This window comes from Vidua macroura, chromosome 2, assembly GCF_024509145.1.
Source record: "Vidua macroura isolate BioBank_ID:100142 chromosome 2, ASM2450914v1, whole genome shotgun sequence".
Lineage (NCBI taxonomy): Eukaryota > Metazoa > Chordata > Aves > Passeriformes > Viduidae > Vidua > Vidua macroura.
Window position 1 is genome coordinate 81,298,357 of NC_071572.1, and position 144,179 is coordinate 81,442,535.

The 144,179-nt window shown below is 38.9% G+C and overlaps 1 protein-coding gene across 2 annotated transcripts; it reads right to left on the minus strand.

Moving 5' to 3' along the window:
- Positions 1-17,218: 17,218 nt before the first annotated feature.
- Positions 17,219-113,760, minus strand: NOX4 (NADPH oxidase 4). Of its 2 annotated transcripts, XM_053970805.1 has the most exons (18): positions 113,704-113,760; positions 112,842-112,937; positions 103,753-103,863; positions 102,759-102,843; positions 102,018-102,115; positions 100,145-100,172; positions 97,768-97,840; positions 93,159-93,239; positions 89,050-89,278; positions 86,863-87,027; positions 86,670-86,732; positions 75,786-75,846; positions 53,662-53,743; positions 28,540-28,659; positions 25,037-25,145; positions 24,402-24,470; positions 22,238-22,338; positions 17,219-17,357 (listed from the first exon to the last, which is right to left on the minus strand). In XM_053970805.1, the coding sequence occupies exons 1-18, from the start codon at positions 113,758-113,760 to the stop codon at positions 17,237-17,239; spliced, it is 1,749 nt and encodes a 582-aa protein (XP_053826780.1). In that variant the 3' UTR covers positions 17,219-17,236. The 2 variants fall into 2 exon arrangements, with proteins under 2 accessions (XP_053826780.1, XP_053826781.1); XM_053970806.1 differs by lacking the exon at positions 28,540-28,659.
- Positions 113,761-144,179: the final 30,419 nt, after the last annotated feature.

Genomic DNA, 144,179 nt, shown 5'->3' on the forward strand with positions numbered 1-144,179 from the left:
CTTGCAAAAGACCAACAAGTCATTTCTGATTCAATTCTTCAGCTGTTCATGTCTTCTCCACAGATCATGAGTGTTCCCTGGGCCTCCCTCCTTTGGCCATGGCAAATCACCATGTGTGAAAGGATCAAAGTGAAGCTTTGGCTCATCAAGTTTTCTAAATCCTACTTTTTGGCAGCTCTTGACCCTCCCTTCTTCCTCAAAACCATGGAATACATAATTTATACTTGTGACCAAACTCATGACCTATTAGTGAATGCCTGTTTATGCTCTGCCCAGATCATTTACCAATTCCCAGGCAGGCTTTTTCCTTTCCTTCAGTGCAGGATCTAACAGCCTGTTTTTTTCCTCTGGAAGTTTCATCACAGAGAATCCAAACTAGCTTTAACTGCTGAAAAATAATTTTTATCCCTTTCATATTTGTAGGCACACCCCCGAGCAATTTTCCCACTCACCATATGACCTGGAGACCACATCTGCTTTGAGAGGGAACAAAGAACACAGGCCTGTTTCCACCAGTCAACATGGTCTGTGGCCAGGAATAGATAGCACAGTGTATATTAATCTTAGTAACTAGGACAGAATTTACACAAGCAACACCTGCTGGTTCTCTCCATTGTTGTGGCATTTCTGCTCAGACCAGTGGCCTGATGCCAGCTGGGAGTCAAACCTCTTCAGAGGTGTATCTGACTCGGAGCACATGGAACCCCAGCTGCTTCTCTTGTCTGGGCAAAGTTGTTTAGGTTCCTTTGGTATGGGAAGCAAATATTGCTGTGCTACGTGTGGACTGACAGCACCAACCTTAAAGCAACTGTCCTGGGACAGGAGAAATTGTCCAGTAGACATGCCTTTCCTTTGGCTTTTTGGGGACCCTGCATCTTAGCTTGGACCAGCCACCTATGTTTTGGATGGGTCAGAAAGAAGGAGAGGCCTCATTTATCACCATGGCACTAAATGTTTTCTTGGCCAGGAGACATTGTGCACTGCCAGGAGACATTGTGCTTTCTTGTCTGCAAGCTACAAATGCAATGGCACATTCCTTTTCTTCTCAGGGTCATGCTTAGGGTTGTGTTTACTTCTGTGCTCAGACATATGTTGAATTAAATGTTGAAGGACCTCTTTTCATCATAAATGCTTCCCTGAGATAGAAGCTGGAGCAGCACTATTTTTTAAAATTAGGAATGAGGTAATGCCACAAGGCTGTGCTTGCAATTTGACCTCACTGAATCAGAATGATCAGAGTTTAAACAAAACCCTGTCTTTACCTTTTCCTCTGTCTGGCCAAGGTATCTTAAAAGAAACTTCCCATTGCCATTAAGCAGCTGGATCAGGCCAAAAACAGGGCATTACAGTACTTGGTGCTTGAAATCTAGATCCTGTGTATGTACACCAGGCAACCACATAAACCTTCACCCAGTGGGCACTGAGGTCAGGCTTGTACAAAAGTACTTGTTAAATGAGGAGCCCCCCAGTTTAAATGTCCAGGGAAGTATTTGCAGCATCATCACCATGTGGTTTCACATAAAAAAAATTAAGAAACCTAGAGCATACCTGATAGCTTCATTATAAGGTAGTCAGCTTTGAATATCTCTGGCTTTTGCAAGAGACTGTTACCTCTGTCAAGTTTTTCATTTTCTAGCCTGGTCTCTTACTTCTTCAGACTGTTAAGAGTCACATTTAGTCAAAGCAACACAATAAACAGCTGTCAGTTTTTTTCATTCTGTTCTTCCTTCCACATTTTACCCAAATTTGTATTTTTAGCACCTGGCCTCTCCATTGAGTTAAATCTGTAATTCACCATCTGTGTACCCACATGTGTATGCATGTAAATTTTGAATCAGTCTCCATAGTGAGCTGAAAACTGGCAGCAATGAGACCTTGCCATTAAAAATGGCCTCTAACTGTAATTTTTGTAATAAGCTTTGAATTAGATATGAAATAACTCTTATAGCTACAAAATCAACTTATTTCTGCATATTCATCCTCCACCCATGACGGTTTTTTGGTATCCTATTTCATAAATGGGACAAATGTCCCCACAGTTCTGTCCATTTACCTCCTTCTCTCGGGAGCATCAGTTATGCAGAATTATGCAAAAAATTCTGGAAATCTGATTGATTAATAAAATATGTAGAAAAACAAGCAGTTTCCCCACATACAGGATAAAAAAATCCTCTTTGAAACAAGAATTTGGCAGCAAACATTAATTCTGGACCCTCGCTGTGGCTTAGTACTTCCAATCATGTCCCTTCATGAAACTTGATTCCCTCTCCTTTCATCCCACACTGCTCTGTCTTATCTGACCAGAAAAGGGATTCCTGGGGGTTCAGTGGTGGGTCTGTCCCACAGTTTTGAGGCTGGTATAGTAGTGGTGATGACAGGCATGGTGGTGTATGTACAGTAATGTGCACATGGAACTTAAAGGAACTTGGGTATATAAAAGCATCTCCCTGCTTTTCTTCACTGTTTTCTAGGAAAAGAAACATTCTCAGGCAATAATAAGCAAATAAGGAATTGTCAGGTCAATTACATATTGTCAACAAATTTTTGCACATATTCCTGTAATCAAAACAATGTTAAAATGCTTCTGGCTTGAATTTGGAAAACTTAATGCTTCTGGTTTCTTGGAAAACTTAAGCACAACCATTTCAATGTGCTACATTTTCAAACTGGTGTACATCTTCCCAATCTTTCAACAGCAATGCCATAAATATAAATAGTCTGCAGAGCCTCTTAACTCTTCGGGCAGAGCCATGAACAAGGCTTTCATTTGCCTTGCATACAAATGCAACTTTCCTTGTAATCAGGTTCTGTTTTTCCCCGCCAGTGATTCATGATAGGAAATTTTCTACAACAGTTATGTCTTCACTCACCTTCATTCCTTTGTACAACCTATCAGAAATAAATAGTCTATACACACCACAGAAAAATATATATTTCTGGAAGAAGTGCTAAAACCTTAAGTTCTTTGCATATGACCCCATCATGCAAAAGCAATAACATAAAAAAAAAATGCTGGCTATTTTGTCACAGAGCTGAATGTATCAGGAAGGCGTATTAAAAGCTTGAAGGCCTGGACCATTTTCTCATAAATTTATGGGAGATTGGCAAGGTGGTGCTCTGCTAAATTTACTACGGACTGATTAAATTGTCAGATGACCTGTAAGAAAGAAACACATGGTTAAACAGCCTGAAAAATACCAAATTATCAAAATGACAGTATTTGTACACAGAAATACTTAATGGTGCAATTATGAGAAAATGTGATTTTTTATAAAACTGAAGCACCACACACATGCCAGAGTAATAGAGCTACTACAGTCATTAGCTGATAGCAAAATACATATACTCATAGCAAAAATAAAAATATTGAAATAACTGTACACTCACTAGAATACCAAAAGTAGTGCAACACGTGTGCACGTTTGTAGTCAGGCACTATAAGGACTTTTTCCAGCTCCCCTTTTATCTGGATGATGTTACAGTCATTTATAACAAAAGCAAGTGAATGTAAGATTTCTCAATTCAGAACAGTGGCAATTTGTTTTAAGTTTCATCTTGCCAGTTAATACCAGTGACCACTGAAGATACAGACCACTAGAGAATTTAGGCTCCGTGTCCTCTTTCACATAATCATGGACTTGAGATGCTGCTTTAAAATTAATTTTAGTCTTTTAGTTCTATAGTCTGTGGTCTCAATTATTTAATCCAGAGAGCTGACTTTCAAAGCATCAACCTCCTATTAATATTCAGGGAGAACCAGACTCTTAACAACTCTCATTTGAGAGCAGAAATGAAAACCAGGCTTTTCTGTCTTCCTCACAGCTACTTCAGAAAATCAGTTCACTTCTAATCAGTAAGACTCTTCCTTTTTTGTGAAAGAAATATGCTTAAATCTAGAAGTCTAGACACTGGGTCTTAAAAGTGGTGGCCTTTTGTCTCATCCTAGCAGCCATGGCACTCTAAAGCACCAAACAGGGATGTCTGCAGGGAAGCTGTCACTTCAGAAATTGTCTGGGCAATTGTCTTAGCAGTCTGGGCACAAACGACAGATTGCAAAAACTCTGCAGTCATCCTAATTAAGGTGACATTCTCCCACAAGAAGACATACTATTGTAAAAAGTTACAGGAAGGCTTGTTTGCAAAATTAATCTGTAGAGAGATCAGAAACTGTGGTCTAACAAAATTTTCAGGTAAACCAGAAAACAGTTTTGAGGAGAAAGATAAGCTGCTGGTTACTCAGACCATCAGTCATCAATTCACAATGCACAATTTCTGATTAGAAAGCACAGTGTTATTAAGGTCAGTCTAATGCTTATGCATATCCTAACTAGAAACCAGAAAGATAAATGATAAATAATGGAGCCATTAAATTCACAGGAATTAAATTTGGGAGGAGTCAGAAAATGGATGAGAAATACAGATTATTTGAAGTAATCTTACTTACAAAAAATGATGATGGGTTTTTGGGAGAAAAAATCCAAGTTGTTGCATTGATTACAAATAATTCCCGTGTGCCACTCTTCAGCCCTCCAGTAATATCCACATGCATGCAATGCACTTTTGGGCACATTTAAGGCAAAGCATCAGGTTCTCTGCTGTGAACAAGGCTGTGGCTGGATTGCACAGCCGCTCCCCAGCTTCCAGAGGCTGGTAGGACCAGCAAGGGGTTACTTATTCCTTTTATTCCAGTATTAGAATCAGGAATAGGTGAGGAATCACCTGTGCGTACTCCTCAGATGGTTTCAATTTTTCAAATGTTCAAATAGTATTCTTAAATGGTTCTTCAGCTGAGATAATTCAGGACAGGGGAGCCAATTCATATCTAACCAGCACCCATGTTTACAGCCCATATCATGCTGTATTCTCCAAATAAATGAATATGTTCCCTGTAACACCAATGGAGGGGAAAAAATCACTTTTGAAATGACTTTGTATCCTGAAAGCAAAAATCCAAGTCAGGTGTATCAGATCCCCATGGAGGGTCTTCAGAGGTTTTCACATCTGCCCCCTGACAATGTGAGAAGGTTGTTCATTTACCTGAGGAGATTTGGTCCATGAAATAACTTATATTCATGTGAGATTGTTGCTCAAGTCAGGCAGAGCTGCTGAGCCCAAAGCTGCTAATTTTCTCTCTAGAAAAGCTCACAGGCTACTGTGAGGAGTCTTTGCCTACTATTGCCCATCCTTCTGCTCACATCCTTATCAATAATTTGTCATAGTCCATGATACCCATATAGTGTTGAAGTGGGGAGAAGGAAGTTTTTCTCTTCCATCAGGAAAACAGCAGACTGCAATACTTACTTTGTTGTCCACTGTAAGGAGAGTTTATTATTTGCATCAGCATTTTTAGCCAGGTTTAGGAAAAAAAAAAAAAAAAAAAAAAAAAAGTGTTCCCTTTTCCATAATCTTTTTGCATGAACATTGAGATTTCTCTCTTGACCAAATGCACTTGTGAAATATATAGTTTCCCATAAAAACTCTCCAAATATCAGACAGAAAATCAAAGCGCAAGAGCCAAAACATATTTTGCCAAACCTCATTACTTGGCATGGGGAAGGTGAGTGGGAAAGGACATTCCTCTTAATGAAAAACACCATCATAATTTTTGAAAATATAATTTTTTCCTCTGATAACTCTGCCCTGCCTGCCACTGACCCTGCATTTAGTATAAGTAAACACTTTTTGCAGTTCCACAGATCAGGAACTTCTCTAAATTGCAGCTGTTAGATTTCCCTATAAGTTTTTAATTTAATGACTAAAAATAAATGAGAAGGAATATACAGGGGTTTGTTGTTGGTTTTGTTTTCTTTTTTTTAATCTTGCTGCTGTTAAACTCCTTTTTCTGGAGGGATGGTACCTTTTCACATCATTGTATCACCACCACTGAGATACACTCACTTACATGAGAAAGTAAAAAACACAACTCTGAGATCAATATATGCAGTTTAACTACATATCCTTACTTCTCAAAAATAAATTACCCAGAACTTTTAACAATTCTGAAAAATCTCAGAGAAGTCTGCATACTTGTATTAATCTATGTTTGATGTGCAGTTTTCCTATAAAAACCCACAATCCTGCCACATGCAGAAATGATTAGACAGACAGCCCCCGAACATTCAACATCTTGCTGGAAGTGGGTGCTTCAGTCTGCAGTGCACCCAACAGACCCCTAAACACATCACTGGGAAGTGAATTATGAGTTTTAAACCAGTTGTTGCAGATTTGCTGCAAATCTGCAGTGTCTTGAAGATCATAATAAAATAGCAGCTCTCAGATTAATATCTATCAAAAGCAGCATGGTCTGAGCACACTGTGAAATACTTCATCCGGGCAAGCAGAATAAAGCAAATGCCCAGAGCACATTTCGGTGTCAGGCACTCAAGTGTTTGGCACAGGTGAGAAGGATTTCTACACACTTCTGATATGGGAAGGAACTTTGCTCATCACTGATTTTGATGGGTCAGAATTAGGCAGATGCTTCTTTCTCCTTCCACTGTGCTCTAAACAATGACAGAGTGTAGTGGAGTGATAATCTGCTGAATTCCAGTGTGTGTGATTACGAGGATGAGATAATGTATTCTGCTTCTAAGGTGGTCTCACAGAAACAAATACATATGGAGTAAGAACGTGCCTCATGTTCTAAGGCAGAAAATTACTCTGGGTGACTAAACAAGGGTGCCTAGTACAATTCTGGTACTTTGGGTATCCTACCCAACTTCCTGCTGCCATGCCAGAGGATCCTGGGTCTCCTGCAGCTTATCTGTGAACACTGTGTAAATGTTTCAGCAGGTTTAGGGCATCACAAAGAGTATCAGAGCCTCTGCTAAGGATTGAAATCCCAGCCTCCCCTACCAGCAGTAATACACATGCACACATGCACATACACAATGCTTCCACAATTAAGACAGCATGTCATTAACTGAAATCAGGTCAGAGACAGCAACTCAACCATGTTTTGCTCAGTCTTGGAATGGTTGTTTATTCCAAAGTCATGAAGCTTCCTGTAAAGTAAATACCTTTAGAGTACAATGCCATAATTATGTGATGTATAAACATATGGTGCTTTGTCAAATACAATAAAAGACATAAAATCACATTAAGATGATCTGCTAATATAACAGAATATAAAAGTAACATCTGAACAGCAAAAAGAACTCAGCAGCCAAATACTTTAGTTGTCAGGACTGCCATTGAGATAAAATGGCTAATTCAGATGAGTATTTTGGGCAAGAAGCCTCCTTTCCATACTGCAACCAGGATTTTGTATTTTAACGAAACAAATTTAAAATGAGGGACTATATGCCAGGTAAATCAAAACTCTTTTCTGGTATGGCTGTCCCTATTTTACTGGTAGACAAAAAGAAGACAGGACTTCAGAAAGACACCTAATGCAGTTGGGTATAAAATCTCAGAGAATTTGAATTCTTATTACACTGAAAATCCTACGCAGAGTGACTGGTTTGTAGCGTAATTCTGTAAGAACATGGGCTAAAGCTCAAGAGCCCTGTCTGAGTCCTTTTTTAGTCAATGGATTTCATCTATCCTCACAACACCGTGTAACTAAGGAAGGGACACTGAGGGAAAAGATCATTACTCATAAAAAAGAGAAGAATAAATAAACCCCCCAAAATAGGAAAATAAAAACCCAGAGCTTTTTTAATGATCATTTTTCTAGTTCTGCCTTACTATATAGACAACTGGTAAAAAATTTCCTTCATTTTAGTGGAACTAACAGACTCAGAAACTTATTGCTTACTCTTTGAAGGTTTATGAGGCATGCAGGTACAACAGCAGCGTATTTAAGTCCTTCCAGTCAGTGAAATACAGTTCCTCTGTTGTGCTGGGGGGCAGCAAGCTGAAGCTACAAAATGGGCTGTTTCACACAGCAAGAGTATGACTGGTTATACACATGAACCCACTATTCTTTTTCTTAAAGTCAAGCTTGGGTGAAAAACTTAAAAATGAAAGTTCAGGGCCAAATTTTGCTTTCTGTTCCACTTGGAAACAAAGCAGACATTTCTCTTCAAAGAATTGTACCACATCCTGGTCGATAAAAACATAAGAACAGATTGAAATTACATTAATATAAACAGGTATCTCTGAAAAAAACATGGAGTACTCAAAATTGTGGACATTTATGTGAATACTTTCCAAAATGGTTATCTTGCACATTGTACAGATATAAAAAGTAAATGTCGCCTTCCTTTTTAATAAATTATTTTTATTTCACCTCTAGTGGCAAACGTATATGATTACAGAACTGGAAATTCAGAAATAATTTTCTGGTCTCTTCCTTTTGGGACAGGAAAGAGTGAGAGAAGAATGTGGTCAGAAGTGAAAAAGTTAAGACCTGCAGCTACAGAAGAGACAGGACATTAATTTCTTAGTCTCATTATACATGTTAACTGTAAATAACTGCTTTCAGGGCTCATTTCTTAAAAGAAAAATTGGACAGCTGACCTTAGTTTAATGCTTTTTCCAAATTTTAGGGATGGCAAGAATTTCCTTTGTGGCCCACATCTTCCTTCCTGAGACTGGATTTTAATTAATTTGACTAATGGGATAACAGCCTAAGGTCTTTTCAGCATACTCACACTTGTACCAGGGGCTCCAGTTGCTGCCTGTTTACCACATCAAACTCTCACATTTGGGCTTTTGAGTCCCAAATAATTACCCAAAGTAAGACAAAAAGCGATCGTGTCTTCTCACAGATACCCAAGTCTAGACCTGCTACAGACATTGCCTGGAAGGTTCAGATGACAGTTGTAGACATGATCCTAGAGAGATGCCTTGCTTCAAAAAGAAGACACTGAATTGCTGAAGCTCAGACGTTTGCTCAGACAAATCGCTGAAGTTCAATTGCTTAGTTTGAACTGTACTTTTTCATTAATGAAGGTTAAAAATAAAATAAAAAAAAGAAATCAAAACCAAAGAATGCTTTGCTACTAGAAAATAAGAGTTTTTTTCAAGCTGGTTTCCACTCTTCTTCTAAGCATCTTGGAAGAATTCTTTTAAAATAGTCATGTTTTGGACATACAAGCATTTTCAATGTAAAAAAGAGGTTTCGGATTTTTTTGTTTGGTTGCTTCTGAAAATGAAATTAGATTTACATTAAAAATGTAAAATCATAGATCTTTAAAGAAACTGCCCATATACACATTATGGAACTATTATAGCTGGGCCCTTCAAAATAGTTTTTTGGACATCAATTTGAGGGGAGATACCACAACTATGACTTTTCTTCTCATCTACCACAGACCAAGAGAACCATTTTTTACCCAAACATGTTTCATCAAATTTGCTCCTGAAGATGGTCAGAAGGAACACAGAGAGAGGAAAACTCAGTGTGTGTAAGGGTTTCACAACCTGGCACATTTGGACAAAGGGTACCTGTTTCAGAAAAAACTGAATAAGCCCAGAGCTTCATCAATATATGAAGCCTGGAAAAGGGTCCTGGTCACATCTGAATCTCTGTGAAAGCTCTGCTCTTCTGCACTCACAGCAGCATCAGGGCCTCCCTCTCAAAGATGCAGAGCTGAACATATTTGTTGGGCTCCTTAACAGCACAATACTTCTTCTTTCCCTTTATAAACAATGAGCTCTCAAGCTCCCAGAAGCAAAGAAACCAGGCGAGGAAATATTTAATCAGTGAAAGAAGGAAATTATATGCAGCTGATAAAGTAGGGGCTGTATGGAAATAGCAAATTGAATTGAAAAAAGAAACCCTTTCCATCACTGCCCAGCATCCTGAAATGCCTATGTGTGAAAGCAGAAGCATGACTTAATTTCAACGGTAGCCACAAGTGAGTGATCTGACTTGTTCAAAACCAAATCCCCAATTCTCATTCAGAAGATGATGTAATCTTTGCTCTTATGAGTTTTCTCATTTTCTACATATCTGTCCTTGTAGCACTGCCCCTCCTCTGAAAGCCAGAAGCATCTCCGGCATTGGGATGCTGCACTCCTCATTTTCCTGAAGCTAATCAAAGAGACTACAAGAGCACCATTGGATTGTGCATACCAGGATCATTACACAGGTCGATGCATGCTGCAAATAAAATTGAAGCCCTCTGCATTTCCCAAAATGGCATTTTCCTGAGTCACAGGAAACAAAGAGTGGAAAAAGCCTCCTAATACAATTTGTGCTATGGAGGGAGGAAGAGAAGGATCTGAAAGCCCAGGTCCCTCTAATCATCCATGGTGATGGAGCAGACCAAGATGAATGAAGCACAAAGGCATCCAGCTCCAACAGACAATGATATTTCACTATCAGGTGGAAATACCCTGCCAAGTTCCATCTAAGCTATATTTTAAAGCTTTGGGGCACTATGTTTTTGTCAAAAAGTGTGTATCAAACTGTTAGTAGGGCTTAAACAGTCAAAAAGAATAATGTCATAAGTGAATCTTCATAGCAAATATTTTTTTAACAGTTAATTATGTTGCTCTGATACAATAAAAGAAAAATGCAGCACTTGTGTCTTCTCTGAAGAGATTTTGCCATTTATTCCTCAGGAAGACTGGAAAAATGGGCAGGGTATATTCAGTTGTGGGTGGAAGCTGGCATTTACCATCCTCCTCTGTTCTAAACAGTACATGCTTTCAAGCATCTAACACCTAATGAGGTACAATATATAATCTCCTTCCCTGGCCCTGAACATGCTTCTACAAAGCTAGAGAAATACACAGGGTATGTCCGTACCTTCAGCTAACCACAGAACTGTGACTGTACCCAAAGGTCAGACCAGCTCATTGCCTACACAATTCACTCTCAGGTATGACAGCTCTGAGCTCCAGGCTTGAAAGTGCACACAGGAGGCTCATCTAGCTCTGTCTAAAACACCTTTCATCTCACTCTGCAGACACAGTCCAAGAGCCCCTGACTACACCTTTGCCAAAGCACACCTAGGACTGGCCTGGGCTCATCATGGTTCAGAGATGTGACAGTGATCTGGCCTGCTTCTGACCACAGATCATGTATCACTGACATATTCTCCTTCAAACAGTTACATGGAATCACAGAATAGTCTGAGCTGGAAAGGACCCACAAGAATCATTGTTTAAGTGAATGGTCCATCTGGGGATCAAACCCACAACCTCAGCCTTGCCTCTTCCCAGCAGCTTGCAGAGCTGCTGTGCAGCATTCCTAACCAGGCTGTGCTGAGTGCAGCTTGGGACACAGTCCACTCTATGTGCTCTCTGGTATTTTGCATTTCTCTCAGACTATTCAAGGGAGAAGCAAAAGCTCAGAGGCGTTATTTATTCAATTCAGAAGCAACCCGTTATCACTTTGTTACACTTCTAACATACAAACACCATGACACAGGAGGGAACCCGTTATCCCTGAAAAAGAAATGGCATGCTCTTTTGAAATCAAAACAAGTGCCCTGCTGTCAATGAATATTCTTGGTTACAGCACAAGGAGGAAGTTTTCACTTTTCCTCCCCCATCTCTCATCCAAATTTCTTCCCCAGGGTTGCAGAGTATGAGATGAGCAACGTAACCTTGCAATGACAGAATTTTAATGAGTGACTGGTGCACCAAAAGCGATGCAGCAGCGTCTCCCTGCTCAGCATTGCTATGTACACTAGACATTTATGTAACACTGCTTCTCATCCTCAAGGCTGTCCTTTCCTAGGGTCAGCAGCAACAAACACAAAATTTATTTATCAAACTGTCAAAGCTACTTGCAGCTGACACAGAGAACTCTACACTCCAGTATTTTGGTGAAAAGCAGTTAACAGGTAAAGCTTTTTTCCCAATTCCACAGCTGCAGAATAGATGTTTTTCAGAAGTAAGTTAACTTGGAAAAGTAAAGGTTTTATTTCAAAGGAATTGCTTATTTCCAGGGTATTTGCTATAATACAGTAGTTTTCTTCTGGGCTTTAGCACTGAGTTGTGCATGGAAATGCAATGCATTTGCATACATTAGCTCTCAACCCCCAGGGAGACTCTGTATCCACATCTAGAAAATGGGGTTTGGTTTTAATTTCTAACACTGAGAAGCTAAAAAGAATGTCTCCTCCCCACCCTTGGCTGCCAGGTACAAAATACTTTACCGTTTATTGTTGGCATTCATCATCCTCTCCTGCCCTCCTTGGGCTGCTCCTCAGTTGACAGCAGTTTACCTGGAGCTCCAGGACCAACTTTCCCTCTCATCCAAGGGCTCTGTTAAGAAGCGATCTCTAAATGGGACATGTGGCTTTTTCCAGCTTTCTCTCTGTGCCCATGTAATAATGGGACAGAACTACTGCTCTTAGTACATGTCCAGCACCTGTCTCTTAGAAATAGGATCTCTCTAGAGAATATAACACTTCAGGCATGGCAAAACTTGAGGATCCAAGTTTAGAGATATTCATAACATCAAAGGAAGTGCACAGCATTCCTTGGTACCAAAATGGATCTCATCCCTCTTACAACATGGGTGATACAATTAGCAGGATACTAAACCTTCAGATAATAACCTCCAGATAATAACCTTCAGAAAGCCTCATCCAGCCCTTTAAGGAGAAGCATTTGTTGCTCAAAACCTTTGTGTCAGAGCATTCATTATACATGTCAGTCCAGCAGAGGACTCAGGTTTTTTAACCTTAAAAGATGCTAATTAATTTACTGTGCCTACAAAGGAAATTTCAGTTTCTAGGGTTTACTATGCTTAGTACAGGCACTAAAATACCAAGCTCTTTATTGGAATGAAGAGTCTCATTTCAGCTCCATACATTTTGCCAGTCCATCACCGTAGTGGCTTTAATGAAATACAGCAGCAGCAGAAACAATGCAAATCCCAAATCACCGTTCACAGTTGAGTCATCAGCTATATTATATACATACATATATATATATATATCCCTGAAAAATGTACATTCATAGCAGAAAACCTCAGCTCAGCACAGGCACCAGTAGAATTTAGATTAAACCTTTTTGTTAAATCCTCTTGGCTAAAACAATGAAAACTGTTTGAAATTGTGAGGGATGGAAAATTGGCAGAAAAATTGGATGCATAATCCAGACAAGAGAAGATCCACCTTGCCTTATATCAAACTGGTGAGTTTATTAAATGATAGCCAGGCTGAAGTGAAAATTAATCTCCCTAGAAGCCATTTTATTTTTCAAAAGAGTAAACACTGCATTTTAATAACTTTGCCTCTTCTCTGACTTATGATCCTTGAACTGCTATAGGCAATGATTCTTTAGCCTCATGTCTGCTTCTCCTAAGCCATGTCTTGTGATTTGAAACTATAACCTGGTGTATTAAAGGTTGAGTAGAGGTTTTCCTCTTAGGCTGCTGTTCTTCATTAACATTACCATTAATGGTAAACCTAAGCCATTACTTCTCTGCTCTGTTAGGCTGTTATAGCTGAATTACTGTTCCCAACACAGCTGGTCTGATACTTAATGCATTATCTGCCCTCTCTCAGCCAGCTTCAAATCTCTTTGCCACCTGTGTGCTAGAAGCTAGAAGAGGAGAAAAAGACAAGGAAGAACTCACATGCTAGCAGTAGTACCACATACTGAAACAGGGAAGCATTGCTCCAAACAATGGGCTGGAATAATCATTGTGGAGGGATAGACTGTTCTGCAGACTTCAGTGGTGAAGGTCAGTCCACATCAGGCCTTCTCATGCAACATCAGGGCTCACCTCTGCTGCTCTTTGTTGTGGCAGTGGACATTTACTCACACAAGTAATCTCAGTGATATGGGAATAGGTCTTGGGTACATCTGATTAATCCTGCTGTTAGCTGTGTAAAGCCTTTAGTCCCACACTGCTGCACAAGGGCTGGATTCATGTTGCCTGGAAAGGGCTTGGTTTTCATCATGGTATGGTAACATTCCCGGTCTAAAAAAAAAGAGTCCTGAAACAATTCTGATGAATAAAACACAAAAATCCTGCTGAACAAACACTGAGAGGTCTGCAGCTTTGTGAAAGATTGAGTGAAAACTGGGAAAATACAGGGCAGAATCCTTCCCCTGCCAGCAGGACACTTATGACAGACTCACAGGACACAGTTTAAAGTGCAAAGTGATGCTCAATTATGTAAATTCCAGTCTGCAAACGTGGAATTGAGTGCTGTCAGCCTTCACTTACTTGTCTGGCACTGAGTTATATTTTTACATATATTTGGCTTACAGATATAAAATCAATGGAGTTTAAAAGAGGGCTTGACTCTGTTTTGTAAGCTGGAGACACACTCAGAAAGAGCAATGACAACATAGTCTGTAGAAAGACTGTGTTTATCATAATATCTGCCACTCCTGAAGCCAAGTCACAGTCACTCAACTTCCCTTAAGTTTTTTCCCTTTAAGCTTCCCTCAAATTAAGCTTTTTGCTTCTCTTACAGAAGCACAGCTCAAGGAAAAAGAAAAAAGCAACTGAAGCTCTTAGACTTTCCCCAAACTCTTCCTCACCTGGTCTAGTGATTATTCAAATCAGCAACAGAAAGGTTTTCCCAAAATAAAACATAAGCATATTTGCATAGCAATTAGACAGCTCTTTCTACTGCTTGTGCACCAAAGTGATCCCAAAACATTAATTAAGCCTAAAAACACTCCAGAAAGGCAGACAGTCCAGAGCTTGTTTTACAAATGGGTCAGCTGAGTCAGATACAGCATAAAGACAGAAAAGAGGACAGCCTGGATCTGCTTTGATCTTGCTGTGACAGCACTGCTTAATGTAACAACATGTGTTTAAACATGCCTACAAATAGTATCAACTCCTGCAACCATGCAGAATAACAGCACAGTACTAGTATTACTATTTTAATTATAAAGTGCTACCTATGCAGAAGCTGAGCCAGAAAATATAATCTGCTTTAGCACAGAGATAACTGCAAAACTAGCTGCTCATTATATGGTAATGGAGCTGATATCTGTCAGAGGAGATGTAAAACCACAAACAACATAGTGATTAGATGACTCTAAACTGTATTTTAAAAGCAAGAGATACTAGATCCTGAAACTAGAGGAAAAGATCACTTTCTAGTTCTGGGTAACAGATGCAGGCATGATTTCAATCATGCTTTAAACTAACAGCCAGAAAAAAAAAAGTATGCAGGACCTACAATATCCAGCATCTATGCATTTTGCCAACAGTTTTATGTTTATTATAAAATCTATGCAGGCAGTATTAGAAATAAATCTTACTGATTAAAAAGAATCTAATCCTTTGCTGCACACCTCCAGCTTTACAGTGATGGATGAATGTAGGAAAATAATGGTCCTTTCCACCTCAAAGAGAACAATATAAAAATCAGTAGCTGTAATGCAGGCTCCCATCTCACACTGCATTTCTATTTTGGCTTCTCTCATCTGGGCTACTTCGAGAATTTTCATCAGTAGGAATTCATCTGTCTCTGGTTCTTTCCTTCCTGCCTGGATTTCAAATTGGGCAGAACCAGAGGTAAAGACCAGTGCCATGTCTGGACACTGAGGAACACGTTCTCATGTGGCTTCACTGATGCATCTCCACCCTGTTGCTCACTGAGTGCAACTCCTGAGCACAAGATGCCAAGGCAAAGACCAAAGTCATTCTCCCTAGTTATACATGCAGGATGCCTATACACCACCTACTAGAAAAAAATGCTTCCCTCTGAACATTCACACTGACACTTGCAGACTCCAGTACAGAGTCTGTGTCCCAGTCAGAAATTCAGAGCCTTTCCCACTAAAATAAAAAGGGTATCCATTGGACAGATGGAAATGAAAGCAAACGCACTGCCCTAAATACAGGTGAACCACAGGAATGAGGGTTCTCAAGCCAGCCGCTGCCTGTGTATGCTGCAAACACTATATTGTACTGCTCCCAAGCTTCTGCTGGAAATCAAGGGGAAGGTTTTTCACCATGTTAAAGTGATATTGCTCTATTAAGAGAAACTAGAGTGGTGCCTATTTATGCCAATTGAGTGTCTGATCCCTGTTTAAATGCCCTCATCTCAGCAAAAAAGGAAAAGGGAGAAAAGAAGAAATAAAGGAAGTTGGATTGGCTATTGGGATGGACAAGAAAAGGTGTTCCTCAGAACCAAAAAGTTATGAAGTACCAGTTTCAACCTTTAGCTCTCCCGTGGCAATTACAGGCAGAAAACAGCTGAAAGGAGGAGAAGGGAAGAAGAGCTTAAAATTGGGATGTTTTGAGATCTTCCTCTATGGAACAAACTGAAAGCATACTGCAGCTCCTGCAAGGTTTCTATCTGCACACATCAGCCAAGGAGCCACAGAGCTGAAGGGTTTGTTCTCACTCTGCTGTAGATCTGGTCTCATCCTGCTTTCAGTGGCACCAGGGCAAACAAGGGTGGCTCCAGGGAAGACAGTCAAAGGATCACAGTCAACCGAACATACTCTGGGACCCCTAAAACTGGATTTCAACTTGCTATGCTGTAAAATAATCAGTCAGAGAATCTGAAAGCTTGAAGTATTTAACATTCAGGGCATGTGACTGCAGAGTGAGTGCAACTTCCACGTTGAGTGTGTGGTATAATAAAATTTCAGGTCCTGTCTGTTCCTGTTCATTGCTTTTCTTGCTCCATCTTTATGACTGCATAAATCACAATTATTTTGCAAACTCACTGAATACTGAACTGATGTGAGATACAGAGTTCTCCACGTACAGACGCGTGCTTGCCAAAAGGCTGTGACTAACATCACAGCAGAGGCTGTCCACTGGTGCTACACAATTGTGCTCACTTTTCCTTAGGATAACTTCATTACAGAAGTAGACTAGCAAGAGTAACACTCTATATTTTAAATACAGAATCCCAGTTCTGCAATGTATAATAAAATCTTTAATATGGAGTATTTTCACCCCAAAGCCTTAGGATTTGTATACCAACAAAAGAAAGAGTCGTTGTAATACACTATGTTTCACCACTTGGATTAACCTGGGGTTTCATTTACTGATCCAGCTTCAGAGGACTGAAGTGAAAGAAGTTCAAACATTCCACAGACTCTTCTTCCATCAGCTTTTAAAGCAATTGTGTCTTCCCCAGCTTCTGTACTTTTTAATTAACAGAAACAAATCCAAAGAATCCCTCCCACCACAAATATTGTGTGAGTGTATTTGAGTAAAAGCACTGATTATTTGTTGGTATGGTGCTGCATCCATCAGTCTTAAATAATCATAAATAAAAACATTTGTGCTATTCTTTGGTACATTTCTGTCTGTTTAAACCACAGCTGAACTTTTACATTGTACAAACAAAAAATTGCACTTTTATCTTCTAGAGAGTCTTGCTCCAACAGACTTTCAGCTGAAGGATTCTTTATTGTACTCAAACCTTGTCCCATAAGAGTTGCTGCTGTTGCTCAGTTTATGAAGTATCTTGGAGATTTTGTTTGGTCCACAGCAGAAAACTCCAATGGTCTTCCTGTTTAAAAAAAAAAAAAAGAGGGAAGGGGAAGTTATGACATTGTGAATAAACACTAATTTCCAATAATAGACAGAAGTGGATCCTGGCCTCATGATATTATACATACAGATTTTAAGGTGAGAACAGTTCACTAGATGATACAGTTAATTTTACTGAAGCCACCACATCTCTCCCAAGTATCCCTACAACAAACTCTATTATTTATCTGACTTAGACAATGCTGGAAGAAGTGCTTCATCTTAGTATCACAATACCAAATTATGAAATATGAGTATTTTTCACTCTATTTTTTTTCCCATGATTAATCATTTTTTTGTTAAAAATATGTCTCACTGTAAAGACTTCCTTAGTGTAACTCATGAATTACACAAGCATATCTAGTCACTAACAGTGATTCATTACACTAATGAAAACAGAGCACTACTAACCCATGATTATTTCTGGCAGCAATAGAATAATTTTACTACTTTACTTTCACATTAGCATGCAGTTTTTTCTTCAACATCTATATTGGGAAATCTCATAAAAAGTCAAACACAGAGTATGACCCTTGTTCATCATTCATAGATCTCAGCCCCTCACTTTTTCATACCACTCTACTGACAACAGCTCTTTGCTCTCTGGTCACCTTTAAAATAGGCTGTAAGTCAGACTCACAGTCGTACAGCATTTTAGGGCTCAGAACTGTAGCCAACATCAGAACAAAGCACATCCACCACAGCAGGACTGAGCCATTCACAATATTCACTATCATCCTTTTTTTAAAGATGAGGAGAGGGAAAGGAAGCAGGGAAAGACAATGCAGTGCTGCCTTTTCTGTATAATGAAAAAAAAATCATCTTCCTGCTGAAATTATGCCAGTACAGAAAAAGATCTAAAAGATTTACTAGGATGAAGAAAAAGCATACAAGAGGGAACATGGCTCTAACTATTGTGATCTACAGCACTCACCAAGAGGATGGAGATTTGGGTTCTGGGTTCTGCTTCCAGGACTGTTTAGATATTTTATCCAGTAACTATTTAATACACAATATTTTAGCATATGCAAGATAATCAAATTCAGTTTAAAGCTTCCTGTACATGTGTTTGATGACAGGAGGGAACTAAGATAAGAAGAAATCTTTGGTGCATACTGCCATGTGTACATGCCAGGTGTCAGGCAGCTGCTGCAATAGCATGGCAGTGCACACTGCACCAGTGCACAGCAACACTGGCAGGGTACAACTGAGCACTCAAGCACCAAAAATCACCAAAAAGTTATGCAGGTAACTGCAGTGGTGTCCTTGTGCAGGCACCTTACAATGCATATTTTAATTGTCTTCAAGGACATAATTTCTCATATCAATCCATGGCAAAGTCATAAGTCATACTTTTCTCACCCTTATGTTTATCTATTAAGCTTTCCTGTTCTGGCAGTACTTTTAATGGCAATGGGTGTTGTGCTGGTGGCTGAATTTGCTGTAATAATGAGAGAGCTGTTGCTTGTTGCTCTCAAATAAGATTCCTCAGCACTTGCAGACTCTGAAATCCCTCTAAGCTGTGCCCACTGGAGAAGAAGGATTAATGAGCTGCCAGCAAGACTCTCTCTGTCTTCTATGTCTTCTACTGTGCATTTAATTGAAATAATAAATGTTGCTGTTGGGTTTGGATTTTTTCTTTTTTTTTTTTTTTTTTTTTTTTTTCTTTAGTTAAATTACTACAGTGAACTGATAAAATAAACCCCAAAGAGTTTGGCTGTCCCTCTCCCTTTAATTACATATAAACAGCCAACGAAGTAAATACATACTGCCATTGTATTCCCATCCCTGCAACATCCTTCAAAGGTATACAGATTTTTTGGCTAGTAATCAGAATCACAGGAAGGTTAAATGATTTGCCTGAAGTCACACAAGAGACACATGGCTAACATCTCCTAAAACCCAGCTGAGTCACTGCTCTGTACAGTGAGCCACAGGCTCTCAGACTGCCTTCCTGGGATACCCGCCATCAGCACCTAGTCTGGACACTCCTTCACGCACCATCTACCTTCCTCCCTTGTGTTCCTGCCTGCAGATGCCTCCCCCCCCCCTCCTGCCTGGCTGCTGGAACACACACAGAAAGGTGGCTGACGAAAGCTACTACATGGAGCAGCACATTACTACCCTGAGCTGATAGCTTTAACTGTTTACCTATCACTTGTTTGAGACAAAGTTTCACTTTGTGGCTTAGGTGAAAACAGGCAGCTGTGTAGTCCTATGTCTGAAAATCTTCAATAATACCATTAAAATGTTTACAGTTAAGGAAACTATGTTACAGGCCATTCTTTGTAATAATTATAAACTTCAGTACAGAATTTACTGATTCAGAACACTAAGCAAGTAACTCTGTGTTCCTATGGGATGAGTAGTCGGCACATGTTCTTACATCCATTTTACAAACAGCAGGAGTTGAGAGAGAGAGAGAAATTAAATACTTTGCTGCATTGAGAGACAGAGTCAGGACTTGAAATGTTCCTCTTTTAAATCCCACATTCTTTCCTAGAGAGAAGTTTCTCCTTTAGAAAACATGAGAAATGTATCATGGTGCTCCATGCTTTTTTCTCCTACAAGTATTCATGTCTTTCTCTAGGTTCTTCTCTACTTGGAAAAAAGCACATGCTCTTTTAACCTAAGCAAACTGAGCATGGTGCAAACTTTTCATCCAGGACACAACTGAACGGGAAAAAGGCTGTTGCTCCATTCCCTCACAAAAAAACAAGACCAGTAATTTATTACATAACTGTTCCAATTCAGATTGCTGGGTCTGCAGATGTCATGTGAAATATGAACAGTAGATGGCATCTGCTCCTCTTGTCCCGAAAATCAAAAAGGATCAGGAACCTGATGCTGGGTCGCCCCATGTCACGCTCTGAAGGTCTGGCAAAGCTCAGACACTTACAAATGCACTTTGCTTATTTGGGACCCATACAGCAAAAACAGCAACAATTCACAAAGCACACAGCAATCAGACAGCTACACAGAGAGAGAGAGAGAGCTTTGCCAGCTGCCTGTTTATTTATATTCAGCTTTTCCTAAAATCACAAGATAAAAACTGGAAAATATCTTGGCTGCCCATAAACAAGCCCAAGGGGATGATTGCAAATGTGAAAGTCTGAACACTGGCACCAGATGTTGGAAACAACTTGATTGACCTGTTTTGCTTTAGTTTGGTTTTTTTGGTCTCTGTAGAGCAGCAGGGACATTTAGGTGGAAAGTTACAGAGAAATAAGAACTGAAATAAAGCTAGTAGCAGACCTGGAAATTGAACTAGTGGGAAAAACTGAAGATCCCATCTCAGTCAAGGAAATATGGAGAATAATTACCTACAAAAGGTAAATTTCTGCAGGACAGCTGAGGTTGTCAAAGGCTTCACTACTGTACACCGTTACAAGTAACTACATCTATAGATACAGACCTATATAAACCTTGATAAAGAGATGACAAAGAGGGACAAAGCCTACATCTTAGCAAGGTAATAAAAAGAGAATATTATTTTGGTATTAAAGACACCTAGCTTGAAAATGGCGGCCCAATTTCACATCAGGTGGACCTGATGTGAAAATGCAGAGGAAATGGTACTTGAAGTCTAATTAGGAGTAATGCAATGGAAAGCAAAAAAGAAAAATCAAGTATGACTACTACTACTACTACTACTACTGGCTTAATCTAAATTATGTGCTCTTACATCCTTGGAGGGAAGTGGCAGGAACCTCATCATTTTCATCTTTTAAAACTGCACTCATATAGTTAAACAAAGACATTAGAATAGAGCATAAAAGGTCAACAACACACTATACAGAGATCTTTGAGCCCAGAGAGTCAGCTTGGTTCTCCTTCTCTTTTTTTCCCATGGTTCTTTGCTCTAAATCCCTTCTCTAAGTGTGAAAATTCTACTAGAGACGTAGCAGCCTGTGGGGCATCCTGCTCACAACATATTACCTGAATCCAAGACAAGTATTGTCAGCAGCTCACACTGTCACAATGATACATTTGGCACTCAGTATTTCTCAAGAACCAGGTGGACTAGTGTCCCCTAGTCATATCTAGCCTCAGAAGAGAAGAGTCAACAAGCCATGGGCAGATTTCACTTTGCAAGTGCAAGAGAGGACAAAAAGTTCTTGAGGGAAAGTTCTGCAAAGCACCTCTCAACCTGATGCACCCAGATTACTATCAACAGCTACTCAGGGGGAGTTTGCTCCCACACCACTGCCTTTGCCAGAAGTGGATTAGGGAAGATTCACACAGTTCCTTCTTCAGATCAGCTTTTCAGGCAATAAAATGCCAGTGGCAGGTAAAATACTCAACCAACAAAGTTGGATTTGAACAAAGACATTCCATATGCATGTCTTATCTGCTTTACACTTGTCTTGTTTCAGACCATAACATGCTTTCCCAGCACAGTAAAAAGGCATTGCCAGGTTTTAACAGAGACTAAAAAATAGCTAGAAATACCCAAAACCAATAAATCTTCTAAATAAAAACAACACAGGTAATTCAAATTCTTCCTTGTGAATTCTGTTGGTAAGCTAGCATTACAAATCATGAATCAACAATTTTAAGAAATGTAATTTTATATAAAGAACCAGCATATGCTGAAAGCAAGACACTGCCACGGACGAGAACATATGTAATCTCTGTGCAGTGAGATGGAAATCTGCTACTTTTATTTTCTGAGCCACTGAACATCTCAACTACACGAGAAGCTGAACTGCTCTGAACATAAAAAAAAAAACGTGTTTCAGTTTATATAGGCTATCTCTCAGCAAGATAAATCTCAGAAATATTTTCATACAAACATAGCTAGAAACAGGTATGCCCAGCTATCCAACTGTGGCATCCTTCAAGTGGACGAGCACTTACCTCCTATTGCACTTTGCTATGTCATCAAACAGGAGCTTCCAGCGGGGTCGTCCAATCAAAAGCCTGGAGTTTAAAGCTTGATATTTTTCACCAATTATTTTCTGCAAGAAACAAAAAACTCCATTCTGCCTGATTTGCAAATTGCCTCATACCACCCAGGGCTCCCATTTCTGCTATTGGCTGACTTGCCAGATTGCTGAGGTGTAAAACCTGAGCACAAATACCAAACAGTTGTGATGGGAACTGCAGCCATTTTATGCACCAATACCTCTGCTCAGTATCTTTTCAATGGCTCTCCTTGGTGTTAGTTATACATTGTCCCTCATGCAGCTGCTCATTAATTTCCACATTACTTTTAAACCAATTTATTTAATCCATAAAACAATTACTATGCTCCTGTTACTCATTCCCACACTGGCTTTTAATGCTAAGCTGGAAGAAATGCTACTGATGCAAAAATCATATTTTTGTCTGAAGTCTTTTTTTTTTAAACTTTGTACAAGTAACTATTAAGATGACTAGGTCTGAAAAAGTAATGAGGGAAATCTTACTTTTCTCCCTGAGAGTAGTTTGCCAGCTGTTTTGAGCTGCTGTAACAGCAGAAAGCAGCCAAAACTGCTCCCCAGATGGAACCCATTCCATTCCAGAATGCTAACTCACCAGCATTTTGATAAGGTGAAATGCCCTCCCATTGCAGGGCACAACCCTGGGTTTGCTATCCTAACACAGCAGCAAGAGACAGAGTTATACATTATCTAGGCTCCCACATTCCCTCCCTTGCTGAACAACCCGAAACACTGCTCACACCAATGCCAACACAGTCCTGGCCAACTCAGCCTCCTTTGGGCTTATATAAAGAAGAGGCACTTGCTGCAGGGTGAGCTCTTACCACACAGGCACAAGGGCTTCTCACAAAGGGAGCAAGAAGTGCAACTGCCCGAATTTTGGCAGCAGTCAGCCCTTCGGACTAACATCAGTGAACACACCACCTGTATGGCCATGGAAACTTAACTCCTCCTTGAGCAATTATGAGCAGCGCTATGCTTCATGGCAGTTTTGTTCAACAGAAACAAAAAAAAGTAACTTTAAAGAAGTACTTCAATCAAAAAGCTGACTTAAATAAATTCAGCAGCTGCTTAATTAGTATCACGACGCAGTATTAGTATACTATATAGTATCAGAAAACTCCCTTTGAATTGACCATTATTTCACTTTCCCTATCTTGCATTGCAGTCCTGCTTCAGGTTTTAATTTTAACCTAACAATTACATATCAGGTTCATCAATTAGGCATTTTCAAGCATTCCATTTTCATCAACATATGTTGTCCAGGCATTACATTTGTCATAGTCATAACTACTGTAGCTATCACATCAATTAAACTACAGGATTGTGTTCCTACCAGAGCTGTGAATGTTATGCGATCACCTGATAGGAGGCAGATTAAAATCCTTTGGGCAAGGTTTTCCACTGCATTTCATGTTTTGCAGTAATTGTTAGGCTTGGCTCTGGGCCCCCTGTAGTCAATGGAAAGCTTCCTGACACGGCAGAGTAAAGACTTGTACCTAGGCTCATGTGCTAGATAATGTAAAATGAAGATTGCAAGCAAAAGTAGTTACAGGACGTGCCAAGAGCTGGGGAATTAGCCCGGTGTTAGCATTGGCAATACATGTCAATTGACAGTTCAGTATAATTTCCAGTCTTACACATCAAGAAATTTCTACCTTTCATCTATATATGAGACAATGAAATAAAAAGCTTTTAAAAATAGCTAGGTCCTTTCACAATATATATGAGAAAATAAGATTTGAGCTTGCAAGTTCCTAGAACTATTCTGGTTTGGTTCTTAGCCCAGAAACTATGCAGATTTCCCATCAAACACGGCCAGCTGTCTGGTCTGTGGCCTGGCCTGGAAGGACCTTGTTCCTAGAAAAGGAAGATATAGATTTCTGTCTAATCAAGTAAAGGGTACTGCACTAGACTCTCTTAATGCTGTGGCGATGAACTGGCTGTCTTGCTCTATTAATGAATCAGTCACCCGAGTTTACGGCCTCATCTCCTGTTTTTACCATCTGCAGTAATCCCCTTCTGCCTTTGACTGACAGTTTGCATTGCCTATTACTCCAAGGTCTAGTTTAGTTTACAAACAACATTTGGCCACATACCTGTATTCCATCTGTTTGACTGAGGTACAGCTGGATATTTATATAGTCTGGCCGATTCTCCTGCCAAAGCTGGGAGGATGATAAAAACAGCTAGTGAAATAATATTCTTTTTCTTAATGTAAGTGTGAAGTCACTTGTGCCTACTATGCTGAGGTACATGGGTTTCAGCATCAATGAAGTAAGCTTTTTAATGAAGAGGATGTGCTTATATAGCACATCATGCTGTGTAAAAAATAGTATTTTAGGACGCTATACGGCTCTTAAAATATACTTGAAATTGTAAATCCCACTCCCTTCTCAATCTGCCTACTAGCCAAATGACTAAAGGCCACTCAAGGCTTCCCAGACTGCATACACTGCTTCTTCCATCTCATAAAGTAGTCTGGACACAGGTAAGTGTCCAGTCTACTGGAACTTGGAACTTGGAAACACTGCAATGAAACATGGGTGATGGATACTCAAACTGTTTTTTGCAGTTCCAAGAATAAATGAAGCCTGGATCAGGCAGCCCAAGCTACTGCTGGAGCTCACTCATTTTGAGCAAGGCTGCCATTCTCTCTACAGAATGCCAGGTGTGTGCTGTGGGCATACCTTGCATTTAAGTTGTCAGGATCCCTCCAAACAACACCCATTACCTTGTTATGCAACATACAGAGCAGATCTGCAAACCAGCGGAAAGACTCAATGTCCCTGCACACCCAAATGAAGTAGAGTCTTCTGAGCTTGTAGCATTTCCAGCCGTCACTTGAAAATAAAATGTGTGGGTAGTTAAAAATTATAATTTAAAAAGGAAACATTAATTAGGATGCTTTATAGTTATTAATGGAAACATGAAATTCTTTTAGAAGCTAACTGCTAAGCTGCTCTTCAAGCTAGGACATACCAGCCGCTGAATTGACCAATTCGGATTATCCTGAGAATATTAAATATCTAGCACAGAGCTAACAGCCATCATAGACACTGCTTCCACACTAGGAAGTTCTCAGCTATACAGATGATTTGGGCAGCAAGTATGGACTCATGTATCATCATCAAACTTTTATTTCAAAGCAAAGGAGACATTCTAAGTTCAAGTGTATTATGTCAACGCTTTATTAGGTTTATAAAGAGGCCTTTAAGTGGAAAATATTGACAAATGCAATCATGTCAGGACTTAATTCTGCCTTTCTATGTGAAAGGCTCTGGTTGATTATCATTAATACTGTAGCAAAATCACAAAGACCAAATGAAATCAGAGCTCCATTGTGTTAGGGAACTGTGTGATATATTACAGACCTCAGAAAATGCTGGTGGATAAAGTGCAGCCATGGGGAGATTCTGGCATTGCATTTAGAATCTCATGTCAGATTTCTAATTCATTTAAAACACAAATAAGTACAAAGGAAGGATTTGAATGAACTGGGAAAGAAAACAGAAATAAAATTATCCTGATGAATAATGAGTTCAAATAAAGCACAAGTATTCAGGAAGCATTTTCTTAGATAGCCAACAGTGTTTTTTGTTGTTCTGATCACTGAAATGGTCAGTGCACATTTTCCTCCGTTTCCTCCTAGAATGATTTTCAAATAGAGAAGGCCACAGCCTGTTCTCTTAAAATGCCAATCCAAGGAGTCAGACCTGGTTGAAAAGTTTCATGATACATCTCACCATACCCACTGTACTTTATTCCAAACTGTAGAGTTGCTGGCATATCCAGTCAAGATATATGGTTAATAGATCTATATAAGTGATGGCTCCAACCAGTGTCTTGCCTCCCCATACCTCTGCCCTGACGAGCAAGGATGGAGACACCGGCAGCACCTCAGCAGCACATAGAACTGAGAACTCACCTTTCATGTAAACTCCCCAGAGAGAGTAAAAAAAACTGCATTCAGACTGGGGAGTACAGTGTCTTTCATGTCATGATTTCCAATTTTTTGTTAACTGCTGACTTTCCAAACACGATTTCCTCCATCTCTTTCTGACTGCCTAGACTAAGACAAGCACTTAGGAAAGTCACAATCTGGTCAGATATGACAAGAGAACTATAAGCAGTAGCAAGGAAAATAAGTGCCTTTCACCATAAAAAGGGATAAAAGAAGAGGAAAATGCAAGGCATTTTGTATTGAAATGCCCAAGTTCAGTAACAAAACACCACTCTCAGTGATGAAACACTGCAGCTGGACAAAGAGGCTGGACTGCAAGACTTCATCAAACAAGTCCAGCATAGATTTAAAATAGCACCCCAGACACATATGCCTGGGTCTACCTCCAGCAGGATATATTGTGCAGGAGAGGTGCAATACCCCATTATAACCCCCATTTCTTGTGTGTTTCTGTGTTACACTGCCCATAACAGCCATTATTTACAGACTCTTGTGCATAAAAGCCTCTAGCTTTCCACAAAGCACATCATAATTTCTTAAAATAGGGCACAGGGTTCAACAGCAAAGTGGAGGGAAGGGCAGGGGCATGAATCAAATTATGTACATACAACAGGAAATCAACAGAGCAGGAAACAAGATTTCAAGGACAGACTTTGGATCTCTCCTAGACCTGAGTGTCCTTGACACAACAGGACTGGCCTGGCTGCTCTGCAGAGCTGGCACCATCAAGCACTTTGCATGTTCATACCTGCCAATATCTGCTTCCAAGACAGGGCAAAGACACACACAGATAAGCCACTAAACCAGTGTCTTGTTGATGTTTAAATACTGAGGAGGGAAGCAGACTAAGACTGTTACTTTTCCCCGGAATGATTCCCTTGTATATTGTACAGCGCACAAGGGGAAGAGCAGCTAAAAAGGCAGGTTATGGAATTAGCTCCTTGGAAATCAATTTATGGATTTATGCAAATAAATGGACATTGCAAAATCCTTTGGACACTACCATTTTCTTGCAGTGTCTGTGAGAATTCCTACAGCCTCAGATAACACACTGGTAGAGGCAAACATCCAATTACCTGCTGCTGGCCCATTTTTGTGTTCTGTGGCATTTTTGCTAAATGCTATCTGGGATAATCCATCACAAGGAAAACAGTCATTTAATTCACCTGAACCCCAGCCTTTCAGCAAAAATGTACCTGGTTTTGAAAGAGTGATCCATATGCTCTCAAGGAAAGAAAATGAGGGAGCCCAAGATGGTCTTTGGGGGCTGCAGCACTATGAGATACACAAGACTAATAACTTTCAGTAGCACTTGGCACTGTCAGGTCCAGCCCATGCTAAGGACAGAAGAACCTGTACAGCACCTAAATTCCACACTTCAACTTTACTTTGGAGTTAGAGCTGGCATGCTCATCTTACAAGAAATGCTTTAACTATGCTTTTTAAAGCCCTCCCAAAGCCAATTGGCCTCTCAGCCTCTCAGGGAAGGTTTGCTGCTTTGGCTAGCTCTTTATACTGGGCATTTGACACAGGGGTGCTTAACCTGTGACTGGAGCCCTTAACCAGTAACTCTAGCAAAAATAAATAAAATCAATAGCAATCATAAAAGGAAGCCTATTTCACACAGCATAGGATTTAGTGGGAACCATGCAGTCAATGTGACAGAAAAACAAGAGGTGAAAGGTTTAATCTGCATAGAATATCAAAGGCTTTACATTAAAATGTAATTTTAAAATAGAGAGAGAAACAATAAGTGAAAAATAGAAAAATGCATACCTAAAATTTAAACTTTTCAAATGGGGTTAAACATCTGCATACTACATGTATTCAGGTTGATCTTCTTGTATTAAAACCTCAAGCTTAGACATTTAAAAAGTCAAACCAGGCGAGCTGGTTCTGCATTTCCAGCAGAAGGACTGTCACAATTGTTTGACTCCCAGAAACTGTTACAGTACACAGCCTCATCTAAGCTGGGACTAGGGGAATACATCCTGCTGAAGGTCTGTGACTACATTAATCACAGGCTTAATTGGTGGCAGGATACAAAGGGTGGTGATACCGTCCCAGCTCAGGTGCATCTCTGTCACAACTCTTTGGTTACAGAGCTAGTATGAAAGGATTTATTCCCCTTAGGGACATAAATCCCTCTACATCTTTTCAAGGAACCATTCACTTACACCAGTGGAAATTTTCTAAGACCCTCAAAGCCTTTCTGACATGCATTGTTGCTGTACACTGGGGCAAAATGGCTTTAAAGGCTTAAGCTCACTTACAGCAGTGTGTTGAGCACAGATGCAAATGGTGTAACCCCAATACCTCCAGCCACGCAGAGGCTGACCTCGTAGTTCAGGGACTCCTCAAAGGGACTTCCAAAAGGTCCATCCACATACACTCTGCATAAAGAGCAAAAAGCACACTTTTAGAGGAAGCTGTTAAGATCAGACAAAGATAAAGCAAAACAAGCTGGAAATAAAACCCTAGAAAGAATTAGTTTTAAATTTTTATTAGTCTTCAGGTGTAGATTGTGAATTTTTTTTTCCTGGAAAATTTTATGTGGACAGAAATGAATGTACAGGTGGTAAGAAAAACTGTTACCTAAAATCTCTTGGCATGTTCCATGATTAGACAAGCTTTTTTTTAATTGAACAAGTGGAGGTGACTAAATTATGGCTTCCTATTCTGCCTGGTGTCAGAGTGCAAAGAAAGGGCTGTACTAGAAACAATGACTTGGAGGGTCATACGTAGGAAATAAAGCAGTTTGGCTAGGCCTGCCTAGGAGGTTCATCTTATACACATTTTCTGAAGAGGGAGAAAAACTGCTGAGTTTTTCCCCTTTGACTCATGCCTATCATTATTATAATCAATCTGTCCACTTGATTTTAAAGATTATTTAGGAGATTGTGTCCCATTTGCAACCCATTTTTAACACTTCAGATACTACTGGATTGTACATTGACGATAATTTAAAACTTGGCTTTAGGTATTTTCAAAAGTTTGACCTCCTACAAGATTTTTCCTACAGTGCTGACAATCACCCATAGACAGCTCAAAATGTGTGGGCTGTAAGATTTCATACACTCTATTCTACCTATGGAAAACCAACTGCTTACCCTACCTCAGCAACAGATTCATCTTTAGAAACTGCTACAAAGAGAACTTGAACAAGACATTTACTAAAGGCCTGTTCTGTGTATGAGTAACTCATTGGATCAGCACGAGATCAGCATGAGTTTTGCTTAGAAAATTGCTGAACACAGTTCAGCAAGTGTGGTGGGACCAGCACTGTGTGCAGCAGCTCAGGGAACAGTATTTGCCCACAGGTCTGCTGACCAAGAGCAAGCTTTGGCCTGAGTCCACTAAGGAGCTCCAACACACATCAGTTTCATGCACACACTGGCACTTATTGCACAACCAAGCTGCACATACTCCATGTCTAATCAAAGGGCCTAAGCTTCTCCTTTATAACAACAGCCAGAGAATTAAAGGCAGAGAAGACATCTCCTTTCCCAGACAAAGCCTTCCAAACCTCATCTGATTAATTCCTTTGGAGGGATGGATTTTAGCCATAACTTAAGTTCTTAGTCTGATCTCATTTCTTTTAGTTTTGTGGTCTGACCCTTGGCATCATCTCACCAGTCAAGACAACATCTTGTCTGTGTGTCTTTGGCCAATATCGTCCTTTTTAGGAAATTTTTTCAGACCTCTGCTATTGTTGCTTGATATGCCTCATATGTTAGGCTCTTTCTTCTGTGGTGCCTTAATTGAACACAGATAACTACCAACTTTCTGATGGATCTGAAGGATGATCCTTAACTATGTCCTGTCTTACAAACTCCTTACTTGGTGTCCTACCTGGAGAGAAACAGAGAAGACACTGGCCCAGCCACAGACACCATCAGAAGGCATTGGAAATGTTTTAAGCAACCAAATTTTATAACTAAGCCATCTGCAACCTAAATATGCTTACTCTTATTTCTACATTTATAGTCTCTACAGTATTCTACAAATGTTCTCTTGGAGAATCTCAAAGTTTTGCAATGTCAGGTATGTTAGTTCCAGCATGGTGGGAATATTAGAAAAACAAATTCACTCCTTACTTAGGACAGACATATTTTACACAATGGGGCAAAGAAAAACTTAACTGGCCATGTGCATACAATATAAACAGAACTTTAAGTATCTGCTCATTAAATGTTTCCTCTTACATAACATTTTAAACCACATTTACTTAACAAGGCTTTATTTTCCACTAATGAAATTATACCACTGCTGGTGCAGAGTGCAGCAGCAGCTGCTTTAAGAGATCTAAAAGTTGCACTGTTTGACAGAGGAGGTAAAGGAGCAGCTCTTATTTAAATAAACAACAGGGGAAATGTTGAGAAGCAGGTTGTCACACTGAAAAAATCTGGTCAAAGTGATATTCTGAAAGAAGACCAAAAATGTTATGGATTTCAGATGTATATGTAACAGAGATCTAATTTTGGGATGTCAGAGTATGTCAAAAACAACAACAACAACAACAACAACAAAAAAAAAAAAAAAAAAAAACCAAAAAAAAAAAAAAACAAACAAACCACCCTCCAAAAAGAAACCCCCCCCCCCCAAAAACCAAAACAAAACAAAAACAAAAACAAAAAAACCCAAACAAACAACAACAACAACAACAAAACCCCAGAAAAATAACTGGATAACAAAGACCAGCAACCCTGTCATTCTGGCCTTCCTCATATACATCTTACCCTAATCAGCCCCACTTAGCTGGTGAAATCTAGAGAATTGCTCCTAAAGGTATGAAGGGCAAAAGCACAGGCCTGAGGGAAATTCCTTACATTCTGGACAAGCATCATCAACTTTCCTTTGGATACACAAACCCAGAGCCAACATTTTGAGTGAAAAACACAACCTAATGAAACAAAAACAATCAAAGCACGTTTTTCCAGAAATTACCCCAGTGGATATAACAACAGTTATTTATTGTAGAGATGCCACTTAACATAACTGCACTACTTGAAGACTACCTGAATATATGTGTGTATGTCTGATCTCAGAGGGATTAAGAAATTCCTGGAAAGTCTGAGTGCTTCTGAATAATACTGACATGATCAGGAGTGGAAAAATGCAAAACTAGATCTGGTCACCAGAAACCAGTCAAGCACAGTGCATGCCAGAAATTCAAGAAACAGCCTGCAATTAAATATGCATTTTGGTCAGAATGCTCCAGTTTGTGGTCCATTAGCCCCATCTGGCCCGCAAAATATTTCTATTTGCCCACTGCGTCTTCTTCTGAGGGAGTGAGGAGCAGTTGCTTGGACAACAGATGCAGTCAGAGAAGCCAAGGGCCTCCTGCTGTGTCTGCATGTGGTCCAGCACATAGCAGCCAGAAGTCACTGCTTCCAAGTGTGAAAAAGAGAAATGGGGGAAAACCTGGAGAAATATTGCTACTGTGTTAACCCACTCCACCAGAGTGTCTGAAAAGACTGATTCCAAGCTAAGATTTCAGCTGATTAAAGCAGATTCCAAGCTAGAAGATTTTGTTGGAGGTCATAAACATACACTATTTAATTCCATTTTACTACGGGGATAATTTGCAACTGAGAGAAAAGTGGCCCTGATGCCTTAATGGCAGTGGTCGTTTATCCTTTTCTTATTCAAGCCAGTGGAAGCAAGAAACCTCCTGATGGCATATAAAATGGCACAGGCTTGAACAGAGCAGTGATTCATAGACTTCTGCAGAGATTATGCAATTTTTGTTTCCTGTCAACATGTTCCTCCTTTCATTTGGTAGGACAGAAAACTTTTGCATAAGTTCATTACTGAAAATGAAATATCACAGGGCTCAATTAGAAGACAAGGGGGGTAACATGACTTTTTGCTTCTTAAGATGTGGCCCAGATATACCACACTACCATGCTATCCCCCCAGCTTTAATTTAATTAACATGAAGGAAGGGAATGAAATTTTACTAGAAGTTTAGAAATTGTCCCTTCAGGCAAACTCATTCAAATAACAAGTTGTTATTTTCACATGTATTTACTTCCAGTCTTAGGAGTGCTCTTGCTTATTATTGTGGCACAATTTTTTAGCTCAGATAGAGAAAAAAAAGCTCTTCAAAATAGATTACATCACAAAAAATAGCACAGCACATTATAGATGTAAATGTATCAAAGCATCTTACAGATATTTTCTATTTAAAGCACACTTCTATTCTACAGTGCAGTGTTACCAAAATAGCCCAACAAGCACTAAATCAGCTTGTTCCAATGCTGGGCAATGCTAGTGCACTAACACGGGGCTGCCCCTAAAATGTCTCAGGGACACAGGCAACTGCACTGCTTTTGAGATCCAAGTCATTATTTTCCATAAGGAACTGCACAATGATGTGTGGAGATACCTGCTCACACCTCTTGGACTTGGCTCTCAGTGCCATGCTTTACTTCAGGTTGTAGGAGACCTTAGAAAAGATAATGCTTTGATTGTACTTCACAACCCAACAGTAAATGATGTTAGCACTTTTTTTTGCTAGGCTCTCTGGGAGCTACTATAACACATTATCTGGGATATTAGTGCAATAACAGATGGATAGGGGAGTTAAATCAAGAACTTGTAGGAATTTTTAATTAAAGCAGTATCATCATCTGCAAGCTGAATTAAATGCTTGGATACAAAGTACTGCACAGAGCACAAAAAGTGAAATCCTAGTCTGACTGAAGTTTCTGGCAAAGCTGTTACCAATGTCAACTGAAGAAGGATTTAAACCAGCAGCATGAGATTTTATATCCTTGGTATTCAGTTCTTACTAAGATCCACATGAGGTATCTTTGTGTGAGCACACTAAATTCTGGATACAGTCACAAGACACAGTCAATAAAGCTAATGGAGATGAATCCCTCCCCTGATTCCTTATAAAAACATCATTGACATTCTCCGAAATCATAAGAAAATCAACTAAACAACTCTTCTCCCATGCTTGTTCTTCTCTTTTACTTCTCCTACCAAAACCACATCTCAGTACTGATGGATTCAACCTGAGAACTCCATGGAACTGACTGTCTGATGGCTGAAGCAGTTTCCTTATGTTCTTCTTCTGCTCTAACTCTGCTGCACCAGAGATGCAATAATCTCTCTCTGATAACCCACAATATCAGCTTCTACCCCCACATGACAAATATTCAAACAAGTGCCTCCATGTTCCTCCCACACTTTCCTTCATGCCTGGGAGGGAAACATCTGCAGAGCTATTTCATTATCTCCCTTCAAATTCCTTCTTAAGATTCCTCTTTCCTCTGATATCTAAAAAAACAGGCTCCTGATGTGCTCACTGTAGCTCATATTCTGGATCAGTACTGTCTCACTGTTTCCCTGAATTTTGCTGTTTGATTGTATCCGTCTGTTGTCTGCTGTTTCTCCAGCTTAAGCTGGTTTGTCTCTCTGCTGTGTAGCTCTGTCTATCAGAATGGCTTCCTGATGAATGACTCCTTCTTCAGGGCACCAGCATAACAGAGATCAGAGAAGGATTGCTGTAAGCCATTCGAATCTGAAACTTGTATCAGAGACAATCTTTTATAGTCTGCAGAAAGCAAAACAGACTACTGCACTGTTCTAGAACATTTGAGTCCAAGGATCAATTCACATTTTTCAGTAAAAGCCTAGCTACAACAAATTATGAGATTTTTTTCAAAGAAGCTGCATTTACTACTATCAAAGATTTTAAAATATTTTCTGCAGCAAAAATCAAGACAGCCATTTCATTTTATGAAGTCAACATACAATACTTCACAACATTATTTAAGCCTCAATTAATATGTGTACACTCCAACGCTATTTTACCAGAGGGGTTGTGATTATTGACAGCATCTCAGTACCAATAGCCTTTTACAAAAGAACCACTAGTGAACAAAGCATGCAATCCTTGGTTTTTATGGATTTCCAAAATTACAACAGCTTTTCAAGATTTAAAAGTGTCACAAAATGTGACATCTGGCATGTGTGATCAGAAGGTCCCAGGTGTTCTCCTGACACTGTGAAGGATGATGTTTCCATTAAAGCAATCAGCAGCCCCTTAGACAAGTAAGCATGCAAAACCCAGTGGGTCCAATTAAATTTATATACTGTTTTGTGCAAGATTGCAAAGGGCTATGATTCTAATTCAGGTTTCATTAGCCATCCTCTCCTGATTTTTTTAAACTGCTTGAGTTTAATTTCTGGTTGATTATTCACATTATTTTTCCTTACAACTTCAAACGTATTCTTACAGTATGTACTAGAGCTTGTAGAAGTTTCCTTCTCTTTTCTACCCAAGCTGATTCCTTGATCAGCTAGTGAAATATCTGATTATAACAACATGGATGGCTCAAAAAACTATAGAATCAATTAACACAAAATTTTCTTCAAATAGAAACCAGCTAAATCATTATTATTTTTAGAATCCTGTAAGAACCATCAGTTTTAGTACATCTTAGGTCCATTTATTTCTCTCTGACTGGGCAAAACTAAACAAAATCACCTTTATTCATCTTTTTATACTCTCAAGGGCCCAGAGGTAACTAAATAAGAGTTTTCAGCTCTACAACATCCTTAGCAAGATAAAAGTATGTTGAGGGCATGATGATAAGGGTAAGAAAGTGGAACAGCTGAGCAGGCACCATTTTTATGCATAATGCTCCCCCTGTAAATCACAAAATGAGATTCGTGGGTTTCTATGACACACAGTGCAGGTTCGAGAAGATTCCACTGGAGTGGGCTGGAAAACACTAGAGCAGCAGAAGTTGTACGATTACCTTTTGAGAGGAGGACTTGTAACAGAGGAGTGAGGAGGAGGAGAGAAGAAGAAAAGAACCTCCTAACTATGAATGAGATGCTCCTAAAAGCATGGAGATCAAACTACCACTGATGGCAGCAGAGAATAGACTTGTACCTCTGATGGACACCCTTATAAACATGGCTCTTCCTGTTCCTGACTCCCACCGCAATCTGGAAGCAACCTCTCAGATCAAGTTAGTTTCCCTCAAAACTGAATAAAATTATCTAAATATTGCCTGAAGTATTTATGGAGAATCCATATTTCTGACTACTCATTGCTGACTATTACAGGAGAAAAGCAAGTTTACATCATTCACTTACTCCATTAAAAAGGTCTGTAAAATCACTATGAGAACTACAATCAAATATAATTATAAACCGAGGCAACTTTGTTCTCTGAAAGTACATATACTTTCTGTACCAAATTTTTGGGTCAATATTCTTAATTAATGTTGCATTAATTCTTCTCCATAGCAACCTTTTTAAGGTCATTTTTACAAAATGTTCTCAAAATGTATTCCTTTGATTAAAGAACACACAATTTCACTTTATTATAACAAGAAATCCTGTTGTACACCTTTTTCTTACGAATTTCAATTTCTATTTTGTAAAGTGCCTTTCTTTTCTATAAACTTGTGTCCTACCAATTTTGCCTGATGTAATCAAGAAAAATTAAAAGAAGAACATTTGTAATGACTGCACCACCTATTGCATTTTGCTTTTTGAAAATTTATTTGTTACATTATTAAGTGATAAAATGCTGCAGAACAGCAACCACAATGAGGTAGAATGTGCTGGCCATATTTCTCCACAACTCATTCACTGACACAGTAGTTATCCACTTATCTCACTGCAAACTGTATTTGTGCTTTAGAGAAATCCACTTCCATATTTGATATTTTGTCTGTTTCAATATTTACGGGAAGCTTTCTGTTGCCTATACCGCTGCCTTTGGTGGTCATCTCAGAGAGGTGATGCCATCTAACAGATGGCATGGAAGTAGTGCCAATATTAGTCCTCTTCCTCACTTGGTAAATGATACTCACTGAGACAGGAGCATGTCTCCACACCAGTGGAAATACCTGCAGCATCAGTTCCTGTAGAAGCCTGGAAGGCAAGGTGGCTAATGTTCATGTCGCAAACAGCAGCAGCTGGATAGATAGCTGTGGAGCTAAACAAGGATTGTTGGTAGCAACAGCCAAGCATTGTTTGCATTAACGCACTGTGAGAAAGAACAGGATGTGGCTGGAGAAGGGGCCATACAGATGTAGGGCAGCACTTTCCTGGGACAAACATCCTTGTTCTGGCTCCTGGAGAAGAACACAACACAGTACAGCACAAGTGCAGGAGTGACGTCAGAAAGTCGGAATGAAATGTAGGGGGGGATCAATACCACCAAAGACCTCCGACCCCTTTTCATACTGATGCATATTGATGCAACCACATTGCAGATTTCAGATGCTGTTTCAAGTTTTTTGCATCTCTAATTATTATGTATCAACCAGCACTGGAAGTCTAATGCAGTTCCCTCAAGCCAGGGTTTGGGTATTTTCAATAAGTAAGAATGGGAGAACTACATGGGAGTTTAGGACTCAGGAAAGTCTGACAGTACATATGTGAGTTTCACACCCCTGACAGCTCCTTTCCAGTTACAAATATACTCAGGAGACATGTTATACCAAAGGGCAAAATACTTCTTTGGATAGAGTAGGCTGGGGGAAAAAGAAGACCACTCTAGTTGAACATCAACAGTGCCATAGGCTTTCCCAGTCAAGCTCCAGTACACCTTAGGGATGGGAAAAGTTGGCTTCTGCTGACAAATCACAGGATTTAATACAGCTGGCAGAATATCAATCTGAAGACAAGGACAAGCATATCACAGTTCTCTCTAAAGTAAGCCCGCTCGGGCTCTCTGGACTGGATTAAGTAGAGACAAAGAATTCAAAATTAAGAGAATATAAAGCAAAAACACAGAAAGGCAAATCTCAAAACCAATTCTGAAGTTGGAATGAAGCAGTACTGCAATAAAATGGAATCCTTAATACGTGTTAAACCTAAACACAAATATGCTACCTAAAATGTAATACACCCCCTAGAAAAATTTGCCATGTCTCACTGCAAACTCCTTTCTGTCTTAGGGCTTACATTGGGTAAACAAAGTGACTTTGTCTAGTCACAAGCCCATCTTTTATCTGGAGAACTCTCTTTTTAAAACAATGTCTCTCTTGGCTACACTTCCTTTAAGGAAAGATGTTCTCCTAGAGCTTCACATCCTCTGCAGGCTAGTGATTGTGCCTATAGAACTAGGTTTCCCTTGGGCCAGCTTCATGAAGCAAGTCATTATTGGTTTGGGGTCTGTAAAATATCTTTGCTTCAATTTAGCTGCCAGAAAGCCTAGAAAGAAATTCTCTAAATACTCCTCTGACAGTTGAGGAGAGAGGTCTGCAAGATAGTGATAATGCAACTTCAGATGGCTTCCAGATGTTCAGTGATGGTCAGACAAGCTCATTTCCTCATTTCTTATCTGGAAGGGGATAAAGACAACTGGCAAGGCCAAAATGTAAAGAAAGAACACCTGCCTGGCAGTAGAGTGAACCATACACAGTTGGAATAAAATGGCAGACTGAGGATGAGATCACCCAACTTGGAGCAGGAATTTCTGAAGTCAACAGAAGCCTACAGATGAGTCTGCACATAGATTCATTGGCAGAAGCTTATCATCTACCAGAAAATATACAGCATTACATCATAGAGGAGCTCAATGCAGTCCTGACTATCTTGACCTCTTCTTTATTTTTCTCTGACTCTGTTCCAACTTCTTATTTCTAGTTCTGTTTTCCAGAGTGAATGGCCTATTATTGTCTGCAGTGTTCTAGTTTCAGTCCTGCCAAGGCCCTGTATAATGATATTATTATTCATAGGTGGCAGTGTCATTGCTATTACCTTTCTAGCCATACAAAGATGCCTCTGTGCAGCTGCTTTGGGTTATTCAAAATAAAGAAATTTTTATCCCTTGAATTTTTAAATTCCTTCAAGCTCTTACCTTTCTATGTGCTCATATTAACAGAGCCTTACTTTTTAGCATTTCTCTATGAGTTACATTTAAGAAGCTTACAGAGAACAGGTGATCCCAAACAAAACAGGTGAGTGATTTGGTGAGAGACAGAGAGATATGGGACTAGTGTTTAATTACTGTAAATACATAATTCTTTTCCTAACCCTTCCCACCCTCACTTTTCATAAATTTCCTGAGGTCTACAACCTGCTGGGTGTGAGACACTGCTGCAGGACAAGGTGACTGAACAGAACAGAGGCTGGACATCACAGAATGAACACCTCTGGCACAGAGTCAGGGTCTAAGCCAAAGGAGCCTCTCCTGCAAGTTCAATATCACAGAATCACAGAATTTGATATTTTGAGGTTGGATGAGACCTCTAAGATTATCAAGTCCAACCTATGCCCTAACACCTCAACTAGACTATAGCACCAAGTGCCATGTCCAGTCTTTTTTTAAACACATCCAGAGATGGTGATTCTACCACCTCCCTGCGAAGACAGTTCCAGTACTTTATTATTCTTTTGGTGAAAATTTTTTTCCTAATATCCAACCTGTACCTTCCCTGATGTAGCTTGAGACTGTGTCCTCTTGTTCTGTCAGTTACTGCCTGGTGAAAGAGCCCGACCCCACCTATCTACAGCCTCCCTTCAGGAAGTTGTAAAGAACAATAAGGTCACCTCTAAACCTCCTCTTCTCCAGGCTAAACAACCCCAGTTCCTCCAAATGTTGCTCACAGGGCTTGTATTCCAAGCCCCTCACCAGCCTTGTTGCCCTCCTCTGGACACGCTCAAGCATCTCAACTTCCTTCTTAAACTGAGGGGCCCAGAACTGGACACAGCACTCAAGATACGGTCTCACCAACACCGAGTACAGGGGAAAATCAGTTCCTATGAAGCAGGACCCCTGAAGTTGCTCTGCATATATGCAGAGAAACACCACTGGGTGTGACTGGTCTTGTCATTACACAAAACAACTCATGATATGTGAGACTTCTGGCATAAAATCAGTGTCCTGCACCTCCACACTGATCCCCATCACATTTGTCATCATTGTGAGATGCAGATCCCAGGACTGTGTCTCGGGTCTAATCTCAAATGATAGTTTTGACCAATCAGAGAGGAGGAGAAGTTCACACTTTTAATCCCATCTCTCTCATGCTTATCCACTGTCATTTCCAGAATGTCACTTACACCCTCAGTTAATGGTCTTTGTTTTGGTGAAACCAGAAAGCAACACATTCTCAGAACTCTGCTCCATGAGATAGGGTTTAGTTTAAGTTTAATTAGCTTAATGTTTAAGTTTAATTGAGGCTGCACCTCAAATCCTGCGTTCAGTTTTGGCTCCCTCATTGCAAGAAAGACATTGAACTGCTGGAATGAGTCCAGACTGACAAGGGCAATGAAGCTGATGAAGGGTCTGGAGTAAGTCCTATGAGGGGTGACTGAGGGAGCTGGTGTTGTTTAGCCTGGAGAAAAGGAAGCACAGGAGAAACCTTATCACTCTCTACAACTGCCTGAAAGGAGGCTGTAGCCAGTCTCCTCCCAGGCAACCAGCAACAGAACAAAAGGACATTGACTGAAGCTGTGCTGGGGAGGTTCAAGCTGGACATGAGAAGAATTTTTTCACTGAAAGGGTGGTTAAGCATTGGTGCCATCCAGTCACCATCCCTGGAAGTGTTCAAAAAATGAATGCACAAGGCACTACATTAGTGGAATGGTTTAGTTCACTTAGTGATGTTTGGTCACAGGTTGGACTCGACAATCTTGGAGGTTTTGTTCCAACCTTAATGGTTCTATGATTCTAACATTTCACACTTTAAAAAACACAGACAAAAGGCTGTTATAAAGTATGAGCCTAACAATTTCCCCACACCATGTCAGTCTTTCCTATTCAACAATTTATCTTTTGATGAACTGTCTGACATTTCTGCCTATTGCAACTCATTTTCCTTTTCTTCCATCCATCTCCTAAAATCTGCCAGATGATTCAGAAATTTCATTCCATCTGCTCTGGTATACACTATCCTCCCTGGTCCAATATCATCCAAGGATTTAATTAACTTGGTGTTTACATCTCCCTCCTTATCATTCATTATTTGATATATTGAAAGAACACATCCCAAGATGAATTGCTCTCTATTTGATACCTTACTCATTTTAAAACTCTCTCCTTAAGAACTATTTCCTGCTTCCCACCTATCAACATTGACTTTTTCTTAATTTAATACACTGTGCTATATATATATCTAGATAATTCTTCCCTGAATTCTCTATAGAAAAAAAAACTCTGATTCCAGTACAAAACAAATGGCAAAAATGCCACTGAACTACATGATATCAGAATTTAGTTCTGCAGGAGTAAAAGGTGTATTATCAGGCAGAAATACACTACAAAAGTAGATTAGCTTTAGTGGAACAGCTTTTCTGCCGTTTATCCTGCTATGGTGCCTATGACTGCAGGTAGTCAATAGGACATGGGTAGTGCAGAGTGGATGAAATTCCAGCCTTCTAGGTTCTGTGTATCTACTGAACCTCATCTTTGTAAGACCTCACTCCTTATCCATCAGCTGCGAACAGTGATTTAGGTGTTCCACATATCACTTACTTTGCTTCTGTTTAAGGATTCCCTTAATAGCTGTATTTTAAACAAACTGTAAAGGTAAAATTGGACAGACAGGCGAATACTTTCTGGCTGTTCCTCTCTGAGATTCTGAAAACTGCATTAATGTTTTTCCTAATGGCTGCATATATCAACCATTCGCTAAACCACCACTGAACGGTTCTAACATCACTTCAACTACTGTGAAAGTGCCTAAAGATCCCTGATCAAAAGGTACTTCCCCTTTGGTGCAGAAACTTTACAAAGAGCAAAAAGACAAAGGAGGAATGCAGCAGCTTAAGTGCCATGCTGGGATGGACCCAGCCTCTGTCACACCTTTCTTAGGAAAAACTGGGCAAGTCAGCTTGACACTGTGTGACTGTATCTACCTGTTAGACAGAAATGGTTATATTTCTCAGACAGAGACAAGCATTTCAAAAATTACTTCATTAGAAGTTTGTGAGGCCCAAAATACCCTATAATGGTGATCATAAATCTCATCAATAAACTGATCACAATCTTTAATGAGCAAATAAAAGGAAAGAATACAACATTACACAAAGGAGTGTTTCTAGATACTTGTTGTTTTATGGTTTCTATCTGTCCAACTGATGGCTTTCATGTTCAGATCTGACCTGACAGTTTAAAAACGGGTAAGCAACAGCTTCATGTCTCATTGGAGAAGCCTTGCCAAGGCAAACAAATTAAAGAAAGGGTAAAGATGACTGTGGACAAAGCCACCATCCTTGTTATCTCCTTGTTAATCCTATTTCATCAGTTTAGCTAACCTTAGATGACAGTGTTCAAATACCTGAGTACCCATGGGGGTTTTAAACACAAGTGGCCCAATGACAATAAAACCATACATGACTTAGACTTCCTTTTCATATATATTTTTCTGTGAAGCAGTTTTAATGATAACTTCCCTTGAAATTTCATTCTTCAAGGAACCTTCAGTACAGAGATAAAGAGACCCCAGACTCTGCAAAATTGAGATATTTTTGGTTTATTAATAGATACTAAATATCTCAGTCATAAGTCTTCTTGCTGGATATCATAAGAAGGATCGAATACCGGAACAAGTTAAACTTAATTGACTCATAATTGCCAGAATCTGAGTGCAGGGCCAAATAACTAAAAAGAAAGTTAATTTGGTGAGGGGGTGCCTCCAACCACAAACAGGTGGAATAGCCAATGCAGACATAAATTGATTTCTTAAATTCCAGTGGTGCTCTTAAGAGCTGCCTGCAGCCAACCTGCTCTATTTTGCTATCAAATTACTTGCGAGAGACAAATCAAATTTTGATAGCTCCTGTTTGCATGGCTTCTTTAAAGTGGATTCCTTAATTGTAGTGCAAATATGCACCAATTAAAAAAGTTAACATCAACCATAACATATCCAGTTACTGCCATCTAACAACAGAAAAGCAAAATATATACAGATACACACTAACTGTGCTCTCAGACAGTGAGGCATGGCTACTGATGGAGCAGTGAAAGCTAGGAAAGTTCCCATCTCAGCTTGCGCTGACTCTGAAAAGAGGGAAGCAGGGCCTGAGCTCCAGGGACAACCCTTCTGTTGCACTTAGACCTTGGAATTAAGATGTTCAAGTGCTAATGGAATCATGTGTGAAAGAAGACTTGCAGATGCTGAACTCAGCCTGTTTTCTCATCAGGACACAGCAATTCACAAATAAATGAACAAAACATTCCTTCAACCCTCCTTCCTAGTACAAAACAGAGGGAGATGAGGTTGTCCATCAATACCAACACTGTTTGCCTGTCACAGAAGAGCAGCGCCCAGAGGCTCTCATTACAGCATGTGTCACTGAACAAGCTCATTACATTTTGCTCTGCTGATCCCACAAGGTAAATCTGTTATTTTGAAGGAATCTTTCTCTATGTAATATATGGACTGTGCACAAAACAGAAAGTTACATCTGACCCTTCCCTTCCCTTCCCTTCCCTTCCCTTCCCTTCCCTTCCCTTCCCTTCCCTTCCCTTCCCTTCCCTTCCCTTCCCTTCCCTTCCCTTCCCTTCCCTTCCCTTCCCTTCCCTTCCCTTCCCTTCCCTTCCCTTCCCTTCCCTTCCCTTCCCTTCCCTTCCCACTATTCAGAAAACAAACTATAGTAGAGTTTTTCTTCTTTTGCTTCAGTTCAGCAGCCATGTCTGACATATGTGAGTTGATGCAGAATTTCATATTGTCCCCTTGAATCAAAACAGGGCTGACAGAGAGGCTGGCATGTAACAACTGCCCTTCACAAAAAGTCTGCTCTTTCTGGATGGAAAGCAGCACAGCATTTCACTCTGCATAACTTAAATATGTAACCAATGACTATTACACTGGTTACAGACCAGCAATGATCCTTCAGGACAGCAGCACTCAGAAACACTGGCACAGACACTGAATTGCTCACTGCATCATCCTAATAAATAGATTTTGGTACTTTCTAGTCTTTCTTCCAACTTATACTAAAACATTATGGAAAGCCTGGGTTCAGTTCACAACTCCAGAGTTTACCTTATACCAGCTTGAATGAAGTGCCAGCTTCCTAGATTTGAGCAAAGTGTGTGGGATCTCTCCAACGCACTTGAAACTCTTACTCATGGAATGACGTGCTGAAATCCTAGAGATGGTTCCCTTGAAAACTGCAGTGACAGGACATACTCCTGGTGTATTATTAAGATCACAGAGTTTCATCTTCACAATGCTCAAACAGCCAGAACATCAGGTTTGTGACTACTTCACAAGATAACATTACAGCTACATGATTTGCTTTGTCCAAGTTGAAGCACAGGAAAATGGATGGCTCTGTTCTGCCACTATTTCTTTGCTTGTTCTGGTAAGAGTACCACGTGATGGAGAAATTGTTAACAGCCACTTCCATTGCTGTATTTTCCCTAACAATGTTAGGAAATAAGGTACAGGAAAAAAAAGTAAAAATAGCTTTCAAAAGGCTTTTGAGAAGGGATGCAAATACCTTCATTTTGAAGAAATCACTGAAAATGCATGTCTGCATTTTAAATATCATTTACTAAATTTCATCTATCCATGTAAATAAAAGAATAATTTAATCTATTGTAAGTTTCAGAATTGGTTCAATATATTAAAAATATTCAATCTTCAGGTGATTTGTCTAAAAGAGTAACTAATTAAACCTGAAGAATATTAGAAATCACCAACACTACATAGAAAACCTATTTTATCTTGAAGGCACAGTATACAGTGAATGGAAATACAAAGCTATAGTATCTTTATGTAACATCATAATGCACCATGCAGAGGCAAAACAAGACCTTGGAAATTCTCAGGCATTTTGCTTTCATAAGACACTTTTGAGTATTTTTTGAAACCAGAGAGGATACAGAGAACACTTGTAATATAGGTTATCACTTCCATACTGGTGAAGCAGACTTGAGGTAAAAGGACTGACCCTGATGCTGTGGAGTAGGCAGCAATTTTGCTTTATAGAAGCTCCCAGGGGAATGACAAAGTTTTAAATGTTGATTTTAAATGAGAGTTTTTTAAACGAGAATTTGATTCCACCTGACTTTAAACCCCACACAAATTTAATTTAAACCTTGTTTTATAAAGATACCTTGACAGCAATGGATAATTAAGACATAAAGCCAAGTATTATATTAAAGTTTTTAGGCTCTAAAGCAAATTATTTTAATATCTTTTCTTTCTGGTTGCTGCCTATAATACACATTCTCTCATTGCTTTAAGGGAAGAAAAAATGTCACCACATTCTTGATACAACAGAAATGCATCATTAATCACCCCACTTGACACATGTGATGCCTCACATTAGGTGCAAGTGCTTAGACCAATAATTTTCTTTAAACCTGTAACCCACAAGATTCTTCTATTGAAAAACAACAACCAGGAACTCTGAATATCACCAAATTTATCTTTGCCATCCAACAAATCAGTATATATCTTCTATTCAAACAGCTTTTGTGTTTGGACTTATCTACTTTAGTCTCCATCTCTGTTTGTGAGCAGCCTCAGCCAGCTGATTAGGCAACAATCAGAAAGGATTTGGCAGCTAATATCATGGGCTGTTGCAGTCCTGCAGCTGCTAACAATGTTTTCCAGCTGCTAGCTGTCTGGCCATTCAAAAGCACTTGTGATTCTTTCAAACCACTTGACAAGGTCACAGAAGAAGTTTCCTTGGGGCTAGGCTTGGCCCACTGGGCACTATCAACCAGCAGCCAACTCCTGTCCTCATGACTGAGGATAACTAACATCTACAATAACATACTATAGGATAACTCAGCTTTTCCACCACTGGCAATTTTTACAACTTCATAGTTCTGAGTTAAGCTCTAGCCCAGATGTTGAGACAGCTTCCTCCATGAAATGGGACTGACGTGTATATTTGGGGATGCTCAATTCAGGGTGGTCCTCTTGGCATCCCATAGCCTAGGTCTCCTATATATTTCTCTGAAGAGACAGGGAATGGCTGTTAGATCAACATGGGCCTGTTGCTGCCTCTGATTATAACCAAGAGTTTAAAGGCCAACATGTTTCATGAAAAAGAAATGTGAAGTGTCTCCCTCACATATACATTAAAGAGCCTGACACTCAGAATTAAACCACTCCACCAGTGCCATGCATGAAAAGGCTGCTAAAACTTAAACACAGGCTCATGTCCTGAAAAAAACAAACCATCCTTGCTCATTTTATGCAGAACTAGAACACTAACAGTCTCCTTTGTCTTGAATGTTTGTGCTTTCCTCTCCTCTGCAGTATGACAGCATGAAGAGACACTTGTGGTACACACAAAATGCTGATCTGACAGTTTACCTGCATATTCAAACCTATTTGGCAAATGGCCAGAACTGCAATGAGTGTTGATAAATTTCTACCATTGTTAAAGACCAGGAAGTACATTTATGGGTTATGTCTAACATGAAACACAAAGGATGACATGGCAGGCAGCTTTTTCTTTTTCCTCCAAATGTTATGGGGCATAACATTGTCCATTTTGCCTTTTATTATAGCTGGAATCTTTCTTTTTTTCCCTTTTCCACCAAGTCTTACTAACAAAACACCAAAGATGTTGCCTCCTTTAACTGTTTCTATGAAAGAAAACAGCCTTGGGGTCTCTCACTGAAAGAATGGGGCCAAAAATAAAAATGCTAATGAGCAGGTAAGCATATAGGAGTGAATGAATGATGCTGCCCCCTTTTATCCAGAGTCACATGGAACCACAGAACCATAGACTGGTTAGAGTTGGAAGGGACCTCTGAAGGCCATCTAGTTCAATCTCTGCCTGGAGTAGGTTGCACAGGACTGCTTCATCCAGGAGAAAACTACTACTGTCAACAACCAAAATTCCTTAGTACTTGTTTCTCTTCTTTTCCAGAGCCTGGTGCTTGGATTTCTGTAATTATGGTTATTGTGAAACTACTTTTTTTAAACTAATATAAGCCATTATTTTTAAAACTATGATAAAATTGGATATAAGGGCAGAAGGGATCATTTTAACTGTCTTAAATAATGAATCAAAGAACTTCACTAATACTTTCAGCGTCAAACTACTATAACTTCTGTTTGAGTTGTTTTAAAAAAACATCCCTCAAGATATCTGATGGCAGATAATTCCCCACAGGCTCATGATGCTGTTGAGTAGTAGATATGCATGTATCAATTAATTGGCAAGCTCTATCAAGAACCAGTATCATGCTCATACTCCCAGACAGCCAGATGAAAACCAGCTCTAATGATTTGCCTTCCCCCATTCACTTTGAACAAAGCAATGATTTAATCTCCCAAAAGCTGTGAAAGGTTTAATCATCTTTTATTCTCAGTCAGCCATTTCCCATGCTTAACTGGGATTATCACAATGTTTTGCATGGAACAGTTCATGCCTCCTAATGAGCCACAACTATGCTATGATAAACAGGTATGTTCAAGTAGCATCTAGAATGCTTGCTACTTAAAAGAGAATACATATGCACATGGAGCTTCAATTTTGCATGCATGTTGCTGCACAAATGTCTTCTTTCCCCCCCCCCCATCTTTCTACCTAGAAAGATTTATACTTGTGCCTTAGATTTCAGGTCTGAGCCCTGTTGAAGTTAGCAGCAAAATTCCCCTTGACTTTAAGGGAACTGGTTCACTCTGTGCTGTTGTTACATGAACTAGAGGCTACTGGAAACAGAACAAAAGTGTCTTTATTTTGCAAGTTACTGCAGTACTGTACTGGTACTCTGAACAAATATAGCCTATGCCTTGAGGAATTTATGACCCATATCTTAGTTTAAAGTGTATTTAAATTTTTCAAGATACTGACTTGGTCCCATTTGATATTATCTGGATAGGTCCACATGAGTTCTTTGTAGAATCTGAGCTCAAATATGTAATGCACAGTATGAATTACTGTCTTCTTTCTGTTTCCATTTCAGTTTCAAAAAAATTTAGATCCAGTACTTGCATTTTTACTCCTATAACATGATTGGTCTTTTTAATGAACACCTACCAGCTACTCCATTGATACTGTTCTTTCCATTTTGTAAAAACCCCTAATGACAGGGAAATGGACTTAGATTGAAGGTTTTATTGTTATGGAGCTCAGGCTTGCATGGTTTGTAAACGCTACAAAAAAAAAAAAAAAAAAAAGAATGAAAAAAAGAAACAAAATCCCAACTTCCTAAAAATATGCTTTTCAAAGAGCTTGAACTCTTTTTAAATGTCATTCCAGATTCCTTAAACAGGTCTCTTTTTTAATCAAGTCATTGAAGTCTCTTTTAATCAAGTCATCAAAATTCTCTGAAACTCAGGTTTCTCAGGACACAGACTGATGGTGAGATAGTTTGCTTCTAGCCTGCATTTTGAAATAAATCTTGGAGCATTTCAAAACCAGTAATTTCCATGCTTCATGTACAATGCTACACAAAGCATTTAAAGTGCTTATGTGGGCACTTCTGAAAGGCTCCTTCATTTGGCACCTTCCCATCTGATTTCAGCAATATGGGCAGGCAGGGCACATGTTTTAGCAGTGGAAAACAGGATAGATGTTATTTCAGATGAGAGAGCCAACTGCACACAACTGAAAGAACTGTGGAAGACCTGATTTCTATTTCTGATCTTATCCTAAGGAGAATTGATCCTGGATGATGCTGGTAACTCACATCAGAGTCCCATGCCTCAGTTTTTCCTCTGTAACAAGAGGACATCTTTTGTAAAGCACTTCACAGGAAGCCTTTAATAGAAAACCACTCCTTAAAAGTTCTCCACCTCTTTTTAAAACTAAAAATCTCTTTGCCTTTGGAATGAAGATTCGGTGATGAACACATAGGTCACGATTTTTCCCCTTGAAAAACATCAGGGAAGATGTTGCCTTTGTTTCTAATGCAAACTGAACTGGGTTTCTAGGCCATGCTCTGCTAGCTGCTCTCGTGCTCATTTCAATCTGTGATTCAAGAGAATCTCAGTGGATGCACTGACTGAGAAGCATCACTTGCAGCAGCCATATCTCACTACTTTCTTGAGTTAGTCACAGATTATTTTCCTCTAAAAAGAAAAATGTTCTCAAGACAGCTGCAAATAAGACATAAGTTTTATTCCTGGGGTCTTATTTATGAAATTTTATCTGTTTCTTGGCTCAGATCTCAAGCTGTAGGAAATTGCCACAGATCCATTACAGATCCATTATCATTAAAATAAACAATTGGGAACCAGAAGACATAATGGTTTAGGGAGGGCACTAACTAACTTTCTACTCTCTATTTGTCTAGACTTCTCCATGATGAGAATTGAATAACACCATTTAGCTTTTTTTAAGCTGAAACTTCTCAGCAGCTTTTCAAAGATGACCTTCACAAATATGTATTTGAAGATATATACATATAGATATTTATGAAGTTCCTGTATTTTCTGGGATTTTTTTGTGATGTGGAAATTACCAGCATTTTTGTGCATACACAAGAAGACTACCTTAATTTACTTGAATATATGTAAAAGAATTATTTGTAACTTTATGACTGATGGAAAGTAAATGCATTTGAGTATTATTTCATCATACCTGCTAGGTTCTAAGATAATTTTTTTCTCCAAAATTCAAGACTTTGCCATTCTATTTAAATAATAAGATTTATTTCTTATACAGTCAAATTCATGAGTTTAGATTGTCTCCCTATTTGACTATAAAGAAGCGCTGTTTTTTCTCCATGTGCACATTATGGAAATGGTCACCAAAATTTTGTTTTTCTTCATTCCTGCCTTTTTTTGTTTGTTTGTTTGTTTATTTTACTTTATTTAAAAATAAGTGAGAAAACTTTTGAAAGGTTTTAAAATTTTGGGAGAGAGACTTGTTTAGCAAGCCTTACACTGCAAGAAATTATTATTTATTTTGTTCAAGAGAAGGGCAAGTTTTAAATTGACCTCCCCCTTTTGTATGGAGGTGTCATTTCAGATGGTACAGGACTTACTTCTTCAGCAGAAAATCGTACAGTAAGATGGCAGAAACTGGAAACTGAAGTAAAAAAATTATCACAGGTGAAGTAAATGACAAATGAAACAAGATGATCTAAAGGCTTGTGAGTTTTCCAGTTTTTAACATCTCAATTTGATTCTAAATTCCTTCTCTGGCTGAATGAAAAACCTGCTCCAGGGATTATCAGTAATGCTCTATGGCTTATGTAAAGAAGGGACTCAAATTAGCTGGAACATAACCACTCCTTCTGTTCTTAAAATCTGTGAATCACCCAAAAACTTTTTTATCAGACCCACAGAAGATAAGAGAAGACCACAAATATTTCTGAAGGGGAAAAAAAAAAACCAAATAATCCCTCTAAAAAACAACATATTTATATGAGGATTTCAGCACTAAGTTGAAAATATAAAGTACAGCTGAACTGTCAAGTTACTTCTAGACAGAAAAAAACCTGCTAAAAACCTGTAATGACAGTATCATTTCTGGCACATCCCTCTTTAAATGCTGTTTTGTGCCATTTTAGCCTGTCTCCTGCCCTAGTCACCCATCAACCTCATTTCTCACTCTCACACTTCTTTTATCACTTCCCTTACCATTCTGTTCTTTTGGGTTTGCTTTTTTCTTTTGACATTATCAGGCCCAGCTACAAGTGGCACTTCTCTCCAGCACTTCAAGGCAATTGCATATCCTTCCCTTGTGCACACAGCACAGGCAGTCGGGAGCAGAGTGGAGTCAGCAGGGATGGAGCAACCTAAGCCCCCCTGCTACTACCAAGCACCCTATCACATGCTGGACCCTGCAGCCAAATTAATGAGCATAGTGCCTTCTTCAGGAGCAATCCTGTGCAGTCTTTGCTGCACTCTAGCAGTTCTTGCATTTTATGAGTGAAACTGTGAAAAAAATAATGTAGGAATGACATTGGCAAGGTGGACAAGCAAGGAAAGTATGAAGTGGATCTCAACATGAGAAAAGCTCCTGCAGAAATATACTAAATGTGAAACTCTTAAAGGTTTTTTATGAGATACAGGGGCCATAATGCTCACTTGAAAAGTAAGGAGTTGGAATTAAACTAATGAACAAATTAAGATTAACAAATCTTAATTTCTTGGAAAAAAATTGGTTTGCTGACAGACCTGATTGTGTTGGTGTAACTCCCCTCAGTGACTTCAGCAGGCTTGTGGAGTGAGGGAGAGCAGGACAAAACTGCAGATATTTCTGTCATTTGCTTTGTGTGCAGAGGGTTCTCCCAGGTGGCTACGCTTAGCAGCAGTTACGCACCCCAATCCATTTGGTTGCCCACAGCTGCAGGTTTATTCTTAGTTTCAGGAATGCGAATCCTTATGGACATGGTAATGGCTTCATATCAGCAAAGTGACAGGTTTTCCCCTCCAAATATTTCTCTTAGTGGACAGGTCAGTTTCTGGATGAGGTGGAAAAGGGAGTTTGGTCACATCTGATTCCTGAACCACATTAATCACTTGAAGTATCAAAAAGACTTGCCTGATTAGACTGCTCTTTCTAGTTCTGTAACACGTGTAACGTGCAGTGCAGTGTGTTTCATTAAAAACTCTACTCTAGGCATAAGACTGAAGCATAAGATAGAGCCAAGCTCCTTCTGCTCTGCAACCCTGTGAAGAAAAGTGAGAGGACAAACACTGCAGGCTGGGCTGGCTGGGTGGGTGCTGTCCCACCAGCTGGCAGAGCACTGCCTCCCTGTCCACAGGCCACAGTGAGAACTGGTGCTCATGATGCCATGTGGGGACACAGTGGTACATCAAGAAGTCAAGGTTATGTACAGTGTGGCTTTATAAGACTTGACCTGTGTAAAATCAGGCCTCTCTGTAGTCTCCTCTGCTTGCCAGAGCAGGTATTGGCTCCATGGCTGTCCAAAGCCAAGGCTGACCAAATAAACTCAGGCAAACACAAGGAAAATAAACTAGGAGGGCAAAACATATTTCTTTGACACATTTACCCCAGAAAATTCAGCATATTCTAGAAAACTTAATGTCCATGCATATTTTAGAAAACTTCTTTCAGCCATTTCAGTGCATAGACACCTCTGAGAACAACATGCACCCAAAATTATCCTGCTGTTACCTGGGAAAGAGTTCAGGTCCTAATGTAATAAATGAACAAGAACATAATTCAAGCAAGAACACCAAGGTTTCTATTTCTTCCAAAAGTTGATGGATTATAGTTTGCCCATTTAGCCTTAAATATTTATTGCAACGATTCTGAATATCCTGAGTGGTGCTGAACATCCTCCTATCCAATCTCCTTCCTTTGGACATTTGTCTCTTAAATATGTGAAAACTTTTATCCTTTCTACCTACTAAGCCCTCCTTAGTCAAACTATTCAGCTAAATCACTACTAAAAATTCCCTTCTATTTTTAACCTTCAATATTCTTTGGATTTCTTTAATCATGACAAGCTCCAGTTTGTGCCCTGTGACAACATCTCATTAAAATGGTCTTTCTACTCAGATCCTAATGTAGTACAACCAGCCATTGCTCAGCTGAAGTCAATGAAGGGACACTGATTTATGAGATCTGTCTCTTCATTACCTTAATTTCTGTTAACTGATCCTTCAGTGGAAATTAGAATAGGAAATGTGAAAAAATTATATGGGAATAGGACAAAATATATTATGAAGATAAACAGGTTTTCTACTTTGCTGAACACAAGTACCTTGCTCAAAAGACAACCCTTGGGGAAATTTGGATATGTTGATAGTGTTCAACCAGTTTCTAAATGAGTGGTAATATATGATAAATTTCTGTAATATATGATAATTCTGTAACAAAATTAATTTACATCAATTAATGATGCTATAAACAAGAATCTATTGCTTTTAAGAATATACGCAAACTTCTTTTTGGTTAGGTGCCAAAATTTGTCTGACTTTTGTACGTTAGAGGTATCAGTCAATCTTCCCAAGTAACATGGCTGAAAATGTGTATCCTTTTTGTGCTGCAAGGCCATTATAACTTCAAACAGCAGCAGAGCTCCATACAAGCTATTTTCTCTGCGATCTTTGAAGAGTTGAACGCATCCTCTGTCAGAAGACAACAGACAACTCATTTGCCCATGAATCTGACATTGTGTAATACTGTTAGTAGACTTTTTGCCAAGAATGCTAGCAATAAATTGAATGTAATGAAATGGAAAGTCAAACATCTTAGGAATGATTTATACGAAGATAAGTCTGTTCTTTGAGGAAGGACAACAAACTGGTTTCTCAGACCAGTCTGACAGTGTCCATATCAAAAATGAAATCATCAAGCCAAGCAAAGTATAGTACTGCCAAGGTTCCAAAGGATGAGGAGAAAAGTAATAATTCATAGAAATCCTAATGAAACAAGCAGATCAATCCATACACATAAGGTGCCTTCCACTATTTCATATATTGTACCTCCACAGTATTCCAGCAATATAGTGACAATGGACAATGCAAACAAGAAATTTAGGGCGACAAAACTGTGTCTCCCTTGAAGTCAAAGCAAAACTTCACTATTTTCAGAATCAGGATTTCATCCTTGAGTGGTTGCATTTTCAAGTATTCACAGTGAGGAGGTGACTGGCTTTCAGTACTCAGCCTCTCTAATTGTCTGTTCTTAAAAAAAAAATGTGCATTATAAGATTTAAAGAGATTTAACACCTAGCTTCATTGACTTCTTATCTATTTCAGAAACCTCCTAACAATAATAATTAAAATACATAACTGTGCTTGTTTCCATCATCATTGAAGGACTGTCTACATACATTCTTTCTTCCATCTCCTCCTTCTGTCCACCCTGCACTAGCATTCTTTCATTGCTCATTCTGGTCAGGGTTAATGTGAGGACCATTTCTTCTTCTTTCCCCTTCACTGCCTCTGTTCAAGCTGAAAATGACTGTTTCTTCTAGTCAATAAAATAGCAAAGAGCTTTTATTGTTTCACTCAGGTATGCCACTTGGAAAAAGAAGAGGTATTGTCCAGGATATACAATACTTTCAAGACCTCCTTAACACTCAACACTACACTTTCGATCCCTTTAGGGATATAGGTGAACATATACCCCTAAAAAAGACAGAGAAAAAAAATGTTTCCTAGTGTTTGTAGGCTTTCAGAGGAAAGCCTGTTAAAATTTAAGGGAATCTATCACCATAAATGATGGAATCCCAGAAGACAAGAGTGGGTATTAGCCTGATAAAACATTTACCTGTGTCAACAAAGAAACAAAGCTCCATCAGACACTGATCCAGGAGACTCAACATCTGTGCTCCACCACCAGCACCACCTCCCCCACTGACAGCGGAGCATGCTTGCAGTGCGTGTCTGCTTCTCTTGACACCACTCAAAAGACTGCAGAGATCAGTGCTCACGTGGCTCCCTGACAGCTCTGCCTAAGGATTCTGCACCAAAAGCATGTACAGTGCTATAAATGCTTCACTCTCCCTCACTGCAAATAGATAAAGATTTTATTTCTCCCAAGAAGACAATCTTACTTACTTGGGATAGCGTCTCTGCTGAAAGATGGGCAGAATCTCTGTATCTTGATTTGAATGCAGAAGCAGTAAATCCCGAAATCTTTCTGTCAGGACAAAGAAAAAAAAAAAGAAAAAAAAAGAAAAAAAACAAACGCAGACTGTGACTCTGCATTATACGTTCAGGCCACAAGTAAGCAAGCAGTAATATCAGTGAATTCTCTCCTCCAGAAATATTTAGCAGAGGACAAAACTAAGCATAGAGGGACTAATAATCACTCTTTCCTGTAAAACCTTCTAATATTTTAAAATGCCTTTTTTTTCATTCAATATTAAATTCTAGTAGTGCCTGTAAGTTTCTAAGGTCTTCTGGGTATCATGCACAGCCAACCATAAAAAGTCCCTACCTTGAAGAGCCTAGTCTAAACAGAAAGGAGGAGACCCTAAGGATTCACCAGCCACTCAAGGATCACAGTAGTCGACACCAACTTAGATTAATTAATTCATATAAATTAAATGCAATACAAATCCTTCAATAATTGACTTGATGTTTTTAAGGATGATTGGAAGACTGGACTTCTTTTCTGTCGTTATCTATTTCAAAAACTGCATGATAGGATTTTCTGCAGGAGGTAAAGCTTTTGTAACTTAATTTCACTGACCACCAAATGAAGGGGTGGTTGTAGTTTAGAAGAGGCATAGCTGCCTTTCTTCTATGCATTTCTCTAGAAGTGGTTAGACACAGTAAGTCAAGTAGGATCTGTAGGACCTTCTATCAGTCCAGATTTGTCAGTCATGAAAGACGGAAACCTCCTCAAAATTCACATAACACCCAGATTCAGGGATAGAATAGGATTACAAAATAGGATTTCTACCCAGATCAAATTCCTTTAGTAGCTCTCCATAGCCCTGTTTCCTTCTTTCCTTCCGTCACCTGCAACTTTAATCTGTCCTACAGTGGCACAGAACCGATGCCCTTTCCACCTCCTACCCTTCCTTCAATACTTTATAATTGTGGCTGAAAGTCTTCAGCTACAGGTATTATCCTTCTTTTGCTAAACCACAGTTTGTAGTCTATGGTGTGTGTGGCAGCTGTACCATGGATTTCTCCAAACTAACTCTCTTCCATGAAAGTTTTCATTCTGGAAACTGAAGCTGAGGGTAAGTGTAGTCCTCCTCATCTTAGATTCCTATGTATCTTAAAATATCCTCTAACACCAAGTTTATGGATAAGGACAAAAAACCATTTAGTTTTATGTAATATTCTGTCATCAAAACTAAACTCCATTAATTTGGATACAATTCTGCTATGTGGCCTCTAAAATGGAAAGAAACCCATCAGAACTATACTTCATAAAGTTGTAATACCTTGAAAAAAGCACAGTTAATTCATAAGGAAAACTCTCTTGTTAGGGCCTCATTTTTAAAGGTCAGCTGTCTCACACCTGAGTCTTTTCTCAGCTGGCTAAGATGTATTGCAAACATCTTGGATAAGATACCAGGATCCGCCAGTGAAGAAAGAAGGGCTTATCTTAGTTCCTTTATTTCTACACCTCTTTATATTCAATTCTGAAAGATTTCCATTTCTACTTCCAAAATTCTTCTCACATCTTCAAAATGTAAATTAGTCTTCCTGTACTTAACTAGAACAAAGAGCAGATGCGGCCAACAAAAAGAAATGCAATAAATGCAATGCTGTAAAGATGGAAGTTAAATCCAATGAGTACCTTTCAGGAAACAGCCTTCTCACTGTATTGAAGAAAAGCTTGCCAATACACTACTTCTTGACCTCTGCTTGAAATTTTAGGAAGATGGAGAAATTTGCTTTCCTTTTTTTTTTTTTTTTTTCTTTTGGTACATGGCAATAGGCTGTACATAGACCCTATCATCCTTAAAGATGATACATTACCATCTTCAAAAGCCAATGGACGAGAACTGAAAGGCTACAGAAAGTTTTCACTGATGTAAAATATCCCCTCATGTTTCAGAGTCAGCACATCAACCTCCACCTCTGCTTCAGTAATTTCCCCACACAACCCAAGCTACCGATTCATTTCCAGGCATCCTTTACAAAAGCCTCCACTCAAACAGCTGCCTTTGTGTGTGCCTGGCGGAGAATGGGAGGAAGTTTACAATGGCAAACACTGAGTGACAGCACTTCTTTCCATGACTTGAAGATTTTAATCTCTAGAACATGGTGCGAGACACCATGATTAAGGATCTGTCTTTGCAGTGGCACAGCTGATTTATTTCTGAGGGCCTGTAACCAGGTGTGACAGCGATGTAAGACATGGAGAGACATGTTCTTAGTTCAGTGCTGCACAATAACACAGTACAGGTAGGTGAGTGAAGCTGGTTTCTCAGATCTTGGTAAGGATCTGTGACTCTCTGGGAGAGACAAAACACATCCCAGTGAATGTGCAGATATGTCCCGCCCCATTGTTCTATCTGAGATGGATATCACCCAGGCAGAGAGCCATATTCCATCTCTATCTCCTACTCTGTGACTTATTATTGTGCTGCTGCCCTTTCACATTGATTAAGGCCACCTGGCTGCACTCCAGGACTCAATTCAGCAAGCAGTGATCTTGAAAATATTTTGAATAGTAATGTGACAGGGCTGGCCAGTACTGGAGCAAAAGCAGCCAAGTTATGGCGTCTGAAATTGGCCTGAACAGTTTTCCTACTAGATCTTGTCTTAGTTAAAGACAACTTTTTTTCCCCCCCACGCTATGGCAAATTTCCCAGGCAGATGTATTTTCTTTTCACCATATGACTTTATTCATTTTTCCATGTGGTGTGGTTTAACCTCAGACAGCAACCAAGCCCCACACAGCTGCTCTCTCACTCCCCCCATGGTGGAGTGAAACAGAAGAGTAAAACCAAGAAAACTCATGGGTTGAGACAAAGACAGTTTATTAGGACAGACAAGGGAAGAAATTATAATCATGGTTGTAATAATAAAAATAATTAGAATATACAAAACAAGTGATGTACAATGCAATCGGCTCACACTTGCCAACCAATGCCCAGCCAGTTCCTGAGCAGCAGCTCCTGGCCAGCCTTCCTCACAGTTTATGCACTGAACATGATGCCATATGCTATAGAATATCCCTATGACCAGTTGGAGTCAGCTGATCTGGCTGTGTCCCTCCCAAATCCTTATGCCTTCCAGCCGTCTCACTGGCAGGGCATGTAAAGATGAAAAGTCCTTGTTGTAGCATAAAGACTACTTGGCAACAACTCAAACATCAGTGTGTTATTAACATCATTCTCATCCTAAATCCAAAACACAGCACTGTACTAACTATTACTACAAAAACTGACTCTGTTCCAGCTGAAACCAGGACACCACAAAAACACACTACACAGTAGTACTGCACCTCATCTCAAATCTATTCTATGGCTTCTCCCAGCACATTAACCTCCATGTCCTGTAAATCCTCTTAAGAGAATTGGCATGCAGGAACCTTTAGGACTGATTTGTCCCATGGGACCATTGTGTACACATGTCACTTTTTAGCTCTATGACATTCTCCTATTACACATATGTGTGCATAGTACCAAAGTCACTCTAGACAAATGACATTATTGCCTTTAAGGAACATCCATCAAGGTGATGAGGGAGATGACAAGAGCCTTGGTAGTTACTGACAGCACAGGTACTTTTGGAGCTCTTACAAAAGGAAATATGAGAAGACTAAGGCTTCACAAGAGAAGGCTTTTCAATTCACAAGAAAAAAGTCACAACGATAGCTTCCCAAAGGGGGAAGAATTTTTTCAGAAACCTAAGACCTTGATCTAATTCATGCTACAACAACAAATGAAAGACTTGAGAACTAATGAAACCAATAATTAGAGCATTTTTACATTATTTTGATTTGCAATCAGTAGTTAACCAATAGAACTAAAACAAGTCAGAATCTTTTCATTACTTGGATAATTTTAGAGAAGTATCTTCCAAAATTGAATCCTTTTTCCTGTGATGCTTTTGTCTAGGTGTTGGTCTGATTCATTAAAATAAAAAAGAATAACATTTACTTAGCCAAGGTTGCCTACTTCTGAAAACTGGCAATTACCTTCTCTGCTCCTCATTCTATTCATACAATCTGCATGAGTTAAAGTCTGTACTAGATACAGGATTGTTCACATTGTTCTGAGATCAGCTATAGCACTGATTGTTTTGTCACTCTGTTGCATGTTACACTGCAGAGCGACACTGTCTCACTGATGCTCCTGTAAGTCTGCCCACAAGACAAAGTTCTCAGAGACATCAAGAAGGCTTGCACAGTGACATCTTATGCTCAAACTTATGTTTTCAATATGATTAACACCTCAACTTCCTCCTGGCTTTCATTTTGAGTGTACAATTCCTTCCAAATCCTTTATCAGTGAGAAGTCCTCAGTTAAATTTAGGCAGTCTCATTGAGACCATACATGTTTAGCTAAACATGTAGCATAATCAGTTACCTGTGATGACTGGAGACTGGCTGTAATAACACAGTCTTATGCCCTGTCTTCCTAAATCAGGAAGGCTGCAGACTATAAAAAAGAGAAAGTTTACCATTGAAATCTTTATGGATTTAACCTGTCCTATATATTTATACACCATTCTTCCCTGTCTTTTATCTAAGTTTTCTTCTCTCTGTTCTAACTTTTGCTCCTCCTCCCCCTCCCAGCATAACATATTCACAAGTCAGCTACTGGAACCTCATTTATAAATACCCTTACCATCTTTATGGTAATACATGTTATGCCAAGCCAGTTAATCTACAAGGACAGAAACATGCATTTCAAGAGAAATTTTCCCTTTAAAATATTTAGATTAATGCCATATTTGTTCTCAAACAGAATGGGGTTGTGCTCAGTATGGTGAGTTGACAGTAATGTCAGAAAAATGAGAGCAAGAATGGGCATATGGTCTGAAGGTCACTCAAACTGGTTACACAGTCAAGTTTCCCTCTTCCAGAATACACTATTACAGAAGTGGAAAGAGAGACAAAGGAAATTTTTTGCAATATTTTAATATCTGGGGCTTCTCACAGCAGAGAAAAATAATTTCTATAGAAGGTACCCATGAGTTAAAACACATTATTATTCATATTCTGTAGACAAAAGCACGCTGTGGCACAAAGAGCACTGGCCTTGTTTTTTAAAGCTGTCACGTCCCTGAAGTTCTTATTGCTTTAGCACTTCAAAAATTATGCCAAAAGTCACACACTGCAGTTGTGCAAGATTTGACTTTAAAAGTCAGGTCTTGTGGTTGTCTTTTCTCACTCCTTTTTGTTACAAAATACCTTACAGAAAATAACAGTAAAATCACTTTCACTATGATTTCACTCTGCTGTATTCCAAGGACCTTGAAAAATCAACTCCCTGCTCCTTCACAGTTCGATGGGTATGAAACTATGAGGCCACTGCATTATATACCTGAAGTCTGAGACATTACTGGTTTGTTTATCCCAACTATCTTTTATCCAACACCTTCGGACCATTTTCTGAACCTCTAATAAAAAAAGGTGGAATTGCATACAATTAACTCAATTAAAAACACTGTAAAACCGATGGCAACTGGCTTAACAGGATAAGGATTTCTTTAATACCATTTTTTAAAATTAAGTTAATAAGGATAAAAAGAAATGTGATGAGAAAGCAACCAGAGAGTGGGAGAACAGAACAGCTTCATCAGCTAAAAATTATAGAAATTGCAGGTCAGCAGCCAGCCAAGCTGTGTACCAAATGGTCTATCCATAGTGACACTCTTCTACATTTGGATATTTTGTAGTCATGTTTCCGTAATTACCTCTTCTGCATTCACTAAGAAACAAATATCACTTCCACCTTTCACCACAAGGACACTTTGTAAGTCCTGCAATTTCAAACTAAAAAATCTGCCTAGTGTTATGCAAAATGCACAGTGGTCTGAATACCTTTCATGTTACGAATAACAACCTGCAGTAACTAAACCAAAATAAATTTAAAAATAAGTCAGCTTTCTTAAAACTGCTGATGATGTTTAATAGGATTTGCGATCCACTAATATGACTTGTTTTCAAGCTCCGTAAATTTGGAAATGCTGTCATAAGTAGTTCTGCAGTGCCTTGTAAAGATAAAAGGCAATTAGGAAGAAGTCTTTGCCAGTTAAGGGCTATAAAACGATGATGAGCAAAAAGATAGCATAAAAATGAAATGTCTGATATTTTAGTTTGACCTGTGGCTTATTAATGGCCGAAGTTCCTGAAGTTAAGGAGCTTTCACTCCTCTCCTCTTGAAGAGTCAGTGCTACAGATATCCTCCATCAGATTAAAAGGGGAGGAAAAAAAAGACGATGAGTTAATGCTAATGATCAAAAGGTTCCAAAATGATTACATCAGCCTTGGAATTTCCCTGAAACGTACATATTCTGGTGGTAGAGACAGGCTTTTTGACCAGATTGAACTTCCATGATTCTAAGTCCATTAAGCCTCACAAAGTTTAATTCTCCTATTTTTCACCACCATTTCCTTCCCTCCTGATCAGTTGTCTGAAAGTCTAATTAGGGTCATTATTTACAGAGCTACTGAAAAACCCTAAAAACTAGTGAAAATCCAGGAAGTTGAAAACTGTATATAGACTGTTTGCTGTTTGTATTTATTTAAGGAAAATAGAGAAGCCTTTATAGAAAGGCAAGTAGACTCTTAATTTTCTAGGGTAGGTGAATAAAGTGATCATCCTTCCTTTCAACATTTTCTTTTACAGGACTTTAGTTTATAAGCAGAGAGAGGGGAAATAAGGAATTCAACTAATCATTACATAGATCTGCTGTGAACTCCCAGTCACTCTGGACCTGCAGAATATTCCTCCTTTCTTTAAAGAAAGTCTCTGTATGCTCTGTTTTTCCCTCCTAACCTGCCTTTGCATCCTAAAAACCTCCTTATCTTTTCTCTAGCTGTCCTACCAGTTCAAAATCATTCTCCCTCCCTGATTCCAGCATCAGCAAATCCTTTTCCTGATGGAATTCTAGATGCTTTCTTGAGTCCTTAAATTGTCCCAACTGCTACACCAAAATTAGCTTGGACGGATTTATTTCTAACTAGATCTCCTTCATTTACGCTATAATCACACATCTTGCATGATTTAGGTATATATAGCAATGTATTAGCCAATTAAGAAACAGAGCAAAAGGCAGTTCTTGTCCCAGGAACCTTAAAGGTTAGAAGATGAATGATGGGAAGGAAAAAGCATCACTTGTTTTCTTTCAAAACAGGGAGGAGAGATTTGGAGGACCATATTTAGACTGTATTTTGTACGACTGACCTGACAAGACATCACAGAGTGACCCAGACTGCCTGTTAGCTACACTGCCAGACCTGGGTTTCCCAGACAGCCAGGAAAGAGAAGTGAACACAACACCGTCAAGCAGTCTTGATGCTCACTACTGAGTTAGAAATCCTTCTGAAGGTTAGACAGCAACTCCCTAGTGGAGCTGGGAATTAACTGACTGCTGGAGTTCAAAATAATCAAGGAACCTTAGTCAAGGAACATTTTTTGCCTTAGAGATAGATACTTAGTATCTATCTACTTGAAGTAGTATCTATCTACTTGAAGACTATTTCTGTCATGACAGTAAAGCTCATTCCACAACTCAGCTCTTACAAAGTGGAACAGTAAAACACGGTTTCTAAACAACACAGAACTTCAACTTTAAAAAATACCTTTATAAATACATGCTCTGAATAAAAACTTATTTATGCAGATTCTTTATAGCACTGCATTCTACAGTTGCTGCCTTTAGCCATTAAGGGCTGTACTTTGCTTTCTGAATTCCCCATGAGCAAATGCAGGGAGGCTCAACTACCTCAACTAGCTCCTTCACTTTCCTCTTTCACAACGAGCCAGAAGAAATGATTAGGTACCAGTATACCCTTTTGGGCTTTAAGATAATGTAGTGACACTTGTTCTAAGAAGTCCTTATTTCATAGAAAAAGAAGAAAAATATACTCCAACTACGCAAAGCAGGGGGATTTAACTGGTTCTTTCCTTGTAACTTGTAATCTGTTACAGAAACTGGAGAAAGCCCAACCTTTCAAAAGCTACATGGAACTTTTTAATACAGAAATGGAGCTACTATCCAGCTGTGCAATTACTGCAATACTATCCAGCTCTGCACATCTCCAGGGGGTTTGCCTCTATAAGGCTGAGCAAAGGCACAATTCATCAGGCTGCACTGATTCACACAAAGCCCCCCTACTCCAATACCTGGATTCATCTGCAGACACAACTATGGAAGAATGATCACAGGGTAAGACCCTTCTGCTTTCAAGCTTTTCTATGCCAGTGCATTTCCTGAGTCTAAGGTGGTTTGTCTAATAAGAAATTCTTAGACTTCTTTTTAATGTACTTGCCCAGTCCCCATGTAAACCTAATCCATTCCATACTCTTTGACAAGGAGTTTCATGTGTTTCTCACGTACTACATGAAGATTCATCACCTTATGTTTGCTCTGAAATCTTACTGACTGTATTTGACGGCCAAAAACTCTGATACTGGCAGAAACTGTGAACAGTCAGGCTCCACCCACTCATTCTTCCAGCATTATGCATAATTTTGCAGACTGTGGCTATATTCCCCTGAATTCTATCTTTTTCATGCTAAAGAGTCCCTACCATAGTCAGTTACCCCATGTTTGGAAGCCTCTCCATGCTTTTGATCATCTTTGCCATTCTTCCTGAACCCTGGCCAGTGTCATGTCTGAGTGATGAAGACCAGACCTGCACACAGGATTGAAGTCCTGGTAGCACCACAGAAACACCCACCAGCTGTACAGTCATCTCCCTGGCTTTATTCTCTACTCCACTCCTAACAATTTTTCTCTTTATTGCTGCTGAGCACTAAGCTGACGTCTTCATGGAAATAGTTATCACGACTCCAAAGTATTATTCTTGGGCTGCCATGGTCCCATCCTTGCCAGCCATGTGTATTAGCTTGTCACCAAATACATTAAACACCAGCACATACCCACATGCATGCATCCACTGGTATTTTTAACCAGGTCTAAAAATAGGTTTGCAAGTGTCATATATTTTACACATTTGAACAAGCCACAAGAACTTTTCATTAAACAGATCAATATGGCAGTCACAAAATAATGGAATTAATCCCATCCAAGACTGAAATTTTGTACCATAACAAAACCACTACCAGTCACTGTGAGCACATTCTTGGGCTTTTGCCTATTTGGTGACAATTTAAACTATAAGCATGGGAACATTTCACCCTCTGACTAATACAGACACAACTTTATCATTACTCTCAAAAATGCAAATAAATTACTGTATAATAACTATAGAGACTCACAGAATCGTTGAGGACAGAAGAAATCTTAGGAGATAATCTAGTCCTGCTCTAAGAATAGTTAGAGAGAGCAGGTTGCTCATGGCCATGTTCAGTTGGGTTTTATGTGTCTCCAAGGCTGGAACTAGATGATTTTTAAGGTCCCTTCCAGCCCAAATAATTCCATGATTCTAGGATATAATCAGCAGGTCTGCTTGTGAAAAAGATATAAATAGCAATAGTTTGTGTTGTTCCCATTAATTGCCACCTTTGGACAAAACTGCAAACCCATGTCAGTTTGACAAGAGGGACACAGCCGGTTAGGAGCCAACTGCCCGCACAGCTGATAGACACGTGTGGCAAGACACTGCCCTGCAATAAGCTTCAGAAAGGCTGGGCAGGTTAAATATTGGCTTCTCTTAGCTGGGGCAGGGATGGGAGGAGAAGGGGATTGCCAGAGAAAAATGGAGCTTGTGAAAGCGAATGGGAGTTTCCTTGCTAATTCACCCTCACTCACAGCCTTGGAATATAAAGTAGAGATGGCCCAACCCTCATCCCTCCAACAGCAGCCTTGAGCCGTGCTGCTGATCATCTGTGCTGCTAATCACCAAGGCTTAGATGACCTTAGAGGGATCATTAGGCATAACTTGGCCTTGCTCACAGCCAGGTTATGTGAATACCTGCACAGAAGGTGCTAAGTTGTTCCCAGAGAGGAAGCTGCACTGTGCTGGATACAGCACTTGGAGTGAGCAGCGCTGACAGACACCCTACCCTGTGTGGGAAATGCCTGTCCAGCCAAACACTTAGTGGAACTGAACTGCCAGAAATAACAGTGGGGCTGCAAATAAGAAACAAAAGCAGAAACAGGGAACTAAGGGACTCCATTGATATCTAAAAATAATTTCCCCTGTGTTTTCAGCTGCTTGTCTCTTTCAAAGAACAAAAAAATTCCTCCCTGAAAGCACCAGTTACACTGAAGCATGACATAGGATAACATGATGAGAGCTCAGCTGGATCCTATTTCCTATATAAATTTTGCTAGTCAGCTGGGGATGATCCATTGGGAAGAAATGTACATTTTTTCCAAAGATCTAATCACATCTGAGGCTCCATTTCTTATAACATCTCTCAAAGGGCAATATCAAAAACATTTGAAATTACTGACAAATGAAATGAGCCATTAGATACTGTTTTCCTCCTTTTTTTTTTGATAGGTGATAAAATGTAATGCACACAAGTGTGTCAGAAGATGTATCCAAAGCATGGTTTCATTTCACCCTGATGTGAGCAATTCTGTTATTTCTTCTTACATTTGAATTAGACAAGTTATTCTTGAGAACTTAAGCCAGACAACTGTCTGAATATAAACTACTACCCAACCCAGTCTGGGTAGTTTTCATTTATTCTTAATGCATAATTTCTTATAAATATTTGTTGACTTAGCACTAGCTCTTGTGTTGACTTTTGTTAAAATATACTGTGGGATTTTCTACAAGGTTGTCACCTCCATCTTTCAACTAATAATGTTATGAACATAATGAAATATTAAATAGACATGTTTTTACATGAAAGAAACTCTGTTATTACTCAAGTCAACAGAAGAAGTATTCCCAGCCTTGAACTGGAGAGGAAAGCTGAAAAATTTTACTATGCAATACTAAAACTGATAACTATTCTCTAGAACACAGAACAAGTGGTTTAACATGATTTGGATCAAACAGTTCATCACATCACTGTAAGGAAATTACTTGGCACACCTCTATCTAAAAAAGTTAATTTGCCAATTCCTGTAAGTATAAACTATCACTAGATATCAGTTACCAGCCACAACCTGGTATATAACAACACATCAATGCACCATCACAATCTCAGCAATACATAATGGCACAGAAATGATAAAATCCTCTTCAAGTAGACATGGCACATTATGGTACATATGTGCTGGGAAGTATGGGACACTTTTAAAGAAATATTCTTTCCTAACAAAATTTTGGATTAAGGAATTGCTGCTTTTTTTGGAAATTGCACTGAGAAAGTTTCATTTGCCATGCTTGTTAATAACAGGGCACAATTAGCATAATCTAACCCATTAAAAAAGGAAAACATCAAATAACAGAAATTATAAAAATGTCTTTGATTTAAATTTTGCTTTTTTCAAACCAGTCACAGCTAAGCTGAGGAGACACTCAGCTGACACAGTGTAAGTGAAATCCTTGAGGGAAAGCCCTGTGCCGTCAGGCTGGCACCAGTCACTTGGCAAAGCACAGCAAAGCACCACAGCTTTGACTCTGAAATGTGCGTGGGTGTCTGTGGCATTTTCCTTGAGGAAATGGCACTTACAGTGTGTTTAATGAATAAGGGAATATGTTAAATTTATGACAGGAGATAGTCCTTAAAGCTGCTTGTTGCAGTGAAGAGCACAAACTGCCCACTGATTTATTTTAATTTCATATAACATGAGGAGGCTTTTTGAAGGCTGTAGGTGTACTTGTTATCACTGACAGTACAGTAAAATCCTCACAGCAGACACTTGAGCAATACCCAAAATAGCCAATAAGCTATGAAACTTCTCCTCTCCCCCAAATCCCCCTTCAACACTGAAAGAAGTTGTTGTCAACTCCACCGAGTGCCTTTTTCTCCAATACATATAAAAGCACTAATATGTTTATTTGGATCCACAGATATTCCAGTCTCTCTCCCCAGCAGAGAAGCATTCTCTCTTATTCATGATCATGGTGTTCACTACAGAATTTTAAGTTTTATTAACATTTTTTCTTAAAAAAATTCTGATTCCAGGTAAGTCACAAAGCTAAGCAGCCATCCACTCATTATCAGCTTCTATATGCAGAATAGGCTCCCTTCAAATTACTAAGAACATAGTGATGCTTTCTGTAAACCATTGTCCAAATTTTACTCTCAGTAGATGGTCAAACATTTCCAATCAAACCTTGGTTTTTCAAGGATAATGAGATTATAAGAGAAAAAAATTTAAAATTTAAAAACCACACCCAAATGCTGTAAGTTTAGGGATATGCGTGGGGCATATATATATAAGGGCACATATATATAAATATATATATGTTTAGGGCACATATATATAAATAAAATGCAGTACTTCAGGCAAGTCATAGTTAAGTTTTCTAATATGTCCATCTCTTTTCCCAGTTTCCCTACCAGAAACTGCACTCTGCCAAGATGTGAGTTAGTGTCTCTACAGGACAGAGTGAGACCATGGCATGTTACAGCAAATATACCCTAAGCTGGGAACCCAGCCAAGAGAAGATAAAGAAATCTGGAGACATACAAATCCTAAGAAGGGCTTGGGAGAGCATTTACAAGTCATATATTTGGCTTTCAGACAGTATTCTTGACCATACGAATTCTTTGAGAATCAATTAGTATTTTTCTATTAAAAAGTTAAATGAACTTATTTTTTTTTTCCAAAGAGGTGTTATATTTTATATTTTATTCATTTACTAGGCAATTTTATTGTTCATATTTCTCAAGGGAAAACTTGCTTTAAAAAGTAGCCAGGAATGTTATTTCTTCTCTTTGCCTTGACTTCCCTACTTCTTTGTCAAACCTGCTGAAGGCACTGCATGCCTGGAAGACAACCTGTTTTTTTCCAGCTGTTTCAGTTGATCTAATGAAAGATATTACTTCTTCTTAGAAAATCTCCCTCTCATGAAATATTATGTCATTATAATATACTTTAGTTTTATCTGCTACAAATGTTACAAACTATATTAATATAGAGTCATGGTATCCTTTTTGAAACAAGCTCTGACAATTTGTCCCCATTTTGAGGGAAAAAAGCTTTAAAGTAAGAGAAAGAGGAAGAACAGAAACATGTCAGAGCTGCAGAAATGTGGGTTATAATATCAGTGAAACGAAATACACGCTGCACCCTGCCCATCAGCTGCTGCACTACATACCAAAGGGCTATTTATTGCTGTCACAGCACAGTCTATTCCACGTACCACAATGCAATCTCCTTTGCATTTTGGAAAGTGATTTCCAGGCTATGAATTCCCCCCTACAGTTTCTCCTCACAGGACTTTAGTTACTACTGAGATAATTGAGTCCTTTGTCTCAAAGAAATGCCACATTCAGCATGTAGCAGCCACCATTTCAAGTCTCCCTCAAAATTGGGATGCACTAGTAATTAATTTACTTTGCTGCATCTTAAACTTTATAGTATATTATATTTAAAGCATTTCTGCCTCACTGCCTTTTGCAATTTAAGGACCTGATAAAAGGGAAAAAATGTGTTTTAATTACAAATTAATTTAATGGACTGACACTCACAAAAGGATGCCTTTATATTAAAACATGGACTGCACTGGCAGTCTGGCTCCATTCCCACTAGGAATGTGCCTTCACCTCTGTGTTTTGCACTGGGGTATCCAAACTTTGAGGCATAAGACCACGAGGTTCAAAGTTGAGTATAGAGCTGGAATCAGCATGTATTTTTGTGTGTGGTTAATATGAAATGAGTACCCATAAATGTTTTAAACCAAGCTCTTCTGTTCACAGCAGATACCAAAATATCTGTTTGGAGAAGCTGTGGAAACTTGCTGTTGGCCAGTTCTCATGACATGATGTTTTCAGTGCAAGTTCTGAGGTTTGGTTTGACTTGTTTCTTTAAAGGAGGAAGTCAACTTTTTCAAGGCTACCACATACAACTGAATCTTATTTTTGCACTTGGTAAATGTACAAGTGGTTGGTGGCAGACTTTTTTTTTTATTAATAAATAATTTATTTTATTAATAAAATGATTTAAAGGGATCCTTCTCCAGGGGAGGACTGGGACCAAAGAGAGCTGTGGTTGCAAAATGCCCCTCAAAAATTCTTGGATCACAAACTATTTCCTTATGGTGAAACTTGAATTTTCCAGCTTGTATTTGATGCATCTGAGAAACGATGCATATACAAAAAGATAGGATTGAGCAACAGGATGAGGTGGCACATGAATGCAAAGCTGAGTTGCAAGGAACTGAGTAGGGAACTGATGATAAAATTTGGGGTGTAGGATTTGCCTCCCACATACAAGATCAGCATTGATTTTAATGCATTTTGAAATGGAAAGCCATTTTGGAACAGGTAACTGCTGTTTCAAGGATGACGGAAATTCAGGGTAAGGACATGTGGCTGGCAAAAGGTGGAGTAAATATACTAAGAGAAAGATTGAGAAAAAATACTGCAATAAAGGAGATGGGATATCCTAACTCGAACTTCAAAGCTAATATTATGCCAACAAGCAGTTATATAATGTTTGTTGTGAAAATAGGAAAACTCATTTGACCATGTTATTTGATCACAACGACATTTGCAATGGTGTGGGAGTTTTAATCAACTCCCACAGAATTAAGTGCTGAATGCAGCACAAGTTCTGAGCGAGCGCTGGCTCCTCTCTCCTCTCCAAGCACCAGTAGAAATAAGCAGACAGGTAGAAGAGACCAAGGAATAAAGTGCAATACAGTGACAGGTCAACCACCACTGCTACTGGTGGTCTTCAAGCAAAAGAGAGCTACACTTTAAATCACATCAGAGCCTAAACCAACAAGCCTGCAATTGCAAAGTAATTCTGTATCTCAAGGGAATGCTAGAAGTGAAGAGGGTGCAGGAAGCAAAGAACCAGACAAATAGAAGGTCTCAAAACTCAGATTTAATACAACAGGTAATCAAATAGAAGGGTCAAAGGTGCCATGTTCATTTTCTGTATGTATTTGCACACAAATGAGCAACAACTAAAATGTACACACACTTCCTACTAGTGGTTCTTGTGCTGAAATGAGGAAAAAAGCAAAAAAGAGAAAGGAAAAAACTAAAAACAAGGGAAAAAAACCTACTAATCATCACAAGGTGGAGCTTCATTTTCACAAAGAATACAAAAACAGCCCATAAAAGGTTGAAGCGGAAAACTCTGCAGAATATTATAACCCCAAGGCTGTAATATAACTTCTGAGTTATATAGTTATTCTGAGAAACTATCAAGCATCATGCAGGAGTTAGGAGCATGTAAAGGTAACTGTTCTTCTGACCATAAAATTTATAAATATCTACAGTTCCTAAAGAGGTTTTTCCAATTTTTTATAATATTCTTTTAATTTTTTTTTATAATTTTTTTTATAATGTTCTAAAGCTGAAACAGATTTTTCCTCATTAACTATGGCAATTTTTACAATCTGTTAGAAAAGAACCTAAAAAGATCCCAAAAGATCCCAAAAAGAACCATTTCAAATCTACTTTTAAGATATTTTAACCAACAATTTTTAGTTAAAATGTGGTAACTCAAAATTCCAAATCTGAAATGTGTCTGTTTTTTTTCTTCTGTCCACAAGGGAGGAGTAACAATAAACTGGGAACAAACCTAGACATTTGGCAGGGATTCTTCAGCAGAATTTGGATGGCATCTAAGAGAATCTATTGCCCCAGGGAAGTGCAGATATGCATGAAGAGCTGGTATTTTGATGTGAACTCTTGTATTTCTCTAGAAACCATGCTCACACAAAGGAACCTGAAAATCCATCCAAACTTTGTATATTCAGTGCTTGAAGCAGCTGTGTACCTCTTCACAGAAACTGTATAAGAATGAGTTTTCCCTAAGCAGATATTAACAGAAAAATGGTGAAACACAGGCAACTCCAGAACAGCAACTTTGCTTCCTTAAGTAGGCAAACACAGCACACAGTGATTACAAAACCAGAAATATGCCTGGCAGTGCACTAAAGTACATATCCTAGAGCTCTTCACTCTTATAATTCTATTTTCAAAGTGAAGAGCTTTTTGCTTTTTTTCACTACATTCATTCTGATTCTATCAGCTGCTATGTGCTAATGTGCTCCACAGGCTTCACTCCTGTAGCTCCTAACAGTGCTGAAAATGTCTGAGGCATGACAAGAAATCCTGCAACATTGTGGTCTTGGATCAGCTCTTACCTACAGCAACATCCACACACCCAGTGCATAATGTATCAAAGGATAAAAATAAATTTACATCACTGAGTCATGTCATTTTCCATAATCATTACATGATTAGAAAGTGCCTTGGATATGCAAAAAGCTGGAAGTTTACAAATACGAGGATGCATCAAGAAAGGACTTCTGTGTAGGAGAAAATTTCCTTCAATGTAGCTTTCTCACCCAAATATCTTTTTACCCCTCTAGGCATAAAATTCATTAACTCTTCAAATTGGATTTGACTCAAATTACACTGTTTTTGGTACTAAATCAGCTGGAGTTCAACTACTGTAAAACCATCCAGGTCTGGAGCCAAAAATTCAGATGTGTTCACCTTCAGCATTAGTTCTTTAATCAGTAAATTAAATTTGTTCTCCATTTTTTTTTAGTCTCTTAATCCTGTCTTTTATTGAGCTTTTTTCAGGAATAAATAAAATAAATAATGAACGTTAATGGCAATGAACAATAAAATTAGTATTCTTTACAGTACAATCTGGCTAATTATATTGTTAAGGCATATTAACTTCCCAATAATGTAACCATATCATTTCATTGCTACTGTCAAATTATATTAAAAGGAAACACAATTAAACCTTTTTATCGCTCAATTCTGCTGCCTTCCTCAGCAGTGCAAGTAAGATTCCCTGACAATAAAAAATTATTAGTCATAAAATCTATCAGTGGAAAATAACACCTATCTCATCTCTGTCCTGTTCTTCCAAAACCACACACAGATTTTGCTGGAACAACTGACAGCACCACGTCATTAACACCTTTACACTCTGCCAGGAATCTGATGGAATAACTAAACACAAAAAAATGTTACTGTGGAGTGGAAAAGGCCCAAATGAAACAGAGCTTGAGGTAATAGCAAAAAAGTTGACCAAATGTTCATCACCATTGAGTAGATATTTTTAAAGAAGCTAGTAGCAGTTACAGTGAACCTGGGAAAACCTTGTCACTTCCTCTGGACAGACTTTGTCTTATTATTCCTTCCTGTCATCTTCTGTTTCACACATGACTCCAGTCAGAAACAAGTTCCACTAACCATACAGTAGATACTGACTGAGTGATCCACTACTTCAATACATCTAAAACTGTTCTCAGGGTTACTGAACATAAAATATTGCCTCTTTGCTAGATCCTACACTTGATGAGAAGTTCCAGGTAAGCACAGGAATGCACAGCCTTGGGATGCTTCAGGCATCCCCTAAATCAGGAACTGCAAGAGCTTAACATGGTCATGCAGATACTCCTGACAAACTCTCCCAGACCAGAATGTTCAGATCATTCTTCCTTCAGAGGCACTTAAAAGGTATGTCATTTGCTTCTTCTGGTCAACGTGAGAAAAATCCTTAGTCAAGCTCCAAAATCCCAAACAACTGCCCTACTTTTTTATTTTTGTTTGTTTTTCTGTTTAAAAACAAGTAATTTGGGGTGTGTACTGTCTCAGGTCTTATTCCACAGGGAATTAAACAAAATCCATGTTTTTATACATTTGCCATCCTCTGGAAAATTGTTTTTAACTGAAAAAATGGTTTGTTTATTTTTCCCTCCTGAAACTTCCTGCTCCAAAGCTGGACCTTCCACAAAAAAGGACTGTGACAATATGTGACAGAAATTCCCATCATGACATGTCAGGATTCCAAATAGGATCGCCTGTACCTGAATGACCCAGTTACCAGGCATAACCTCATCTGTAGCAAAAAAAAATGAATCAAAGATATATATTTTGCGATGAGATCTGGAGTTTATTAGAGTGAAGCACATCAGTACTCCATAATCTGTCTGTTCTGGCTCTATCTGGACAGTTCCTGCACACATCACAACCTCCTGCTGCCATAACATTTAGTAACCTATGGGACAGAACTCTCAGATTTAATGGGTGGTACTCAAGTGCTCTTATGACATACCCACAATAAATATCACAGTGCTCAGAACAAGCCTTGAAAATATCTCTAGGAACACACACAACTACACAGCAGGATGGTGTCACTACTAGATAAAAATTATACTAATTACTGTAGAATAGCATCAGTGTTCCGAACACGGTGCCACATCAATTTGTTCCAGCAACACACTGCAACGTAACAGCAATGTTTCACTGCCTTAAGGCATGCAGTTCACCTCAACACCTCTGAGTGCTGTGTATTTGTTTTCCACAAAAGCACGCTGCATGGCTTCTGAAGCCTGTAATTCCTGCATCATCAATATCACTTTCTGTCTCACACCCTCAAGTTGATCTAGTGAATGAGACACATTGTCTTGATACACTGCCGTGTCTTTTTTCACTGCTGTCAAGTTGTTGGATGCGAGGCATGGCCCATGGCCTCTCTTTTTCCCTCTAGAGGTGCCAGATGAAATGTAAGCTTTAAAACTAAACAAGCAATAGTACTTGAGGCAGCAGCAAGGACAAAAGAGACATAAGGCTGATAGATGACAATGCTGAGGATGAACTAGACAGTAAGTGGGACAAAAAAAACCTTGAAAAAAATTGTGTTGTAGATACTAAGCCAACAATTACTTCTAAGCTAAAGGAAAATTAGGTGACCACAGGTACCAAGAGAAGCAGAACAAAACAGGTATTTAGAGGGGATGGCCAGTAAAAAGATCAGCTTTTTAGCTCATCCATGCATCTCACAGCTCTAACCTGTGCATGAGCCACAGCAGGACCCTCGATGTTACTGCAGGGTTTACACACCCCCCCAGCTTAGCTTGAGGAAGCCACAGAGGAAGACAGGCTGACTCAGCTCTGCACCACAGGGCTAAACCAACCTGCACATGTGCAATCACCACAGATCATCCACTGTAAACACATCCTAACTTGGGTACCCAAGTCCTGACTGTCCAGCTAAGCCGTGTTCCACAACCACAGGTTTTTCAGTGCCAAGGAATGTTCTGTTAACACAATAGGTGCTGACTTAAGCAGTCACACGTCAGCACAAAGACAGCAATAATCACAAACCCATTTTTAAAAAGATCTATAATAGCTGTTCCCCTGTTCACAATACCCATGGCACATGGCAAAAGATGGAATGAAAAATCAAATTAGAAACGTTTACATGGGAAAAATCACAACCAATTGCCAATGAACTAAACTACCTACCTCTGAGGCAGTGAGATAGATATAGGTATATAGATATATAGATATACTCTTTACAATGAACGAAGAGAAAAAGGCATGCTTGGGGCCCAGCTTGTCTTATCCTAAACTAGACATATAAACAGGTCAGAGGTCTACAAAGGGAGCCATGGGAATCACTTCAGGTGAAAATATGTGCTCCAAAGTCATCTGAGGGCACATTACAGCAATACCAGTGTCTGTGTATCTGTTTTCTGTGATGAACTTGGAAGTTAAGTACTATAAAGTTATTAATACCACCACAACATGGATGAGAAATAGGAGATCTCAGATTTGTACTGGAAAAGGATATGGGTGCTTATATAATGGAAAGGAAATTTGTGTTTTTATCCAAATCTGCTTCTGAGGGGGGGCAGATTCTCAACTGTTCTAAGCTCAGGCAGCATCATTTTGTTTGAATGGAGCATGAAACAGGGGGTCTAGATTACCAGTTGATTTGCAAAGGTCTCATAGCTACTGAGCTTTAGTAGCTTCTGAGCTACTGTAGTTTCTTCCTCTCTTACCTACTTTTTCTGTCCTACATTTTCCATTATTTAAATAATTGATTTTAAAAAGCAAAAAACAGTAATGCCTGAAAATCTACTAAGTATCAGCTCTTATGCAAAGCATTATTTCTAGAATGACTGGATTTTCCAAAAGCTGCTTCTTTCAGCTTATTTTATTTGAAATCTACAATTATATACACTGGGATATGGCAATAAATGACTTCCCATCAACAGCAACTTCTCATCAGGAGTTGAAAATACTATTACCCCTTTTCTCTTGACATGGAGTTGCTTTCCCAACTTACAAAACAAGGTATTCTATTACATTTTCAAAGTATCAGTCAGAGATATCAGTTAAATGACTTGACCCAAAACAATTTGCAGAAATGGTTTGCCAGCAATCTGTACTCTCTCTCCTGTCCTTACAACTAGTGGCAGGAAATGTTCCTTCACCACGTCTCCCAGGTGCAGGCAGCCAAAGAAGCTAAAGTTATCCAGAGGAGAAATACCTCAACTAACCAGTTCTTCTCTGCATTTTATGGCATATCTGCACCTCTCTTGCATCCTTTTAATTTAGGCTTATAACTGAGTTCTCTGAATTAAATCGTCAAGTCTCTTCGGTGTCAGGTATAAACTGTCAGGAATGGGAGATGGTTATACAAAAGAGAATTTTAATAAATAGGATAAAGGCTGAGAGAATAGGTCATGAAAAGAGCTCAAATGACAGTATGTCTCATAAAAACTCCTCCAGTCTAATATCCTGTCTGCAGAAGCAGCCTTTAGAGCATGCTTAAGAAAGATAATAAGGAACGTGGCAAATATAATAATCCTTCCTCAAACAGTCAGCAGATTAGAGACTATTAATTGTCACAGGGCTTAAGGGAATGAGTGGGAACAGGGCTCCATGGTACTGATGCAGCACCAAGGGCTGGGTAAACGGTCTGCATCTCAGCAGCATATTTGACACTGGGAGAGATATCTCTGTTTAGCAAAACTACTACAAGAAAGGGTTTCTGTAATGTGACAGTGTCCTGAATATCACACAGTCCAACCTAAGCAGACCTTCCTTTCAGTGCTATAGATGCTGACTTGGGAGAACAATATATAAATGCTAAAATAGAGCAATTCACACCACAGAGGTAATCAGAAAACTGTAAATATGCCACTTATTTTGGAAAAATCATTTAGCTAGTACTTCTCCATTCCACTTCTCCAAATAGCCTACTGTCATCTCCCATGTAGGAATAATGGTTACCAACAAAGAGTCATCATTCTGAGGCAGACCAGAGGCTAACCTGCCCCTGTCTGGCCAACACTTCAAGCAAGGAGAGAAAATCAGGGGGATTATGGAACACATGTCGATATGGCATTGCCCTTCCAGCCTTTTCCTACTGAAGTCTTGCAGAGGGCAAGTATGTAGCCAGACTAGAAAGTTCAACAAATATGCATAGATTTATTATCTAATCTATAATTATCTATATCTACATTGGTCTAATCCCTTTTAGGGTGACAAGCTCATTTGACTCAATTCCACACACACACAAGCTGATACAAATTAACATGAAGAACATTTCTTCATAAGAAATGAACCAGACCCTGCTGTGTATCTGTCTTCCTTACAAGGAAATGCTATGCTGAGCAAGAACAAAGTCAGACACTACGGAATAAGGACAACTATCACTTGAGTATACAACTGTCAAAGGGAGCATCAAATTGCCCTACTCCTCTGCAGGGAATCCTGGCTTGCACCCCTGATCTGGAGGACATTCAAAGAGCAGTGGAAGAACATGGAGGAACATGAAAGCAAACCTGTAATCTCAGTGTACCACAGGCGTTAACTAACCTGGCTGCCATCCAAACTGCTGACACCAAAATCCGCTTATCTGGGAGCTGCACATTTCAGCATTTCTGCAGACACTACTATGTACAGGGGCACTGCACTGCACAGGGGTAGCAGGCTACCCAAAAACAAGAAAAAGAGGCAGAAATGGAGGAACGCTGAAAATTATTACAGTGCAATCAGAAGATCAGTTAGTAGTTGGAAAAACATGTTATTTGAAGAAATAGTACATCTGAATAAAGCAAGGATTGGATCAAGAATGTAATAAAAATAACTTTGGGAAAACAAGCATGAACAATCTCTAGTGAGAATACACCACAGTCAAGGAACACTTGTGCTGAAGCCAGAAAGTGAGAACAGTTCAAGTAAAGGCATTTGTCTCTGAAAAGGAATTGTTTTTCTACATACCTGTCCAGTCTCCTACTACTTTTAGGTGGACCCCAAACGTTGCTTTGGTATCTGTAGGGCACTAAAAATATTAAATATATTAAGCACCACTTCTGAGTAACAAAAAAAAGTAACAAAATGCATTCAAAGTACAGTTGTTAAGACAGAACCCGATGTAAATAGGTCATTCCTAAACAGCCATACCAGCAGCTGTACCCTTAAAGAAGCAAGTCTATCATCAACACAGTTGGGGAAGCCAAGCATGCCTAGTATCCCTTCAGACTTAACCCTTTCTTCTGGTCACAGAGGAGTTTGGATGCTTGCTTGGGGGTATGGCTTGGAACAGACAGTTCACTAAGCAGTATTCAGCAAGGATACGAACAACAGAATGGAAATACTCCTCTACTACTGACACATCATTCAAAATCAGGAGCTGCCCCATCATTCTTACGGCACTTAAGAGACTTTTGATTCTTGAATGTCAAGGCCCACAGTCAAGCTGACCATTCTCATACAACTGATGCTTTCTTCTAAATGGAAACTATGAGCAATTCACAAGACCTTACAGTTTGCAAAGGAAAATCACCAGATTCCATGACATATCATAAAAATCACATTGCAGCCACCATTCTCTCACTCTACACATATGCCCTCACTTCAGGGCTATTGATTGTGACTATCAACACAGGAATGTTATCACTTACAATCTTATCCACACCATGGTAGAAAATAGAAAGTTAATTCATAAATGTTTCCAATTCTTCTGTGCACCTCTATCATAAGAATTGTGAAGTCTCTTTAGAGAGGTGTTAAGTTCTGATTACTATCACAGAAATGCTAATGCATGCACCAGAATAACATCGAGGAATATCTGTATCAGAAGAAAGGAGATGAAAGGGATGCCCAAGTTACAAACCCCCAGTGGCTCTGCAAATAAAGCTCATTAGAAGTTCCAGTGGAAATACTGCTCTCAAGTAAACTGCACCACAGTAAACACCACTTCTGCATTTTGTGCTGCAGTAGGTAGCCTAAACACTGACCAAAATTACAAAGAAGATCTATGCTACATCTGGAAGAACAGAGTGTCTGATTGGGGGAATTAAAAAGCTTGTTGTGGGATTTGTTTACATAAAAGGAAACTCCTTCAAAGAAGTCTTTCACTTTGAGTAAAAAGCCATGATATAATCCTAATATGGATTTGCAGATATCCTGGCAGGGACTGCAAACAGTGCAGAGACCCTGTTTCCATGCCTGTTTGCTTGCCAGGGTGGCAAAACCTGCACTGCAAACCCTGATTCATCAGTCCATCCTTCCTGCAGACTCAATGAACCCTTACCCAGACCAAGAGAAACACATTAGAGACTTGGCAGGTTTTGAAAAGAGGCAGAAGCGAGAAGAAAAAAAGAACTAAACAAAATCAATGTATTTTTCCTTCTGTAAAAGGGAAAAAAATTAAAAAGAGAAAAAAGAAATAAAAAGTTTTCAACTTTGCCAACTGACAAGAAAATATGAACCTTGGAAGCTCAGTAAGCTGCAGCTTGTCTGGTTTCATACAGAACTGATACAAACATTCCTAAAATGATTCATTCTGACATTAGAAAATGGAGAGGAGTGATGACAAACACAGGCATGCTATATAAAGGTAGCCAAGAAACAGTAGCTAGACTTCAGTCTGACTCATAAGAGGTGAACTCTGTAACACTGGGCTATCCCTGTTTTAACTAATTAATCCTGTAAGAAGCAAATTTCAGAGGGAAAAAAAAGTTAGTACGTGGAGTTATTCTGTTAAACACATCTCTTCCTCAAACACTTGGAGATTTTTTGAAATGTCTCTATTTCTGGTTCATGTTATTTTACAGATTGGATTTTCGTTAAAAGCTTTTCCTGTTAGACACTTGGCCTTACAGCTATCCTAACTGAACTGGCAGACATCATAACATCTTGAATGTGGGGAAATCCTAACCATGGAGCATGATTTAAGTATCAGGGGTGCCAGGATGATCAAGGCAAGACCACCATGCCTCAAATACCCACAGCTTCAGCCAGAGTCCTGCCATAGTAGAGCCAACTCCCAGCAAGCAGCCCAGCAAGCAGCTGCAGCAACATATCCCAAACATTTTTCACTTTCCATTGCCATATACTCCTTGCTGTACAACCTCAGACACCTGCAGTCAAGCTAGTGGAAAAAACACACCATAACAAACTGCAGGATGCATCACTGGGCAGCTGCAATTCCAAGAAGGATCATTCAGGTCATCTGGGGTCTAACTTCCTCTGTAACACAAACCAGAAACCCACACCCACTAATTCCCGTGAGTCTGTAGTTCAGCATTTGCTAATTCACTCCCTGCAATCTCAGTTGTTAAGTTACTCTCAGTGTTAAAAATTATTTTTGTTTTCTTTAGGTCTCAATCTATGAGATTCCTATCTATAAAATCTACTTGCTCCTTGATTTCATTCTCGCGCCACAAGAAAATACAAATTTTTAATGTAGTGTTGTCTCAGGATTGTAAATAGACCAATACTTGTATAATACACACAATATGGCATAAAATAAATTGTTGAATATATAATATGAAAATTCTTTATTTGTTTTCTAGCATATCTGTAATAGTGCAGCTGCTACTCTATTGCTGCTACGGATGCACCCACTACAAAGGTACACTTTTAGAGACTAATCAGCATTTCTTTTTCTCTGCAGCTCAACCAAGGCAAAAAACTTGCTGACAACCCTTTCACCCCAGCAGACACACTACATTTCACAGAGTCATAGAAAGCTCAAGCTGGAAGGGATCGTGAAGTCCAACTCTCTATAACAGAGAAAATAAAAAAGTTTCAATCCTAGCAATATTTAGCCTATGTAATTTATGCATCTCAGGTTGCTGGCTCGGGGGAAAAAAACCAAATCACAACATTTCAAGATGCTCAGGATGCAAGCCCTGAAGGAATAAAAAGCAGAAGAACAATGCTTCTGCCCAAGGCTGCATCTCCAAGTCCTCCAAGGGTACATGGATACATTGCCAAGCAACAATTCACAAAGCTAACTAACACTGGACAAGGAAACTCAACAGCATAAGAAAGTCCAATCATCCCCAAGCAAAACAATAGGCCACCTCAGGCTCATGATAACTGGCTTTCAGTGGTGTGAGACACTCATGGAAAGAAGAACCAAAGGATCAACAAGTTTTCCAGACACATCACCACCACCTTGAGGAACTGATGTGTCCCTTTGAACTCTCCTACCAGCACACACTGTATCTTGCCAGGCTAAAGCAGAGAGTCCCACCAGCCAGATGGTCTTAATTTTAGGACAGCAAGAGGCAAGGCACTTAATTTCCTCTAGTATTTTGTCCACATGTTAACTGTATTCATGCTTAAAACTTGTGCTCAGGTTTTGTTTTTGTTGTTTGTTTGTTTGTTTGGGGGAGGTCATTGGTTTTATTTGTTTGTTTTATTTTGATGTTCTCCTGCAGTTCCTAGACTTTGCTCGAACCTGACAGCAGCTAAACTAAAAGCACTATCTCTGATGGGAGAAAACACATTTCTCTGCTAAAGTCAGTGCATGCTTATTATGTACTGTAAATTTGCTTTCATCGAATCAAAAAAACTCAAACCATGCTGATTAGAGGGATCTGCCACCTTCTGTTTAAAGATTCTGCTGAAGGAGAACTTGGGGTTTAGTGAACTTGACTGTAACAATTTCTGTGTTCCCTTCTCATTGAAAGAGTCAGATTTGAAAGTTTAAATAAAAGTCAGGGTTTACATAGGGTTTTTATACAGACCCCACAACTATTAATCCCCAATCCAAACAAACAAGTCTAAGGAAGTACTAAAGACATCTGCAATATTAATCTATTCTATTTTTGTTTTACTTAAATTCTTCATCAAACAGCTGCTAGATACTCTTCTACTTCTGTGAAGAGCAGACAAGCTCTAGGGATTTCTTTAGTCTGCCAGCAAGATACTTCACAATTTCCCTAAACACTCTGCAAATCATCTCATAAAGACAAGTTTCATAACTATTTGCACAAGATATTTAACAAATCTTATTAGAATGTCATCATGTTAGATTTTGTTTTTATTGTATTTATCTGACAGTATGAACTTAGCTCTTGATGTCCTTACATACTTTTTACTCAGGCAACCTTCCAACAATTTTTCCATTTTTTTATGAAGTATTTCAGAATTTGGCCCCTAGGCTTTTTCCATTGTGGATAGTTTATTTCTTAAGTTTACAATGCAGGGCACATGTTTCTCCATCACCTCCTTATGCAGTACAAAATTTCTGGCTTAAAGAAGCTTAGAGCAAAAATTTCACTGCTAGACTGTTAAGATTTTCACTGATTTTAAATGAACCCTGGATTATCCAGGGATAAAGACAACTCTGGGTCCACAAAACATTGGTTTTATTTTACAAAAGCAAATGTGCTACTTCTGATATTGTTTATACTGAGTATAAAATTTGCTGAGATTTTTCTGACAAGGAATCATGCCCAAAAACATAAAATGTACAGATCAGTGCTACCACCTTGTAATCCCATCATGTCTAAATCCAGATACTAAATGGACTTCAACGGAGATGCAGAGGTAACAAGGAAAACTCAATCTACAAAAAAAATCAAACCTAAACAAAACACTTAAAGGTAGAAAATCTGTGATTAAGTAATAGCTCTGGGATTTTAGGTACAGTATATAACATTCAGAAATCTCCCAGGTAATTTTTCTATTTACCCTGAGATGGTTAATGGATTTAAAAGTTTCTCTGCCTGGGATTCAATATTACTCTACTATTTGGATATTAATCAAGTGAGTATTCTTTAATAATATATATTTGGATTTGAGTGGGTCTGCATATGCAAACTTATCCTCTCCTAAAAACTCAGTTTTGACTTGTTAAAAAATGCACAAATACCATCCTCCCTCTGGAGTTTTCTTACTCATACAGAACTGTATGTGGAAGGAAAGGAAGGAAGATGTTGCACTACAAATCCTCCTGATGTGATCTGCTTCAAATTAACCATCTGCTTAAAAATATGGAGAACCAGAAAAAGGGCAGAACTTCTTGGAGCTTTTTATTACCAGATTCTTCCAGTTTCTACTTTAATGGGATTTAAAAGCAGATTAAATGCAGCACTAAAGTAGGGGAGGTCAGAGCTCTGACACAGGACAAAATTTCTAGTTTCAAAGAATGTTTCAAGCCTCTTGTTGCCAGTAGTTGATCACTGCTTAGCTGTTACCAGAACTGGGATCTAGACATTGAATGAAGAGCCAAAACTCTTTAGAGGGTCTGAAGAAGCAATCTCCCACATTATTAATAAAGCACATCTTTCATAAAGCCCTGGAGTCTCAAGGCTGAGATCTTTGGTTTGGCTTGTTTTGATTTTTTGCTTTTTATGTGCCACTTCCAAGCCACCTGTCTCTTTTAACTCTATCTCATGAAGCTACTAATCAGTGGATATGCAGAGAACATCTTATACAGACATAGGAAAAGCTCAGCAAGTGTTTATGCAAGCTACCTATGTTTAAATATCAACAGGAGTATCTTTAGATACATGTATGTGTCAACTGAAGAAAAGAAAAAGCAACAAAGGAAACTTCAGGATATTCAGACTTTAGCTCCAAGGAAGAAACAGGGGCATGACAGCAGCCAGTGACAGCTAAAACTATCAAAACTTTGGAATAACAGATTATTTGATGCTGCAATTATGGATGTTTGTTGCAAAACAGAATTTTCCCAAACCAAACCTCAGATCTGAGCCATCTCCAAATTTAGAAGGATTCACCTCTTGTCCTGATTTCAAGGTCTATTACAGTCTAAATTTTAAATGAAGTGATGTAATTGTTTCCTACCTTCCTTTGGCACAAGAAAATCAACACTAGTGAAATAATAAGGTTACCAAGTTTTATGAGCTGCTGGGCGTAGATACCAGTCTTTTGATAGCCAAGTGGTCTAAACTGCAGCTTATGAGAGTTTGTGCTTTGAACTCTGTAGTGGATTCAGCAGAGCCCTCATGAGAGAACTCAGGACATCTTATGAAGCACTTAAAATCTGCAAAACACAAGGCTATTTCCATGAGGCTTACTATTAATCACTGCTTGCTAATGCAAGAAATTCCAGAAACACAGTAGAAAAAGTGACTTAAGACACTTAAGACACTAACTTATATAGTCTAAATAGGACTCTGCTTGCAATGCCATTCATTAGCAAAAAAAAAAAAAAAAAAAAAAAAAAAGGTTGGGGAAGCATGCAGTCATGGATTCATGCTGCTGCAAATCACCAGTATCACAGTAACACAGTAAAGTGTCTGGAAAGAGAGGGAACTCAACACCAGAGGGAAAATGTATGATGGAGTTGAAGGAAATTAACATTCTCCAAAATGTAAAAAAAAAAAAAAAAAAAAAAAAAAGAAAAAACTTCAAGGTCTCTAAAGATTGATTTAGACAATTACATTGAAACTGCATCCCACAGCAGACAATTTCCACACTTTCCTCCAAAATGGGTAAAGAAATGTCAGTCTCAGGAAGAAGAGCATGTTTCTCTGGATGGTCTGATCTCCAGACCAAATCTCGCACTTGATCTGAAAGACAAATCTCTTTAAAAGAGTTCATCAAGGGAAAAACACACAAAAATAATTTGTCCATTTACACTCAACTAAAGTATTTATATACAGAACATAATTCTCCTCACTACAGATAAAAATATCCTGGAATTGACTGTGTTCTGCTCAAATTCAATTCTAAGATGCAATAATACTCTAAAATAATTAAATTACCCTACCTAAAATAGTTAAATTGGACATGAGGGCATACAGGACTTAAAATGTGACTTACACTGTCTTACATAGCACAGTAACAGATATGTACAGTTGTGTAAAAAAATCAGTGAAAAAAGCATTATAAAACATGCTAAAAAGAAAGCTTTTTATGGCAATGAAATCAGAACAATGGAGCAATGAAGACACTATGAAGTAAATGGCCCACTGTGCACTACTTAGAAGTGTCCAGCAGGTCACTTGCAGGAATCCCAAATGTTGGGCCAGCTCTTCATTACCTTTCCCAGACTTCCTAAAGATAAGGAGTCACGCTAGTGAGTACAAAGTCACTAGTGAACAAAAAACAGTAGAAACACTTCAGAAATGGAAATTGCACTGCTCATGAGAGAAAACTGGTATTTCCAAGTGTCTGAATTTCAGAAAGTACAAGTGACACTACCATAGGGTTGAGGTAGGTGATCCTCCTTTATTCAGCACTGGTGAAGTCACACTTTGAGACCCGTGTCCAGTGCTGGGTTCTTCACTACAAGAGAGACAAGAAGATACAGCAGAGAGTCCAGACAAAGGCCATGAAGATAATGATGGGACACATCCACAAAGTTTGAGAGAGCTGTGACTGTTCAGCTCTCACTTCTGGAGAACAGAAGGCTCAAGGGGACCTTATAAATGTAAAGCACCCAAAGGCAGGGGGCAAAAAGAATAAAGACTCTTTATGCTCACTTGGTTACAATTCAGAGCTCCCTCTGGCTCTGAGCAAAACACATGGGAGATTTGACAGAGTGGAATGGGAGTGAGTTCAGTGCCTTTACACAGCCTCCCTGTGTGTTCCTCCACCCTGGTCTTATGTAAGAAACTGAGCTAAACTGTAAATATTACACAACCTCAAAAAGGGAAGGGACTAGTAAAATGTGTCCACAGCTCCTTCATGCTGACTCACCCCTTCCTTTCCACTTAAGGTTATTACCCACATTTAGGAGTACAATGCCTGCAATGGTCATTTCTTGTCTCTTAAGCATGCTCTAGGCACAGTGAGATATTTCACCAGTGTGAACAGAACATCACATAAGGCCTGGAGACAGACTTTTTAGTATGACCTGTTGCAATAGGACATAGGGTAATGGTTTTAAACTGAAAAAGGGTAGATTTAGACTAGAGGTAAGGAAGAAATGTTTTACAATGAGGATGGTGACACACTGGAACAGGTTGCTCAGAGAGCCGGCAGATGCCCTATTCCTGGAAACATTCAACATCCCTGAGCTGGATGGGGTTCTGAGCAACCTGATCTAGTTGAAGATGTCCCTGCTTACTGCAGTGGGGGTTGGACTAGGTGGCCTTTAGAGGTCCCTTCCAACCAAAGTATTCTATGACTCTAAGCAAGACAACAGTGCCAGGAAGCAGACTGCAGTCTTCCCCCGCAGCTCTGCTGCAGTCATTGCTGAAGTCATTGCTGCAGTGCACTTCCAGTACCTGAAGCTACGCACACCTTTAATGAATTTCTTACTGTGGATCTAAGCCACTCACCCCATCACCAACCTATAAAAATAACCCAGGGATTATGATCATTCAACAAAAGAAGCAGTAGTAGTGTTCCAGTGTGCTTCGGAGCTACAAGTAGATCAGATAGGAGTGGAAAAACAACTGAGTTAAGCTTTTGCCTACACATTCTACAAGCATTGTCCCATGCCTAGCATCATATTAAACAACAAAAAGCTTTCTAACCAGGACATCAGGCCACACCATATTCTCTGACCTAGGAGGACACATGGAAATGTGTCCTTGTTTAGGCTGGGTAAAAAGATTGTCATAGATCTAGACACTTAGAATCCTCATTATGCTGTAAAAGTCATTTACCCAATGACAGCCTTTCTCCAGTAGAGTTAAAGTTGTAGTAAAATACGCTTGTGGCAACTCAATGATAACTTCATATCATGTAATAGAATATATATGTGATCTTGATGGATATGCTGTTATGCTGAAGGATATTACTGCACTTAAAAGTGTAAAACATTGAGCATGAACAGAAATTGCCTGGTCTAGTATTACCTACCTAAAATACAATGCATTGTGCATGAGTGGAAATTGCTAATTTTAATGTTACATATTTAATACATGGTTGTAAAACTTATACAAACTGTAATTTATCAACTACAATTATATATTGAAAATATACTGCATATTATCTGTATATAAATGACTTATTTATGTTCACTAAGAAAACTCAAATTTATAACAAAAGATCTATTTTCCATAGCTCCCAGCTCTAGAAGTTCATGTGCAAAAATAATTTTTCATAACATGCATTCTCATACTATGCTATTTTAAATACTGGATGAAATTCTCAAATCATGCAAGAAATCTAACATCTAATTCAACTTCATCTTATGACCTCACCCAGTAGGTCTGTGTCTCTTCTCTGACAAAAACTGTCATCTGAACCAAGCCAAATTTTTTTATGACATTATTTCTAAAAATTAAAACCACAAATTCCAGTTTTAGCAGCGTCCCAATACAAGAAGACTAAATCTTTATAATAAGAGTCCCAGTTTCCAAATTGTGCATTTACTAACCATGATCAAATTATTACCATCATATTAATTTTGACTGAGATGGACAGTGAGAAATTAGGAACATGACAGTTTAAGATTAATGTTTAAATAAGATGTGCCCACTGGTACAGACCTGCTCTATAGCTATACTAGGGCAAAATTAGTGGAAACGGCTACCCAATACTTAAATTCTTGAAATTTATGGTCCAATTACTAATGTAACAAAAAGATGTAAATAAGTTTTGACTAAACCATTCTGCATAAATTCATATATGCATGCAATTTTTCAGCATTCCATATCAAGTTATCTTTGTGGACTATACAGAGGACAATTTTAAAAGTGATTACTTCCATTAACAACAGATAAATAACACATTTCTCTGGTTTGTACTGGGAAACTGAATAGCCATGAAAACTTCGCAAAAGTGTAATGAATGCTTCACCAAGCTATACAGAGTCACCTTCCCTTAAGTGAGATTCGTTCCTAGATTTACAGCACCAAAATTGATTTTGGATGGAATCCAGTGTGGGTTCCCCTGTAACTCCTAGCTCAGCATACAGACAAGTAAATTAAAAATCAACAATAAAAAAAGATAAGTAAATTAAAAATCAACAATAAAAAACACCCCACAAACCCAAAGAACTGGACTGGGCTGCGCCCTTGGAATATCAGCTAGCATAAAAACATCTCAATTGCTCCACAGCACTAGCTACAACTCAGTAGGAATAAAGTATCAGTTATCAGTCCAAAGAAAGTAATTACACATGAATATTTATCTCCATGGTCTTCTTGAAGAAGAATGTCCAATTCAGGCAATCCAAAAGCATTTACTTCCATTGGAAAGAAAAGGCTGCCACTAATATTCAACCTCATACTCTGCTTTTGTAACAATATAGCCAGTCAGTACAGTGATTTTTTTAGCAGAATCTACCAGGTCTCTGCACTATGTACTCCCAGAGAACACAACTGCATATTATTCCAGTCTGTCTCCACAGGTTTCAGTTCCTGTTCTAGACCAACTGAGTAAGTAGCAATCCTAACATTGTATGACCTCACCGGTACATCACCTTAAGTCACCAATAAATCTCTTAATATAAGAATAAATCAGAAGACAATTTTAGAAACTTATTTTTTTTAACTTGATGTTTTTCTAACTTTGAAAAAGGCAGTCACAGAAATGTGTTCTCATTGAAAAAGAAAGGTGGTAAAAGTTCATAACAATTTGTGCCCCTTCTGTATTAAGGTCTAGAAATACGGCTGAAACTTCTTTTATAAAAGAATTTTCAAAATCACATAGATTTTATTGATTTATTTATGGATTTTTAATGGATTTATTTATTATTGGTTTTCACTTATGGAAGAGTTTGAAAAAAGTTCCCATTATCTTTTTCTCAACAGTGGAGAAAATTAAATATGTACTGAGTACTGTCACACATAATAATCATGACATTTCATATTCATTGGTACCCTTATAAATGAAACATGAGCTTTGCTGGAGAGAATTATCACCTTGAGAGAAAGAAAGACCATTTGCTTACCAAATATAAATAAAAGAGAAAGTACAGAAAAGAACACTATTTCTTACCATTGTAAGAGTGAATGGATGGCTTTCCAGGGCAGACACTCTTGGACAGTGGAGAATAACATACTGAAATAAAATGGTAGAAAGGATACATTGAAAACATTCCGTGACAGGCTAGTACTTATAAAGTGATAGCCATCCCTACAGATAATGTTACATGAAAGCCAAGTGGTTTCTCAGGGCCACATTAACTCACCTGACCAGGCCTTGCTTCAAAGTCATCTTTCACCATCCTGACTTCAAGGACATTGGAGGGGTGGCTTATTACTGAGGTGATTGTGACTGGTTTGTTGCTGCGGATGTAGCGGTACAGCCGCTCCACACAGTACAGGCACAGAGGTCCAGAAATCCAGAACCAGGTCTAAGGGGGAACAAAAATATCATACCTCAAAGACTTTTAACTCTCTGTCTCCTATTTTCACAACTACGTGAGTGCTTTCAGGATCTCACTTCACGTCTAACATCCATGCCTCTCTCTACATGCAGAAACCCAAGAATGTTCTGAAGCCTTAATCAGTCTAACCAGCAGCATCACCCACAAGCACCAGCAATTTCAATCATAAAACTCATCAGAAAAAAAAAACCTAATGACGTCATTTGCTACCATCTTATTCTGGTTTGATGTAGTTAGATTGCAGCTGGTTTCAGCAATGAAAGAAACAGTACCTACACAGACCAGAGTACTATAAAATTGGTTAACATTTATGGAAAAATGTTGTCTGACTTCCAATATTATTTAACTATTACCTTCTTATAGTCACCTCAGATTCAAGTAGAAACCAAAGAAAGCTGCCTTGTGCTATAGAAATTATGCTGATATTAAACTAGTGTAAAATCATAGATAACATAGAGAAACGGGCACTTCTGAATCACAATCCATTTGCTCCCAAGGAAGATGTGTATGCTAGACAGAAAATGCCCTGGAAATACCCATTTCTCTGCACTGATTATATGGGAAGTCCTGGGTACCTATTCCAGGTGGAGACATTTGCAGCTGCTTAGCTAAACCCCATCCTAAGAGTCAATTACCAATAGCTTATGGCAGACTTATCTACTAATTCCACATCTGCTCAGTCATTCAAGCTCTGGCACTGAAGTGCCCCTCAGCCCTCATCCATCTTCCCTCCCTTCCCAATTTCTGACATTACACATCAACATCTCTTGCAACTAGCAGAGCATTTACTTTCAACAAAAAAGACCTACAAGTTTTAGTAGCTCACAGCTTTTTTTTTTTTTTTTTTTTTTTTTTTTTTTTTTTTTACTTAAACTTGGTATCACAGTATTTCCAAATCCAAAAAAGTCCTAAACAGCGTTTCAAAGCTGTCAGGAGAACACTGAGTGGCCATTTCTTTCCATGACTCCTGTCCCACTAATGGCTCTAAAGCAGGCATATTAAGCCCTTAAGAAGGGCTCCTTGCTGCCCTGTGGGTCATATGGAGCCACTGATGCTTATAATTCAGGAGTATTACCACAACAAAATACCAATCCAAAGAGCTTTGTTGGAGAAATTCAATGTAGAATTAACTGTTTCTCATTAGGATTACATACTCCATAGAAAAATGGGTCCCCAGTGCAGCTAGTAAGGGGGACACATGTTCAACAGAAAACAACTATGATAATAACAAAGGGGAACTCCTGCGGGGTCTGTTATAGGATCATTTTGAATGATGGGCCTTGGACTCATGAACTCCATATTTGCAAGCTTCCTCAGGCTACTTGCCAACACAACCCAGCCCATCTTTTCTCAAAAGAAAAGAGAAAATTTTGGATGAAGAAAAGCTGCTGCCACAAAACATAAAGAATCAAAAGGAAAATGGAAAACTGAAAAAGAAAAGGCTTTTCAGTCCCCACTCTCATCATACTCATTTACCCATGCCACATATAAAACATGTCTGTCTGCAAATAACAGACTATAAAAGCCAAACTACAACCAACTGCAACCCAGAAATGAGTATTAGGACTTTCATCCACATGGTAAAAAAGAGAACAAATGGAGCTTGATTATTTCAATTAACCACTGCCACACAATGCTTACAAATGGACCTTATGAAATGTTATATAAATGTTTGCTCTGAAATGCTATGCTGTAAAATCACATTTTTAGCAGGATCAATACATCCCTTATGGTGTTGTTCAAAAAAGAACATTACAACCAATCTCTTGACATTTTTCCACCCTCCCTGTTCCATGCACCACATTGTAATGCACTTCAGGGTTAAATACAGATTATTTTTTCCCCACCAAATCATTGAATGCTTCAAAAGGTTTTAATAATATTTTCCAGTATTAAAACATCTGGTCTGGAAAAGCAATAATTAGTGGTTATGGCTGACTGAAAGGCTTGGCATGGCTTTTAATACCTGAAATGTCGGACCATACAGACCTCTGGGAAGTGCGACTGGAACTTGGGTTCCTCGGAACAAACTCTCATAAAGCTATTTTGTACAAAGGGTTCTGGTACTGGTAGGTCCTCTGGGAAAGGCTCTGTAGTATAGTCAGGAAACAGCTCTTCAAAAGCCTTTGGCACAGTCAGATTCTGTCGGAGCGTTTTGTTAGGATTAAAGCAACCAGGAGGGTGTTCCTCTAAGTTGGTCTGATACTTGAGCACTCCCCTACAGGAAAATAAAAATAGTAAAGACACTGAAGTAACAGTAAATAACAAACAACTTATCTTCATTCAGAGAGGACTTCAGAAAGCAGTCACAAGCCTCATCTTCTGTTAGAAATTTTATTCTGTTTGCCTTCAGGACTTTCAATGAGATTGAAACTTTGCAACAAGAGAGCCTTCTGTCACTTGAGTCAAGGTTTAACTTTTCCAGCTCACTTGGCACTCCCCCACTGAACAGCCTCAAGCTTAATACTGCTTGAAATTGAGAAAATATTGTGGGGGCCTAAAAAAAAATAAATAATCACATTTCCAATTCAATCACACACAGGCTGTTTTCACTCATCCTCCCTACAGTCAGCAAGCCCTGTTTTTAAGGCAATCTTGTAGCAGTAGTGGTCTAAGTTGCCAAATCATAAACTGCAGGAATGTTCCCACTACTTGGTGTTTATCATGTTTGCATACAAATAGAAGGAAAAAAGAAAGTCCTACACGGTAGCCAAGGAACCTTCCTTGCAAATTATTTTATGAGGTCAATCCTTATTTTATTTTTCCTCAAGCTAAGTTAAATTTACAGTAAAATGAAGTGAGAATTTTGAAGCTGCAGTTAGAATCTCTGAAGAAAGAATTGGAAACCTCAGACACTCTGGGATATCTCAGCACATGAATGAATCACTGAAAACAGGGAAGAACAGATAATAGTTGTAATAAAATTCCTCAGAAGTACTACTTGTTTCCAAACCTATATTTGATGACAGTAAAAAGAAAAATATTAAAAAAAAAATGCTGAATAACATCTGTAGAGGATGGTGCTGGGTGGGAAATGAGGCATACTGAGAGCTAAGTCTTGAGTGCTCTGCCTTGAGTGCTAAGCCTTGTTATGAAGGCTGAGCTCAAGTATACAACCAAACATAAGGACAGGTGCTCCCCCCTCCTCTCCTCAATATACACACAGCAGCAGCAGCAGCAACAGAGCTTAACTCAAAAGAAAGAGAACTAGGACATCTGCAATATTCCCAACCTAAATGGGTTCTGACAGGCTACTGGCAATCTTCCCTACAAAAATGCAGTCCTGACAGCTAGTAACAAGCTTCCTACATGGTCTAGTGAATCATGTCAGCTTGGAAGTTAAGCCTGTTCACTCTTAAATTCCATCTGACCCTGGGAGAATCATTTGGGAAGTGTCCTTGCAACTACACCCATGCTTCTGCCTGCATTTATTGTTCAATCATGCCTATCACTTGCATCTGGCATCACTGCTGGTCACCACATATTGGCAAAGTGACAGATACCCATAGCATTATGCTAGTTCCCTGCTCCATAAATATTATAGTGCCTCATGGATTTAGCTGGAAGTCACAGCCTATGTAGTATTTTTCCCGTCAACCTTGCATGCATGCCTGCCAGCAACTCCCACAGCTTCTCTCTTCTCAGCACATCCCCAAAGAGGATTGCCTTGAGAGTAGCTGCAAACATGAGCATCCCCTCCAGTGATCTCCAGTTTAACTTATTATAAACATGCTAACTGAGAGGCAAACAGGGATCACAAAGCTGCCTGTTAACAGCAGCTCAATAACTCCCATTTCTGAAGCTGCCAAGGAAAAGTAAGTCTTACACACCCAAGATCAGTGCCCAGAAAGGTTGAGTTCTGCACTGAACAAACAAACCACTAACATACAACAGATGAATGACATCACTTTATATATTGCTGAGAAGTGGTTGGCTATCTGAAGAAAGAACATATCTACAACATATGTAAGAACATATCTACAACAGTTTGAAACAAAACGAGAATCCAGCAATACTGTGAAAATACCCTTACTCCTAAGACACGTAAAACCTCAGTCAACCTGCCTGTGCAGCCATGGGAAATGCCTTGCTCTGTACAGTAAGTGGCTATGCATCTGCAAATCTCTAAGACATCTCACACAGGAATAATTTGGGCACCTAAGCATGGATATCTAAGCTTCCTTTATTCTCAAAAGAGATTATAGAATTGTTTAGATTGGAAAAGACCTCTAAGATCGTGAAGTCCAACCGTTAACCCAGCATTACCATGTTTGCCACTAAACCATGTCCCTGAGCACCACATCTAGAAATCTCTTAAATACTCTCAGGGATGGTGACTTTATTGCTTCCCTGGACAGCTTGTTCCAGTGCCTGATAACCCTTTGGTGAAGAAATTTTTCTTAATGTCAAATCTAAATAACCCCTCATGCAACTTGTGGCCATGTCTTATTGATCTTATCAATATCACTAACAGAGCCAGGAATCAATCCAGTTCACCTGAATAGATCTCTGAAACAGCAAATTACGTGAAGCATCCTTCAGGCTCCATTGGCTATATTTATCAGAACTCATTAGACCATAATGGGAAAGACACTGAGAAAACATGTAGAGACCTACATTTAGGCATCTTAAAGTTGAACTGACACCCACTCTCCATGACTCATTCCTCTCCCACTTCTGACACTCAGTTCTTTCAGATTTACACTGAATACCTTTGTAATTCAGTACTAAGGAGGCTGTGTACCAGAATAAGCCTGTTCAATGCTTGCTGTATTACTGCAGCCTTGGTCTGCAAACTTAGTAAATGGAACATGGTTAGGAAAACAATGGGCAAAGGACAACACCGTGAAGGAGATTAATTAAACTGGACATGAAAAGTACCCCTAAGGCAATCACTGGAACAGACTGCCTAGGGAGGTTAGAGGATCTCAGTCACCAGATGTTTTAAAGAATTTGACAAACACCTGTCAGGAAAAATTTCAAAAAATTCATCTTGGCCTAGGATGGGGAGAACAGGTTAGATCCATCTTCCCCAGCTATAAACAAGTGCTATGGCATTGAAAAAAAAAAAAACAAACCAAAAAAAAACCAAACAAAACAAAACCAAAAAAAAAAACCCAAACAATTCCCCAAAACAAACAATAACCCAAAAAAAAACCCCAACAAACTCACTGAGAACTGGAATAGTGTCTAGAAGTTTCAATTGCTTTGAACTCATTATTTCTTTAACAGCATATTTTATTCAACAATATATTCTTACCATGGTCTTGCTAGGCCTAATTGCCTTTCCAATTTTACTTTAAGCAGAAGGGCTCACTGTCACACACTCAAGCACCCTGTGTTTCAGTAGACATTTGATGACATGAAGAAACAAACACCTCATTCAAATACACCTTTCCTTCTCTACACTCTGCATCTACATCCACAAAGGAAACTTCAGAGATGTTAATGGAACAGATTTTCACAGAATCATAGAATAGTTTGGGTTAGAAGGAACTATTAAAGGTCACCTAGTCCAACCCCCAACCCACACAGACATAGGTTGTAACTTCTCGAAGATGCTTTACCTTGCAACAGAGCTCAGTTTGTTTGTGCCTGATATAGATCTGACCATCAGCTTCATGGCACATAAACACTGGTCTGATGTTTGTGAAAAGAAGAAAAACTAGGAAAATTTGTAATCAAAGAGAAAGAGGTAATCAAGGAGACGCCATTCCTTCCCTCTCCTTTGGAGTCAAAAAGGAGGGCAGAAAGGAAAATGCAAGGGAGGAGCAATTTTGCTTCATATTCTTGTCTCAGCTAACAGGTAAGAGAGGGCAGAAAAAGAAACTATATTTTCTTGATTTCTCACTAAACATCAAGCAATGGAAATGGAAAAGGAATAATCTTGAAAGTAAAGAAGTTTGTGCTAGGTGGCTATAGCACACACAAATCTTCAAGCTACAGCCTGATCTTTATTTAATCACACAACAGAGGACAACGTCTTGTCCCAAAGTTGGCCCACTGTGCTCAAGCAAGCTCGGGAAAGGCAGCAATCAAGAAAACTGCTCTTTCAGGTTGTGCTTCAGGAAAAGGAAGAGTATTTTCCATTTACTTACCCAGAAACATGCAGCATCAGCAGCATATAGAAGACAAAGAAAAGGTTGTGTGTATACCAGAAGATGTCATAGTTTGAAACCCTGAAAAGAATAAACCATGGTTCAACACTGTTTCAACTCAGATGAAATCACTGCTAATTAAAAGCAGACCTGTGCACACAGGACACCATTATACACTGCACAGTTATGCAAAATAGTCAAAGCCCAGAATGTTTTCTTCCCACAGGCATACTGTACTTGCACACAATTAAGTGTTGAGAAGAACAAATGACTGGCACAGAAGTAACAAGCTGAGAAGGAGAGGTAAGGGTGTAGAAGTACAGAGCCAGATGGAGAACTCTTCTGAAACTGGGAGACTCGACTGCTTTCACAGGTCCTAGTTAGTCTCCACGAGATCCTTATAGCTGGAATAGTTCTTCCACCTCCAGTCTCAAAACTCAACCTCTTTACAGTGAGTGTCACCTTGCATTCTCCCTGCCCCAATACAGTTTAATGTGTCACTAAGACTGCAGCACACAAACAGGTAGCATGGACAGCAGCAGAAGGGCCAGCAGAAAGGATAAAAAGCTTGTGAGGGTATGGAGTGGAAGGAGATACAGGAAGAATAGGGCCTACAGCAAGGAGACAACAAGAGCACGGTAGGAGAATTTTCAGGGCAGGAAGCCACATACATTACTGCTCCAGGACTGATGGTCTTGGGAGGAATAAGAACATTATCATTGTCAGATCAGGAGAGGTGAAGGTGACTTCCTTTTATCAGTAATTTGTTAGGCAATATAAAAAGAACCCAGAGCAAAGAAAATGCCCATCTGGAACTGTTTTCTGTTAAGCTTGTTTGGGTTTTTTTTGAGTAAAATAGTTACTAACAAAAAAAACAACCAAATGGCTAAGAAAATACATTACTTCACAGCACGCAAACACACCTCTCACACTACACAGAATGGTAGGAGAGTCCCTTCTAAAACCAAAGAACCTACTCCCATTCATAAACCAAAACAATTATTAAATAAAAAATATCTTTAGCTCTGAGAACATGGTTTAAGAAGCTATTCCTCTGACACAGCTAACCTGGTTTTTTTTTTTCAGAGCTTTTTCCTTCCTATGGTCTTCTACAGAACCAGCTAACTGCTCTTCCTTCAATACAACTGAAATATATACTGCATTTGTTTCTGTTATTACATGACTTACTTGTTTTCTTCCTCAAGAGAGGAAAAATAACTTTGATAATCCAAGGTCTACCAAAATAAAATCCAAGCCAGCAAAATAACAAGGAAGGAAGCAAAGGAGGAAAAAGGAAGCAAAGGAATACAGCAACAGCAAGGGACTCTGAAATCCCCCCTCCACCCTGCCAGTCCGCACTCAGTCAGCACTATGTTAACACTTTTTCCTCCTTGAAGCTGCTCAAGCCTTTTCTAACTCCCCACACCCTGGGAGTCATTTTCATGCAGTCACTCATCAGTATCTGTGAGGAGTTGTGGGAGTAATCATCAGTAAGAAGAAAATAAGAACAATGGTGTGCAGAGTGGAAGCACGATTGGAAGGCACAAAAAGAGTAAAACAGACCCTCTGTCTCAAAACAGATCATAGAATCCTAGAATGGGACCTTAAAGATGGCCTAAACCCCCATACCATGAGAAGGGACAAGGACAGGTCTTGGAGTTCTGGTTTAATTTGGTTTCATGCTATAATACTAAAAGCTGCACACTGAAATGTTTTATTGGCTCTTAAGCATCTTTTTCAGAATGCACCAATTTCTCAAAATTTCAGTGATGAAAAGTCAATCCCTGGACTGCTTTTGACATGTTGCTTTCAACAGCTAATTATTGCTACTGATTAAAATTACTGTACACTTCTTTCCTGAATACATCTAAATGTCAGCTTCCAGCTCGTTGAGCATTTTATTTTTCTTTCAGCACTCCTACAAATATCTCTACTATAAAATTCTAGTTCCTCACATGTATCAAGCTGCCCTAAATGTGAGCAGGCCCTCTGAACTTCACCTCCTTAAATTATACGGATATGTAAATCCTTGAACCTCTTACCATGAAGCACTGTAATAATTATGTATTTTTTACTTGTATCCTTAAACTGTGTGTCTTACAGATAACTACATTAGTATTCCAATATAGTCAATAATCTTCCTATTGATACACATGAATTTTTACAGCTCTTCAGAACGTTTACTTTTTTTACCTTCTTAGGGCTTAAAATAGACATTATTCACAGAATGGATGCACTTCTTAGGAATGCAAAGTCCTGAAAATTTGAGGTAAGTTGAATATTTAATTTTGGTTAACCTACTTTAGAATTTTGCAGATGAAGACCTGAAAGAGTTAGTTTACTTAGAAATGTAAGAGGAATTTATCATGCTTTAGAGGGACACACTAAGCAGCACAGTTCTAGAAAATTATTTTTAATCCTGTTACAGACAATTTTGAAAAATATGCTGCAGTTTAGAAGATTAAATTGAAGACTAGAATATTTGGTTACAAAAATAGGTGGCACTGCAACACCTTATTTCTTAATGTTATTTTAAATACATAACTTCCAAATCTTAAATATCATTAATTTTAAAGTTGTCAGAAATGTCAACATTTATTGACAGGATTTATTGTGTTTTCTGATAACTTCATAACCCTACTGAAAACAACTACTGAACAAAAAAATGTTGGTCTAATTCTCAGGTATAGCATGGCAAACATTTTGAAAATTTTTCAACTAATAATCACTTTATCATTTTAAAACATTAGCAGCTAATTCAGTCCTTCTAATACTTATCTTCACAGTTTACTGAAAAGTCAGGAAAACAGAGGCATACTCATGCACAGAACAAATTCAGGAAGAACATACAAAGGAAGAAATCACCAAGCAGGTCAGTGTGCAAGAGCAGATTAGGACTGAAATCCAAGACTATAACAGCCTCTGAAATACTTTTTAAAAAGCTCTGTTTCTGATAGACAGTGAACATTTACCATTAGCTTTTCTAAAACTGTATTGTATGCTCAGCCATCATATGGCACGTGAGAATCCACAGGGAAAGAGATTGAAAAGGGACATAGAAATGCATGCAGCAGCTTGTTTCCTTAGGAGAAAACACTATAATAAAGACAAGCTTGAGCTCTAAGCCTGAGGGAGAAGCCAGGATAAAATTTCCAAGTAAGAATTATTGCTAGGGTAACAGGAGATGCAGATTATCTCTACTGGGGCTTTGATTCTGCTGGCTAGATGGCAGAAAGCTGGGAAAATATTTGCACTTACAGTAACTGTGGAAGGAACTAAAAAACATGTAACTTCAAAAGATGTTGCATGAACCCCAAAAGTATTTCTAAGAATGTTTACAACTACATATATTTTTCTATGTTTCCCAATCACTAATACCTGATGTTTTTCTACTTTAATTTGGCTTTGAAGAAGACAGGACTTTGTTCTGGCTTCATATTGCAGAGTAAAGTAATAATTTTATTTTTCCATCTTCCCAAAACTGTTGTTATTTTGCAAGCAGAGCCATGTGTGGACCATGTAATGTGCAGCCATGTTATATCCACTGCAGCAGCCTAATCCTGCACATCTGTAGCCTGCAGTGCCTCACAAACATCTCAGCCCTGGAAGAAGCCTTGTCTACTGAAAATGCACACGTATTTGCTGAACTACTTTCTCAAATCACGGGATAACATTGCCAGGTAACGCACCTACTCAGGAAAGATAGATTAGTTCAACAAAGTTCATAACTACATATCTAATTCACATCAGTGGAGCATCATTAATGTTTGAAGATACATAATTAATATATCCTTCCATGTTTGCTGAACTGAGGTGATGCATTTACAGTGTGAATTCAACCTCTGTAAAAACGAAGGGGCTATTTTTACACGTTCAGTTGCAGAATTCAAGCCTTAAAAAGACTACAACACTGGGCTAGACCCCCCCAGGTACCAGTCACTCACAGGTACTATCATATGTGCTCATTAACATTGGTATAGAATGTCAATCCACCAGAGGACCAAGCCCCTAGAAAACCCAGCAGCTGCTCTGAGCCAATACTGCATTGCTGCTTGATATAATTCACGTTAAAAAGAATATATCTGACAACCAGAAGCAGAACTCTTAAAAGCAATGTTCTACTTCAGTAGCATAGTTTTGTGTTGGTTTGTTTCATTGCTGATAGTTTGGGGGTTTGGGTTGGTTTTTTGTTTTTTGGTTTTTTTTTTTTTGGTTTGGGTTTTATTACTTTTCTTGTTACAATTTATTGTCACAAATAATTGGTGAAAATAATTAAGATTACAATAAGATCTTATTTTTCTTCCACTGGACCTAATTTATGCACTGCACAGAACTTCCCATTTGCTGAGCTTACTGCCTCCCCTACAACCAGGAATATAAGAACTATTTAAATTTTTAAAGGTCCACATTTTTAACTCAGCACAATTATTAAACAGTACTTTTTCAGAAGGCAATTCAATCAGGTCTTGTAATTGTTTTCATACAAAATTTTACTGTAAACTAGGAAAAAAAACAGACAAGAAAACTGGTATTTTTAACACTCTAGTCAGTAGGAGAATATGATTACAGAAATGACATTTTTTAGCATAACAATCATATTACATCTTACCTGATGGCATATGTGGAAGCTGTACACATTAGGAATAATACTAACACCATAATGACTCCAGTCAGACCTGGAACTAAAAAGGACATAACTTACATTTGAACTGTGAAGAGGTATCTTTGTCTACAATGAGCTTTTAAGAAAGTGGAATTAGACATACAAATCATGATCCAATCAAACTCTTGAATATACTTATCTCTTGAGGACAACTCATGCATCAAACCAGATAGGAAAGAAGAGTTCTTATGTAATTTCCCACCTTCCTTTTCCCTTTTCCCAAAATTCCTTTTTCCCTTCCTTCCCCATTTTCCCTATTCCCAAAAAATACCCTTTTCCTTGCATTTCACCATGCATCACAATTTTCTATTTGCCTTTGCTCCTGTCATCTTTTGATTGTGACATCTGTGTCTAAGCAGGTAACTAAGAACAAACACTGTTTATGTGCAAGACTGACTGTACAAGCTTCTGTCTCTTTTTTATTCCAAACACTACACTCTGTTGATCATGACAATTAAAAACCTGTACAGGGACAGAATTTCAAGCAAATCAATTTCTGTGCAAGCTGTCACTACAATTTTTTGCCAGCCCATTTCATTCTGGAATGGGGAAGAGCCTGAAATTACTCTCCATGGCATCGTATCATGCTTGAAATTGTTGCCCATAGAGCAAGGTCTGTGAGAGTGATCTGCAGACACCACTTGGGAAGGAAAGGTTAAAAATATTAACGATTTGACTCATCTGCTCAAATGAAGACTTGTATCAGAATTAGTTTATCCTCAGGTCTTTTTTAAGTTGAAGGAGAGATAATCTCAAATCTTACCTTTTTATAAACTTCTCAATACCCTGTCCTTGAAAAGTCTGATACCCAAAATCTGACACACCACAACTCACTCCTCAGTTTTTACAGACCTACAATCAATGGAGGCTTTGTCATGGACAGTATAAAAAAACTCAATTTCCCTCCATCATCGAAAGACTGCAGTTAAAAGCAGCTGCAGTAAAAAAATATGCATTCTGTCCACTGCCTCCGTCTTAATTTCTTTTTTCTCAATTTGATGTGTAGCGTGCAATGAATCTCAATTCTGAACCAATACCTCCAATGCAACTGCAGTACAGCACCTGATTTAGCTTCCTACACTGTCACACAAGCCAGAGGTCACCTTTCATGTCCAGTTTTTCAATTACCTTCTCCATCAAACTGAAATCACTCACAGTCTTGCCCCAGTTTAACAGCTCATTTTTAGTGTTTCCTTTCTGCCCTGTCTCTCACTCTCCTTTCCTCTACTAGGTATAATCTTTAATACTTGCTCCTCCCACAGACTGCCTCACACCCTCATACAAGGAGGTTCTCTCCTGGGCTAATCTGAAAAGCCATAATCACTCTATAAATCCTTCCGATTCCTTATTCCTTCTGTTTGCTGTTCTGAACTGTCTGGGAAGAAACCAGGGGGTTTTTGCTTATTTGCACAGCTCCCATTGCAGCAAAGTCACGATCCCTGCTTGAGCACTCCTTCAGCACAAATAGTACATGTTAATTACCAGTCGTTAGGACAGGGAGTGAACAGAGTAATTTTAAATTTAAGATAACTCTGACCTCAATTTCTGTCAGTTCACTTTCTCCCTTCCTCTTCTCTCAACTGATCTAAACCTTTCCTAGGGTTTTTGGGAAACACTGGTGCACCAGCTGCTAAATCCAGCACACCTATTGGGATTGACAAACCTAAAACCATTGCTGTCTGTTCATAGATTTGATTTGACTGTGCCCTAAATCCTACCAAGTCAGGATTTTTATGTTTGATCCAAATAAGGGAGAAAGTCTGATGGCATCAGGAAGGAACTTTATCTGCTTATGAAGCACTACAGCTCAGACTGGTGCCTGCCCCTACATACCCAAACATTGCTCACTTCTCAATTCCTGCATCAAAAATGTCTTCATATATTTATTCTGTATGAGTGCTGAAGCCTGATTCCCATGTAACAGTTTAGATTACTCAGAAACCCAACCAGCCCTTAAATAAACCAGCTGAAGCAAAAAGACTGGTTTTCTGTTCTGTCTCTTTTTCTAGAAATTGGATCATTTAGGAATTTGGTTTTAATATTAGAGAGAACCTCTGTTTGAAACGAATGGATTTCTGCTGACTCATCTGTACAACAACAGATTTGAAAATGCTGCTCATCGTACTACTGGGTTTATGTAATTCCTGCCCTATCTCCTGACTACTGGATAACCAAATCCAGATTATATTAACACAAATAACACAACTCCAGATAGCTGAGATACAATCAATGGAGCATGCCAATACAGGACCAAAATAAGTTTTGTCTGCAGAGCGATGATGATAAACAGCAAACTTTTCTCATTCAGTTTTGTGGGACTTACCAGTTGCGAAAAGTAGTTTCCTCGGGTCCTGAAAAAGAGACAAGAAAAAACAAATAAAATCAACATATGGTATTTTATATCTATAATGCAAATAATTTTACAATAATAAGTAGCCCATGAAGCTCACACATTTTAAGACATATGCAGTCCCTAAATCTGGAAGTGGAAATGAATTTGGTATTTGGTAACAGTTTACATTAACTGCAATTCAACAAAAACTAAACCTTTAGCCTTTGCATTCCCCCAGCAAAGATAATTTTGATCTATAATCTGGATTCAGATAATTTTATAGATAATTGATTTTTGAAAGCGTAGTTTTACTCAGTTATCTCATCCCTTTGGGAGGACAGAGTGGAGCAGAAAAGGGAAAGGTTTTGAATTTAAATGTAAGACAAAAGGCAAGCATTTTACTGCCAGCTACATCGCCAAGACATTTGCAGTGGACCCTAGTGAACACCAAGGATCTGACAGATGTTCCTGTGCCCTTCACCACATGTGAAAGGAAGAGGGGATATTTCAACATCAGGGAAACTACCTCACTTCCCCTGATCCTATACTTTAAGAGGTTTTGTCTTCACTGCTTGGAGAACTTTTTTATTTAAACTTGCAGTAAAATGTAGTGAGGGGAGGTGAGATGTTTTTATACAGGACAGGAAAAATGAAGTGACCCTCTTTCTGACCTTGTCTGCATCCAGATGTGTGCACCCAGGCAGAGAAGATGAGAGCAGCATCCAGACTTTCCACCACAGTTTAAAAAGGGATATAAGTGGGATTCAAATACAAAGGTGCAAGAGCTACTAAAGTACCTAAAATTCAGGAGTTTTGATCCTAGAGTTCTTAAAAAACTTGCTATTGTCTCCATTTTCTATTGCTGCTTAGTAGAGGCTTAGAACTCTGGCATGTTCTTGCCTGAGGCAAGCTCCTGCTGATGTTCCCGATGAAGGGAAGTCTATCAGACCACTCCTAACACTCCTAAGCAGACACACAGTTCAACCAAGAAGCTCAGCACAATAGTTGGTGTTGGCATGTCTGTCTGCCATTGAATAGCTCTGTGATTAGATCATTCACCCAGGGAGTGGAAGACCTTGGTTGCTGGTCCTTAGGAGCCTGGACTGAGTCAAGCGCTCTTTTTCCAGGAAATGATGCAGCTGGGATAGGGTCATTCTAAGTATTTCCTAATGAAACTGGAAGAAAAGAAATGCAGACCAGAGACTAGAATGAACACAAACAAGAGAGAATTTGACTGCAGCCCAAGAAGAAAGGGTGATGGACTCTGGTCTTGCTTCTAAAATCTGCAAATGTCTCTCCATTGCCAATACACAAGTAAGCACCTGGCCAAGGGACTAAGAATCTGATATTCCTGCAAGACATCTGCACCACAGTCAGACAAGACACACAAATCAAGTATTTCGCAAGCAGAAATCAGTTCATGTAGATAACTAACTCCATGCTTAGCATATATACTCATACATGCATTCATTGCAGCTGAAAAATGCAAAATCAGTTTCAAATCTCACTGTATTCTGAAGAGTGGAAATGCAGAACAAATTTGCCCAAAAAGCAGCAGAAATATCTTAACCAGGCCCACCCAAGGAACAGAAAGAAGTAGAAGAGAAGAAAGAGAATAAGGTGCAAGGTGAGAAGTTTAGATGATTTCATTGTCCATCTAATAATCAAACAGGACTGAACCTTTAATACACTCTTTGTCCAGACCAAGAAATAAAATCCACAGGAATCCACACAATGGTGAGTTTTCAGTGCACGAAACAGGACCACTGCACTATATGTATCACACAATGGCCTTGAATATGCAAATATTCATATAGTTAAATGATATGCTTAAAACCAAAATATGAAAGGAAAACTGGCTCACCTCACCACGATAGTTTGCTGCATTTAGGGTCACAAATTCTTCATTGTAGTTCTCAGAGAAGTTAAGAGCATTCACCAGATGAGCAGCAACATGTAAGACTTAAAAAAAAAAACCAAAAAACTGAGTAAATCTGTAAACAAGTGCTGGATGTTCCCTGTAGCCACCCAGATGCCGAGATATAATCACATCATCTGCATGAAATATACCAGGGACTAAGGAATTCTTAATTATTCTTCAAGAGTAAATCAGCTTATAAATACTAATGACAGAAGGCTGTATGTATTTTAGGATTTTTTTTTTAAGACTACAGCGATGATTTCTGTACTGCAATGCTTCAGCTGAGACATAACATTCAAAGGTGTCCAGCCAAGAATATTTCCTCTTCACCAAACTGGGCAGCTGTCTCCACTGCTCCCTCCTCTCCAGGTAAGCTTGTAGTACCCTGCTATTTCATTCAAATTCCTTAGGCACAATGAGGGTTCATTTGTAAGGGCAGATTTTGACCTGATCTCACATACCTGTCTTCTAAGAAACTGGCATTTTAAGGAAAGGCTTGACATTAGAATGTATGCCCATGTGTTTAAAGCAAAAAATGAACCTAAACCCACACACATTCCAGAAAGCATTTACAATTTAAGATGAGCAAGCACAGAGCAAGACTACCCCCAAATGTACTGCAGCAGAAAAACCACAAAGTACTGCTTCCAAAACATGCTGCTGCTCACCACAGTAAGATCTCACCTGAAAAGATGCATATTGTAACACCACATGTCACATGGAAAGTTTTACTTTTATCTAGCAGCCTTCTGGTTTTCTTGCTGGCAACCTAGTAAGAGAAGAATTCAAGCAATCTCTTCCAAAACAAAGCAAAGAACAAAATACTAACAGCAACTGTGGTGATATAATAGCAACTTCAGTTAGGCTTAACATCTTTGCAATCTTAGTATCTAAATTTAAAAACTACTGGATTAGGCCAAGGAGACAATTTTGAGGACTTAATGAAGACATTACACAGATCTCAAGAGTACATAATGTACCTCCTGGCCCTAATATTTAGAAATCCCAACATTACTTGTGAAAGCATCACCGACTCTTTTATAAGCAAGATCAAAAGGAACGGTGTATTTGCATACATATGTGCATCTATAGGTATCAAATCTTATAGGTATTGTTACATGATTAACAGAACTCACAGGTTCAATTTGCAACCATCTAGCAAACACAATGTTCCTCAAAAGCATTATTTATATTTCTGTAAAAGCAACTGGCTAATCACAAAGAAGCTAAACATTGTTTCTCCCATGAAAACAAATTTATCAAGTTGGGTATTTTTACAGAACATTCTATCACCTCCAGTAGGACACTTGTGGTCATGCAGAGATAGAGTTGGGTTTACTCTGTTGAATTCTATCAGGAAGCACTTGAGAGGACACATATATCTCTAATATAAGAGTTTAGAAAGACAGAGGAGAATTCGTCTGACTACAGCTCCACAGCAACTCCTCATCCTTCAAAAATGCATTGAAGAAACCACCCTCTAAACAGGTCAAATCAAACCAGACAGAACCTGTCTTCAAATGAGTCATGAATCTAGGCTAAAAGTCTGATATTTGCACCATGCAAGCACATACTGTAGAACAAACAGGGATGTAAGAGATTCTTTTTCTATTGTTTTTATACCAAACAGAGACCAGGGCCCTCTTCTCAAGCGCTGCATTCCGAGGACAGCACTCACCTTCTGGGATCCCCGCAGGAAGGCCAAGAGAACACGGCACATCGGGAGCAGGACCAGGCAGCAGTTGAGATTGAGGACAGATGCCGAAGCTCTGCTAACACACAATCCTAGCTGAACAAACATTGCAAGAGTTAGATTATGGGGAGAAAGGAATGGTTTGTGTGTCAGTCTTGTCTCTCTTTTTCTCTGCTGCAAAACCAAATGGTTCCCATGCCCTCTGACTCATCAGAATAGTGGAGTTTCATGATGTGCTGCAGAAACCATGGCACACACAGCATGCTATCTTGTCCTCACAGGGAAGGAAAAAGCTCTCATCTTTGCATCAAGAAGTTATTAAAAATTAATTTTGTCAACAATAAATGACAACTCTCTACTGGAAGATCCAATATCCTCATCAGTGCTCAAAGTCACACGGAACAAAACATTTGAGACAAGAGTAAGCGTCCACTGAGAAATGACCTGAAAGCTTCAACAGACATAACTAAACAAAAAAGTGATAAATACTATGATGACACTAGATAGCCACTTGAGTGTGATGATTTTCTGTTAAGCCACAAAAAGATGTGAAAAAATATTGATTCAGTCAAACTGAAATGGCCATAGTGTTTCAAGGACTGTTATAGAATTGCCACAAAACCCCTCATCCATTCACATTATGCAATGCCATATTTGGACATAAAGAAAGTAGGTTTTCTTCAGTTTAACTGCTCAATAGCTGGGAACTGTAATGAAATCTAATTTCACTAATGCTTTCACTGATATATTTGGAACTTACATAATTAGAACAAAAACACTTGTCAAATAAATGAACAAAGCACACATTCATGTCATAAACCTGTATTTTTAATCTTATTATATTATCTCATTCATTTATGATTTTAAAAAGTTAGCAAAATGCCATTGTTCTCCTAGTTATTAGGTTGAATTAACATTTTACTAGCTTATATAAAAGATGCTTTTTGACTGTCAACAGATTTCTGGAAGAATATTTCTTACACTGTTCTCAAAACCCCAAGTATTACAACTCCTGAATAAATTAGTAAAAAAGTATTATAATATTAAAGAAAACTCAAGTGCTGCAGGACCATGTGAATAAGTTGAACAGGTACAAATTATCTAGTAATAATTACTTAAGGTTTATTACCTTTTCAAAATTAAATTCTATGTAAAAAAATGAGCATGTTTTACTTTCACCGACAAAAGACATAATCTGTGCAACATCTACTATGTTCTTATCTTTGTTATCAAGAAGAAACAAAATATACAGACCTATGTTTGTGTCTCAGAAATGGATGAATATATAAGCTATTAAAAACAAACAGAATAATTGCACTTCAGAATCTCTTGCAAGATCTCATGCACCACAGCACAAAAGAGTTTCTAAATACCAGTACCATAAAGCATTACAACTTCCTGCTCTCACAGTTAGCAACATCCATGTACCTCACCTGCTCTGCAGCACACCTGGGCACAGCACAAGGAGGCAAACATATCAATCTACCTGAAGAACCAAGCTCTGTACCTAAATCCTTTTTCTCTTCCAGCTACTTTACATTATTTAGTTAGACCTGAGTGCTAAGGACCTCCTCAGCAGACCCTACCAGCTTCCACAGAACAGAACAGTCACAAGGGCACCCTCTCTCAAAAGCTGCCCATGAGAAGTAGGAGCAATTACCCCACAAAATGTGCTCTACCTTGTTCTCTACTATGTAAATGTGGGATCTCCAGTAAAAAAATCCCCGGAACAGATCATCTCCAACCTACTGAATGATAGAAAATAAGACTAAAATGAGCCATGTCACTTAGTTCTTTCCCACTCTCCAGATGTCCTCCACTATTTCTTCCAATGTACTGTTAGTCCCCTTTTTCCTTACATAAAACCTCTCTTGCTTCTATTTCATCTGTTGCTTCACTCTCTGATCACTTGTGCAATGAGAATTTTTTTTTCTTGCTAGTCCTTCCTCATAAGCCATGTTCTTCAGACTTTAGGCCATCCTCTCCTCCCCAGTCTGGACTCTCCCAACTGGAAATGACCCTTGAACAGACTGGACTTAATGAAAAGAAAAATGTCTCTATAATGCACTGTTTGCATATACTACACTGTTTCTATTCTCATTAAATCCTCTAAAGAGAAGCTGAAAATGAGCTATACACCTCATTGAAGCAATAATTTCAGAAACATATCAGAATTTTTATTGGGGCTTACTGATGTGCTACAATATTGCAGTGATTAAATTGGCATGACTTGAAAAACTCAAGAATTATGTAGAAGTAATGTTATGCAAACTCCAGAATGAAACTGAACCATTTTTGTAGCTGTTGACTAATACCCAAAATCTAAAAAAGTTGCAATACCACTAATAAGCAGTTTGAAAATTTTAATAACTTCTGTTATATGACCTATATGATACATCACTAGTTTCTCAAGAATTCATGTTATCTTTGATTTTAAACATAAACTAGGCATTACATCAGTTATCCAATACTTCCTTTACCAAGCACAACAATTTTTCTTACAAAGCTTCAACAAAACAATAGTTTGGTCTAGAAGAGAGTCAGTTCTACACTGTATAGTGTTAAATAAATTAAATAACTCCTGTAGGAGTTCAAGAAGCACTTGGACAACACTCTCAGGCACATGGAGATGGGGCACATTCTTGGGATGTCTTGCTTAGGACCAGGAGCTGGACTGACAGGTCCCTTCCAGCTCCGCATAGTCTGTGATTCTATGTAAAATGCCAAACAATTTAACAAGTATGAATCACAAATGATATTCAGAAAAGGCTATCCTACTAACCTTCCTTTGTTTTTCTCCACTATTTAATAAAGAGCAAATATTCATTCATAATGCAATTACTATGGAAGGATGTCCTTACATTCAATATAATTCAATGCTATCAACACCTGTATATACAAGAAAAAAAAAAAAGAAAAGAAAAAAAGAAAAGAAAAGAGAGACCAGCAAACAACTATTATTGCATTTTCAAGGAAGTGTGATTCAAATATTAAAATATTGTTACCAATGGTTCATGTAAGGTTTTATTCTGAAGAAATAAAGTTCAGCAATATTTCCTGCAACAAGCCCATGACTGATTTGCAAACAATGGGAAATACATTTAGAAATTCTTAGAATCAAAATTCAGGCAAGAAGAAAAAGAGTTTAAGTTTGCTCTTGATATATAGCCAAAAGCTAAAAATATTACCATGAAACTAATTTTTTCCAAATGGTTTCCAAGAGATCTCTTTCTTAACTTCCTTTGCATTGCCTGGGAGGCATAGTAACAAATTAACACAGTACATTGTTGGATTTTTAAACAATAGAAGAATAAAGGATGATTTTTGCTCCAAGGCAACTCACTGGGTCTAGAAGGGAATATATACCCTTATTAAGTAGTTAAGAAATGAGAAAAATATAATCCTATTTTCTTCCTGAAGTTTTTACTGTCTTAAAAACAAAAAGTTATTGCATGTTACTATCATGTGAAATTTCTACAGGATCAAAAATTAAAAAAAAAAAAAAAAACAAAAAAAAAACACGCACACAAAATCTCGGTTGGACACTGTTTTATCCAGCTTTGATTATACTAAATCCAAGCATTTGACCACCTCCTTCCATAATCTGCCTATCTCGTACAACATATACTGGTATCTGATTTCATGGAGCAGAAAAGAAACATACTCAAATTTACAGACTAAGTCTGTGGCAAAAATAGTAGGGAACTGGGCCATCCACAAACTCAGATCCTAAGAACTAGGTTAGATTTTTCCACCAGACAAGTGTAAAGGAATTGCCACCTTCTCCAAAGCAGCATAAAAGAGCTCCAGAATGTCAATTCTCCAGTTATCCCTGTCTGATGTACAGTCCACAGAAATCCAGATCAACTCCTGGCTGTGCTCATACAACATACAAAGTAGGACAGAGAAGTGAAGAGTCAGTTCTCATTTTATCTTGCTGCCAGCAAGACTGAAAATGAGAAAATGAGCTTTCTCTGTTAGGAAAAGGAGCTTTCTCTGTTAGGCAAACAATTTCAGTATTAGACTGAGGGCTGAAGTACCTTACTGTGTACCCCAGAATTCATCAGAGTTCATCATTTATAAATACAGATATGAATGTTACCTGCAACTGCTGTGCACAGAGATCTGATATTTTATACATTGTTGCAAAATGAAGATTTCAACAAATACTGTCCTATCTCACCTTTTAAGTCAATCTTATATCAAAAAAATGTTAGAATAATGCAAACCCTTCCACACTTGAGAGTGATGTGATTCTGTTTCTCAAGACTTCACCACCTACAAGCAACAACCCTAAACAGGTCATGGTGCAATAGAGACACCACACTTGATGTTGTCTCTTAGAGCCTTTCTTTAAAATTTTTCAATCTTTGGTTCAAGGCACCTTGAAAGGTTCTGGAAAAACTCACAAGCCACATGCTGCTCTGTAGACACAGGTCACAGACCACCTCCCCAGATCAGTACTGGAGCAGCTAAAGTTAGTTATTTTCCTAGGTGGAACAAGCTGTGCTACACAACATGACTCCTTTTGACCCAGCTTCCTTTTCTTCACAGAGTACTCCTTCTCTTGAGTAACAGAGCACTGATAACCTAAGATGAAGGATAGAACTGAACTGTATGCACAGGAATTTTCCCCCTTAGGTCTGTCAAATCTGGCTGGCGATCTAGCAACAAAAATGAAGCAGTTGAAAAGAATGACAATGTGAGGGTAGGGGAAACCTACCAGAACACTGAGAAGTAAAAACTTCTACGAAAGTTTGACTTGGTTTTGCGCCTGAAGAAGGAAGGTTTCAAAGCAAATCCCAACCTCATGTACTGCAACCCTTTAAAAATTATTTTAAGTGGTGCAATATTTTTTAATTTGTATAGGGTATCTTCCCTGCACTGCTGTGAATCAGTATTCTCCCTGTTCACTTGTAACTCATCACACAAGCATTCTTTGAAGGTTTTCCAATCTCTTCTTGTCTACAAGTTTAGGTCATGTTCCCATTTTATACACAGTTCCTTTGTGTAGGATGTACTCCTTCTGCTTAAATCAGTCATTCAAACTGAAGAAAACAACTAAGTTAATCTTGAGCGCAGTAATAGCTTCCAGCTTCTCTGATAATCTCCAAGCAAAGGATCAAGATACACAACTCTCTCCAAAGCTAAGATGTGGGGGGCAAGCAGGTTCCAGTGTGGTTGCATAAGGATCAATGAAAGTGGAATTTGGTCTCAATTAGTGCAATCTCTGTCGTTATGATAAACTTGCAAGGAGAAACATAAAAGTTACTGGAACATATTCCAAGCAGTGAATAAAGGTGACAAATGCTATGCACAATACTACACAATAAAAAGACATTAACCGTACAGATAAAAAAGTGAGGCAGCACTTTTTCTTTTCAGCCCCATTTTCAGTTATTCAGTCTTCTCCCAAAGAGATCCTTCTGATAATGCATTTTCTTCACTTTGGTCTGAAACCCAGAAGCTTATCTCTTGCATTAACATTTGACTACATTACAGCTATTTGAGCAGGAAAAAGAAAGGGAATGGGGAGAGACCCTTCATGCCATGACAAAATGAGCTCAAAGTTCTTTCTGCTCACAGGGAACTCAAGCAACAGGAAAAAAGCATTTCATTCAATGCTGTTAAAGGAAGACTTGAGTTCTATAAGGCCAATACCAAATTTGTGGCTGACTCTTTTTGACCAGGCACAACCAAACTTGTTGGGCAAAAATACAGCCAAGCTAGACTGAAGAGAGAAATCCTGAAGTCGGTGAAGAAATCAGTCTGGACAATTTCACTGACTGAGTGGACCAAAATCTCCAACAACAAAGATTTTGGAGTCAAGTAATTTAAGACTCTCCCTTTCTGTAACTCATGCTTACTACACATTAGAGCACCTATCATGAACACAAAGATGACAATATTCCCTTCCTCTTTGACAAACTCTTTTGTAAGAACTTCATGTCTGTTGGGGATTTGTTCATGGGCTTCACTTCCTTAAGCAATGTAAGACCACAAGTTAACACCTATGAAATCATTAAAAAATTAGGTTCTTTATCTGGTGAACTTTCACTGCAAGTATTATGTAATCACAGATTTATTCTGGTTGGAAGGGACCTCAGGATGTCTCTGCTCAAAGCCCCTGTTCTAAGCATGTTCAACACCAAACTCAGATAAAGTTTGCTCAGGGTTTTTTGCCCAATTAGGTTTTGAAAACTCCCAGGGATAGAGATTGCACAGTGAAGAGTTCATAGTCTCATCAACAGAAGTCAAACTGAGCGAAGCAGAGATGTTTGACACAAAATAACACTAAGTTTCCTGGTACATAAAAGATTGATCAACCTCCTACCACGTTACTGCCTTCTACTTATCTGTTCTCTTGGCACTTCCAGGACACCACCATGCTCTTAGTGCCTTTTCACAGGTGCAGAATTAAGGATCAGGAAGATTGTTATTGAAAGATTGAGTGAGAATTACGTACCTAAACAAATTTTAAATCCTGTCCTGAAGTATCTTGTTCAATATCACAGAGAATGCAATTGGAAAAGAATAAATCTGAGCCTCATTCTTCTGTAGACAGCTGAAAGGAAGTAAATTACTTCAGTGACCACAGAACAAAAGACCAACCACATTCTTTCTCTTTCTTCACATCAGAAAGAGATGGCATAAAAACATGGCATAGTTGAATATACTCAAAATATTCAGTCCAAGATCTCATTCCGTATCACACACTGATTTCCTCCAGCAACTCTTCTTGTTCTCCATTCTATTGCTTGTTTACCATTCTATTGGTAAACAACAAAATTACCTATGGTAAATCTCTCCGTGCTCCAAGTGCAGAAGTTCCTAAGGTGATTATAGCCTATTGTAGCATATTATGAAAGAAAAAAAGCCAACTCCTCAGGAGATCTCACTGACAAAACCAAACTTTTTTTAATTCAAAAAGTGCCACTCCTTTTTGGCAACTTTGTTAGTTCTCTGCAAAAAGGAATCAGCTGTCACAGAAGTATCCATTAAAAAGTTCAATCTCTTCACACAAAAAAATATCAATTGTTGAATTATAAATGAAGAATTTAATCTAAATCTCAAAATCTTCAAACACTAAGAAGTGGCACAGAGGCTCTGCAAACCACTCACCCATGCATAGAAGAGAGAGGAGACCAGTTAAATAGATGGGCCATGGGTCAGTGGCTATACAAACCAACAGAGAAAAAGAAGAAGGGCAAAAATCCCTGTGGAAGGCAACTGCAGCTGTAGTATTATTTATGCCATCTCCTGAAGAAACCAAATTGGGTTCAGTTTTCCCATCCCTTGCAAAATAATCTCTATGATTAATACACGTACTCAGATATAATGAAGAGAAGGGAGAAAGCTAACTTTGGGATCTACTGAAGATATTTAGATGAGCTATAAAAAGTGAATTGCAAGTACAATTAGTACTTTAGAATTTAGTATTTTCAAAATATTAAAATTAGTTTTATAACTTTGACCAAAAGTACCTTTAGACTTAGCTCTTCATTTTTAACCTTATTTTAGAAGTCCATAAATTCTGTGGTGCTTTTTCCCACAGTGGCAGACACAATTATACAAACTTAAGAGCATGACCTCCTGGTCCTCCTGACCAAGACAAGGAATCTGTTGCCTGAGTCATCTCACAGGTTCTGAACACACACTAAGTTACTTTGCAAGTGTCTTGCATTTTGAAGTATAAGAAAACCAAAAAAAAAACTCCCAAACAGATGATGAGCTGGTATGAGGCATATGAGCAATCTGAATTGAGAGAAACTTGCTGACTGATACCAGCTGAAAATCTGGTCCAACACATTACCCTAGAACATTTGCTTTACAAACAACCAACCCATTTGCTCCACCAAGAACAAACAGAGTTTTCAAATGGATACACTGGGCTGCAAAGCCACTAGAAATCAAGGTAAAATTAAACACGTTTTCGTGCTTTTTCTGTCAAGAAATCCTTCCTACCATGAAGGATTTAATTATTGTCATTCCCTTCTTTTTTGCACTATCTTCGCTAAGATTCATTCTTGAACATATCTGAAACAACCATAAGAAGGAAAAAAAAAGAAGAAAATTGTATCAACTCAACTTATTTCCAAGCAAGATCACAAAACTTTATGGTACTTTATGGTGCAGTTATGACAATATCAGCCACGTGAAACAATATACCCTGGATTTACCAAAAATAAACCCCAGAAGCTCTACAGCAGATTAGGATGTGCATCATCTATGTTTAATCCCATGTCAACTTTCCACTGAAATCCATTCCTGAGCATGACATAGTGTTACAAAGCATCATGTTATTCAGACACTTTTTACTGGATTGTCAAATTCTGAGCAACCCGTGGGCATTTTCCAGAAATATGTTAAACCTTAATTTATGCCTTTTTAAACAGAAGGTTTTTTTCAAATTACTGCAATGGTTATTTCCCAAGGCAGGCTGGTATCTCACGTCTCCAAAGTATCTTTTTGGATTCATCTGTTGGTGGTGGCTGTTGCCCTTGCTAAACCAAAATATCTGAATCTTCATTAAACCACCCAGAATCAAAGAACTTACTATTAGAAAACAAAACTAAAGTTATATGCATTACAGTGAATTTACACAGAGCAGAGTATCCATGAGAATGACAAAGACTGTAAAGAACTGAGACTTATTAAAAGAAGTCCCTCAGCAAGCATGTATATTACAATAACTGGATTGGAAAGAATTTGCCAACAAGAGTCCATAGCTTGCTAATGTGCTGATGACGAAAAGTGGAGTTCCAGTCATTTGTTGAGCATGTCTGTGTTCCTGTAAACCTTGTATGCTGGTGCTGGGAACACTGGGAGGGGAGAAAGAAGGGGAAAGAATAGCTGTCCCACACTTGACTGGCTCTTTTTCTTCTCAACAGTGTTCACGTTCAACTCCTAAACAACTGTCAGAAGATCCCAGTAATTTCTTACCAGATCCTTTCCCACTTTGTAAAGTTAACAGGCAGTTTGTGTCATCTTTGATTAGCAAATACATTCTGCCCCTTATCCCATCCTCAAGCATCCTAAATTCCAGGGCAAAAAGTAATGTCCAGGTCACTCACCCCTAACATCTGATGCAAATAATAATATTGTAGCCCTTGATTATAAAGCAGGAAGGTTTTCCCGAAGAGCCATACATTGAGGGAGAGCCAGAAAAACTGAAATGAAACAGAAACAAGAGATTGTAAGTGAAAGTTACATGTGCAAACTTTTTGGTGTTCATTTCATTCATAAAACTCATAGGTCTGTAGTTTCATAAACTACATAAATGGAATGGAAAAGCAAACTTCATGCACATAGTATGCTTGAAAGTATTAAAAGGAAGTGGCCCTATGTGGGAAATTTTCATTTTCATTGAACTTCACAGAACTTTTTGCGTTTTACGACAACCAGCTCGTAAGCTGGTAAAGCACTCCCATACAAGACACTATGCCCAATCTTTAGCTGGATGTTGCATTTTAGAGACTCAGAGAATAAAAAACAACAACAAAGAAACAAAGGAAGGTAAAGAACTTGACCTCCAAGAAGCTGCATCTTCTCCCCCAGACTTTCCCAAAGAGAGCCTAACAAAGAGCAAGCACACGCACAGCGTGTGCGAGCCGGTCAGGGCACGGAGGCGGGCACTGTCCCGGGCCATGGCACCCGGGTGCATCCATCCCTGCCAGCCGCGCACTGGGACGCGCACGGAGCACATCGCGCCCACCCGTCCGAGCCGCGCCACCGGCACGGCGACCTGTCCCGCACGCCGGGACCCCTGCACCACTCCTGGACCCCAGCCCCGCGCCGGGATGAGGTGCCCCGGCTCTTCGACCCGCGGGGCAGCCCCTGGGCCGGCCCCCGCCGCCTGCCAGCACCCAGCGGCCCCTTCTGAGCCTCCTCCGCGGGTCAGCCCCGCCGAGGGGATTCCCCCGGGGCCGCCCCTACCAGGAAGAGGTGCTTGCTCCCCTCGTTGGCCAGCCAGCTCCTCCAGGACAGCGCCATGGTGCGGGACGCCCGCGGGGCAGCACCGAGGGTGGGGGGGCGCCGGGCGAGCCCTCCTTTTCAGCCGGGCCGAGCCGCCCTCCCCTCTCCCCACCCCTCACCCCCGCCCTGTCTTCCGGCCGCCGGGGCGTAGCGCTCCGGCCCGCCGCGTCGCCGTCCAGCCCCCGGCTCCGTCCCGCCGGCGCTGCCCCTTTGTCCGCGGCCCAGCGCCCCGGGACCCGCAGCGCCGCCGCCTGGGGCAGAGCGGAGCCCTCCGGAGGGCAGCATGCCCTGCCCTGCCCTGCGCTGCCCTGCCCTGCTCTGCTCCGCCGCGCTGCGGTGCGGCCGCTTCCTCGCGTCCCCCACCTTGGGAAGAGCGTTTCCCCGCAGAGAATCCCGTCCGTGGGGATCCCACTTGCCCGTACCCCCCGCCATCCCCTCACGGGCTGAAATGTGATACAGAAAGCAGGAGGGATCGGGGGAGCAGCCGTGCATGCAACTGCTCTGCAGTTCGGGTGAAACAAAGAGGCTGTCCAAGAAACTACTGTTCGGGCAGCACGTGAGGCCCTCGAAAGCCGGAAAGGGACAGGCTGTGTTACTGATTTGAAGTCTGATCCTGCTCCATCAGGTGTCCCTGGAGGACACTGGAAGAGGCCACCTCCTGTGTGCCGGCACAGCGGGTGCGCAGTCCAACGGCAGCCAAGAAAAAGGGGCTACGGGCAATTCCAGTGTCCAGAGTCTGGGGTGCTGCACTTTGCCGGCAGTCTGCTTTTACTGGTGGCCTTCGTGTTTAGTTTGGGTTTGGGGAGGGTGGGGTTTGAGGGAAAGTTGCACCGGATACTAATTTTTATATTAAGAAAAAGCTTTTGAAAAAAATGCTTGTTGCTAGCAGCTTTCAAACAGGACAGCCTTGTGAGACAGTGGAACAGTTCCACCAGGCATTGTGGTGCACATGTTGCTCCTTGAGATAGCAGCAGCGGTGGCAGCTGGCAGTAGAGCAAGGCTGGTTTTCTGGGAGATGCCAAGTCCAAGGAGTGGTGCTGAGTAGTCTTATCCAGTCCAGTTTGAGCTGGCTGTCTTTCTCTTATTATCTGGAAAGTTGCCATTTTTTTGAGTTCTTTATGAGCCACACACCAAGGGTCCAGAGAGGAATGGAAGGGGGCAAAGTGCCATCTTTTTATCAAGGTGGAGGGAATGTCTGACCCATGTGTAGTCCTGGAAATAAAGAGCACAAGTAGGGCATGGCACCTTTGAAACTCACTTTAGGGTATTTTTCTGCAGCAGGAGCTCTGTCTCAACAAGTGGCAGAATTTCTGTGGCTGTATGAAGTTTTAGGTGAAGTTCTGAAATAGCAGGGTTACATCCATTTTATATCATCCAATGACACTAAAAGGAGAACTAATGAAAGGGAAAATATATATTTTGAATTTAAAACTCAAAAGAACCATAGTTTGATGCCAAAGCAACCCTAACAGCAGAAGAAATAGTACAGTTTATTTATCTTGTTTGCTATTTCCATTCACTTCCTTGCATCTGTTGTAATGCTAAGGAAAATGGAAACTGCTTACAGAGAAGCAGATGATGAATCATCTTTGGACAAGCATGTCAAAGATGGAATGGCACAAAATAAAACTTGAAGGATATGTCAGGCCTGATAACATGGGGCCTTGGCCGAAACAGAAGCCGAGGAGACAAAAACAAAACCAAAATAATTTGCCCATGCTATATTTGCACATTAGAAATGGCTGTGAAAAATCAGCTTATGAAGGATTTGACTGCCCACTCACTTGAAGCTGATGACTCATGAGCCAGCACTTCACTGCCTACTTACAAAGTGCCATAAGGCATGTGGAGCACATGACTCATGCTCGTCCACATTGGATCCTACATCATATCTAGGTACAAAGCAAGGAATGTGTTTTTGGAGAAAACACCCCTATTTTCCTTCTCCCTGGAAACAACCAAGGGCTTTGAATCATTAGCCCAAAAAGAGTCTGGCAAAGACCAGTGCCACGCTAATATGTCTACATTCTTCCTCCACAGAAAAGGCTGAGTTCATTTTCAGTTTTAAGCCATCCCAGATGTATATTTGTGTGTATTTTAAACTTAAGAGCACTCAGAAATGACCATAGATGCTAGTTATAATCCAAATAATTAGAAAAGTTATAATATGACTCTCAAACCTTTTGAGCTCATCTCTGCTTTGTGGGCATTCATCCTCTGATTATGATGGTCTTTGTGCTTTGTCCTACCAACAGTGCCAAGGTAGTCAGCCCCTCTGTATTGTTTTTGCGTGGCCAGGTGTAGGTAGTGAGGGGGCCTACAGGGTTGTTTTCTGTAAGAAGCTACTGGAAGCTTCCTTCATGTCCAGCAGAGCCAGTCCCAAGAGGCTACAAGACAGATGTGCCACTGGCCAAGGCTGGGCCAATCAGAAATGGAGGCAACGACTCTGTGATAACATATTGGAGAAGAAGAAGAAAAAAGTTATTGTGCAGATGTAATTGGGGCCAGAGAAGAGCAGGGTGAGAATATGTGAGAGGAACAGCCCTGCAGACCCCAAGGTCAGCGCTGAAGGAGTGGAGGAGGTGCTCCAGGCACTGGAGCTGAGATTCCCCTGCAGGCTATGGTGCAGACCATGGTGAGGCAGCTGTGCCCCTGCAGCCCATGGAGATCCAAAGGGATGGAGAGATCCACCTACAGCCCATGGAGGAGACCCATGCTGGAGCAGATGGATGCCTGAGAGGAGGCTATGAACCCATGGAAGACCTGTGATGGAGCAGGCTCCTGGCAGGGACCTGCATACCCATGGAGAGAGGAGCCCATTCTGGAGCAGGTTTCCTGGTAGGACTTGTGACCTCATGGGGGATCAACACTGGAGCAGCCTGTCCTTGAAGCAGTGCACCACATGAAAGAGTGACCCACAATGGAGCAGTTTGTGGAGAACTGCTGCTCATGGCATGGTTGCTTCTCATTGGAGAAGTTCATGGAGAACTGTCTGCCATGGGAGGGACCCCATGCTGGAGCAGGGGAAGGACTCCTCTCCTTGAGCAGAGACATGATGACCATAACCCTCTTTCCCCATCTCCCTGTGCCACTGGAGATAGAGTTGGGAAGGAGGGAGGGATGAAGGGAACGTGTTTTTAAAACCTTGTTTAACTTTTCATTATCCTGCTCTGATTTTGTTAGTAATAAATTCATTTAATAACCCCTATTCCAGTCTCTTTTGCCTATGGCAGTATTTGGTGAGTGATCTCTCCCAGTCCTTATCTCTACCCCATGAACCCTTTGTCTTATTTTCTCTCCCCTGTCCAGCTGCAGAGAGGAGTGATAGAGAGGCTTTGGTGGGTGCCTGGGATCCAGCCAAGGACAACCCGCTACACCATATTAGAGACTGAACATACAGTTTCTCTGATAATGTTTCTTCTACTGCATCAGCAAAGTCACCTTCCAGGGCTACTTCCCATCAATATCCTCTTCACTCAAATCTACTCTCCTGAAGTGCATTTGGGTTCTTTACAACAAACACTTGGCTGAATGTTGTAGTCAATGTTACAGACTTGGCTTATAAGTTTTCTTGTGCTGGAATTCTGCTTGTGTAGCTGAGAATGATCCAGAGTCAAATCACCTAAACTCCCAGGTATCTCCATCTGTCAGCATGTCATGACCGTCCTGCAAGTGCCTGCAGTGATGGCATGTATTGTTGTGAGCACAGCACTTTGTCCTTCCAGTCTGGGGAGCGATCTGGGCACCTCATCTTTTGCTCTGTTGCAGTCTGGATTTAGGTCCTTAAATTCTACATGAATCCCTAAGGGGTTTGTCCCCTACATCATCTCAGAGTATTTACCCTTAGCACTGAGATCAAGGGGGAAGGAAACGTTGGCACTGACTTCACTACAGAGAACAGGAAAAGTGCAGATTCTGCTTAAGAGCTGAGTGATTACAGCGTTTGCCCAGTAGTGGGAGACCTGGATCTTTCTCAAAGAGCTGAAGCCATTGTATTCACATCCTAGGAAAGTTTTCTAACAACTGCTTTTCACTATGGTCAGAGAAGAAAACAATCTCCAAGTGAGCCACTGTGCTGCCAGGAAGGCAAGAGAAACAGGTCAGAGAGAAAATCAGAAAGCGATGCTGGTGTGGTAACAGCACACTAAAGAAGAGAGAAGATCATCTAGGAAGAGGAGACTTGGGATGCCAGTTCATTTATTGTTTCCATTGGAAGAAGAAATGCAGAACCAATTTCAAAATTCAACATGTTTATGAGAAAACTGCAATCACAGGAGAAACCAGAAATAGAAAGCTTTTCCCACAAATGAACTTGTGTTTCTTGGAAACTTTCTCTTTAAACTTAAGCTACATGCTGTTTACCTTTATCATTTTTCCTTTAACTCTAGCATTCAGTCACAACATAAGGGTAAAATAGCAGTCAAAGTGTATGTCACTGTGGGGATCTGTGCCATGTGAGTAATATCCTGTGCAATGGCATATGGCTTTTATGGCATTACATGTTGTATCATTTCTTTCCCTTTTTGAAACTGGATCTTTACATTTGCTGCATACCACAAGATCAACTTGCTTTCTAGTATGCTCCGTGATGGAGTTGGAGGCCTCCCTAGGGTGAAATTCTTATCCAGGTTTGGGTGGCAGCCAAGTTTATTAATTTCCATGAAGCTGAAGTGATTCATGGTAATGCATTATTTACTGCTGCAGTAGTGTCTAGGAGTATTAGCTGTGGCCCAGGCCCACAGTTTACCTTATCAGAAAGGTAACATTTATGTTCAAAGGCTTCCAATGAAAAGTGAAACAACAACAGATGGAGTTCTGATCCTCACTTCTTGTAGACATAGCAAAATGGGCAGCAAGGCGTGAGTCGTCTGGTAGCATTAGCAGGCTGTGTTCTGCTTCCAGTGAACTCTCCTAAACCAAGCCATTCAGCCACTGCTCAGCTCCATTCTACAAATTCAAAAATATGAGGGAGGTCCTACAGTATTTTGTTCTCAAATAACCTCCTCCACATTCCTGATTCAGAGAGAGATAGCACGAAGACTCCAACACACGGCAACATCATTCATCACAAAAGAATGCAAGCACATGGCACATGGGGAAAATGTGTAAAATAAATACAGCTGGAGTGCATTCCATGACAATTTGAGAGAAATGTCAGTTATGTTTATTTTTCCAACTATTTGCAAAATTTTCTTGAACACTTATTTCTTGAACACATACCTACACTGCATCTTGTTCCTTGTAAAAGCTTTTAGGTCCTGTCTACCTTCTGCTGAATTTATGGACCTTTCCTTGGTTTTGCTGTGAGTGGGAACCAGGTCTGCAAATTGTACAGGGACTAATGTGTATACTGCATTTATTTTAGAGGCTTTTAGAGTCCCTCAAGATGGTGTTCCAGAGGTTTTGCAGCCAGTTATTCCTGTATTTGGCCAATTAACTCTGTTTGGAATTTCTTTGAAAAAAAATCACCAAGCTCTTAACTGCAACTCTTGAAGTGGGACCATCCATCTGATTCCTTATCCACCAAGTGGTCCATCTATCAAGTCCATGTCTCCCCACTTTAGAAAGAAGGATGTTATGTGAGGCAGTGCCAAATGCTTTGTGCAAGTCCAGGCAGATGGCATGAGTTGTTCTTCACTTATCCACCAACACTGTAACCCTGTCATAGAAGGCAAACAGATTTGTCAGGCAAAATTTGCTCTTAGTGAAGGGCTGTCAGCAATCACCTCCTTGTTTTCCATAGTTTCCAGGGGGATCTGCTCCATGATCTTGGTGGGAACAGAGATGCAACTGACTGGCCTGTAATTCCCTGTGTCTTCCTTATTTCTCTTTTTAAAAATGGGGGTTATGTGTCCCCTCTTCCAGTCAGTGGGAACTTCACTGGCCTGCTACAACTTCTCAAATAGGATGGAAAGAGTCTTAGCCACTTCATTCAGCAATTGTCTCAGGATCTGTGGAGGCATCTCACCCGATACCATGGACTTGTGCATCTTCATGTTCCTCAGGTGGTCTTGAACTTGATCTTCTCCTACAGTTAGGTGGTTCTGCATTCTCTCAGTCCCTGCCTCTGTCTTCCTTGATTTGGATGGTGTGTCTGTAGCACCTGTTGGTGAAGACTGAAGCAAAGTTATTGTGTTAGCCATTTTAACTACATCACTGAACTGAATATAATTAATGCTTCCAGACCATGAATAAAAGTTACTGAACAGAGCTGGTGTGGAAAAAAAGTTACTTAACAATTGCATTTAACACATTACCACTGAATATCAATCCCTTTTCAGTATTTAATAAAAAGGTGATAATCTCTCAGAGACCAGAGCTTTAGTGGAATCATTAATAGTCTTTGAACAATCCATGATCTAAGAAAAAAACTGGTCAAGAAAGGCTTCATAGCAGCACAGTCACTGCTCAGGTGGGAGGGGAAAACTGGTTTAGAGCATGCAGCAGTATCTTAAGACAAGAAATAAAACATTTCTCATAGCTCACATCCCAAGGTGATGTAGTACATGCTAACATTATGTCAGGGGGAATCATTCAATGCCAGGATACTAAAGTCAGTGCCAAATAATCTGCAGTATCCAAGTTTCCTAGGGCACTCATAAAAAAACCCCATCAGTCTCAGTTAACTGAAAAAATTTAAACAATTACAGTACAAACTACAACTCTTATAGTTTACAGACCATAGTTTACAGAAACTCTTAAAGTCTACAACACAACATCCAAAATAACACAGCTTATAACTTGCTTATAAATAACTTGCTTATGCAAACATCATAAGTATCAACATTACGTAAGCACTCATAATTCCCAAACTCTTGGAAAAAACATTTTTCCTTGGAAGAGTCCAAAGTTAAAAGCATCAAGGCTGCAGATCTGAGAGGCTAGCACATTATTCTGCATTAACTCTGCCAAACTGGTGTTTGCACTTTTACTACAAAGTTAGTGGAGCAGGAAAAAAAGAAATCAGAAAGGCAAGGCAAAGGAGGGCATGAAGCTAACAAAGGATGTCTGAGAAATAAAGTTGAGTTCTATCTATGGTTATGATAAAAAGTAAAATCAGAAAAAACAGTTTTGACGTAGCAAGATAAAGAGTGACCAAATTTTAGTCAGATATTCCGGATATTACAAATTCCTACCTGAGGGAGAGTTCATTCTTTGTCTATTCACATTGTCACACATCACAATCCTCTATAATTAGGTTCCATGCACAACTTTATTACTCTTACTTACTTTGGGATTACATTTGCCTTCATAAAACCTGCTTGAGTGAGTACTGTAGATTAATTCTGTGGAAGTTCACTGCTGTCTGCACATTTGAGAAAGAAGTTCATATGGAGATGCAAGGAATAGTTGCTCAGATATATCTCTTCTAATTACTCTGCCTTTAAAATTTGCTTTTTGATAGATACCTTTTGGTTTTCTTTGAAGATGTGTCTTGCTGCCAGTACAGATAGGCAATCTATAGTGCAGTACGTGCCATGGCCAGAAATACCAAAAATCTCTAAATGTTCACATGAAGGTGAAGGCCTGAAACAGCACCAGAAAAAAGAAAAGAAAAGAAAAGAAAAGAAAAGAAAAGAAAAGAAAAGAAAAGAAAAGAAAAGAAAAGAAAAGAAAAGAAAAGAAAAGAGAAAAGAAAAGAAAAGAAAAGAAAAGAAAAGAAAAGAAAAGAAAAGAAAAGAAAAGAAAAGAAAAGAAAAGAAAAGAAAAGAAAAGAAAAGAAAAGAAAAGAAAAGAAACAACACAAAAACAAGCAAACAAAACAGAAAAAAAAAAAAAAAAAACCCAAAAGCAAACCATCCAACCAAAAAACCAACACAAAAGCACATAAGCAAAGACTGGAACCTTTCATGACAATGGTATGGACTTCAGGCAGAAAATTTGCCTATGCCATACATCTGCACTTGCTGGGCAGCTGAGGACTAATGCAGAGGCAGTGAAAGAGCAAGATCTGCTTGGCTTTGAAAGAAATGGTGATATGGGATTCAGTCAGCTGTGCTTGGTGGTAAAAGTGTAAACACTAATAAGGCAAAGCACTCTACCAACCTTTAAATAAAGGAGAACACCAGTATGTGAATAAATATTTAAACCCTAGTCATGGTTAAATTTAGTCCAGAAATTAGACAAGGTGCAGCAGTGTGTTGGAACAGCTTTCCAGTGAGAGTAGTGAGGAAAAAAAAAAAATTTGTTAGGTGTTAGAGCTCTATTGTTTTATGAAAATGACTGTATAATATCTCTCAGACTAAGTGGAAGACTATTAAATGATCCAGTTTCAGAAAAGACCTTGCACTCCAAACACATCTTCTAGAAATCATCACAATGATCAGGAACTGCCACCCAGAACTTCCATCAGCCAGGCATACTGCTGACTTCACTACTTCTTCCAGTTTCAATAGCAGGTTTTTGGGTCAGAATTGCTAATTTCATTGTGATGTTTTTTTTTTTGATTTAATATTGAACACAATATTTCTCTTTCTTTAAATTACAAATCTCATGAACTTTCTTGAGAATGTGCTTCTTATTTTCTGAATTAATAGCCTTACACCAGAGTTCAACTATCTTTGTAAGAGCAGTGCTTAATTTTCCTGCTTGGTAATTAATTGCACTGCAAATTTAACTCATATTTCTTGCTTAGTATGACCTACAAAGGCAGTCTCATAATGTCAGAGGATCCCCACCCCTTGCTCAGTTTTATGAAGCCCAGTGCCATGTGGAAATTTCAGGGGATTATGTTGCATTTAGTGCTAATACAAGGTAAACAGTATCAGGAAAGATAGTTTAGAGAGGAAAGATTGTGAATATTATGGAGAAGATTATAGGGGATAGAGTTGAATATGCTGTTTTATTCAATTAGGCTCTCATCCAGTAAAGGTCTTAGGCACATATTTAACTTAAAAAAAAAAAAAAAAAAAAAAAAAAAAACAAACAAAAAAACCAAAAAAAAAAACCAACAACCCACCACCAAGCACAGTTAGATCAGTCTAACTTTGCCTACAGTTAAGTAAAGGGATTTCATTGCTCACTGAGGGCTTTCAGCACATATGTAATTGCTTTGTTGAACTCTTGCACAGGAGTAAATGGGAAGCAACATTGCTGAGGTGCATGAAATTATGTCACTTAGTCTGGGAACATAATGTGGCTTGTATTTCTCCTTGTTCTCAGCATTCAGAGTAACAGGGCCAGTTTTATTAGAGAAAGCCATTATGAAAAACCTTGACACAAAATGCTGCTGACCAGAGAACCCTTTTGAATGTCCTGGGGTGAGTCCCAAATTTGTCTCAAATCGGGACAGTGTTAAATGCATTTCTAGTTTAATAACACTTTTGAGAGTTATTGAATATCTAGAGGCCTATGATTTGCTTATGGCTATTGATGTGACTTTTTTGTCAGAATGTGCCTTTCGTTTGAAAAGTAGCTAGGTAGAAAACTAGGACAAGTCTTACTTACCTTTTTTGTGGTTTTGTGCTAGACAGTCTTCTGGGAGAAGCTGAAATTCTCCTTACTGTATAGCAAGGTCTTATATTAATGTTCCTCATTCCTCTGGAGTCACAAGCACTATGCAAACCCTTGCAACTTAATGAAACATTGTTTCTGGTGAGGCTCCTTGAACTGAACCTACCAACAGCATGATGAAAGGTGGGTCTGGGGTTTGTGAGAGACCAATTCCACAACTGAGAAATAAAAACTCTTGCATGGCAGTTGCACCCCTCAGCTATGCAGAGTGACCTATTTCCATAATCATTTAGTATCGCCCTGATCACATTATATGACAGCACTGTTGTCTTTTTCCTTATTTATGTGGTGCCTCTGAAATCTTTGCTGCAGTCACCTTGCTGTATTGCAGGTCCAAAATATGTTGGGCAAAGGCTTCCCCCTGGGAACAGTGCCACTATGGATTATGTTAAGCCTCAGTGAAACTAAGGGCTGTAACCAGCTTCCATTCCCTCCACTGAGAGAAGCATAGGAAGTCACTGAGGTCCAGCAATGAAAAAAGTTGTTGAAAATAAATATCCCCAGATATGAGGCATATTGCTGCTCTGAAAGGGAAGTATGACAAAGCTGAATTTATTGCCAGGCAATCTACATATTGATTAAGAAGAGGAAAATTTACATTTGCATGTGAATGTGTTGCAGGATAAAAACAAAAGAAACAAATGGAAAAAATAGAAAAGGTGGGGCACTTCCAACAAAAGTTTCAAGATTTTTAATTGATGAAAAAAGCCTGGAATGCATAGGAAGATAATATTCTTTGTTATAGGATGCCTTGCTAGGAAAATATAAATGTATATTCTTTGTGAACAAACACTTTTTGCAAATACTTACTCTAGGAAGAAGGGCTTGTTTTCTTCTAACATTTTTGCTTTCTGCAAGTCTAGCTCCACTGATTAAAAAAAAATAAAGGAATAGCATAGATATTAATGATATGTTTTCTTCAATTAAGTTACATACAAAATTAATTGTTTAGTAATTCCAATTTCCATCTTAAGAAAAATATATAACTTTGAAAGAAACACTCTCATTCTGCCAAATAAGAATTCTTCTTATCATTATTCATCCTTTTTTGTGTGAAGTATTATGAACACTTTATAAATTAGAATAGATGAGTAACATTTACTTTCAAGTATGCTGGGCATTTGGAATTACATCAGCAATTCCTCCTTACTTGGTCATTTGTTGCCTGAAAACCTTTTCACTCTTTAAATGTTATTAAAAAGCAAAATTTTTTTTCTCTCACAAATTCAATTTGAAGTACATTGAATCATTTAAATAGTAAATTATATGCTTGAGTATTCTTGAGCAGATTTTTTTTATGTTCTTTTATTGCCCTGTACCCTCAGTGGAATTTTATCTATTATTGCCTGCTTTGGAAGGCAAAAATGTGAATTATGTTATCAAATAAACAGTTCATATTAATTATTTTTCTAGAATTTAAAGGGGAAATATTTACAAAGATATTTAAAATCCAAAGGTCAATAAACAGCATAATTTTTCAATAATTTAATGCCAAGCTAATTTTGCTGTTTTATTAAGAAACACAAGGGGAAGGTGAAATACACTTGCCAGGAATGAAATGCATTTACATTTTCCTTCCAGTAACTGTAATGGACTGACATCAGAAGCAAAAAGAAATAAACAAACAAGATATAGTCAATTTTCTGTGAAAATGAAAAACATTTTTCTGTAACTAAATTGCTTCCCAGAGGAAATAAATTTTTCAGTTCAATGCCACAGCCTTTCATCAGCTAACATTCCCCAGCATCTACAAGAGAGTGCTGAAACACCAAGATACTAGCATTTTTAAGTATGTAAATCTATAAGATTGTGCTTGACAGAAATTAATGCTTTAATAGGAAAAAGCTAGTTCAGCATAAAATTATTTGTATGAGCTAGTTGCTGCTCACTTTGTTTCTTGATGTTTGTCTCTTTTCCTTGTCTTGCTACACATTGGTGAAGGAATTCACAGACGTATTCTCATCATATTTCTCTGCAGGTAGAGCTACGTGTCACCTAGATTGTCCTTCTGCCAAGACATGCTTTCTTGAATGATCTGAGGACCTTAGCTACCTATCTAAAAATTCCAGACATACAGCAATTTGATCAATTTATAATGGTGATTTTTAAAGTCTTTTTTTTGGAACTAGGCCCTGCATGGAAGATTGTTGTGGGGTTTTTGTGGGGGGGAATTATTTGTTTGTTGGTTGGTTGGGGTTTTGGTGCTCTTTTTTTGTGGAGTTATTGTTTTTAGGGTTTCTTGAAATATGATCATTGCATTCCAAGAAACCAAAACACAGTCCATGGTGGTAGTTGAAGCAAATAAGAAAACCACTGAATGAATCCCAGATCACTGAGGATGACCATTAGATCTAAAATTTATCATTGAGTGGCATCTAATATTGAACCTCTGTGTTTTGTCCTCAGTCCGAGGAGATATAGTCCTGTATTTTTTTCCCTACCACCAGTTTCCAGGGCAGGCTGGAGTGTGGACATACCACTGAAACTCTCATCCAGTGCACTAAATGATGCAAAATTCAGGCAGCAAAAAGGAAGATGAGCAAAAGTAATATTTTTACTCTGCTACAATGGAAAAGCATAAATAAAAAGTATGAATTTGTACCTGCAGTCCCAGCTCCTCACATTGCTGCTGAGTAGAACATTAACAAGTTAACACAACTTGTCAAAAACAGATACTCCTTAAATTAGTTCACCAGATGCTTAACCTTCTTCCTTTGTGTCACACTATTACAGTAGAAGCCAGTAGATTCAGAAAATCATGTATTTTTATTAGAATTCAATGAATGTTTTAATTTGAGATGCAGAATTTCACAGTGTATTTTCTGACATGCAGTGATGTGTTTCAAGATGTGATAAACATTTGCAAGGCATTAAAAATGCAACTACAAAAATTAAAGGCACTTTTACATTTTTCTCAGACAAGGTTTTGGTAGATAGTTTTCACTGTGATTCAAAATACCAATGTCTTCTGTGAAAAAGACCTTTTCTTTCATTTCATTTACCAGCTTCTCAAGAAACTCAGTGATGGGCAGTAAAGGAATACTGAAGTAGTGGAAGTTGCCATGGGCAGAATGGAAGCTTCAGGCAAAGTGTATCAGGGAGATTCTCCTCTTGTGTCACGAGGTGCCTTGCTTTCTAAACCCCTCAAAAAGAAGCCCAGGTGCAGCTGGATCCAATCTTAGACCCAGACTTGGTTAAAGGCTTATGTCTAAAGGATTATAAAGTGTGTAATTGATTCCTTATAAGATTTTGTCCCACAGGATTAAGGATAGCAAATCAAATGTATTTATATGACAAAATAAATGATCTATCTAAATGGATGGTGGTGATGACTAGACTAAAAACCTTAATCAAAATTATTTACTACACATATAGCTACAACTACTAGTATAGAGCCCTCTTAATGGAAGCAATGTTGAAGCAATGATGTTAAAGGTAGCAAGATAATTACTGAGTAGAGGTTGATTTTACTCACCTATACCCAATTGTGGGCAAATTTTGTTCAGGGTCAAGAGGAAACCTTTAGAAGTATCCCCATTCAAGGGAGGATATTCCACACATACTCTCAGAAGGGGTATGTTAGAAGATCCTGCCATTAAAAAGTGGTACTGGCCTGTCAGTCTACAGGCCAGCAGTGTCACCTCGCTGTCACCACCAGTGTCAGCTCAGCAGCCTTAGATGAGTTATCAGTACTATCACTTGTTGATTCCTTTATCAGGAACTTTGTCACATCATCACCAGTGCCACTTTCTGTCAGGAAAAAATGCACTTCCTCAGCGTTTAACTTTGGCTGATGAGTCTCAGCATCCTCCAGCACCAAAATCACAGTGACTCCCATTCTCCTTCCACCAGCGATAACTTTTTTAAATAGGGTATTGTTAGAGTTGTTTTACCTCCACTTAGGCAGAGCATCCTGCTACTGTAGTAGATGCTCTACCAACATAGCTCTGTTTCAAGTCTACTGCAGAATCCACGACTTCAGCTTCAGACAGTTCTACGACTGTACCAACTGCTCTTGCTACATCTGTGTCTCCTCCCCATCCTCTCTGGCATCTGCATACTGTTCCTTACCCTGATGCTGGAAAGAGATGGCACTAAAAGCAAACCACACGTGCCTTCTCCTCTCCCTGAGGGATAACATTCCTTAGGACAGTGCTTTTGAACATTTGGGATTAGCATCTCATGTGAGTGGAGAAGGTAGAGGCATGCACATCTTGATAATCCTGCATAAGAGAGTGTATGAGAAACAGGTTTTGCAGCCCTTGCTTTGAGATAAAAGTTCTCAATAAACACTTTGGTGTCTCAGCAAGATTGGGCAGGGAAGGAAGAAAGAAAGGGGAAGGGGAATGATGCCCATAGCTGGAGTCACTTTAAAAACCTATTGAACTGTTTCTAAGAGGTTTAGTAGGATTAGTAAAAACATAAATATGTGGGTATTTCATAGGAGTCTGAACAGTATGATCTGTTGCGCTAATAGAAATATTTACCCTTTCAGAAAGTAATTCCTGTAGCATTTTGCAGTCATCATCTTCTATGCACCAATCAGACAGGTGTGAGGTAAAATATACTGCAAGGGCAACAGTCATGCCTGGATGGGAGTGCTGAGCACCTTGATGGTCACCACATTCCCCAGGACACAAAAATAAACTTCATTGCCTGAGCAGTGCTGCAACAGTTTATCACATCTTCCAGGCAAATCTGTGCATTATATGAATGCTGTTTGTCTATAGACACACCACTAAACTTAATCTCTTTTAGTAAAAATCCACAATACATGTGCTTATGTATCTATAAAGACATGTATATTTACTCAGAGTAACATCTTTTTGTTGTAGGCACAACCAGAGGAACCACTGTGATGCTATATAAGAAAATGCATCTTAAAGATCCTGGTAGCATTTTATAGTTTTATTCATTTGTTTTATATCCCACCATATCTCTAAGTATAATCATTTGCAAATGTAAATATCAATAGGAAAACTTTTTACATCCATTTCCTTTGCTATGATTGCTGTAGCATTTATACAGTTTATTTATACACTTCATCTTTTTAAATAAAGAAGTCCCTGTTGTATGGCATAAAACTGTTCTAATTCAACAAAGAATCTGAACCTACCGCAGAGAAACTGATGTTCTTGCTGAAGAATGTTTTGATTGTTTACCTGTTGTTGGATGTAATTTCTAATTCTAGAATTCACATTTTCTACTGAATGCCAAGATAACATTTGACTTTAGGTTTCTCATTGACCCTTAGTCTTTGTCATTGTCTTAACTTCTGTAGAAGTTAAGAATTGGTATTTAAAATCTCTATTATTCAAAGAAAGTAAATAAGCATGTATTTTAAGGAAAGGGTTGCTCTCATAACCTTCCTGCAGCAGGAACAAAGGCAGCAAGACTGATTTACCTGGGCAGAGTTGCAGAAATTAAATAAAACCAAAACAATAAAAAGCAGAATACTTGGAGATTTTCAGCACTGTTCCACATTAGTTTACACAACTTATAGAGCATATTACTTTCTGAAAGCAAGAATAATTGACAAAGTATTGGTGTTATTTTTCTAATCAGAGCTATTACCCTTCTGGCACTTCCATTATTTTAAGCTGGCCTAGACAATGATATTTCAAAGGAGTGTCAGACATGTACTGAAGTGTGATCAGTGCAATTCTAATTTAGCTGGACTTTTCTCATGCTTTGATTATCTAACTAAATAAATTAAAGAAACAAAAGAGAGTCATTAACTGATATATAACAGGGACCTTTATCGTGCTATATGAAAAAAAAGAAAAAAAACCAAAAATAATTTTGTAATGTAACTTTAAGAGTTGGATATTACATTGAACATTGTCTACTTGTTATTTCAATGAACTAAATTGAAGTAATAATGAACAATACAAAAGACTTCCTGGAAATGTCAGTTCCTTGGGATAGCCTAGCCTAGGGGCTGGAAAGTTTGCTTTTGCATTGGTTTCATTCCAGAAAAAAATAAAACAAACCTAATTCAGAAACAGTATGGTAATATTCTATCTAAAATGCATCACTGGCTTACACTGAGGTTCTTGTGCTGAAGTTTAAAAGACACACTTAAAGGAAACATTCCCATAGAATGGCAGAAGTACATTTTATATATCCAAGTAACTACTCATGTTAAGAACATCACCACCACTGACTAACACCATCCTTTGCTGTGACTTTCCATATTTTCCAAAGATAGGAGGCACGAGAAGATGAACTAAAGTCAAAGCAATGGATATCAAGGATAAAAATCATTAGAATAAGTAGTGCAAGCCCACCAGCATGCCCAAGGTTTTTGTTAGCATGATACTGAAGGATTTGAAGCAGACCATCTAAGTGGATTTCAATATTTTCACAGCAAGCTCCTTTTAGCCAGAGTGACAATATGGGAAAAAAGCCAAGTTTGTGTTAACTGATGGATTAAGCAAGTGGACCAAGAAAGTCAACAGTACTGGCTGACAGAGGTTGGTGATTGATATTGTGATAGTAAATGAGAGGTAATAACCACCAAAGTACTTCATAATTTAAGTATTTTGTGTTTGATATGTCAGTGAAAAGGAGCAATTCACCGTGGAGATTGATAAAAATACTAAGAAATTTTCCATATGAAGAAGGTCAATTCACAAATCAAAAAACTTCAGTATTGGTGGCAGGGAGAAGCTTCAGTATCTTCACATCCCATTTGTAAAAGATCAGTAATAGAGCTCTAAACTTTCAGTATTCATGTAATGCAGAGAAGCATTGCTGGTTTTAATAATTCTAATGTAATCAAATCCATAGAAAACTTAAAAAACAAGCAAGGGTGTTTTTTTTGATTGTTTGTTTGTTTCTGGAAGACTAATGCTCCAATACTTTTTCTTACTAATGTGGCAGTGAAATAAAGTTCAGAACTATTTGGACTGTAAGACATGACATTTTTTTCCTGTTTTTTTTTCCCCCAAGTCCTTAACGTAGTTTTTAGAGTCAGATGTTTTAGACATGAAAGACATTGGATCAGAGACTGAAAATGAGGCCCCTGGCTTTTCCTCCTCTGCTCAGAGAGCTGTCTTCTGCCCTACAGAATGCTACAATCATTGTGAAAAAGAGCAGTGTCATACCATCACCAGAGGGAAGACACTGCTTCCAGCCCAGCCTGTCTGACAGGCTGGTGGTAAAAACACCCTCCCACAAAGCACGTAGGGCGAGTTTTGGTCCCTGAGCTTGAGAAATACTTCTTCATGAATCTTCCAGCCTCTTGCCTGTATGCTGTCACTGCCGGGGTACTGATTCAAATCAGTTATCATCTTATTCTCTAGTTGGAAGAAAAATAATCCAATAGTACTTAGCAAAGTTCACAGTTTGATAAGAGTTTTGAGAAGGCCTGTTTGATGTAGCTCAGCTGTCATTAAAATTTTCAGATGAGAACATGACTTGCATGAAAGCAAGTAATGGGCAGCCTGTTACCTTCTGGGAAGAGATGCCTGGGGCCTGCGTAGAAACACAACCTTTAAGATACTTGAGAACTGCCAGAGTTAAAATGATACATCTCAAAGAGAATGAAGTAGTGCCAGGGTCTGGATAAAATGGAGATATCATCTCACTGTGCAGGGAAGGAGAGTTGGAATTATGGTCATTAAAATCATGAGCATAATTTTGGCATCCAGAACCATAATCAGAAAGACTGAGCAAACTGACATGGTACAAACAAAATTAGTGGTCTGGGGACAGCTCCAAGGAACAGATGCTTGTATGACAAGGTCCAGAAAATCTTCAGAAACCTCACAAGGCTGTGAGAAGATAGATATTCAGAAAAAATATGGTAGCACACGTTGCAGATTGACTAGTTAGGAAAGTTTTAAAAGGGGATAATAAGGAGAAAAATCCTCATGTCTCAGAGGAAAAATAAAATAAGAACATGACATGCCTTCCTTTCATATTAACCCAGACGTGTTGGGGGAAAAAAATGTGCTACTCAGACATTTTCTTTTGTCCTCAGAAGACTGTCTCTGTACTCTCAACAAATCTTGTGGCTTGGATTTTTTTCTTTTTTTTTATTAGATCCTTTGATGGAGGGTGCTCAGCAAATGAAACATCTTGATGTACAGAATTGTCTTTGTTTCTATTTTTTATTTATCTTGTATTTATTTTTTATTATTTCTTTGTTTCTTTTTTTCTTTTCCTCTTTACCCAGTGTGTGGCCTCACACTTTTGCGTATTGCATTGAGCACAGAATATTCACTTTCCTTAGGAGCTTTTTTATTGTGTACATTACAGCAGAAAATAAACACCTCTAACTTTCACAAATTTGCAACCTAATGAGATATACTTATTTTACAGATAAGAAACTAAAGTAGAGCAATTTGTCCCTAGAATGCTTACTGATTCTGAATGGATGAAGTTCTTTAGTTCTAAATCCTTCAATTTTTCCTTTTTCTGCTCTCCAATTGTGTTGTCTTTCCACTTGTTACCTTACAAGCTTTACAAGATCAATAGCCCTCCTCATCTTTTTGCCTTATCAGTGCTGAATAAACAATGTAGGATGATGGAAGATATGTTTTTCCCCACACAGATTGAGAAAGAATTTGCGGTTTTGGCCATCTTGCCAGGCACATGTCAAGTATTGGTTAGTTAAACAACTGTTTGTGGAAGAGAAAAAATTTGGACTCCCAGTACATTTTCTTTACCTCCACTTTTTCAAATAAGTTCTCTAGCCTATGCAACATGCAGGCAGATTCAGTTTGCAAGGGAATTACTTTAGGGAATACGTGCTCTTTCCAGCCCAGAAGTGCATGTACTTCTCTAGACTAAACATAATAGATATGTCTCCCTAGCATTTGCAGAGCCTTTACAGTTTTCAAAGTTGACTGTCCCAGAGGCTCCAGTCTCTGTGCAATGTTAAGTGACCCAAAATGCCAGAAGACAACATGCAATTTATATTATTATTTATTGAATTCCAAGCATGCAAGTTCTTATTATAAAAGTCTGAAAAAATTCTTTTGTGTGCAATATCCATTCCAGTATCAGACAAATGGCCTCATACATTGTCCTGTGTCTTAGGGCAGCTAGGAAAAAACCATAAGAAAACAGCAAGAGTCTTAGGGATGCCTCTGCATAATCATCTCCAAATACCTCACTCTTTGTAGTTCAGGGAGTCCCTGAGAGTTGGTCAAGAATTTTTTTAATACTTAAGGGGTTTTTCCTTCCATTGATTGTGCATCACTGTAAGAACCATGTAGGCTTTCAGTGTCTACTACCTCCAAGGGTAAGAAATTCCACAGCTCAACTATAGGTTAACAAATATTTTCTTTGCCCACATAAGATCACTCACCAGTTTCATCTGACGTTTCCTACTTCTTGTTTTAGAAATACAATTGTTATGAACTAATTTTCACCAAAGCACTTGAGAATTAGAAGACATGTATGTACCCTTCTCCCCAAAGATATGTTTCTTTCTGGGTGATACCCCCCCAGTTCTGCTATTAGCTCTGTCTCAGACTAGTTGCCTTCTCTGTTCCACTACCAAGCATACTATAACCTTTTGGAATAGGATGGATGCTGTGTAGCACTGGTTCAAAAGAGCCCTGGCATTGCTTCCAGTCTCTGTAATTCAAATATATGTAAGGAACAAAATTTTACATAAAAGAAATTGAGAATTTTAGAACTAAGTGAAGCATATTTTTATAATCATCTGACAATTGTCAGCTTTAGTCAGACTTAACCAAAAAAATAAACAGCTTGATGAATAATCCCAAGAAAAAATACTGTAATGTGTGTAAAGGCTGTACTGAACAAGCAGAGAAAAATTGCCACACTGTAGATCAAAGTTATGAAACAAAATGAACAATATGAACAAAAAAAAAAAAGAATAGCATAGGGTTTTGTGTTTTGTTGGGTTTTTTTTTTTTTGTTCTTTTTCTAATGTTGAGTAGACTAAGAAGTTATACATCAATATTTAAGTAATATTAAATCTACGAGTGACAAAACAAAGTTGATTTGGAATTGTTAAAAGACCTAAGTTGACCTTAGTGACCTAAGTTGACATTTTGGATGTCATTAGCCATTCGCTAAATCCCATCAAGAATTCTACTTACTAAGTGATGGTACAGTGTGGCCTAACAGGAGAAGAAAAAAAAGAAATTACTAAGAAAAGGAAACTCTAGAAATAATGATCAATGTCCTAAGGCATTTGAAAGTAGAAACAAACTGCAATGATACAGTTATTAAATAAGGGTGGTACTTGGGGATCTCCTGTAAGAAGCTGAGGAATGAATTTGTGAGAAGATAATGAGGAGAGAAATGTTCCTGTCAGCTGGGAAGTAGCTGCAGTGTGACAGCCTCCAATCATAGTTGCATAGAAGAAAAATAACTAAACACAGACTGGCAAAGAGAGGAAAATGGATAAGCTTTAATTGCCTCAAAAGAGCTGGTTTTAGGCACATCTGAACACAAATCAGAAAGGTCATCTGAAAGAATGTGAAGCTGCTAAGAAACAAAGGAAAATGGAAAACAACTTTTCAAATAACGAGAAATGGGAATAAGAAGAGGAAGAACTCCCAGTCCTTATCCTTATTAAACAGAATTTTGTTGAGTTTAATTCTGTAAAACATTCAAACATAACAAACAAACCACCAAAAGCATAAAAATAAGAATCAGGATGATGCAGAAGTTTGTGGAGTCATTCATCAGGCCTGACCCCTAAAAGTGACCAAAACTTGCAGCCAGGAGGAGAAAACTTTTAAAAGCTTCAGCAAAGCTGGCTTAAGGACTGCCTTGGACTTCTCTATCAGTTCTTTGGCATGAGGGTTCTTCCTGCAAAGCCAGAAATTTGTCAAGGATTGTAAGATTTTGAAAGTCCACAAATAATATTTATGCTACTATCATTTGCTGTGAAGCCATACAAAGTTTCACAGGGCAAATCACACTGAGAAAAATTTAGATCAGACTCTAATGCAATTAACTTCATAACAGAGAGGTCATCCGAGGGGAGAAAGCAACACAATGAAGTCACATTGAATTTCAAAATGCAGTTCAGATCCAGAAAAAAGAGTGGGTTTGTCCTCAGGAAGAATAAAGTTAATAGAAGTCATTGTATAAAAAATCTCCATTGTTATGAAAAAAGAACTGAGAGTTCCTTGGAAGTGCTCTGAATCTCATTTGCATTCAGTGTTGTCTCTTAATCCATATGCACAGGTGGAAAAAGGAGTGAGAGCAACCTTTAGAGGCTTGGAGATGGAAACCTGCAAGTCTGAGTCTGCACCACGAGTCATCTGGGACAAGACATCAGCAAGATATTTCTGTGACTTATGTCTTCTTACTTCTGATTTTTTTTTTTTTTTTTTTAGTATTTTTAATTTCATAGCCAAGAACTGGATTTCTTGCTTTTCTACAAATCAAACTTACTGCTTGCATTTTGATCTCTATTTGAAGTGAACTTAGGTGAAGTTTACGTGTAAAAGACCTTTTACTTTTTGGGGGGCGACTAATTGCAGTAAGATATTGCTGTAGGTGTGTCCCTCTGCTTCACGTAATCCCCACTGCATGCCAAATCTTTATTTCAGTGACAGAGGAAATGATCATGGCACAAGTGGCAGGAACATGCCATGGTGTGGCAGAAGGTAAGTGACAACTTGTTTAAAAACAGAACATATCAAGGGAGACCCAGCAAGAAAAAGAGAGCAAGTTGTTTCCTTCTTCACTCTCCATAAAAGAATCATCATTTACTGTGTCCCTGATGCTACCCTTAAGGTGTTGTAAAGCACTTTATGTTCAGAAAAACGTGGCAGGTAATAATAGTGGCTATGTATCAGTACCCTCAGTGTCAACAGAGATTCCTACAAATCATTATGCATATTTTTTTTCCAACAGCAGGCTTCTCAGGAAACACCTTTTCTATCATTATTTATATCTTCACATTTGTCAAAAAGATGGGTTTCAGTGATCTTTTCCCACTCAGTTTCCTCAGCTAGCTCCATTATTTTATGACTTGCCGCAAAGTATTGGAATTATTTGCTTTTGATTGGAAGGAAAGAGTGCTTAAATCACAGTTTCCAAAGAAAGATGCCTAATCGTAATTTACAGAGATCCAACTTAGAAGTGCTGTCAAACCTGAGAATGACAGGTTCAGGATTTCAACAGCAACTACTTCTCAAAAAAGCAGTCAGTCCTTTATAAGCAATGTACAATTAAATCATCCTAACTAATTTTTGGAGTATCACGTGTCAAAGGACTTTATCTAGCAATTCCTACAGTGTAGAAGTAGTACTTTATGCTTGATGACGTTTCTTAAACATATCTACTCTCTTTTAAACACACAAATGATAAGTCAAAAATCTTCTACTGCCATAGTTCTTAGTAGTTTTTAACTGTTCAAACGTTTCACTTAATTCTCAATTTGAATTGATTTGTCATCACTTTCTAGAGATTGGCACACATACCTTGTACTCTTAGGTCAAAGGGCAGGTACTGACAGATTTATTGCCAGTATATTCAAAGGGCACAGCATTGTAATATTTCTATTTGCAAACAAATTAGGCTTAGTTACCACATCTGAAACCAAACTCGAAATCTCTCACTTCTTTTCAGGATGCTTAGGAATTACTTGATACTTTTTGAAGAAATTAAACAGATCTAGTGAAAATATTCCAGTAGTGGTCTTCTCTGTTCTGCACATGACTGTAACATCACTTCTTTTTTCTAGCTAACGTTCCTGTGATGGCAGATCCAAGTACTCTGTTTATCTTCAGCTACAGCACTGCACCACACATAAGTTTGCACTTGATTTGCATGACCCAGCTCCTATGTCAGAATCATTTTTCCAAGAGACAATTTCTTACCATATATATATGGCCTTTTCCCTTGACTTTATGTATAATTTTATAAAGAAACAAATTATTCATAGGTATATTCCAAATGCAGCAGTAGAAACCTATGATATAATTGACCAGTCCTCCAACTTACATGTTATTTGAAAGCTACATGTGTTAATTTTTTTTTTCTTTTGAGCCAAACTAGACATCTCGGAAACACTGGCCAAGACTAACACAAAGAAAAGTAAGATGTTTGCTGATTTGTTTAAGGAAAATACAAATCACATATATGCTGCACTTACAAGAATGAGTGTAGTTTCAAGATATTAAAATATATAAATACATACTGGTATCATTGCTTTCCTAGAGACAGTTAATAAACTTGCTCACAGAGTAATTTTGAGGACTATGTATCTCGACTATTCGTGCCTCAAACTTTAGGGTGTTTAGATATTACAGTTACTTGAAGTTTAAATATTGGCATGAAGATTTTAAACTCACATTGGAAAAGAGGAAACAGCCAAAGAGCAGAAGAAAAACAGCCATCAGTCATTCCAACCAAGATAAACAGAGACTGAATAACTTCACTGAAGTTCACTTTTTTTCCCTGGCAAGATATTCTGTTTTTAATTTGCTAGACCAACTTTTTGATTTTTATTTTTTTTTTCATATTTGCCTGTCTGGAGAGTAGTGCACATGAAGCTAAGGGAAAAGGAGATGTACTCAAAACAGTAGCAGAGCATAAAATGTTCAGACACTGGATAGGGATGACCTCATCCTATTTTGCCTGAATTGACTGGCTGTAAGAAGTGAGGTTGCATTAATGTGTTCCAACAATTCTTTGGGGAGCTGAAGTTCAACATTAAGAGGCATAATGCCATTACCCTTCATCCACAGTAATACAGTGGTTATTTTGAAAGTTTAAATTGTAAAAAAAAAAAAAAATATATATATATAAAGGAAACTAAAAGGTTAGTTGTCCCAAAGAAATACTAAGGAGGAATTATGATTAACATCATAAAGGAATATATAACAGCTTGCACTGTAAGCAGTAAGAGAAATTATTGAAGATATTGTTTTGCAGTAGGGAAAATCCTGAATAAATTAGAGCAAATAAATTCACTCCTGAATGCTTCTACTGTTGTTATGATGCCATTTAACAAGAACATGTTTTTTAATCTCTCTTCTAAGACAAATTAAGGAAAAGGCTGCTTTCACATAAAAACTGAAACTGAAATGAAAATTATCTAATCTAAAAGCTATTTTCTAGTCAGACTATCTCTGCAAGTTCATCTCATGCTGTTCATATTCCTGTTTTCTGTCCTCCAGCATGCTTCAATGAGTTTCCCAAACCCACAAAGCTGCACATATTATTCAGCTTTATTATCTCTCTCCATAAAATCAAGCTTGTCACATTAGTAAAGTCTGAACATATCAGTCTATTTTTCTCTTAGTTGTTTCTTAAGTTCCAGGAAACAAGCTGTGTTCCACACATGCTTTACAACAAAATTCTTCTCAGAATAACCAGGACTACCTTTCTAGCAAACTGGGAGAAGATGGTATGTGGCACTAGTGGAAGCAAAGTTCTTAGTAGTGGTTAGGCACATCCAGAACTCTGTCATCCACTTACACACATTGACTCCAGAACACAAATCTATTTCCCCATCAAGCTTGGACATAGATTTTCTCTTTTTCTGAAAGAAATGAGAAACACTGGGACTTCAGACTGCAACAAGTCTACGTCTTCCTCCTTGTTGCAGAGAGGTGTGGGTGCACACAGACACAGAGATAACCTCTCTCCAATGTTTTGAAAGAACACAGCAATGAAACTTATTTCCCCAAACTACATAGCTTTTTGCAATTTGTATTTTCTGTTAAACAAATGAATTAAAATTACTTCTATTCATAGAGGCATTGCATGTCCTGTAAGTTTTTTTCCCTGACAGTTCTTAACACATGAATCACCTACTCGACTGTAAGGCAGAAAGCATGATGGTTTCCTCCAAAGAAAGCAGAGAACAACATGTGAAATGTTCAGCCTTGTTAAAATGTTTTTTCCCAGCAGGGCAATAGAACAGTTCTGAGAAGCCCTAGAAAGAAGGAAAATGTTTTATTTTCTCTTTGCCTTTGCTTCAGAAATAGCATCTGTGCCAAAGGCATGAAGGGATGGATGAGAAGTGTTCAGAAATGGAAAAAATAAGCAGATTTAGGCTGCTCTAATTCAAACTGTAATCGAGGAAAATCAGAGCTACCATACAGTTACACAAGAATTATGAATATGAATGAGAGAATTTTATATATAATTATTTTATTGAGAAGCATAATTAATTATGTAATGGGATGGAGATTGTTGCTTCCTAATCACTCCTGAGCAGTAGAGTACCAGGCATCTTGATACACAGTCACAGGAATTTCTGTACTATATGCAGTCCAGTTGCTTCACAGAGATGCTATCCTCTCCCCTTAATCTTGCAAAGGTGTTAAATGGAATCATTTCCACCTCTCTTCATCTCAGAGGAGCAGGTATCATGTCTCAGTGCAGTGGCTGCAGTGCTGTATTGAGGTATTTCAGTGCTCAGGGCAGGATGTTAATTTGCCTTCCTTCCACTGCTCTTCTGCCACCAGGCAGATCCTGTGTCCAGAGTTTAAATCTCTGATATTCCCACACACAAACCAAAGGAGCTTTTTACACTGACCTCTTCTTCCTGAAACATATCATTAACTCTAAGTTGTTCTTAAATGAGGAATTCAAGCTGCGCTTTCTCAGCTATGGGAGGAAAATTGTAACTTTCTAGAAGGCTGGCAGACACAATTTTTAAGATAGGTATCTGTGAAAAAAGTCATGATCATCTATTTAGAGCAGAAAACATAATTTTGCATTGAATTGACTTTATATTACAGTGGACACAGTCTTGCCACTGCCAAATAACGGAAAATTATCTCCATAAGTCATCCATTAACCAGAAACACAGCAGAACATAAATATTTCTCATTATTCATGTGAAGATGAAACAGTCTGAAATGTGTGAGCAATTGAACAATGCAGTAATAAAGAATAGACCATGTACAAGTATAAAGGGGAAATGACAATTGTCAGAGCTGCCAAATAGTCTTGTGCTCTGTCAAAATCAATCCATTCTCAGTCCACTAAAAAAAACCAACCTGACTGGAAGGAACCTCTTCAATCAGCGTATTCAGAGCTTTGAGGAACCTTTCAGAGGTTTATTTCATAAAAATTTTATTATTTAAAAGTTTATTATTAAGTTATTTCTTAAAATTCATTCTAATTTCAGTTCTGCTCTTCTTGTTACTATTGAGTGATTATCATACAGCTTCATTCTTCAGAACCTAGATTCTTTGTTCTGCTATCCAGATTAAATGTATTTACACTTCCTGAAATCTATCCTCAATTTTTTCCAATATTCTTTTTCAGTTTAATTTCTGTTTTTCTAGTTCTTCCTTTTCAACACTATGACCTGTCCACTCAAACTCTGCTTTGATAAGCCAAATATAGAACAAAGATATTTTCTGGGGTGGTCTGAAATCTCCCACATGTGTACCAAGGCTGAGTTATTACTCTTTCCTGGAAAGAGACCACAATCACAGACAAGTTTCCAGAGCCTTGGTCAATAACATTGATAGTTCCTTCTCTCTGGCAGAAACATGTTCAATATATCGCAGCATTTTGTTTGTTGTTTTGAAATTCTTTGCTGAAGTCAAGATAAGGGAAATTTATTGTGTCTCTTTTTTTAGCAAAACCCAGAACTCTTATCAAAGAAAATGTTTGGGTTACTGGTTGTTTGTTCTTGGGAAGTGCATGTTGCCTTTTCCCCATTTCTCAAACACAATTCATGGATAAAGGATTTTCTTCTTCAAATTACATTGTAAAATCTTCCATACAATCAACTCAGTCTAACATAATCAAATTCTGTTTTATCCTCTCTGCAAGTTGCATTTAACTTCTGTTCTCTCTTCCCTTCTTCCCCCACCATTTGACTATAAATCCCACTAATGCACTCATGTTTAAAGCAATCAGAATATCAGAATTCTGGAATAAAATATATCTCACTCTCCCCATATACACACTTTCTCCCTTGGAAGATAAGAATCTTGAGATCAGCTTCCACTTAAGTTCTGGTAATTTTTAATCAATATATTGATTAAATGGAACTTCAGATCTGGCTGTTTGCAAGATAATACCTAAGCTCCTACTTGGAATTTCTGCAAAAAGGGAAACAAGTGTTTCTTGTGTTAGGGAGCAGCAAGAGCAAGACTGTTGCACAGGGGAAGATGAGCTGGGAGTTGCAGATGATCACAGCAGAGGCTTGCTGCAAGACCCAGATATCTGAGCACACCAGGATATTGATAACAGCTGTTGTCTTGGCAATCCCAGACAAAGGAAGGTGATGAATCCAGTCCAACATGTATCTAAGGGGTCCAGAGAGGCAAGAGACAGGCTGGTGGCAAGGCCAGATACAAGCAAACAAGATAAGAGACGGGACTAGAAATGCTTACAGTATAGCTAAGGCAAGGCATAAAAACAGCCCCAGCAGAACTTCAGGAGGAAAGGGCAGAGGACAGGGAATGGAGGTCCCAGTGGGAGGTCAGTCAGGACATTAGGGTCTGCTGTGCACTACCCTACTCCCAATCACTGCATAGACTTAACAGAAAGCAGACCTAGAAAGGGAAAAGATTAACTATATAAACTTGAAAAAGAACCTAGAAATAGCATATTCAAATGATTAAGTCCTTGATGCTGACCCCTTCATACCTGCCCACTTCTTCAGGCATCCAACAGGCAACAGAACCCCTTCACTATTTTTATTAATCTTACAGCATTTTAGGACTCTCACTATGGAAATATCATGACAATCATTTGTTAAATTATGATGTCAAACCTACAGTCATGGACCAGAGTTTATTATTTTCATTAGGATGTGGCTCCCCTCCCACCAAATATAACAAAGCAGTGATTTGTGAAAGATTTCCTTCATCTTTGCACCATTTTGGCTTTCCATTATGCCTAGATACAACCTGTAAAGAAGCCTACTTTTCTCACTATATTGTGAGAAATATATATATAGATAGATATATAGATATATAGATATATAGATATATTCTCACAATATAGTGATTTCCTAGTAGAGACCTTCTGCTTAACAATTTATCTTGAAAAGATGAAAGTGTTAAACCATCCAAATCAATAACCATTTCTAGCATTCACCTCAGTCTTCTGCCACTTTCTCTTTTTAAAGCTGCAGGTACATTTGATGTAATTTTTAGATTCCCAGTAATTGCAGAGGCTGGATTTGGTTTTTACTGTCAAAAGAATCTCACCAAAGGTAGTACAAGGTGAAAATATTGTTACAATGTTGCAGAAGATAGACTGAGGCTGTAATGCATATTTGGCTTTTGAAGGATTCTGGGATTTACAGATGGAAGAGCATGGCCTGAAGCAGCAAGAAGGTGCTCAACCCCTAGCCTGGAAGCACCTATGGCAACTGCTTCAGAGTATTTGAGAGTGGGGCAGAGCAACAGCAAATAAATAAACTTCTGTCATGTAATTTGTCATGGTTTAAGAATGGTAGTCGCCAGTTTAGTGCTCCTGCTGAGACCCTCCAAACCACACTGTTGCTCACTCCCCTGCGATGGGCTGGAGAGGACAATTGGAGGCACCAAAGGAAGGGAGTTGAGATAAGAACAATTTACCAGAAACAGCAATGAGATAAAACAAACAGTAACAGTAATAATATTAATAGCAAAAGTGTACAATAGAGACAGTGATTCACATGCAAAAATGCTCACTGTGAAGCTTGCCCCAACCCCGCCCCACAGCCACACCACCCTGACTGGTCCCTCCAGCTCAGAACTGGTGCTGCCCAACCTCTCCCTCCAGCTCAGAAGCAGAGCCACACAACCACTCCCTCTGCCACACTTACCAGACTGGAAGAAACCCCTCCTCCTTGGAAGGGACTCCTTCTCCCTGCCCTTTTCTCTGCCCTCAGCAATGACATGAGGTGGTGTAGATTAATCTCTAGGCTCTGGACATGGCTCCTCCTGGCCACTGAGGAAGTCAACACTGGCCTGGCTGGAACAAGGACATAATTACATCTCCAAAAAAAAAAATATTTCCCCCCCTTATTTCCTTATACAGTAAGATTGATGGACAGTGGATTCATGGATGGATGATTTTGGATGGAACCTCCAAATCTATACGTAGGTTTTTTTCTGTTTCATATTCCCTCTTTCCCATTTTCTGTTGTCTGCCTTGACATAAGTCTAATGGCAGGTCTTGCTATTAACTTTTACCACTGAAGTATTTTACATGAGGAAGTACAAAATCTGGTGACACAAACCTGAAGCACGACTGCAGCCATAGTGCTTTACAATTAAGACAAGGTTGATTAGGGAGCTGTTTTCTCTCATCTTGCAGATGGTACAGTCTACATTTTGTAGCTAGCTACAGCTTCTGTCAAGAGAAAGCAGATGGGGATGTCATGATATTTTCATAGTGAGGGTCCTAAAACACTGTAAGACTAATAAAAACAAAAAAAAACCCCTAATGATATACAGACTGCTAATACTTCCCCTGCTGTAAGAGGCAGCTTTAATTAAATATATTCACAGTTAACTAACTGCAGATTGGAGGGTGTACCGGGACTGAAAGGTTGCCACTGAACAATAAACAGTGACAACCAACAGTCACATTGAAAAAAGAAACCAAAACAACAACCCTGCTTTTTGGGCAGTGCCTGGGAAAAGAGACAATTTCTCACAGGTTATCTGCAAAGTTATGCCCATTTCTGAAACTTAAAGCATAAAATCTGACTCAAAAATAAATAAACACCACCAGCAGCTCCCAAGGATGCCAGATTTCCGATGGCAGAGGTTTCAGCTGCAGGGTAGAAAAGGTTCCCAAGACAATCTTGTCCTGCTTTGAAATGTCACCTCTCACTCACTCACTAAGTCTTTATTTAGCTTTCTCTTGAGATCTGCCAAGCCCGGTAGCATTTTCTCCAGAAGGATTTTTTTATAAGCCAAGGAGTTATTCCCAAAGGGAATGAGCCTTTATTAGGGAAAAAAAGGGCATCTGGTTCAAATCAAACAGTGGATCAGAGAGCAGGAATATTTTTTCTTTACTGATACAAGACTTCTGCAGCTTCCAGTGAACAGAATGGGGCACAGAATGCCAATTCAATTAAGCAGCACTGTTTCCTCTGACTCCAGCAGGGAAGTTCGCTCTTGCAAGGCAGAGACTCCTGGGAGCTGCTAGTTACTTCCTATGTGACCTTGGGCAAGATTCATCATATTCTCATGCCACAGTTAGCTGGCAAGAGTGTTGCAGTCTTAATTAACATGCGAGAAACATGAAGGGAACTGTAGGAAAAGCACAATTTTGTCATTATTACGTTCCCATTTGGACTGGTTGACACATCTGTTACTCCTATTGATCAGATTCCAAAACTGCCTCAGATTTAAAGAAAAAAACCTGGTATTTTAATATGCTAATTTATAAAGTAAGAGTTATGCTACAGCAAATTGAGTCAAGTCTAGGAGCTTACTGAAAGAAGCAGTCAGGAGTCCCATCTCCTCTCTGTATCAGGGCTGCCTTGTGCTCATGCTTTCCTGAGTGCTTCATGAGCTGGTAGTATTCACTAAAGGCAGGAAAAAATGCATCTCCCCACAGGAAAACGTGGATTCAGAGAGCAGACTTGTCTCAGTCAGGTCAGTTGAGATCTTGAGACAGGGTACAGCAGGAACACAGTTCCAGGGAGCTTGTGTTGGGTGGAACAGGGAATGGCATTTCCACCCTGGTGGCTGTGAGCTCCCATGTCCTATCTAAGCCTTATCCATGAAACTCCCCCTCTGTCCAAGCAGACATTCTCACAAATGATTCATTTTTTTGGATAAGGAGCCCAAGACCAGTAAATGTGACTCTTTTCTAGAATCAAGGGGGAGCCATCAGATGGTAAGAGGCCTTAAAAATCAAAAACAATTTTAAAAACAAGCTCACTTATGCCTGCTTGGCACCCCTGAAAGCCAATTCTCCTGCTTTGCTCTGTTTACTTCTTTCAGAGGTCTTTCCAGAGAGACAGACAGCTGATAAGTGAGCCTGGAGCTGTTACA

Coding starts and splice junctions, on each gene's coding strand:
- NOX4 (XM_053970805.1), bottom strand. CDS start 113,760: ATGGCGCTGTCCTGGAGGAGCTGGCTGGCCAACGAGGGGAGCAAGCAC. Junction 112,938..113,703: donor GGAGCAAGCACCTCTTCCTG/GTAGGGGCGGCC, acceptor GTTTCATTTCAG/TTTTTCTGGCTCTCCCTCAA. Junction 53,744..75,785: donor AGTAGTAGGAGACTGGACAG/GTATGTAGAAAA, acceptor TTGTCCTGACAG/AAAGATTTCGGGATTTACTG.